We start from the raw sequence: 141,545 nt of genomic DNA on the forward strand, positions 1-141,545 counted from the left end.
GTGAAGGAGATCCAGCTGTAAGTCAGCTGGAGCTATTTATGGCTTCTTCAGAGCTTGTGAAAGATTTCAACTGAAGAAGTTCAAAGCATGTCACTGAGAAGCCTTCTTAGTGCTTAATTCTTACAGTTTGAAATGCACTTTTGTTTACAAATATTTCTGATAATAATAATATTGAGAGGAGTGCCGTGACCCTGAAAGGGAAACAAAATGTGTGTCTCGGGTGCACCAATGCAACATTTAAGCAGAGCTCCACACATCTCTTAAATCCATAGTCCTTGCCCCTTTTTTTTTAAGTTTTTGCCATGCCCCAAATATTCACATGAAGGGGCCAAGGGCCAAGCACAATTCTCTCTTGAGAGGTAGAGCCCTTGTGGGTGCTGAAGGGAGGCTCGTTTTACAGATCCACCTACATTGATGCCTGTGACACATATACCCCATGACTCTGATCTTGTCTGTGGTGGCCTGAGAAAAGATCTTTGAAGGATGTTGTTCATGTCCAGGATGAGCAGTAGCACATGGCCTGGGCTGCTGGTTCCCAAAGGGCCATGCTGGGGTGCATGGGGACAGGAGCGAGGTGTGGCTGGCAAGTGGCCAGGGTATGTTGCTAGACCTGGGAGCTCAGTATGGTCCCTCTCACCTCCAGGGGTTATCTCACCAACTGCCAGCCAGCCAGGAATGTGCTTTGACTTGCTCAGTCCTGCTCATCCTAATTACACCTTCCTGGAGTGCTATACATAATTTCCCTCCCACCGTCACTGTCCTTTTTCTCCAAGCTGATCCTGCTTGTCCTTTAATGGCACACCACCTCCTCACTTTCCTTTGATTTTCATCCCCAGATACCCACCTCTCAACACTCCTGCTCCCTTCCCTCTCGCAGCCCTCAATTGCCTGGCTTGTGAGTGCTGGACAAAGATGCCCTGGACCCATATTTGCTTTCTGAACTCTCAAAAGGAACACCTTTTTTTGGTCAACACAGCATGAGCCTGTGCAAGTCATTTCCACAACAAGACCATTTCTCCAGTACTGTAACTGACAATATGTGATAAAGGAATCATTGTAGCCCACACTAAGGATGAATGAGAGCTTTTGAAGTGTTCTAAGTTTACTTGTTACAGGACACAGACAACTTCTACGTACCACGACTAAAGAGGATGTTTCCCTAAAGATCCTTGCCTTTCCCTTGAAACTGGCTGCCTTAAACATCAGACTAGTCAGATGGAGGCTGGGGCCAGCCTAGGAGGCAGGATCTATCCCCAAACCACTGCCTGGCTCACTCCAAGCCTCAGTTTTACATGCTGTAAAATGAGAAAAGTGAGGGAGCTGTTTCACCGAGGCACTTAGAGAGCTAGAGGTGGAAAATGTTTTGTAGGTGTTCATGCCTTGAACCCTGAACCAAACCTCTATAGCCATTGCAACATTTGACCCTTTTGATGTGAAATAATTTTCTTGATTTCTTGTGCACACCTTAAGCTTTTCTCCAGCAACTGAAGAACAGCCTAAACCTTTGATCCTTCTGCCTTCCCCATAGCTGGGCAGAAGTCACTTTCTATCAGATGTGTGATGGATGTGTCCAGTCCCACACTTCACTGCAGTGGACAAGGATCCTCTGAGCTGTCCCTGCATGAACTGTAAGGAGAACCTATGAATGTCAGGGTACATTCAATAATGGTAAAGTACAAGAAGACCTTGCAGGAGGCTGCTTAGTGTGCGTCACCCATGCAGAGGGCAGCATTAGGGAACATAAAGGTTACAAAATCAAGCCTACAGCAAAGAGGTCATGCAGCCATTTGCGTGTCCTGGTGTGTCAATACTGTCTTTAATGGCACAATCTCCAACTGATATAGCTAAGCACAAAAATAAACAGAGAGGCTTCTGGGCACACCAGCACCTTTCCTACACTTTCAGAGACAAAATGCTAAAACACCCCATGTTTGCTTTCATTGCATGTCAGTTGATCTCATGAAAGCCTTTATTTGGCTTTGTTTCTGGAGCCACTTGACTGTAGAAGCAGAATAGCTCAGGGCATGTTCAATGCAGGATTGCAAGCAACACTTACACTTTCTTGGGGTGCTAGTGGATGTTTTGAAGGGCTTTAGGCACTACTGAAGCTGTATTTAGCTGGTGCAAAAGGCAAAACTGCAATCAAGTCAGTTGAAATCTGCTTACTGCACTGGAAATTGGACCTTCCTAAGACTATTCCAGCTCTTTTGGGGTTGAATTCTGTGTGCTGCCTAGACAAAATTCATTCCTTTTTCTTTTGATTTCATATCTTTTGCATATGTTTTAACATAGGCAACTGAATTCTTTCTTGGCCTTTTTAATGGACATTTTGTTTTAAAAAACCTGTCCTTTGGGCACTTTGCATTGACACCAGGAATCTTCTGAGATATCTGTGAGCCAGACTTGGAATTATTACCTCCACTTCTTAACCTCTTTTTTGTATCCATTAGTTGTATTGCTACCAGGGTGGAAGGTAGCAAGAACATTAGAGGCTTTATTTTTTTACTTTTTCTATGATTACTCACACAAGTTCTTTTAGGACAGTTCAGATTTTCTCTGTACTCTGGAAATTAAACATAGACATATTATATTAATATTGTGGTTTGTTATTTATAACAAGCTGGAAGCAGGTGGTTCTCTGTCTCTTGTTGTCCTCAAGGCCTGCCTGCTGTTCTGGGAGATGAGCAAATAGTCAAACACACGTTACAGCACTTAGTGCGAAGGTCAGAAGAGATCTGTATTGACCAGGGGGTCAGGTGGGGTAACGTACCAGTCCTCACCGTAAAATGTATTTTAATGCTCTTCTGGGTCCATTTTAGTAAATTTACAGAGTTTTTATCAGAAACAATAACAAAATTTGAAGAACATTATAAAACAACATTACATCCCATTTCTTTAGACAGCGCTTCACAGAGTCTTTTAAACAGCTTTTGAGGGCTGTAATTAAACATTTTGAAACATGTTTGGGACAGTTTTGTTTCAGGCTTTGTCTCCAGCTTCTTTGGTTTGACAAACATGATTGTTTCCAGGAAAGTGACCGTTACACTTAATAGAATTAGAAGTTGGCAGGGGAGGCTGCTGTTTCCAAAGCTGCTGGTGCTTCTGTGAGCTTGGAAAAAGGCCTGGCTGTCTCTTGTAACAGTTAATAAAAAAATTAATTCCACCTTTTTTCTTGGATCACCTACGATTAATTTTTTCCTATTTTTTGCAATCTTCTTACTTCATTTGTCTTGGAGTAACAAAAACAGCACACCCCACTGAACTCAACAATGTCCTTCCTTTCCAGTTGGTCAAGATATGTCTGGAGTGTTGCACGATTCCAAAATGCTGATGCTGCCAGACCTGAGAAATGTGAAAACTTGGGTTCAAAGTCCTGAAACAGGCAGCTGGAGACTTACAAGAAACAACTGGAAATTCTTCCCCTTCCTATCATTGGAAATAGATGCCAAGTGCAGAGTGGTGGCATCCTCTGCATCCCACCAGTGCTGTCCCAATGGGACTGAGCCCCTCGGCAGCTCCTCAGCTTCCCTGGGGCAGCATCAGCTTCTGCAGCTGCTCCCTTCAGCAGGTCCAGGACAGCCTGAGAGGGAGAGCACAGCCACCCCCACTATTTGAATTAGACCACCAAAACCATTATACTCTGCTAAACATCACAGCACTGAAATTTTATTTCAATATAATTAATAATAAAAATTAATTTTAAAGTAAATAAAGGGTGTATTTCCCTCACCTTTCACTTTCTGGGGTTTTATCTTCTACTAGACAAATTTTCAAGCTTTCTCTCAGCATACATAGCACCTTCAATTTTAAAATGCCCATGGCTCCAGGAGCTGGGGCTTTAGTGAGTGCAAATACCATCAGCCTTGCTGTAATAGGACACAGCTGGGTGGCACAGCTGGCCCTGGGGTCAATTTTTAGCAGCTGCATTTTCTCCTTTCCTAGGTACCCACAAACTGTCCAGCCACTCCCGGGTTGAGGTGCTGCCCTGCCTGGGTGGGCAGCACTCCAGACAAAGGCAGTGTTTTGCCAGCAGTGTTCTACATGCAGTGCCCAGGTCATACCTGGCCAGAGCTTCCTGACCTGGGCATATCTGAGCTCACTGTGAAGTCCATCGGAGAGCAAATCTTAGCTGTGCACGTTTCCCTCCCTTAGGCTGTGTGACCTGGGAGGGACTTTCATCTGCCTGAGGTGTCCCCAAGCAAAGCTCAGCCTCCAGCCAGCCCTGCCTCATGGCTCAGCCACAGGGGCTCAGTCCTCTTCAAATCCTGCCTGAGTCCCACAGGGGCTTGGTCCTCTTCAAATCCTGCCTGAGTCCAACCCTTCTGCCTGGCAGCTGCACTCCAGATGAAATGAATTTGACTGGTCTCAGACCATGTTTTGGCTGATCATATCCACAGGATAAAATTTGGTTTAGCATTGTGGAGAAGATCCTCCTATGGCTTTGGGACACAGTGATGAAGCTGATCAGGTTGATCTGGGGCCAGTCAGGGTGTCTGTGGTGGGTGCTGTGACAGTACTGGGATGTCAAACATGGCCAGCAGGCACAGTTTGGATGCACTTCTAAGTAGTTCTAGCAGCTGTTGGCTGCTAGACTGAGGGATCAGCCCTCAGGGAGAGACCACTAATTCTCCTATGGACTTTATAAGAAACCCCAAAAGCAAAAAATTAAGGGGCAATGGGAAGGTTTAGTCAGAGGCCTTTCTCCTGGGGTGAGAATGGCATGATGCAAACAGGAGGTGGGAAGAAAGAGCAGGTCACCAGGATGAAGGAGAAGCACATGGAGGTAAGAACTGGCCCTGATCTCCCTTTAACTTCTAGGGGAGACTGAGGCAGAGACAATGTTCACTTATCTGTGACCCAAGCAGCAGACACATACAGCCTGAACCCAAGCCCCCATCCCAGAGCACCCAGCACCCCAGCCTTGGCAGTGTCTCCAGGACAGGAGGAGGTGAGAGCACTCCAAAAGCAGCCCTTCCAGTTGCCTTTGCAGGGAATGGAGAGCCAGGACAGTGCTGGTGACGATTGAATCAAGTGATTACTTTAGGGGATTTGCTGTCTGTTTCTTTATCCCTCTCTCTCTTTTTTTCCTTTTTCTTTTTTTTTTTTTTTGTTTTCCCTTTTCCCTCCCTCTTATCCCTTTCGTGGTGCATTTGTCTTCGAGGAACCTGGGGTGTTCTTTTCATCAGTTCAATCTCTCTCTGGCACTTGAGTCCTGATTGGCTGAAGGACTTAGGGGAAAAAAAATCTTTAATTAAGTAGATAATCTCTTCTTAGGAAGTTCTGCGGCTCCATTTCACCAACCCCCTTTAGCTCTTTAGGATTGGTTACCCTTTGCAGAAGTTGGGATTCAGGAGGCATACGCCTCTTCATCACACCAGGACTGCCGGGTGGAAAATAACTCCATCCCTTCCCTAATTTAGTTGTGCTTCTTTTTTTTTTTCTTTTCTTCTCTGGTGGTGGTGGTACCCAAGTTGTTTTTTTATAGGATCTCCTTTCTCCATCTTCATTTGGATTTTATATTTCACATGGACCCTTATCTGGCCATCTTCTTCCTCACTCCCTTCTTCCAATCCTGCTGTGCCTGGTGAGTATCGAGAGCACCTCAGTCTGTGTCACAGGCAGGTGCTCTTCCCAGATATCTGAAGGAAATTCCTCTTCACCTTCCTAAATGTCCCCTCCTTCCCATTTCGCTCAGTTCTGTCTTTAAGGGAACCAGATATTTAACTAAGTCCCAACACACTCACTGGCAGAGGTTAGATCTGTGAAGTCCTCCTTTTTCCCTGTGCCTCCCAAAAATAACTATGGGCCAAATCCTGAGCTGGGGTAAAATAGAGGAGAGTGGATGCTGAGGACCTAGCCCCTCACTTCCAACTGGGAAGATAACCCAACGGAAGAGCCAGGGACAAAGGCTCACAGTCAGCTTGTCTTTTGTCTTAATCAATCAAGTGGGGCTTCTCTCACACTCCCCAAAGAAGAAAGCCCCTGATTAAGAGCTCAGAGCCAGCAGTGGTGAGTTAGATCCACAGGACTGTCACTCTGTGTGAGTAGCCTGAGATCCAGGCTCCTTGGCAGACACAGGGTCAGAATTACATGTCTGAAATTCATGTATTAGGAATTCCTGGGGAGAAGCTTTTGGTACGGAGCTTGGTTTCCAACCACCTGAGTCCTGTCAGACCAGTTCCACTGTGCACAAATCTGTGGCCATCTCCTGTGGACTTGCTCTGTCTTAATGGCAGTTTTGTATTTATTTCCAGGGAAGTTCTATAAGGATTAATAGAAAAAGATTATACTTGCATCATCTCATATCATTCCTTGCAGAGTATATCAGTCCCATGCCCAACCAGAGCATGGCTCCGTAGGTATTTTTTTCCTGTGTGATTTTTATCCATTGTTGTGATGCCCTGGGGAATCTGCAAAGTGGGTTACAGACTCATCTCTAATGGCAAGGAAAGTCTTTTTCTGTTGAATGACTAAAATCCCCTGCCTTCCCCAAAGCAGAACTTTAGGGTTATTACCATGGATGGACAAGTCAAAATTATAGAAGGAGAAATTACAGAATAAATAGGAACTCATTTTCTGCTATCTGAGAGTGTTTTTTCAGAGATTTTCTTTCAGAGATTTTCTACTTCCTTCATTAAAAGAATGTGCAACAATTTTTATATGCTTAAATACTATAAAGCAGCAAACTCAAGATAAATCTCCCTTCTGGAACAAGGGGAATATATGTGTTCTGCAGAAAGGCTAGGCAAGAGCTCATGTTGATTTTACTGTTATTTTTCTGCCCTTCCTATGTATGTGTCTTGCTTTCCTCAATAAAAACAGGTTTAGAATACATTAAAGAAAAAAAAATCAACATTTTGAAGAAACAGCTGCAAAGGAAAGAAATTTCAGTGCACAAAGTAGACTTAAATATGGAAATCGGAAGCATTTTCAATCCAAAGTTGATGTTTAAATTCTGTGTCTGCTTTTCAGAAGTTTTTTTCTAAGAGAAAAGCTTACAGATCAAGATAACCCTGCTTCTCTCCGCATATTGCTCATAGGTCATGAGTTCCCGAGAGAAAGGGAAATTGTAACCTTTTTTTGAAATTATCATTTTACAGACACTATCCCTTAACTCTTGAGGAGAAAAAAAGCAAATTTTGTGGAAATCATAAAATAATTCTGCTTGAAATTTGTGCTGGTTTTCATTATCTGATCCAACAGCTTAAAACACAAGTTAATTTTCTCCTGTGATTTAATGACAAGAATTGGGAGCGGGGGGGGGGCAATATAGAACAACAGAAATTATTTTTTATGTATATATATGGCCACTTCCCTTCTCTGAGCATGGATTAAATTCTACCATTTAATTGACCATCCAACCACTGTATTTCTAGATGATCAAAAGGTCAATGTTGCATTGAGGAACTAAAAACCCCCAAATAAAGATAACAAAATAAAGAGAAATGAAGGAAAATAAAGTAAAGTTCCAAATGTTATTGAGTTTCTGCCCAGTCTCCTATCCTGTGAATAATGTAACACAATCTAATGCAGCAATTTGTTTCTAAATGGCTTTTTTATACACTTCAGCTGTGAGACTGCCTTTAGTTTCCAGCCTCCCATGTTTTATAATAACCTTGGGGAGTTCATATTTGAGAATGAAACTCAGATCCAAAGTGAAATTCTATCCATTTTCTGTATTTACAATAATGACAGTAAAGATCTAAATACAGCTTTATAATTTTCTAAAGAGCTGAACCAGCAGCACAGTAGCCTGAGTGGGTGATAAGATATCAAACAAATATTTTAATGGGAGATTAGATAAGGCTCTTAGGGCATATTAAACTGAGGAGAGGGGTGCTGTCATTGGTTAAAGTCGTAACTGAGATGGAATTATCAGAGGCTTGTTAGTATTTGATATGTGTAAAATATAGTGGGACAGCTGCTTGGCAGGTTTCTTTGCTTTCAGATTCAATAACCTGTGATAGAGAACTCCTGCTATAGATACTAATTAGCTTTGAGATAATTTCCTAATATTGGATACAATGAAAATCTCTTGCCCTAGATTTGTTTTTTACGTGGAGACATAGATTCGTAGTGAGTGAAGCAGTGTACTCTGGCCAGGGCCCTGCACAGGCTGGGGAGGGGGATGAGGAACTTGGTGGGTCTCCTCTCTCTACCTGCTGAGGTTTGAGTCTGTGTAGACTCTGTCCTGGAGTTTGAAGGTGGAGGGAAAGGGGTTTACATAGCTAGAAACCTTGTGAACTTTCTCAGAGAAGAGGAATGACTTCAAGTATTTCTTTTTATGTGTGTGATTTTAAAAAGTCACTGAAGTCTTGGGAATTCGGCTGGTTAACATCCACTGTAGATGCAGCTAGCTAATTATTTAGAATTACATTGTGCTTTCCTTTACAATGCTATGAAAATTTAGTAGAAGTAAATAAATATTTTTGTTAAAAAAATCACACTACACAGAAAACAAATGAAGAGAGATTCATTTTGTAGTGACTCCTGTTTGCAGCACAGAGATGATTCTAGTGGCATGGTCAATATTGCACTACATCTGTGAAACTTGTGGCTTAATTGCTCTCTGCCCTCACTGGAGACTATATAGAATGGAGACATATTTTTCTTAGCTAAATCATAGGAGCAAAAATAAAACACACAGATTCCGTCTCCATTATTATCTTTCAGCAATAAATAAGAAAAATTTCAGCTAGCCTCCAGCCACATGACAGTCCCAGCTCCCTTCTCCTGAATCCACTTGCAGCAGCAAGAGTTAAATATTAGGGTGTCAAATGCACCAAGTCCAAATGAATCCTTTACTTGTCTAAGCCCTACAAACCCGCCCAGCAGCATGCCTGCCTGTTGATCCAAGAGCTCAGGGAAAATGCCTTCTGTCTCTAGGACCGCTTAAAAATGTTTAGAATATCCTGCTGGGAAATTGCTACTGTATCATTTGCTCAGTTGCAGATGGCGAATTGGCGTATCCTGAACTTGGCCTTTTTGTGAACTTGAGATTTATCCTGGGAGGAACAGATCCTCTGCTTCAATGCAGTTATGTCAATTTGCTCCTGCTAACAGGCTGGTTTGCTGTAAACCCTGAATTTGTGGATTACTACCCTCCCCCTAAAGCCACCCTTACAACTGCTCAGATGTTCCTAATCCAAGGTGATGCCAGTAAGGGTTTGAAGCAAATCCGTCTTGTACACTGTGAATTTGGGGTTTCCTACACACACAGGAAGCAATGCTGATGGGATGTATCTCTTGTTTTGGTCACAAAAGCAAGATAAGAGAGGACTTGCAATTTTCTAGTTCTTGCCTACAAAGGGGCACTTTACCAGAGGTATTTTCACAGCTGCTACCAGGGGCTCAGATTCACACTGACACCATTCTGAGTGTGGTCCCCATAGCGAAGCACTTAAGGTCAAGGCAAAGGACAGGAGGGAAACCAGATGGAAAAATGACTTGTTCATGCTGCTACCCAGTTGCATTAGGATGGGGACCCATGGAGCTTACACAGTCTGATTAGCCCCAGGTTCATGGCCCTGTGTGATTCAGGTCACCCGATGCTCTAATCACTCAGCTACAGATGCCGCCTCTCCAAGTCCCAGGAAATATTTAATTAGCTGTACAATGCAGAAGCAGCTTCCAAAGGAAAATTCCTCTGCAAAACAACCATCGACTTCGTGCTAAAGTACCCATGAGCTGGAGCACGGCCGGGTCTGATTCCCAAGCCTGGAACAAAGGGAAAGGATCTCCTGCTCTTGCACAGCCCACTCGCATTTTGAATCTTTCCCAAAGAAAGCTTTCATCAATATGGACACATTTTCACCAAAAACCCTGACAAAAAACCAAAACCAACCAACCAATCAAATAAAAAAAAAAAAGTTAGGCTTGCCAGAGTGAAGTGTTGCAAACTCATTCTCTCAACTCTTTCTAAACCGTAAAAGCAAGGATCAAATTTCTTGTGATTTTGACCAAAATAAAGTAATGAGACCTCCTTTTTGTTGTGTACCTTGGAGAGGATCTCCGTGAGGGCAGTTCTAGTGGAGGTAAAACAGGTTCACTAACTCCAGGAGCAGTTTTCCGGGGGCAGGGCAACATCCTCTCTCAATCTGTCACATGTCTGATGTCTGGGCACCAGTCCTGCCTCCCTGTCTGCCTCTGTGTCTATGGCAGGGCTGCACTTAGTCCCGCAGCTTGGGACAGCAGTGCCTGCTTCTGCCTGTGGATGCTTCTACACCCTCTGCTGCACTTGTAGCATAAAAGGAAGGTACCTTTCTCTTCTTTACCAGGGAGATACCTGTGGCTCATTTGAAGCAAAACATCATCTCGAGGAGAAGCGGAGGGGCCCAGTTTCTATCAGTACATGCTCTATCATTTTCCCCGATCACTCACTCACCGCAAGCTCTCAATCCACTCATGACACCTCTCTGGCCTCAGTGTGCTCCCCAGGGGATAACAGCACTCACCCATTTCTGTGAGGTGCCAGCAGGGGAGGTGCTCCAGAGACAGTGATGAGAGTTATTTTGCAAAGCTAGAGAGGCTGGAATTAGGTGTTTGTAGGAGAGATTTCTCTTTTCTCACTTCCTTTCTGACTAGGGATATTTGGAGTTGGCTCTTGGGCCTTTTCAAAGTGTCAGTCCTTAGCCATGACATGGCTAAGCACGATTCACCCAGACATCCTCCAGATTCCATATGGTGGTCACTGCACCATATGGAGTCCTAATGCTGACTGACCATTTGCACTGAAAGTCTTTCCTGCTGAAGAAAGACTCAGACTGGACACAGCATTGGTTCAGCAAGTTCCTGGGGACAGTGTTGGAAACCAGACACACTGCCAGACCCTTGGAGGTGATCCCTCCACACCTTCAGTGGGAACACTAGAAAGTTTAATTTTGGCTAGGCCCCCCTCCATCCCAAACCCCCAGGGCTCCCTGCAGCATCCAACAGGATAGGGAGGACATGCGTACTTGTGTTCAGCCATCACTATAACTTGACCAAGAGGAGAATGTGGGCAGCCAGAGCTGGCACTGCAGGAAACAAAGGACTGTGATCTGGAGGGGTGCAGCTGGGACACACTGCAAAGGAGCAGCAGTGTGACCTCCTCCTTCCCTCAGCATGGTCCAACAGGGAGAATGGCGCTGGCACACGGTCCAGCTCCTGGGGCTGGGGGAAATGCTACTCCAAGTTAACTTGAGCAACAGTTTGGTGAGGTAAAAAGCAAGGCTAGAGGAAGAGAATAATATTAAAATAATGGGGGGATTGCTACAAAGGGCAGCTGAGCAGAGGAAAGCAAAAGGAGGGAGCAGTGAGGGGGTTGCAGCCCAGTACAGCCTGGTTGAGGGGAGCAGGGTGGGGGGAAGGAGATGGCACCATCCTGTCTCTCAGGGAGCAGCAAGGGGAGAAGAAGGAAAGACCAAAGGTGTCTGCAGCCAGGAGACAGGCAGACTTCAGGGGAGTGAGAGAAGAGGTCTGGGATGCCTGGCATTCCCCAGGCTCCTCCACCATCACCCCCTCCCTGCTGACACTGTCTCTGTCTTCCAGGTCAGTGAATAATTTCCTGATGACGGGCCCCAAGGTAAGAGAAATCCCTTTGATCTCTGTCCCTGATTCCACTAAACCCAGGGAGGGAGAGAGAGAGACAGGGGCTCTTCCTTACCCCTCCTCTCCACCCAGCCTTGGCCAGAGCTCCCCTCACACCCAGGTTTCCAGTAGCAAGGCAGAGAGGGACCAGAAAGACCTGCTACAACTCTTTGAGCTGCATCAGGCCTAAGCAATACTGACCTGGGGTTCTTTTAAGCTAGTTGGGGCCAGATTCTGGAGATTTTTCTATTGATGCCAGCTGAAGCTCTCGGCTGTCATCTATTGCTTCCTGATGATCAGGTTGGCATTGGAACCCGCATTGATCCAGCTGGAAAGTACTTTCTGTAGGCCCTGTAAAACATTCTTCCTCAAGGAGCACAATTAGAATTGCCAGGACTTTATTCAATATTTTTGACCCCCCACATCCTTGCTCTCCTCTTTCAGAGGCTTTTTTTCCTAAACAGGACCAGTTGTAAAATTTACCCAGTTTTTGTTCTGGCTATTCCCCAGGAACACCTCCAGGCCCATCTAGCACTTTCTACACCTCTCAATGCACTGGTGGAGCAACCTTGCCCCAAAGCACTGCTGTCTCCCTGGGGCTGTGGTGAAGAAGGAGGCAGGCTGAGGTACCTGCTGGCCTGGAGTTTCCTGATCTCTGAGCAGAAGGCTCTGTCTCCTCTCATGCTGGAGAGATAAGGGGTTCCCCATGGCAGAGGCTAGCTGGCACAACTCCTGATGCGGCTAACAGCCAGGAGCTCAGCCTTCTTCCCCTGGGAGGCTCAGGCTCCAACCCAGCACAGCAGGAAATACCTTTGCTGCTGCTGCTGCTGAGCTTCGCTTCCCAGGGAAGCCAAGCCTGGGAGACCTCCTCAGCTCTGTAAGATGACATGCAGGTTATTTTCAGTTGAAAATACACATCATCCCTGTGCTGACCCACTGCTCTGCTCCCAGGCCTACCTCATCTACTCCAGCAGCGTGGCGGCCGGGGCGCAGAGTGGCATCGAGGAGTGCAAGTTCCAGTTTGCCTGGGACCGCTGGAACTGCCCTGAGAGGGCATTACAGCTCTCCAGCCACGGTGGGCTGCGCAGCGGTAAGGAAAGCATTGGATACCACTACTGGGACCCCCTTACTACAGGTTAGAGCCCATGGCCCCCTCCTCTCTTCCCAAGTGCCTCCTTTACTTTCCCATCCCCACCTGGCCCGTGCCTCTCCCAGGAATCCCTCAGAGGGATCTTTCCAGAAGACCCCTTCACCCATCAGCTCCCACACACAACGGGATCTAGCCTCAACACAAGGCAGCCTTTCAACGTCAGCATCACCTCTGGACCTGCCAAACCCCAGCTTGAGCAGAACAACTCACACAGGAATGCCTTTCCACAAGGATGCACCGTCATGAGCTCCACATGGGCTGCTGGACATGCCATGCTTAGATGGTGTCCCAGGGTATCCCATGGAGGCTGAGAACTAGCACAGGCTAGTGGTGTGCCAAGCAGAGGGCTATGGCTAAAGAGAGTAGGAAAGAGTTCATCAGTGGTTCTGCTCTGGCCAAGAGACAGGAGAAAAGTCTTCTCACAGCTTCCAGATATCAGAATCCCCTTGGGCAGAATTCCAGCATCCTTGACCTGGGCCACTGCAGGGCATGGGGCTGTGGTCATTGTCACTGTATCCCATTACCTTACCTGTTTGCAGATCCCAGGAAATATTTCAGTGCATATCTGGCCCTCTAGACCTACATATGATGCTGGGCTGAGCTCATATCTGCCCTGTAGAGGCAAGACCTGGGTGTGGAGGAGAGCCTCAGGCCTCTGGAGGGATTAGCAGCAGGGACCAGGGCCCCAGGCAGAGGTGGACAGAGATTTCAAAGTGGGGCCTTGAAGAGAGAATTGCCAGTCAAGTCCCACTCTGGGACCCAGAACAGGTCTCTGAATCATTCTTGTCAAGGCTATTTGCTCAGATCCACACCTTGCTGGTATTAAATGAAAGACAAAGGCTTGGTGAAGTCAGCTGATGATCTCCACACTGATCCTGGTGGGTAGGTATGGTCACTGCTCAGAGCCCTTCCAGCAGAAGGTAAGGCTCGAGAGGGCTGTGGGGAAGGAGTTCTTTGACCCTTGGAGAGGGCTCATTCCCTCTGGTGTTAGTGAGAACTGGGGGACATTTGGCCATCTGTGCTATATTGCCATTGCTGAGCTCCCAAAGGATGGCCACGTGCTATCTCATCCACACCCTTTGAAATGGCATGAGTCAGCCTGGATCAAATTTGGGACCTTCTGTCTTCATGCAGTTCAAGCCCAAACTAAGCTAATCTGACATGTAGGGCCTCCTCTCCACCCCACAAAGCCCTCCGCAAGCAGATCTCTTCCTACACAGACTCCTGCATGGCAGGAGTAATTTCTAACAGTGGTCTTGCTGTGAAATCCTTAGCACATCTGCTCTCTTTGTGTTCCCACTTGACAGCGAACAGAGAAACCGCCTTTGTCCATGCCATCAGCTCTGCAGGCGTCATGTACACACTGACCCGGAACTGCAGCCTCGGCGATTTTGACAACTGTGGCTGTGATGACTCCCGCAATGGACAACTGGGTAAGGAGAGACAAGCTGCTGCCCCTCACTCACGTACCAGGCAGCAGGAGAAGCTCTTCCCTCCGCTGCTGAGCCATGCAGAAACACCTCCCCTTCCTGGTCCCCACACCTGGAAATAATGCCCAGAGCAGAGCTTTGCCTGGTTCCAACCAAAGTAACTCTGAGGAATTTGGAAGTAAGCAAACCAAAGTACCTCCGTGGAAGCTAACTGAGGCACCTCCAATTTACACCAGCTGAGGCCAAGCCCTTGATGCTTTCCTTTACTTTCTAAATGACCAGGAAAGTAGAAGGGGTTGCAGTTTCCCTGGTTCAAATCAAGAACTCTATTCTAGCTGCTGGAGACAATGACAGTATCATATGGGCAGAGGAACGGATCTGATGCCATGCTTCTACGTGGCAGGTGTTGTTAGAGCAGTGCTGATCAGAGACCTCGGGGCTCCCAGACTCTGCAGGACCAGGGTGGCCCCAGAGCAGAATGACCATGAGGGAAAGCAGGGTGGCACTCATAAACCTCTACAGTGTTTCTCAGCGTGGTAGGCACACAGCAGCACAACCAGGAGAACCACTGTGGCAGCACACAGCCTTCACACTGTTCATGTCACAGTGGTACCCAGGTCCTCGGCCACAAAGCACCCCTGAGTGTGGAACACCAGGCTGCACCACTCTAGCCCTCCACTCAGCTTTCACAGAAAACACTGACATTTAGGTTTTTTGTTTTGAATGTAAAGAGGACAAATTTCAAATTATCAAAATCTTTTAAAAGCCATGCCCCGCCCAGCCAGTCAGTCAGTATGTGTTACTTTATGACACTCCTCTGGAGTGTCCAGTATTTAGTAATTCACTTTGCTGGCTAAGCCACTGCTGCTTAGGTGTCCAAGGTTTGGGAATGCCTAACTCTAGCAGAGAAAGACTTTTGGGCAATGACACAGCAAATTTTATCTTCTCTGGAAAACCAAGTTAGCCATGCTACATTTTCTTTCTTCCAAACATATCTGTTTTTCCTGAAAATTTTCCATTGTGAATTAAAAGCTTGTAAGGCATAGGAAACTTTTCAGCTTGACCAAAACAGTGTGATTCAATTCAGCCATTGCACTGAATCCAATTCGGTGAGAGGTTTCCATTCTCCCTTCAGTCCCAGCTCTTGATTTGGACTTCATCATCCACTGCAATTACCCACCTCTCACGAGACACTCCTGCCTTTCCCTGGGAGAGGGGATGCCCTGGGGAAATCCGGGCAATGGCCAAGCCTTTCAAGAGAGGCACAAGGTCCTTAAACCACAACTCCCAAGATGTACCGCTAAGGCATGTTAGGGTCAGAATGTTCCAGATTTCAAATCTTCATAAATAACTTGGCATTTTTCTCTAGGAGTAAAAAAAGCAAACCGTGTGACGTTTTTCCAGTCAGCTGAGCTAAGTTATCAAGCTCCCACACAGTTAGGAAAAGTACCCTCCACATATTTTTGTGCAGCTTCACAGTTCTGTACTGACTCCTTTGTTTCTTTATGATAACTGGAAAATCAGACCCTTCTAAGATGCCAAACATCATCCCAGAACTCTGGGTGTGCCAAAAAGAGTGCCTTCTCAATACATGTATGCCAGGCTTAGGCTGTTTCAGACAGAGGGGAATCTGTTCCCTCTGATCAGGATGCCTCCACCAGTTTGCTAATCCAAGTTAGCAAGGTGCTGTCCCTGCGAGTCAGACTGAAGGAGCTCAAGTCAGGGTTTGAGAGAAGGTGATTAAAGACCCAAAGGCTTATCTGTATGGCTGCATGATAATTGACAGCTTCTGAATCCCGCTCTATAGAAAGCCTGGAGACCCCTGCATTTGTTGTACAGGACATAGCCCTTCCCTGCCTGCCTGCCTGAGCCGTATACTATCCAGGCCTCAGTAGAAATGCTATGAGCTCAAGGGGAGGGAATCTGAGAGTATTGTGAGGTTAAAGACTGAATTTGCCCCGCAGCCTCCATTCCCTCCCATCACTTCTGATATCCCAGAGCCAAAAGCCAGGCAGGCAAGGGGCTGGTTCTCTGACAGCAAACATCTCATCTCCTCTCTTAGGGGGGCAAGGCTGGCTGTGGGGAGGCTGCAGCGATAACGTGGGCTTTGGGGAAGCCATTTCCAAGCAGTTTGTGGATGCCTTGGAGACTGGACAAGATGCCAGAGCTGCTATGAACCTGCATAACAATGAGGCGGGTAGAAAGGTGAGTTCTTCTCTCCCTCCAGACCTGACAGTGCGTACCAGATTGACTCTGGCCATCCACCTTGAAGAATTACAATTTGCTGTAGCTAAAAACACATGTCCAGAAGAAACAACTTCTGAGAGGATGGCAGCAGGACAATGTGATGTGTGGTGTTTGCTCTAAGGTAGCAAAGCTTTGTGATTACAGTGATAATGGTTTCCTGCAGTCCTCTTTCTCCCAGTTCAAGGAGAAGAGTACTGTGGAGAAGCAAATCTATGAGCTTTAGGACTACAGTGCAGGGAGGGTTGATGGCAAACTCCTCCACAGGCCTGGAGCCATGTTTCTGCATGCACTGCAGTATAGAAACAACCCTCTGGGCTTTTTCTTGAATTCCCTCTCTCTGCTCACTCTGTAGGCAGTCAAAGGGACCATGAAGCGGACTTGCAAGTGCCACGGTGTGTCAGGGAGCTGCACCACCCAGACCTGCTGGCTGCAGTTGCCCGAGTTTCGGGAGGTGGGAACTTACCTCAAGGAGAGGTACCACAAAGCCCTGAAGGTAGACTTGCTGCAGGGGGCAGGGAACAGCGCTGCCAGCCGGGGTGCCATCGCTGAGACCTTCAGCTCCATCTCCAAGAAGGAACTGGTCCATTTAGAAGACTCTCCTGACTACTGTCTGGAGAACAAGACACTGGGGCTGCTGGGCACAGAGGGCAGGGAGTGCCTGAAGAGGGGCAAGGCACTCAGCAAGTGGGAGAAGCGGAGCTGCCGGCGGCTGTGTGGGGACTGCGGGCTGGCAGTGGAGGAGAGACGAGCTGAGATGGTGTCCAGCTGCAACTGCAAGTTCCACTGGTGCTGCGCCGTGCGGTGCGAGCAGTGCCGCAAACGGGTCACCAAGTACTTCTGTGTCCGCAAGGAGAAGCGGGAGCGGAGCGGAGGTGGTGGGGCCAGCCGCAAGCTCAAGAGAAAGCTCTGACTTGCTTCCATGGTCCTGCCTGCCCCTCTCCTCTCCTGCCCTCCCCATCAGCCCCCGGCACCATTTCCGTTTGGCATAGTTTTGTCTCATTCCCACTGCTGCCTCATGGGGGATTGGGCAAGGAAAAAGAGCGTTGTATGAGTCCCCAGGTCTTGACCACACAGAGCATTAGTGCAGTGGGTGACGACTTCTGGGGATACCTTCAGGTGTTGAAAAAACAAGGTGAGATTTGGTCCCTTCAACTCAGAGTCACTCTATCCAGTGTTTCTATCTGGCTTTATCTCTGAAAACACAGCGGGTGTCTTGGTGGCTCCTGTGCTTTTGAGTTTGTTTGTTTGTTCCCCAAACAAGCACCAACTCTGGGCTTTTGAGTGCGATCAACACTTAGGAAAGTACAAGGAAATTGACATGACACCAAGGAGTTGGGCAACTCAGAGCAGTAACCCCTAAATGAGAAGAGGTTTTTACTACCCTAAAAAAATAAAGGCACTAAAATAAAGTTGTTATTGCCTAAGCCCTACACTATGAGGGAATAGAAAAGGCATGCAACTCCTTCTTGCAGAAAGCCAGCATCCAAGAGGCCCACAGCATCACTTCCCATCCTTTGACAGCTTTGGTAACCTCTCCAGTGCTTTACTTTGCATTTGAAATGGCAGCAGCAAGATTGAAGCTACTGCTTGGCCTGCCCATTAAACAGCTGTTCAAAAAAGGAGTCCCATCACTCGGCTTTTACATGCTTTCTCTGTGTCTTCCAAGCCTTCAGGTCTGGTCTCCCTTTTCACTCCATCATTCCTGCCAAAGCCCCTGACTGATGCCACAAAGATGCCCTCACACTTATTTCTCCTGTCCCTTTTGCCTCCCAAATCTCTCCCAGAGGAGCTGCCAGCTGAGCCCGCTCCCCATCTCCTGGTGTACTTGCCAAGTACTCTTATCTTGTCAGCTAACTAACTAAATACTTCCTTGTAGTCTGAGAAAATAATGTCAGTTACTATTTAATGGTGGTGTAAATAGGAAAGTGAAGCACTTTGAAGTTTAATTTATTGCACAGTTACTGTGATGTACACATAACAGTTTTTCCTCTACTACTTATTGTATATATTCTATAGGCTAAGCAAGCAGCAGGAAGATTTGGTTGATGTGTCTCTGTTCCCTTGCTGTGGTTGGGATAGGGAGGTAAGAAGCTGCCAGCTGCAGCACCATCACAGCGATCTTCCCTGGGGCTGCAATGTTATGTCTTTGCTGTCTGAAGCGTCCTTTAGCCATATGAGAAGCCAGCAGAGCTAAGCTACTGGCCGTTAGACCTGTCTTGTAGCCAATATTTGTAAACCAATAGCCAATGCAATAAATCAGTAGCCAAGTGCTTGCAAAATGCTTGTGTCTAAGTAGTTGGGTGTTCTTTCATCCCACTGCATCTGTGGGTGTTTGTAGTTTCAGTCCTGGAGACTAAAACCCATCTGCTTACCCATCTGTTGAGCCCAGGAAGACCTGACCAGTCCACTTCGTGCAGCACAACCTTGGGTCCTAGCAGGAGGGGAAGGGACATGCTCTCTTCTCGATCTTTCTTGAGGGTACATCCAACTGTAACTCAGCTGCCAGGAGGAAATGGGATGGGAGGGGGCAGGCAGGAGCCCAGCTGCCCACTTCATAGCTCAGATATCAGAGACACTCAGTCTGTATGTGTCTCTTTGTTATCAAATAGCCCCTTCCTTCATTATCAAATACTTCATTGGGAGTGGGAATTTGGACCTAGGGCAAGCTGGGGTCTCACCAGAACAAGAGCATTCATGTCAAGCAAGAATTTGGTCCTTCAAAAATTGCAAGAAACAATCTTGGCCCACTCTCAGGGAAAACTGAAACACTTCCACTTCACACACAAACCACCAGCTGCTTCTGCAGAGGTTTTTATTAAAACTGCGACCCTGCCCTAGGTCTCTCTTGCATCTCTGTCAGCAGTTCCTCCATCTCCCCGTGGTGGAATTGCATCCTTGGGCAGGGGAGCAAAGAGGGGGCAAAAGCCTCTCGCCCAGCAGGGAAAGCTCCAACACTGGCTGGCTCGAGGACTATGGCGAGGCAGAGAGGACAAAGGCAAGGCAGAGGAACAACTTCTACCCTCTTTTCCTTCTGTTCCTCCCTCCCCTCCGTTCCACGGCCAACTGGAAACACAGGAAAAAAAGACGTGGAAGCCGTTTCCCTTTTCCTCCCGCTCTTACCCGGTCTCTCCCCTGCTGACACTGCTGCCCCACACAGTTGCCCCGCGAGGGCCGTGGCACAGCCCGGGATGTGCCCGCTGGGCGCAGTGAGGGCTGTTGGCGAGGGGGACGTGTGGGGCACGGCCAGTGCGAGCCCCGTCGCCACACGCTGCTTCCGCTGGGGGAAAACGGCGACACCGCAGCTGCAAAATGTGCTGACCTCAGCAGCGGGTCCCCCCTCCCGGCGCAGGGAGCCCTCAGTGGTAAAGGCCCTGCTGCCATTGTGGGCAGGATTGGATGCTTCCATGTATTCATTTCGGTTTAATGAAGGCGCATTCCTCAGAGGAGAAATATTTACATTCAGCTTCCCAGGTGGTCACCTTCGCCCAGATGACACACAAACAGGCAGCCCCCCGCTCCCTTTTCCAATCCAAACCTCTTTAGAGGGCTCGGGAGGAGGGGAGAGAGGGGAGGGGGGCTGCTGGGGGAGCAGAATAGAGCAGGGAACAAAATGCTAATAAATCAGCCAGCCAGCCCTTTTCCCCTCCCCTCTGTGGAGTCAATGGAAAGTGTCATTTCACATGCTAATCCCCCTCCGATCTCTTTACAACACCTTTTCCGAAAAGTGTTTGGGAAAGGTCCTTGTGGCCCGTTTACAGCTCCCCGCCGCTTCAGATTCCTTCTTGTCTAAGGCCGCGGCCCCCGTGTGGGTCTCTCCCTCCAGCAGGGCTCCTTACAAAAAACATCTCAACAAAGACTTTGGAGTTCATCAGCCTCCCACTGAAATTCACAGCTGCTGAACAAACTAATCCCCTCTCTTGGCCTTTCTTCCTTTCAATGGGTTCTTGGCTTCAAAGACACTTTGGGAAAGGACTTTGTGGGGACTCACACTGCTCCCTCAATAGAAGTTAGTGCAAGCATTATCTTCAGAGCAAGTGGCTTTACAAACAAATACTGCCTAACAATCTCTGCCCCTCCAGCTCCCCCAAACACACACAAGCCTAGCCTGCAGACATGATGTTATCTGCGACAGGATTAGAGCTCTGTTCTCTGGGCTCAGGGATTCTTTCCTACTGCCTCCCACCGCCTCCCCCGCAAATTCTTTGCCAACCCAAAAGTCTTCTCGCCCAGCTGAAAATGGTTTCTCTAGTGCAGGGGTGCTGTGGTACCATGTGCCCACATGGGAGGGGGCAAAGCAGAGGGGCTGCTGCCCACAGATCAAAAGCTGTTACCAGCCAGCAGAGATAGTGCTATAAATGGAGGAGCACTTTCCAGCGGGGTATGTGTAACATACCACACCAGGGCCACAGAAGCAGGGCTTCTGCCACAAGCCTCTCCAACACTTTCAAGCAGGTCACCTCACTTCCCCTGCCTGTTTTCCCTACCGAGAGCTTCAGGGATGGTGCTTGTAGCAGTAAACCCGAGCAAAAGTGAGCAACAGTGGGACAAAGGGGCAGGTGGGAAGGACTTGCAGCAAAGGCAGGATAAACAGCCAGTCTCTTGCACAAGTCCTGGGTAGCAGAAGCCGTGTGTGCTGGAGGGAACTAAAATCAAATGTATCTGAGAAATACATGGAAAAATCCGTGGTTATTTCTCAGTGGTAGAAGTGGCCTGAGTTAAAAAGAGCAAGGGGCTGGACTGCACAGGGTACTACAACTGGATCAAGAAAGGCAGAATCTAAGAAATGCCAGGCTTGTTAAATGATCTCAGAAGGCAGGGATTTTCCTTATATACTCATTAAGCAAACATATGCCACCTGGGCTACCTGTGTTATGACCCCTTCTGATGCTGCACAAGTGTAGCCTTTGAAAAATCAGCTTGCATCTCCCTGATGGGGGACAGTTCTTAGGCCAGGCTGCAAAAGCTCTTCAAGACTCCTTTACACCTTGTTTGCCTCTGCCAGCAGCAGAATTACAAAAGGCTGGTTTTCCTTGAATGCTGTGTCCCTGAGTCTCATAAATCCCGGTCCCTTCCCAGCAACAAATCGTCACCATCCGGTCTTTCTGAGCCTTTGCTTCCTCCTAAGTCCTCCAATCTCAGGCCAGGTAATATAGTCCTGCATATTTCAGAGTTTCATGTGTGCTGTCTGGCAGGGCAGGCCTGTATATATACCAGCTAGCTGACAGCAAAAACAAACAAACAAAAAATTGAGATTACATCAAAATTACTTTCTTTTATCAGAAGCTAGTTTGATTCCCCCTGACTTTATCTCAGTTCCAATGTTTCACTTCAGCCTTCTCACCTCCTTAAAAGCTTAAATGAAATCAGTTAATAGATTTGTAAGTTATTAACTAATGGTAAGAACTGACAATTCAATGGTATAAATTTCCTCACAGGTCCAATACTCATCTTTGTTTAAGCTGCATCGCTTCAGTGGTGTAACATTTATTTCCAACAGGAGAGAATCTCATCAAGGGCTCTTTGTTTATTTACTGACATATTTCCAACTCTTGGTGTCAAGTGTGAAATCCCCAACACTGCTGTGATTCCCCAAGAGAACATCAGCCAGTCTGGGGGCCTTCTTGTGTTTGATGCAGATGAACAGTCACAATTGAGGCAGGTGATCTGGAGAAGATCAGTTCTCTGACCTTGCAGTGTTAGGGAATAGGTAAAACCTGAGGTCTCACCACAACAGGATGGATGCTGCCCACATCAGCAGAGCCCAGAATCTGGTTTGCCCCCACACAGTTCTCAACTGCCCCTTCACCAAAGCTGAGAACTCAGCTCTCAGTGGGTGGCATGCAGACTGAGGAAGTCCCCTGCAGCCAGAGGTGACAAGTTTAAGAAAAAAAGCATCACAAAACACAGCTTTTATTTCACTGTTCTGTAATCTCTCAGTGCATCAAACCGCAGCAATAGAAACAACACAGCAGCAACAAGGAGGCACTTTGACCTGGGAAGGAGAGAATGAGACATGTCCTCTTCCTCCTTTCTCTGATTCTCCTCCTTACTAAGTCTCATGGTAGAGTAGGCTGATTTGTGTACTGAACCACCGGCTCATGATAGCATTATCACAGGCCCATGATAGCATTATCACTCAAGCAGCAAGAAGAGGAAGCAGGGGCTGGCTGCATCCCAATGTCAGGAAGAAGCCTTGCTCCCAGCTAGGGCTCAATGATTATGCTGCCTGGTTAGTAAGGAGGAGGTTGAGAGAGAGGAAGGCAAGGAAGGAGGAAGAGAGGGAAATATACACACACAGAGATGTGCCCTGAAATCCCATCTGCCTTCCCAGACTTCTTCCCCAGGACAGATATGCTTCATTCATCTATTTTACCCCAGAGGAAATGCCACAGTGATGAAAAGTCTCAGCACAATCCATATCTTCGAGTCCTGCCAGCATCACCTCCTGCAGCATATTCTTACTACCACAGTGCCAAGGGGTCTTTGAGAACCACCTTTGCATGTATCTATTACTGTAGACAGAATGAATGCACCACACCTGGAGCAATGAGCTGTCTCTCCCTGCTCAAGTCTGGGCTGGTCAGGGTAGCTCAAGGGAAATCTTTATGAGACTTAAACAATCCCTGCTGCTCTTAAAGTCCCTAGGCCATCTGAAAAGCCTCAAGTAGGAAGCCTTCAGATAACACCAGTGGGTAAAAGTCCAGCTGTGCTAACATAAAAGAAGTGAAAAAGGCCAGGAGCCAGAAAGGGCAGCTTTTAGCCCCAAAACAGGATGTGACTGACTCTGGGGAGAAGTGCACAGAGCAGTCTAACCTGCACACATTCCTGAATGGGAGAGTCCCAGGAATTGAAAGGGGGAATCATCCCTGGACCTGAAACATAATGGGCTTGAGCCTGCAGCTTATGGGGGAAAAATATAAAGGAGGGTGGACAGTGGTGAACGGGAGGCTTGATTTAAAAAGAGAGGGCTGGGCAAAGAAAACAGAGAACCAAAGCTGGCCAGAGCAAACTAGTAGTTAGCCCTAGTTGTAGCAGGATATGGGTGCTGTGAAGTGAAAGGGTGAGTCAAGGATGAGAATGAAGAGAAAGAAGGAATGAGGAGAGATCTTTGCTGCAGCCCAGCAGAGTGGGGACACCCCAGCTTAGGTCCCAAGGGAGCCCAGCTACCACTCAGGCAGGTTTACACTACAGCAGGGAATAGAGCCCGAGGCTCTTCTGTGGTGGTGCTGCAGGTGCCAACCCTGTTTATCTCCTGAAAAAAAAAAAAGCAATGTCGGCCTGGGAGGGAAGGAGGTTTCACTTTGTGCCAGGGATAGGGAAGAAGAAGGATCTATGTGCAACCTGGACAGCCTGAAACTGAGATCCCTGGTCTTGAAAGCAGCCTCAGACTAGTAAGAAAGAAGAGAGAGAAAGAACAGTCTCCAGGAGTTGCAGGCACCAGTCTGGAGAGTGGATGGGGCCAGGGGTGCTGGCCTAGAACTGTTCCAGGCACTGGCATCGACCTATTTCTCCAGAGTCAGAAGTAGAGTCCACAACCTGCACCACATCAACAGGTGAGGCAGTCCACCAGCTCTTGGTGTGTACTGTTCCTGCTGCTCCACTCTTTACACATTCAGCTTGCCTGCAATGGTCATGAGGACTTTCAGGATGGGCATAAAACCAGACACCTCACTGAAACTGCTGCTGCTCACTACTTGGGTGTGAACCAGGAGACCTTGTGGGTAGTTCTTAGCCTCAATGCATCGGGCAATTTCATGGAGACCCATAAGGATGGTTGGAGAAAGCTGTGGAGAGGGAGAAGAAATGAGTTCACATGTTCAGCAATGTAACACAGGCCTCTCTCCCTCCATACCCTTCCCTACTGTTCTCCACTTCACCAAACAGCTTCTACACAGTCAAGCACTGGTAGGAAGGATAGTCTGCTTCTTCCCTTGGTTTCCCAGACTACAATAACTGCCAGCTGGCATGAGCAATTGGCATCAGCAGCTTCAGTTTTCTAAGCCAGAGGTTACACTGTGTTCACATTTAACTGCCCCCAATTGCTCCTTCCCATCTGGACTCTATGTGCCAGTACCGTTCCTGGGTGGTAAAGCACCCTGCAAATACCTCCCCAGCTTTTCCTTACACTATGTCTGGGCCAAAGTTAAGGAAGAAGACGTATAAGGCTGGGTGGATCCATGGTCTTTACAAGGTTTGGCATTCCCCTAGTTTTCCCAAGAGAATACATGCTGGTTACACTGGTACAGACATCAAGACCCACAACCCAGAGCAAAGGTGGGATCAGGAACCCAGCTGGACCACAAGGACTGGTGGCATCTACTTACCGCCTGCTCGCGGAGTTTGTCGTACAAACACTCCAGCCGCTGCAGTGCATCCTCCAGCTTCCTTCGGGTTTTCTGAAGCGAAACAGGTATTGCTAGCTCTGCCAGAGCTTCAAAGCCACCTCTCCAGAACCAACGTGTTCTCACTCAGTCCTTCCCCCCTGTTCTTTCCACAGCAACCCTACAATTCAGCTGCATCTCAGCCTCTGGCAGCCAGGGACTGTGATACAAGCCAGCCATGCCCTCTGTGCACGTGTACATGCACGTATATGCACACATTTTCTGCCCAGAACAGGAAGCTGGATTGCCCTTTTACCCATCTCCCAGCCTAGGCGTTCCTCCCTTCTGCCAGTGCTTGCAGACCACAGGAGAGAGCGAGTACTTCTAAAGTGTGAGAAATATCCACTACTTGGCCCATGGGACAACTAGATAGCCTCACCCTGACTGACCTAAGAAACAGCTTCTTCCTGGTCTTCTTGAGATAAAAAGGGAATATCCTTCCCACTCTAGGTAATCACCAAGGAAAGGGCATGAGTCCTGAAGCTCTGGTGTGACTGACCTCATAAACCCCAGCTTGAATAATCTAGATAAATTATTCCATGGATAACTGGGCTCTGCGCACTGCTGGGACAGGCCTGGCAGCCACAGGAGTTCAGGTGCATTGCACTGCTGTACCAATCCAATGCTGTACCATTGAACTGACACTTAAGTCAAGTGCTTAAGCCCAAACCAACAGGCCTTTCTGTTCATAGAGGGAACCTTTAGGTTATCTCCCAGAAATTGCTATGTTGAACTCTCAGAAAGCACAGAGCAAACACACTGAAGATGCTGCTCAAGTTGCCTGACTCCAGGACAGCAGTTTGGGCTCAGTGCTTATCCCAATACCCATCAAGCAGAAGTATTCTGAAAGGCTTCATGGTGCCCCCAAGCTCTGGGAAGACTTAGCAATGTAGCACAATGTGCAAACACGACAGTCTGGCCTGAAACATTCACGCAATGTGACATGTATGCCAACAGCCTTCCAGGAACCAGGGCGCAGAAATTACAGTGACTCGGGCACAAAAGATTGTTTGGCTTTCTCTTCCAGCCAGGATATCTCATCTTTTCCCTCTAAGCTCTGAGAATAGTTGGTAATACCAGCTCTGCAGGAACTATCTGAACTATCTGCAGATCAAGCCAGTGAAACAGTAAGCTGAATTAGCTGAGTAAATTCTTCTACTTTTCTTAAAAGAAAGGCCCAGGAGGACAGAACAATTGCTTCAGAAAGGCAATGAGAAACAGTGGATAAATGCTGGAGAATTCATCTCAGTTCCCAAAGATGAACAAGCCTACACCCTAAAGGAAGGAGGCAGATGGAGATTAACTTGGCTATAGGGACAAGACTCTTCATCTCTTTACCCAAACAAAAGAAGGAAGCACCAGTCAAACATCTATGAGGGAAAAGAAGTCAAAAGATCAGGGAAGGGAGGACTTACTGGATCAGTGGCGACAGCAGAGCAGCGTTGCACCAACCCTTCAAATGTGGCCTTCAATGCCTGGTGCTCAGGGGGCAGCTCCTTCTTCTCAACACTCTCCACGGGTAGCTGGTGATACTGACAGAGAGAAATGATCAAAACAGAAACATGAAAGGCTAGAGCAGGTAGATTCCCCTCCTGAAATTACGCAACAGAAGGAATTTCACCTCTTCACAAACCCAGAGAATATATGGAAGCACAGTGTCTTCAGACTGTAATATAGCTTCAAGTCTCTGTGGATTTCCAACTTCAAGCAGGCTGACAGCCTGCCTGGCCTCCCTCCCTCTCTCACAGCCATACCCAGGTGTCATTTTTCCAACCTGGCAACTCCTCTAACACTCAGGCAGAGATGTCTTGTAAGGGCTAGGGAGTAACATAAGCCCTCTGTAGCTGCCAAGTAATAAGAACCTCAAAAGCTGAGTTGTTTTTGTACTTGACAAGACGCTGGTGGCTGGGGAATGCCCCACTTCCCCTGGGTACCTGCAGGCTGCCTTCCCTGGGTGCTCCTGGGGGTGACTGGCCAGATTCTTGCAACCTGGATAGCTGAGGATGGATTGCCTGGGGCTCAGTAGGAAGGCCCATTACTGGAGCTGTGATGGGGGCTGGAGGAGTAAATTTCTCAGGCAACTGTCAGCAAGAAGAAAGGAAAGAAAAAAAAAAATCAAGAAAACCAAGTCCAATGAAGAAAGGTTGGTTACACTCTCCACAGTCAAACTCAACTTCCTTTCTAACTTGAACAGTGTCCAGTTCTCAAGATGATGTGTAACACATCCCTGTTCTTTCAGCCCCCTGACTTAGAGAATGGGGCCCTTCCTCTTGCATCTGAGATGAACAGTCAAAGCGACAAGAAGAAAACTCCTCTGGAATTGTTCAATCAAACAGATCCGTTACCCCTGAAAGCACTGGTCCTCAGAAAGCTGCCTTGGCTCTGCAACGGCACGAGTCCTGAATGTAGAGATTAGCAGCAGTAAAGTGTCCAACTGAGCAAGTGTTGGGGAAAATCCCACGGCATGGGGGGAGATTCCTCTTGCAAACACTTCATCCTGCCCCTGCTAAGCCTGAGAGTCATGACAGATTCACTCCAACAGGGCTAGATCAAAAGGAGATGGCTTTAACAAGAGGCTAATCCTGTTGTAGTGAGCACAGCCTGAAGCAGGTTCCCAGCTATGCTGCCAGAAAAAAGGGCGAGAAGTCTGTTCCAAGCTAAAGAAGAGGAGTGGGGGCTGGGAATGGTGCCAAAGAAGCTTCTCGCCACACCTGCCAACAGGCAGCAGCGATGGAAATGGGGTACTGAGAGCATTTGTTGCAAAAGAGCTCAGCTCACAGGTCCTCCAGGGCAATCACGACAAGGCAGAGAGCCACAGGACCAACACAGCAGGCAGCTCTCAGCTACAGCTGTCTCAGCTTCATTCAGCAAAGTCCCTTATCAGTTGGTAACAGCATCTGAGGAAAATCACTGTGGGTCTCACTGTGCTGAGGGGAAATGCTGCCCCCAGCTGTCAGGTGTGAAGGGAGCGTGACCTCAGCCGCTATCAAAACAGTTGAGTAGGCAAGGGCATAAGATTAAATCTGTATTTCTAATAACAAACAACTGTAGACAGCACAGGAAGTACTGACAGAAGATGCAACATCAGAGCTGATAACCATGTTACAAAACAGCCACCCTGGAGAACAGCATGTGACTTCGGATGGCAAAGAGTCAAGATGACTTAAGACTCCAGTCCTAGCTATGCATAAGTGCAGAAGTAGGCAGACCAACACATATAGAGACCTGCTGAGTTTGTCAAGGAGCATTTATAGGAATGTATCTGTTACATGAAGCTCCCTGGCTAAAAGAGAACCAACACACATTGTAGCTGAAAGCTTACCTTTTTCTTTTGAAGGCCTCCTCTTCCAGTAGAGTGATCACTCCAAGATTCCTGAGCTGCCAGAACAGAGAACAAGACACAAAGGTCAGACTTTAAGAAGGTGGCCACAGCACAATTCATGGTCGCTTGCATGGTTTAGAACTTCCTTCAGGAAAAGGGTCCTTGGTTCCAATTCCTCCATTATTACACCTTTAGACTGTTTCAGTCAAGGAATTTCAGACCCAGCTCACAGGCCCATGAACTGTTCTTGCTTCCCTTTCTTTCTTAACTGCATTCTTAGCATCTGAGAACATGCACAGCCTTCATGAGGTGATGTCTGATCAGACTGAACTGGCACACACCCAGTTGCACACAGGAAACTTTTTTGCAACTAGATGAAGCCTTCCAGATTCTGCACAAGCTGCAGAAGTCAGCCTCAGAGTCAGGCCTGAACCTTGGTCAGGACCTGCATGTGTGTTCAGGGGGTTCCTGGGGTTCCCCAGAGAATCAGATAGTGTGATACCACAGTGAGAGCCATGCTACAGGTGACAGGGCTTCTCACCAGGACTCACAGGAATGCCTCACAGTGGCAGCCCACAGCAAGGCAGGCTGCTCTGATAAAGGGGGAAAGATTTGGGATGGGTTGAAATTTTGCCCTTCCAAAATCCTGATCAGAACCAAAGCTTAGCAAAATTTGCTGACTCCCCAACTAGAAGGGAATAGACTTAACCAGTAAATGCCTTGGGAGCAGAGGGGTGTCTCAGCAGATTCTTCTGTGGTACCTTCCTCTAACCTCACTTCAGGTAATTAAAAATCCATCAGACAACGTGACATGAAAAGACTTCCACACTTCATTCTGCAAAGGTTAAATTGCAACTACCTTGTCTGCTGCTGTCCTGTAAAGGTATCTGCATCTTTAGACAAAACCCCAGTATTATTAACCTCAAGCCCATGAGATAGGAATAATTTGTGAGAAAATAGAATAATTCTAAGGGACAATATTAGAATTGCTGGAGCTCAGTGCCATACTTAATGAGCCACTGATCCTGAACTGAGCTTTAAAAATCACAGGGGAAAGATGCAAAAGGTGCTTCATTACTTTAATTACCTTTATTATTAAAATTCTGGCAGCCTCTTTTTGCCCTCCCTTTTCCCATGATTTCAAGACTTGGTCTCTGATGAGTTTGGATCAGTAGTTTAATTAAGTTGGCACTTCTTTTTATTTTGGGGATTCTGTGCCCTAGAACTCTGCTGGCCCCCACTGAGCCTGTGGCCTAGCAGTCCTTGGCACTATTCCAACCCAGTGGCACTCTGTATCCTCACAGGAAACAGCTATTCAAATTATAGTTTGTAAGCCAGGCACTTAATCATCAGCCATGAGACAACAGGACATTTTGCTGCAGTGAAATCCTATCTTGCCTTGCTACTTGTGAAATAGGATTTCTCACCATCCCTGAAAGACATGCCCCATGGCAGCAATTTCCAGCAATGTCTGTCCTAGAAAAAACAAGATCATTACAGGCTGGAGTCGGGGATTATCCTGGCCAGAAAGGAGATGAGCCAACATATTGCTGTCCTTCACCCTGTCCCTGACACTCCCCAGGAGCATGGGATTTCTGTAAGTGGAGATCTCTCTTCACTGCACTAGTGATAATATTCACAGAGATCACAGACAGGAATTTCCGAAGTGAGAAATTTTGGCCAGTCAGATTGAGTGATTTTACAGTCCCTTTTCAGATTAAGAAAAGTACCAGTCAAAACCAGAACAATAACAGCAAGCAAGAAAGCACTGTCAAGGAAGCCAATTTGCACTGCTAAACTGGGTATGCCATACATTGCCATTAAAACTGGGAGCAAGTACTGCCAAGGAGACGGGAATTTCACAGCAGTGAATTCCCAAAGGGTATCTTCAGCTTGAGGAAGTGCTTGAAATCTTTGCCATGGAATCATCTTTCCTTTAACAAGGAAAAATTGGGATATTTTGTTTCTCTGCTGAACAGACAACTCCCTTTCCAGAGTTTCAATCCACACAGACAGATTTGGTTGGTGGTGTTAGTGCCTATCAAGTACTTGGATTTCATAAGTAAAGCTGAGAGTTTTGTGCCTGGCAGATGGTCTCTGCAATGAGCAGCAGCCACTGTGCAGTGACAGGCCACTAAGATGTTGAGCCTTACCCCACTGACAATGTAGACTAGAAAATAACTACTCTCAACATCGATGAATACCAAGGAGAGAAATAAGGACAAAGTATTATCAGTCAGAAAACCACTGCAGTCCAAATTCTCCCCAACAGATGAATACAGATTCAAAACCAAACCTCCTCCTTTAACTAAAGCCAAAAGCTTTCCAGTTCCCCTTGGAACAGAGCCCCCAAATTCTGCTTGAGAAGCTCTATTCCACCACTGCTCCTGCTGGCACTCACCTCCTCCAAACCACAAGGGGAAAGCACAAGTTCAAGTAAAGCCAAGCACAAGGCTGAGAGCGTAATAGGGAGAAAATGAGAGATGAGTTACAACCACTGGCCTGTTCCTTGCCTAGAGAATCAAGAAAGGAAAACTGGTTGCTTCCCCATCCTGCTGGCCTAGGAACTACCTGAAAAGAGAGAGACTGAGAATGGCCTAATTCCTCCAGAACTGGAGGAAAGTAAAGAAGGAAGAAGATGGAGACCCTGTTTTCTGTACCCAAACTCATGATTAAGAGCACAGAGCTTTCATTTCACTTCCAGCATCCTCAGCTGTCACTTACTAGTCCTCAGAACAGGTATATTCCCTACTCCAGCTGTAGAGGTCCCCAGGCATGCAAGGAAACAGCAAACAGCAATGAGCATGCACGCATGCACACACATCAAAAAGTGCACACACCCCCCACATTTCACTGGAAGCAGCAACATTGCCTCCCCCACAGGTCTGGAGGCTTCTCTGGGTACTACCTGCATGATCCATGTGGGGATCTAGCCAAGGGAAGAAACCTGAAAATCAAGGCAGGGTGGAAAAATCATCATCACCAACAGCTTTTACTCAGTGAGTAATGTCTCTGGACTACTGTCCTAAACAGCTTTTCAGGAAGGAATTTGTCCAGCTGTAGCTCTGTCTTAAAAATGTAGTCCCCACAGGCTTCACACAGTGGGATTTGCTATCCTTGGTTAAACACAGTTCAGCAAAGGATTCCAGGTGGAGGCAAACCTCAGTCTCAGTTCCTTCACTGTCAGAATATGTGTGGCTTGGAGAAACATCTGCTCAAAAATTTGTGGATTGTCAGTGTTGTTGTTAGGGATCTCCACAGCCTGGCTAAACCTGTTCCCTGAGAGAGCAAAGAATTAATAAACACCAGATGTGGTGATACTGTGGGAAATAGAAAGAAGCAAGGCCCATTCACTGGGAGCTAGGTCCAACAACACATCTTTTCTTCATAATGCTAGCAAAGACTTCACAGCACTTGCATGCTGGGCTGGATTCAAACTACAGGTGCAGAGCGGTCTAAAGCACTGCACAGAGGAATCCAGAAGTGACTCCCAGACAAGCACTTTATGACAACAGGAAAAGAATGGAAGAACTAGAGCACAGCAGACAGAGGAATTTAATCCTGAAGCTAAGCAAGGCATATCTCATGGACAGACAAGCTGCTCTCCCAGCATTTCAAATGCACTTCTTGTGTAAGTTGCATAAGAAAGGGTGAGCCAAGCCTTCCACCAGGCATTCCATGGGAACCATCACCCTTTCTGTCAGAGCAAATGCCTCTGGAGTGGATGACTACTCAGGGTGCACCTAGGATCTGAAGAGACATCTTGCAAACATAAGCTGGGAGACACAACAGCTGAACAGCTGAATGAGACTGACATTGTTGTGTTTCACCACCACAGCAAGACTCAAGACCATGTGCCTGTAAGGTTTGCCTCAGCACTGTATCCAGCCTTTACGGTGACAGACCAGATCTCAGAAGATCCATGTCCATTCTGTACTGTAAACCCCATCTGGGCTTGTCCTGGACACACCAGTCACACAAGCCATACTTACCTGTGGGAGGAGGAGGAATGGCTGCCGGCAGGGGTTTAGTAGATGGAGCTCCAGGACCTCCCTGAGGGTAACCCATGTTCAGGGGGCTGTTGAAAGGTGCTGAAGAGAAATCTAGAGGAGATTGACTTGCCACAGGGAGAGGACAAGCTGCAGGAAGCTGAGATGATGGGACTGAGGCTGGAGTGAAGAGGGCAGGCCTGGGTGGTGGAACACCAGGAGATGTCATGGGCATGGACTGTCCTGGCAGAGGAGGCTGGCTGGGGAAGGGAGCAGGACCAGCAGGTCTGACTCCCACTGGTCCAAATGGCTGAGACTGTGACACAACTAGAAACAAGAAAGAAAGAGTATCAGCATCGCTTGTTTCATGTGCAAACTACTCTTGATGGTCTCTTTCATACTAGTAAGTCTTCCCTTCTTCAAGCCATATCCTAGAATATCCATGCCAGGCATATCTTGCCACAACCCTGGCTAAAACAGTCAAACTGCCACTAAGTTAACTGTGGCTTCTCCACCCCTACATATGCTTAGTATCAGTGGATGTGTAGCAACAATTACTAGAACTTGATGTGTCAGAAGCACTGAAAAGCCTCTCAGACAGCTGACTTGCTCTTTGCCAGTACAATAAGCCTGTGAGGAAGAAAGCAGAGCAGCCATCCATGTTGAAGACTTTAGTCTCAGAAAACCTGGGAAATGGACACAACTATCAGACAATGCTTACCTGGCCCTGAGACAGTTGCTGGATTCAAGCCCAAGTTGTATTGTGGGTATGGGTGCCCTCTGGAATAAACACTTGTTTGTGGACCCGTGCTGGCCTGGGGAGTGGCAATGTGGTGAGGTGTCACAGACATGGCTGGCACCGGCTGAGGCGTGAAGAGGGAAGGCACTGAAGGCTGAGATGGTGCTGAAGGGGCAAATGATGACTGATAGTTGGGCTGCAATTAAAAAACAAAGAACTTGCAAATGGCCAACAGAGGCATGTGCATACACACACAAGCAGATGCACTTTTATCCCTGGCACTTCTTAGGCAAGAGAAGGTGCTGCTGCTGCCAGTGCCCTGGATGAGCAGGATCAAAGGCCTTTCCCACCATATAACTTGCTCAACAAGATGAGCATCCCACTCTTCAGAGTATTCTCTGGCTCTCAAAAGGATTAGTCCTCAGGAGCCAGTTCCCATAGAGTGACCTCCTGGAAACGCAACTAGAGGAAATAATGAAGGAACAATAATGAAGTAAAAGAGGCCAGAAGCAAAACTTCCTGAACAGTCTTCCTGTGCAGGAACTGAGATGAAGCCCTACTGCACTAATTTTACTAAGATATGAGGGTAAGATGGACATAGGAGAGTGAACCACAGCCCCTTTACCCTCAGATTTGAGATCTCAGTGGATCACTACACTTTTAACAGCCTTTTCCAGGGACTGCATGTAGGACAGGGCTTTCTGAAAAGATGACAAACAGCTTACTTTTGGATTATCACAGAGGTTGTGTTTGTTCCAGTGAAGGACATCACTGATGAGTTCTTCAGTGTCTGCAATCTGTGTCATCTCATATTACTTCATATGCCTTCCACAACCCAGTAGCCTTCCTCCCCCTCCCCAGGCCATAAACACCTGAGCTTAAGGCCTACCTTCTCTGGATGTCTGGGACCTGTTTTGTGGGCTGCTCCTTCAAGGGCAGAACCACCCTTGGCTGCTGGAGATGAGTGTTTAATGACCCCTACATTGACACGAGTGTAGGGAAAAGGGGGTGGCTGCTGATCACCCACATTCTCCCCTTGAGCATGAAAAAGCCGGTCTCGGAGCTGTTCAATCAGGAGCTGAAACAAACTGTGCTTTAGAAGAAGTGCTTTGAGAGCCCCAGATGGAATATGCTGGGGAGGCATTTAAAGCAGACTCTGACTTAAAGCGTTGTGAATCAACCTCCAAAATTAATCATTTCCCCAACAGCCACCAGGAAAAAAACCACAACAAATAGTAAATGACAATCTGAGACATCACCTGCCATATTCCCAGGCAGATGAAGTCTCACTGAACCCCCAGTCTTTATGGAGTATTCCCTCCCCAATCTCTCCCCATATTTGGGCACTAGAGAGATTTGTTTCAAACTGCAAGGTGACCTCCCCTTCCTCTACCATCTAGTTTCAGGAACAAAGGCAGCTTCTCCAGACAGCTGCTTCCCAGTGTTGTTCTCCATCAACCATTTTACAGTTCTATAGCTCCTTTCCTTTTCCCTGAATAAAAGGCACTACAAAGACAAAGCAAATGAAGACAAAAGCCATATTCTGGAACCCCCTCACATACCTCTATTCTCAAGTTACCATAATGAAGGTGAAACCTTAAGTCCTGATATATGCCAAAACCCAAGCTCTCTCTCATACAAAGTACCATTTTTCCCCATATAGTACTCTTTTCTACAACAACCTGCTTCTCACTCACCTCTTTAGAAGTGCTGGGTAGGTAATTCATTGCAGCTGCCAAGCATCCTTGTGATGCCAGGAGATTGGCATATTGGGTGATTCGTTCTGCCAAGACAGGGCCTGGTGCTGGTCCTGCTGTGCCTCGGAGCATCTCAATGGACCTGCTCAGCACCATTACCTTCTCTATGAGATCCTGAATAAGACAGGGGGAGGGAAGAAAGAGACCACTCAGAACGTGACTAGCTTTACTGATCCATCTCATGCTGAGACAATACCAGATGGCTCTCCCCACTTTCAGCTGACATCGGGTCCAATGTGGACAGAAGTTATTCCACCCTACCAAATACTGTCACTGATGACCATTTCCCCAGGTACACTTGGAGAAACACAGGAACCAGGAAGCAAACCCTGACACTGCTAATTTTATAGTAAGGGAAAAAAAGAAAATCAGAAGCCACAAGGACATTCCAATCAACTACAATCTTTTTACTAGAAGTTACTACACACTCTAGGAGTTATAAGCTATCAGCTTGGAAGAGGAAGGATTAAAACTACACCAGGAGAAATTCACTAGAAAAAACTACTACTGCAGACAAATGGACCAGAAGGCTTTTAGTTATTCCAAACTCCTTCAACTCCTAGAAATCAAAGTAATGTCTATAGCTGTGGAATGAAACATTCCCACTGGTGAGAGGAGGCCAGCTTCAAATATAGCCAGGAGTGCTGAAGATGCCTTTTTTTGCTGTTACTCACTAGTGGGATTGCAAAACCAGGGTACTCTGTAGCAGAGGGCATTATCTGCAGATATCTGAGTGGAAGACTTGTCTAGCTCATTCTGGTGAGTGACAGACACAATGGGAGTTAGTGACTTAGCCAGGACTGGTTTAAGTGTAACAGGTAGGTAATAACATTGACTTAAAAGCCCTGATTCATCTGCAAGATGTGACTTCCCATACATGATCATTCTACTTGCAGTGGGAATAACACAATCTAGACTTCATTTTATTTTGCCAGAGGCTATTCTGAAGGTACAGCCAGATAACTGGTGCATTAAGTTATACATGATAAGCACAGCAGCAAATGCACTCCCAGGATACTACCAGTAAGAAGAGGGAGACCTCAAACTTCCCTGACTAAAAGGAAGCTCAGAGATGACATCAGTATGTAAGAGAGGCGGGTAGGCCATGACTCCTGTCTTTGGCTGGATTTATGTGCAATGTGGTCAGTACTCTCTAAATACGCAAACCCTGAAAAGGAGTGCAAGCCTCCTTTTGGCGTAAGCCTGTAATCCAGGCTAGAAGGGGATACTTTTGTGAGCACAAACAGGTCTTCACTGTCTGCTGGAAGCCAGATACCCTATTTGATGGGATAATGCAAACCGTTCAGGGCTACCAGAATGGCCTAAAGAGGAGTCAAACCAACATTATAGCACTTGTACCTGGAGGGCAAGTGGTGACGAAGTCTCATGGTTTTTTACCCAGCATTCCACCAACCTCTCCACATTGCCTGACGAGATATAGCAGAGGCAGGCATCATTGGACAAGGTTCCATCTCCCTCCAACTCTAGGCGGGCACCCAGCATGTCTAGAAAGGAAGAAATGCAGCCAACATTTAACACACTCCTTTTTTTAAGAGCTCATTAAACCCAATGCTCATCTCTCAGCATTCTTACTTTGGCTTGGCATGAAAAGCTGTTGACAGCTTTGGATCTGCACCTAATTAGAATAATTTAAACTGGAAAAGATCTTTAAGATCAAGTCTAACTGTAAACCTTACACTGCCAAGTCCCACTGAACCATGTCCCTAAGCCACACCTACATGTTTTTTAAATAACTTCAGGGATGGTGGCTCTACTGCTTCCCTGGGCAGCCTGTTCCAATGCTTGACAACTCTTTGAGTGTAGAAGGTTTTCCTAATACCCAATTTAAACCTTCCCTGGTGCAACTTGAGACTGGTTTATTCTTGTCCTATCACTTGCTACTTGAGAGCAGTACAGCCTCCTTTCAGGTAGTTGTAGAGAGCAGTAAGTATCCCCTGAGCCTCCTTTTCTCCAGGCTAAACAACCCCAGCTCCCTCAGCTGCTCCTCATAAGACTTGTGCTCCAGACCCTTCAACAGCTCCATTGTATAATTCTTGGATAACACAGAAAAATGGGTATCATGAAGGAATCTCAAAGCCAATTTGGTTGAAAAAAAAAAAGTACTTCTTCTATATCTGCCAATTTTTATATGTCTGCCCAGATGATGAATTCAGTGAAAAAATCCAACACTCTTTTTTTGGTTTGTTTGTTTTTTCAAATGAGGTGTGGGAATTTCTAGGCAATAGTAGGGTGCTCGAAGAGTAAACCTCTTTTAGAGGGAATGAAGTCACCTGACCTTCTACTGTCAAGGAAATACCTTTCTCCACAGAATAAAAGAATAATTATCACCCTCTTCATGTCTCAGCCTAGTGCCTGTCCTGTTTTTTTCCACGCTACTCCTAGAGGTGACAGGAAGTATCTGCATATATAACTTTACACCATGATTCTCAGCTGTAGTGTGCATCTATCATTCTTCTAACTCAACAGTCCACAGTTATTAAATAAGTTCCAGGTAGCTGTAAATGAGTTGAACTTTCCTTCCTCAACTCTATTCACTTCTTTCTGTAAGCAGTCCGGAGGTGCCCTGGCAAGGGAAATTGTATCAAACATAGTACACTGCATACCACAGAGCTGGGTATAGTCCTCATGCTTTGAGTATGTTAACAAGATGGCCAGTGCCTCCTTCCAGCTCTGTAGATCACATGTGCAAACAATATCTTGCCAGTTCTGCTGCACAATGGAGGAAAGCAGCTGCAAGGGAAGCAGAAGGCCTGTCAATCACTGAAGCCAAAGATAAGCTGACAGCCTAAGCAAGGGCACCCACAGCAACAGCTCACTTTCAAGCACGCTTCCCGCTATGCAGCAACTACCTCACTGTACATTAAGGTCCACCAATCTCAGCATCCCTGTGTTAACAGCAACTGGAACCTGATGCCTCTCAGGAAAGCAAAAAAGCCCAACAAACCACTTAAGAGAATACGGAAAGAGCCACACTAGACAGGACTAAAGATCTAACACCTATCTTATTTCAGAGCAGCTGGTATCAGTGACTGGGAACACAGTGTTACAATATCCCAACCCCTGTTACACTTCTCTCTTTGTAAACTAATAAGCTAGGAACTCCCTAGTTGAGCTGTAAAGGGGCAGTATGCTCCACAAGTCACAAGCATGAGGAGCCGAGACAGAAACTATTAGGAAAAAACAAAAAGGAACAGAGAACACAGACATTCCATGTGGACAACATAAAATTGTCCTAGAACTACCAAGATATTAAAGTAAATGCCATATCAAGAGGAGATGCACAAATTCTGCTGACATTCTACTTCCTGCCAAAGCATTTCCACATATATTCAGACAAACATTTGCCAAGACAGTGCACCCCTTCCCCTACTCAGTGTGCACACAGAACTGTCACTTACCAGGGAGAGATTTGTTTTCTGCTTAGCAAAGTAGCGCCTCTGGGTCTCCTTCAGGAGGTTCTCCCCACCAGCTATAGCTAAGATGATGGCATCAGCAAAGCGCTCTGCTCGCATGCACAGCTCCACTGCACCCTCAAAATTCCCCAACAAAAGGGCTTGGCTGATGAGTCCATCTGTATCTACAGAGGTGAGAAGCAGAGTCAACCCAAAGGGCCATCACCCAGATGCATTGATAATGCTTGTTTTAAAGAGAAGGCAGTAAAAAGCATATGCAAGTCCAGCTAAAAGAAAATTTAGAAACCCAAATCAGGTTTCACACTTAGAAAGAAACAACACTGACTTGACTCTAAGTCTTCCATCATCTGGAAGATTCTCCTAAATTTTTAATGGGTCTCTTATTTGGGAAAAGTATGTCTCTGCTTGATGCTGAGATATGCTGCATGACACTTGGAGTGGTCACGTATTTTAAAAGTATCCATTTGTTGGAGTGGACTAGATTCTTTCTGTTCTCTCTACTTTTTTGGTTTTCCCTCCTCTCCCCTCTTCCTAAGAAGGCAGAAGCACACTTCATGTAACATACCTTCAGTGACAGGAATCTCCAATGTGCTCATATTCTGCGGGATAAGGTTATCAAAAAAGGCTGAAGAGGAGGAAACAGCAGCTACATCATTGCTGGAATTCATCAATAGCTGTGCAAAGAGTGAAGAGGTTAATTAATTCACTGAACACACAGATCCTACCCAAAACAGTTTAGTGGATTATGGAATGGGATGGGGCTGCTCTCCATTTGGTTGCACATGCTTATATAAATCCGATTTCAACTTGGAAACCCATCATGCCTCCTGTCACTGCTCTATCAGCCTGTCACCAGGGGAGCAACAAGAGCAGTGCTGCTACTGACAAAGTTTAGGAGATTGGCAGTACAAGACATGCAACAGTGTTGCTGGCCAGCATTCATCAACTCAACTGTCAGCCCTTGAGTAAGCTGAACAATTTTGGATGGAACAGGGACAAGACCAACAAGAGAAGTCTGTAACTAACAGGTTGGATCACAGCCATGCCTCATGCTCTACTGAAATGCAGGACACAATTTGTACCCCTAGAATATCTGAGACAGTGTTTAAGGTTTGTGAAGAAGATTACTAATTTGAACATATAAAAGTTTTTAGAGGAGAAAAATTTACAGTGAACCAGGCCTTGGAAGGCATCAGAATATGGACATACCAAAATTATGTGAAAAGATATTTTAAAGGAGAGAGATGAAAAGGAAAGAAATGCAAAAGAAATACCACAGCAGAAGCTTCATTGAGGAAATCCAGAACTGTAGCATGAAGTTAAGCTGGGGTGAGGCTAATTCTATCACTGAAGAAATCAGCACTGGTGGAGCAGGCCTTCTTGCAGTGTTAACAGCCAGGAGTCCTTCTTCATCATTCACCCATTTGTTTTGAAGGCAGAAGGGACAGTTATGATCATTTAGTCTGACCCTGCGAGGGTCTGACAGGCCTGTGAACTGCCCTTTGCAATGCCGGCATTAAGCCCAACAACTTGTGGTTGGAATTAAACCTTCCTGTTCATTCTGCCCTCCTCTGCTCTCCCAGGCTGGCAAGATGTACAGGACATACCTGATCTGGTTGCGCAGCGTTTGTATCATCTGCCTCAGGAAGGGGCTGTTTATCTGGGATGCCATTACTCAAACATGAGGCAATCTAAAAAAGTAACAGACATGCACACAGTGAAGCCCCTATCAAAGTAAACACGTGCGCAGCAAAGGTACCAAGGGATTGGCAAGCCTCAGACACAATTCCCCCAGGTCTTCCACCTGTTTGAAAACTTCTACCTCACCCTGTTCCTGTCTGGCTGCCCATCAGAGGTTATTTATCCTTTTCAGTGCATTATCCTTCAGTGTTGAGCCAGACTGTCTCCACCTGTCACCTTCTCCCTGGCTGAGGAACCCTCTGAGATGCAGAGAGCAGAACGCTAAAAGAAGTTCTCACAACTGCACTGGTGTTACACACTTCCAAGAGCACCAACAACTGAAAGTAGGATAATTGGGTTCAAGATCCCTTTGGTTTGATTCAGTACAGCTACATTGTGCTCGCATTTCCTTTTTAATGGGATATACTTCAGGTGACTCCCAGCTGAAATTTCACACAATTTGGTCTTTTGTGTGCTATAAGATCACTTGCTTGGTTCCAGTAGGGACCCTACAATTTTTCTGCAGTAGCTTTAGTCCTGTAAAGGTTTTTCTCTATTGGAAAGACCCTTTACCTTTTTTTGCAGATCCTCTTTACTGTAGCCCAGCAGCTTTAGGAGTTTAGTCCTGGAATCTTGCTCCAAATTCACCTGAGTCCCAAAGGATATTAAAAAGACAAAAAATATGTTACAACTGAGGTACAACTGTACATCAGGATTATGACTGTATGCATATCTAGTGTACTTGGTCATTAATTCCCTGGATGGTCTAGGAATTGCCAAGCTAATCTCTACATAGAGAGAATGGACTGATCTGAGACTGGATGAAACTGAGACAAGGTGGTTGCCTGAACTCCTAGCTGGCTTCACAAGAATTAGTTAACCAATTGTTACAGAAGCTCTCTGGGTGGGGATTTCAGAGAGTCCCAAGGATTCCCACAGGCTGCACACAGTCTAATTGACAGGTGCTATTTGTACATTTTAAGGCATGATTAACATTCTGCAAGGAGAATCTGTCTCTCTTAGTTAAGTCCCATGCTGTTCCTACTACAGAACTGACGAAACTGTAGATGGATAAGATACTTTTAAACAGTCCATTTCAGCAACTGTTCCTGCAGAGGCAGAAATGGTCCTGCAGGACACTTCTGTACAGAAGCTTGGTTTGTAGTTTAAGACAATCAATCATAATAGATCTTATTTGTGCTGGAGTGGTCGCTCAGGACCACGGGCCAGCTGGATTATAAAAACTGACTAACGTGACAGGTCGATGTATCTCATCCAATGCAACCGAAGACAACTGCAGCAATGGAGACCACTGTGACCACCTAGACTACACCTGGCTATCCTATTCAAGACTCCTCGTGCAAATATCATACTATGGAAAAGATACCAATATTTTGCCCTCCACACAATCTGCCTATGAGTGTCCGTAAACCACTGCCAAGACTAAGCGCTGTCTTTTCAGAAGAGTGGCCACTCCTTATTACTGAACTCTTTCATATTACCAAATTGTCAATGAAACCATTGTCCTATGTAGGGCTAGCCAGTCCTCATGCCACTGCAGCTCTCTCCCTTATTCTGGGGAATCTCACTGCCCATTTGGACTCTGCCTTGAGAAATAACAATGATAGAACTCCACAGGTAGCAGGCAGATGCAGCTTGGCAGTGTGTTGAGATGAGAAAATCCTGTTTGAGGAAGCCCAAACAAGTCCACTGAAAAGACTATATCAACTGAAAAACACAACAACCTCCAAGATCTTAGCTGCAAAAACTTATCTAAAGAAAATTAACTACCCTACTCATGCAATTCTATTTTAGAGAAATATACAGGGCTAGAGCAGACCATAATTAGCACATTCTCCCCGTGACCAAAGAAGAACTGACCTTTGTATTTCACCACAGCCATCCTACCTTCAAGAAGTTCCAAAGGTTCTCATCAAATGGCAGCTTGGCTGTCTGGATCTTGCCCTGGCAGTAATCAAGGAGGTTCCCTGACTGCAAGGCCATCTGCAGTTCTTTGGATCGGAGTAGGAATTCAGTTTCAGTAGTGACTTGACTGATGAATACCTGATGTGGGTAAGTCTGCTGCATTTGCTGTCCAGGAGCTTTGGTAAGACCAAAGGTAATCAGTTTTCCTCCAAACTAAGAAAGGGGAGACACAATAAGCATTTTTATAAACAGAGGTAAAAGCAACTCATTTAGCTCTTCATTTAGCAAGGCAGACTCAAGCTCAGCTGTGAACACAAGGAACCCAAGAGTTTAAAAGTGTATGGATGGCAGGGGCATTGAGGGAGTTCACATCATTTGTGCATATCCTATCAGGCCTAGCCAATTGCAAGTGCCAGAGAGGCACAGAGGAAAAAGTACCATTTGGAACTGTTTGTTCTTTTGTGACATGGAGAGGCAGACTGCAATGACCAAAACTATCAGGTGAAGAGCAGGCACTAGACAGACAGAGAAGAAGTCAAGCCACAGGCTAAAAGAACAATTCAGCCCTCCAAATTAGGAGCAAAGATAAAAGAAAGTTAAATATATGGATAAGAAAAAGACAGAGGAGAATGAGAATGCATGTCAGCCTACAAGGACAGCTTTTATGACTCTTCCTTAGATTTGTTAACTTATAATCCCCCACTCTCTGCTACAGGACTCTTTCTTGTTGGAAATATATCTTAATGTTGAATAGATGATCTTCACTTCATGTGACACCACACTGCACCTAAAACAGGCATTAGAACAACTAGCAACAGAAAGATAAAGGTTTCTCCAGTGAAAAGAAAGGATTGTGCCACAAGACAACATATTTATTAAATTTTCAGCTAAAGATGCTTCAGTCACTTACTGCAAATGAAACCCCCACAGGTCTGCGAATCCACTTGGGTGGCTTTTTTAATGGTGGAATCAAGGTGGTCTGAGTTACTTGCTCTGGCACTTGCAGAGGAGGAAGGCTCTGTCCTGTGCCAAAGGGATCCAGGTTGTTGAAGGAGGAAGAGATCTAGAATCAGATGGTGATAGGAACAAGATATAATTCAATTCCTCTCTGTAAGGACAAAAAACTATTGCTTAGGAATTAGTTACTTTCCTCACTGATGAAGAACAAGGCTAGTACAGCACCTCTTCCTGGAATACCACCAAGCCCCTATGCAAGAGAAATTGTATTTCCAAACAGTTCCAGAAATCATTTCTCAAGAAAGTTTCACCTTGAGAGATTTTCAAGCAGTTTTTCCTTAGCAAGAGGCAAATTTCCTAACAAACACTGTTTGGCCCAGCACCCAGCTCAAACATAGGTGTTACAAAATTACTTGTTTTATGCAAGACAGTGACAACATATGGTCAAAAGTTATCCAGCTTATTTCTTGTTTTGCTCACAAAGGAATTCTGACTCCCTTTCTGTTGCTGGAGTCTTTCAAACGGGTTAGTTTTAAGGAATGTCTCAAGGTTTTATAGCTTAGATGAGACTGATGAAATAAACTTTCTTGTCTAGACAAGAGAGTGTGTCAAAAGTGGCCCCCGATCCAGATTTCTGACATTGAGGGAGTCAGCAAGCATACATACAATGCTGTTGACAAGCATTTTTAATTTTTAACATTGTTTGCATAGATTTATCGGTTGCTAGAGATAACACTGTTCAAGTTTGACTGGACCATAGGGAATAGCTCCAAAATTCAGCTAACCAGCACTCCCAAAAGGAAGCAACATAAGGTTGATCAAGGTAAGGTTGCTGAACAAAAAATCACTGGCAATGTTTCGTCTTTTTGAGGGGAAACCAATTCCAAAGAAAGAATATTTCACAGAATCACAGAACATGCTGAGTTGGAAGGGACCCATAAGGATCACTGAGTCCTACTCCTGCCCCTGCACAGGATCATCCCCAAGAGTCACACCATGTGTCTGAGAGTATCATCCAAATGCTTCTTGAACTCTGTCAGGCTTGTTGCTATGACCACTTCTTTGAGAAGCCTGTTCCAGCACCCAACCACCACCTAGGTGAAGAACCTTTTTTCAATATCCAACCTAAATCTCCCCTAACACAACTTCAGGCCACTCCCACAGGTCCTGTCACTGGTCATCACAGAGAAGAGATCTGTCCCTCCTCTTCCCCTCACAAGGGAGTTGTAGACTGCAATGAGGTCTATTTATTGAGAAACAGGTGATATCTAAGAGATCAAACACCCTACACCTTAAAAAAACAAATATACACAACCAGGGTATCAGTATCATCAACCACCAGGTCTGTAACAGAGTTTCTGTCCTAATATCATTGAATTCATAAGAGAGCAACCTCTTGGTCACAAACGCCTTGCCACCATAACTGCCATTTCCTTCTTCTGCTTGTGTTCCTACTTGTTATTCTATTTATCTAGGAATTATTTTACACTACTGTTCTCCAGTTTTGAAGAGTGGAAGTGGGGCGCATGAACACGAAGAATGCACAGAAAGAAAATTCTCCATGGGTTAAATAAATCCTTAATCTCCCACAGCTGTTGCTTGATAAAGTATTTTCTGCCTCTTGCAAATCCTATGAAACTGAACTCAGTCAGCTGTAAATGACTACATAAATAACATTTAAGCCGGCTCATACGTATTCTCTTAAAACCTGTATTGTAAGGCATTTGTTGGCTGGGATAGAGGGAGGGAATTAAAAGACTAGACACCAGATTAAAACTAAAATTTTAGACAGTAGTGACATTTAATCTGTTCAGAGTTTGCTCATCTATTCATTGGCTAAGTAATGGGTCTCAGTATCAAAAATATTAACATACGCCAAGTTACAGTCAATAGACTTGAGGAAAATTGCTAATAGTGGCTTATAAGCTACTTTATGAAATTATCTTCTAAACTAATGAAGAATAACATATCCTACTAACTAGTATAAATGTATTTAATTTTAACCTAATGACAACACAATCTTGTTAATCTAACATGTGTGCTGCTTTATTTTTTGTCTAGTAGTGATAACCACAAAATATATCTGAGCCCAAAACTCCACTTGATCTTGGTTCTCTTTACACACAGTGTCAGGAGGTGGTAGCTTCTGATTCCCGCACCACACCGCCACGTCCTGGTGCGTGGGACAGACTGTGTTGCTTAAAAATCCTGCTGCTGCACATGTGCACTTGTACCACTCTGAGCAGTCAGGTGAGAAACTGCCAATCTGTCAAGTGTAACACGTTCACAGGACTTTACCTTGTCAGCCTGCGTCTTCTGCTGAGCTTCCAAGTTCCCACCCATAACAGAATAAATGTTGATCCACCCATCAAAAGTGGCAGCAGAGAAGACTGAAGGATTCCTAGGACACCACTGGACGTCAAAGCACCACTGACTCCGAATGGGCAACTCATAAACCACCTATCACAGAAAGAGAAAAGACAGAAGCACAACACAAATAGTCCCCTGCCTTCCCCAAATTACTTGCCCACAGCAAGTATGTCACACTTAATTTACATATCACCATTGTAAATCTTATTTTTACTTCTTGAAGGATGCATTTGCAACCAAGTTATAGCGCATTGAGTCCAAACAGCAGAAAGCCACAAAAAGCTCCTACAAAATAGGATTCTGATTGTAGAGCAAAATCCAAAAGCAACAAGTCACTTTTGCGCTACTTTTTAAGTACTACTGTATCAGAGTACTACGGCTTTGTCACATCTGCTGTTAACCAAGGGAGAGACACTAGAAAACAGCACAAGAAAAACAGAAGTCAAGAGGCAAGAAAGTGTCATGAGCAAAAGCTTATAAACAGAAAGAATAGTCTGGAATAACAAATATGACAAGGAAATACAGAGCCAACAGAAAAAAAAAAGACAACAAGAAGAGAGGACAGTAATAGCTGCATATGAACTATGAAGGTCATTGCAGCAAACAAGTTTATGGTCCAGCACTCAAAAATGCAAAGTTCAATTCATGGCCCAGCCACCGACTTCCTTCCTGCCTGATGTTGGGCAACAGACTAATACAACCTTGACTTTGAACCTCCAGCTTGTAAAATGAAGAGATTTCCTTTATGCTTTATAGGAACAAAGTATAGACAATCACAGCTTCATTTTCTGTGGGAACATGATCTGTGTTTTCTGTTCCCAGGTATAAGCAAACTAATATAACTCGCTTAGATTAAAATCTAGACTGCCAAATTGAAAAACAAACAACCCCCCAAAAAACCTAAAACCCAAACCAAATATCTCCCAAAACCAAAGAAACCAACCCCTCCCCCAAACTTACCAGATCAGCCATTCTGTATAACTGTACTATCCCTACTACTGCAAACCTTCCCAACTTTTGTATCACCTGGAAATTTTCTGTTAATTGGTACCAAGTCAAGAAGAGCCTCCTAACAATACATATACATAAAAGTCTAACTTAAATTTGGACTGCAAATCTACAGCAGCATGCATAAACACAAGTCAGCTGCACTAAAATTGTTTGTATTTTTTCTTCTAATTTTTCTACTAAAAGACAGTGAAAATACTTTCGTAAAAATTAGACATCAGGAATGTTTCAGAGTCTGATTCTCTTCTAACCACTACAGTTCTGCACAAAGTGAGCATCAAATCCCATGAAACTACAACAGCAACATTTCATGCACTTTAGGAAATTTGATTAATTTTTTTCCATGCCTCCCAGGCAAAAGTGGTCAGCTAAGTGAAATTGTCCCATGAAATTAATCTAGCCTGGGGCTCCCAGATGGACTTTGTTCAGTATTGTTAGAGCACTTTCCCTATGCTATCATCAAGATCAACTGCATGAATTTTGTTCAAAGTTCAAAATTCAGTTTTATCCAAAAATTCAGCATTGAATGAATAACTGTGCATAAAACATTTTTACACAGCCCTGTTTTAATTCAGTTGATACCTAAATATTCCAGAGATGGTAATTCTGAGATACATGACTACATAACCATATATGTGAAGCATGAATAAAGTTTACACACATTATTTAACTACATTTATTCCCCTCTCAGTGACCCTAAAAAATGTTCTTTGTTCTCTTTCAAATTTCCTCCTAAAAAAAACTTACTAAGAGAAGGAAGAAGAGGAAACACATGGAAACAGAGAACACTAATGTGTGAGTATAGCAAGAGTAATCATAATTTGTCGAAATTAAGTCCCAGTTAAAGTTTTCTTCCCTTTATGATCTCTGGACACAGATGTATCAGGGAAAATCTCTGCCCATCTCCGTTTTTTTTCAGTCTGGATATGGACAACACTCTCATTCACTCCAGATAGGAAGAGCGCAAAAGACGTACTTGAGAAAATTATATTGGCACTCCACAGGGATACAGGGAAGGGACACACACATGGCATAGCACACAACTCCATAAAGCAGACACTGTGTCCTTACAGCTGTGGTTACGTACCTCCCCCATACTTGGGTTCCAGCACAAGATCCGGTTGTCTTTGGCACTACTCAACAGCAGTTCGGGGTCAGCCTGGCACCAAGAGACAGATAGAACTCCCCTAAAATAGATCAGAAAGAAATGAGCCATATTTCCTATCCAGTCCACTCTGCCACCCAGTTACCAAGAAAGCACCATCCACCAGCACTTAGGCTCAGAAATGCTAGTTCTCACCTCTGCCTTCAATCAGATTCATCTGTGAAACAAAGCAGGCCCAGCAGAAAATCATACTTCTCCTAAGCCCAGTCTCTCAGATGTCTCCTTTTAGAAGATGGAGATCCTTGAAAAAGGCAACACCACATGCAAGCCCTCACCTTGTGTGCCCTTCCAGCTGGCTCAGAGGAGAGGTAGCAAAACGCAAGTCCCATATTTGGATCACTGGCAAGCGGTCATCCTCAGAGGAAAGGACTAGCTGGGTTGCAACTTCTGGATGCCAGGCCATTCCTGAGCAATGCATCTAGGGACAAAAATAGCATAGCTGAAAATTCAGCAAGGCAAGCTGGCAGAAGCACAAATGGCCCAGAGCCATGGCATCCTGTACTGAACTCGCCTAGAATGCTTGAAATAAAGCAAGTCTAGCAATGTCTTGCTCTGGGCAAAAAGTATTTCTACCTTCTATACACAGCAAAAAAACACCCACTACCATACAGAAGTTGAAGTTCAAAGTTGACTTAGCAAGACAGCTGGAATTAAAACACAGGAGGCTCCTCATAAATGAGCTGTGAACACAGAAACTGAACACTAGAGTGCCTGAACTGTAGGAACAATAAGGGGTCTTTTTCTCCATTTCATTAGAGAAAAAAAAAAAAAAAAAAAAGAGAGGCGCTTTGATGCTACAACTCCAAGAGAACTAGTCCCAACAGCTCCTAGAATAAAAACACTTGTTCCCAAGAGTCTGTGATATTGCTTTGTAGTCACATGTGGCATGTTGTAAGCTAGTTAGAATCAGAGCCTTCTCTACACTCACTCTGTTGCTGTGGTCACTGACTTTGATGATAGGCTCATTCTTCCTGAGGTCCCAAACCACAGCCTTGCCGCTGGGGTGAGCAGAGGATAGGATATGCTGCACCTGCCGATTCCAGGACACCACACTGATGTCTTCGTGAGGCTGCCAAGACAGGAAAGGCCAGACATCCATAATTACCAAGCTGAGGGAACACCAATCACAGGATTCTGTCACTAGTTTAACTAAGGGATTTGATGATACATAGATTCCTCTCTTCAGTCACTGATCAACTAACTGGAAATACCAGCATCACTGACCAGAAAGCCTAGGGACAGTCCTTTACTCACACAGTACAGTGGACAGCAAAATTCTATAGGGGAATGTCACCTGGAAAAGCACCTTTGCATTTTGGGAGCAGGTATTGGATTCTGCATTGGCTAAATGTGTTATAAATCACTCCACAGAGGACTGCAGCTGAGGCAACATGGATGCTTCTACCCTGACTTCTCAGATGAACTTAAATGGAAAGATGACCTTGTGCAATGTTTCAGGAGTGCAGTGAGACAGAAAATGACAAAGTATTCAAGGTAATTGTTGTTATTGTATCTACTGCAGTGCAGGAGATCAGCAAGGAAAAATCTGGCCCCCTTTTAGGTAAGTTTACTATGATTTTTCTACTTTCAGGAGTTGATTACCCTGAACAACATAATCAGCACCAGATCAGAAGCTTCCTCCTCTTCAAACTCAGGAAACATTATCTGGGAGCAATAGCCAAGATGTATTTAATGGTTCACTGGCTCTGCTAGGAATATGACTTTCATGAGATATGAAAAGCCTCAGCTGAAGCCTGAAATAAATTCATTCCTCAGAGAAGGCCCAATAAACCTTCTTAATCCATCACACATGCCCCAGCTGGATCACAAGATAAACTGGTCAGTTACTTGATTCAAATCCACAAAGAGTTTACCCATCCATGTAAAGTGCATCCTTCCAGAGCTTGTCAGCCTACCTCCCCTCCCTTTACAACACTTCTTCTGCCCCCCAGAATGAAACCACTCACTTCTCATTCATCTTTTTCCTGACAGACATCAAAGTCATTCACAGACTGACCAGGTTAGGATGTCTCCACACACATCTTTTTGTCTTGCCTAGTGAGATATAAAACTGCAGGTGTATTGCCCAGAGGAAAACTCATTTACCTGTGATTTAGTCCCTGGAGTCATAGGCACACTGAAATTATTCAAGTCCCAGATGAAAATTTCAGAATCGTTGGCTCCAGAAGCCAAGAGATTACTCTGTACAAAAAAAGAGAAAAAGCTCAGCTGAGTTTCCTGATCACAGGGAAAGAGGACCGAGTCCTTAAAAATAAACAGAAGCAAAAATCCTGAGATCTTCCAAAGTCAGATGAGAGCTACATTTCACAGCCATTGGTAAGCAGAAGGATACTAACTGGATTATAAACCAAGCACATCTCTGGCCTCTGTGCCTTCCGCTGTGCCATGGTACAGACCCTTTAAAATTTGTCTATTTCGTGCAGGTGGCTGCTCTTACTCCCGATGACACTCTGCCAGAGGCCTGGAAGCAACTCTCTCTGTCCAGCTGAGCCTTTGCCCTGCATCCTGGCACCAAGGACATTTCTTCTGAGAAGATACAGGTTTCCATGACCGACTGCAGACAGTTTTCAACTTGCCTTTGTGCTACCACAAGAACAGTGTTCTGTTCACTCCTCATTTATGCTGCAGTCCCTTCAAGTGTGATCAAAGCCCTACTGAATTAAACATCAACCAAACGAATAAAATAAAGAAGTTCTAATTTCAAATGGACAACGGTTTACCATGTAACAATATTACAAGACATGTTTTTATAGAGAGTAAGAGACTTGATCAAAGTCACAGGGGAATTCAGTGGCAAAGTTGTGAACAGAACCCAAATATGAATCTCAAACGAAGCTTGTGTCACAATTACCGTGCCTCTTAATTTAAAAATTGTTCCTTCACTTTATAAATCTCTATTCACAAAAGAAAAGCATATTTTCTAACATGAAGGTTAGCTTTCCTCCAGTTACAGGTACCTTGATGTTACGTACCTGAAAAGGGTTGAAGTCAAGAGCTCGAACAGGACCTGAATGCTTCTCTGTCTGCCCAATCACAGGCTCACTCTTCGAAGACAAGATGCGGTGCACACTGTACATTGTCAGTACACCATTGTCCCCTCCACCAATGACCACTCCAGAGGACTCTGGAGATCCGTTTCCAAAGTTCCCCCAGATCAGCTTATGAAACCTAAAAAAAGAAGAAAATAAAGCTGGCAATGGCCACAATGTTTGATGGAATTCAAGATACCCTCTGCATTACCAAAACCCACATCCATGTTTTGACCTACCAAACACATCCATCAGTCTGCACCTTAAACAATCCCCTTTTAAGAGGACTTGGGCTCTTGCATGCAAAAAAAGAAATAAGCTTCCTTCCAAAAACTTTTAAGCGGAACTTAAAAAGGAAGAGCTTGTGGTTGTTTTGTTTTGTTTGTTTAAAACTTTTAGGACCTCACATAGGATTTGGTGGGTGAAATCCTGTAGCCTACATTATATAGAAAAATAGATTAGATAACTATGACATTCATTCTCAGAGCTGTTATCTGGAAAATATGTTTACCCCCTTTAAAATCTGCTAGTTAGAACAAGGCTATGTTTTACACTGGGTGCAAATGTTACCGACTGATCAGCCAAAGAAATCATCTTTTCTTAAAAAGCTAGAACGTAAGTTTCACTCTGCCTCTAGGCTCTTTAGTGTAAATTGTTAGTCCCAGCAAATAATGTCTCTACTCACTGGCTGACTACCATGCAAGTAATTTCAAATTTCTCTAATGGTCCAACTGCTCTACTTTTATACCCAACATGATCTGTGTAAACAAATACGTTCAATTTTTGAAGACAGAGGTCAACTGATTCAAAAGATCACTTTATACACTAACATTATCTCCTCCTCTCCTTTCTTGTACCAGAAAACCCTTTTCAGTTTTATTGATTGATACATCAGTATGAGCCTCCAGTACCTGTTTGAGGCAGGAAGTGTTCCTTTCTGCTTCATATCCAGGGAGGGATCCCTGAAGTCAACCTCAAATATTTCCAAGGTGGCATTTGTACTGAAGGATGCATCCAGTTGCTGGGCAGATGTTCCTAGCAGAAGTGCAAGGGCAACACAAGTGGGCACTTTTTTCAAAAGCACAAGATACAGAAAGAACAAGGCACTGAAAACCTATTCCTCATAGTCAACACAACTTTGGTCTTGGTGCCTGTTCAGAGAGAGGACATGTCTGAACACCTCAGAAAAAAAAGAAACGACAATTCTGACAAAGACCTTGAAAGAAATTAGAAAGAAGTTCTTTAAGAAATTCTGGGCACCAAGGTCACTGTTGCACAGATAACTTTCTCTCTTGGGATAGATATAACTCATGTACCCTCCTCCAAGCAACCATGGCTTCTAATAATAAGTTCTTCTCTAAATTACAAATGCAGTTCCATCATGAAATCCAGCTACAATTATGATCCCAAATACTTTTGTATACTGCTCCTCAACTATGACCACGTGTCTTAATCAGACCTTCTGAGCCCACTCTATAGGTAAAGTTTTTCAACTCTAACCCAGTAAACACACCTCAATGACCCACAGACAGCTATCAGTCACACAATGATTGACTACCCTCCTTCTCCCTAGCTTACAGAATAAAAGCTAAAAATTGATTTCACATTGCCTAGTGGGACACTGCCAGGCACACAGTCAGCCCGTCCCCCAGTTATCACAGGGATGCCTGTGGCACAAAAAGTGCCCAAGAGACTATTAAAAAGCAGTACAAATTATGAAACTATGTAGTTTCTGATCTAAAACAGACTGAAGCTAAGACCTTTGGTTCAACCAAAACTCTGGCCTTGTTATGGAAACACAATATAGACTATCTACCCCAAAAATGATAATGTTGTTTCTAAGGTAACAGTTGACATTTTGCCATCTTTTTTTTGACAGTCATCCATGCGAAAAAAAGTCAAAACAATATTGCAGTGCTGCACAACCCAGGCAGGAAACAGAGCTGACTAGCTGGGCAGAGAACTGTGGTGGGGTGACCATGGCTATAAACCAGGTGCCCACCAAAGCTGCTCTATCACTCACCTACTCAGCTGGATAGGGGAGAAGAAATATAATGAAAGGCTCATGAGTGGAGATAAGGACAAAGAGAGATCACTCATCAGTTACTATCATGGGCAAAACAGTCTCAACTTGGGAAAATGAGTTTAATTTTAACTACCAATCAAAATCAGAGTAGAATAATGAGAAAATGAAAACTAAATATTAAAACACCTTTCCCTCTACCCCTCCCTCTTCCAGGGTTTAACTTTACTCCTGAATTGTCTACCTCCTCCCTCCCCCAGCAGTGCAGGGGAAACAAGGGTTACAGTCAGTTCATCATGCATTGTTTCAGCTGCTCCTCTTCCTCAGGAGGAGGACTCTTCACACTCTTCCTCTGCTCCAGTGTGGGAGACAGTTCTCTACAAACTGTCTCCAATGCAAATCCTTCCCACAAGCTGAAGTTCTTCACAAACTGCTCCAGCATGGGTTCCTCCCATGGGGTGCAGTCCAGGAACAGACTGTTCCAGCCTCAGTTACTCATAAGGTCAGAAGTCCTGCCAGCAAACCGGTTCTAGTATGGGCTCCTCTCTCCATAGAGCCACAGGTCCTACCAGGAGCCTGCTCTAGCGTGGGCTTCCCACAGGGCCACAGCATCCTTTGGGCATCTACCTGATCCAGCACGGAGTCCTCTCTGGATTGCAGGTGGGTATCTGTTCCACTGTGGATGTCCATGGGCTGTGGGGGGATAGCCTGCCTCACCATGGTCTTCACCACAGGTTGCAGGGGAATCTCTGCTCTGACACCTGAAGCACGTCCTGCACGGCCCTTGGTGACTGCAGAATTGTTTCTCTCGCATATTCTCACTCCTCTCTTTGGCTTCAGTTATGCAGGGCTTTTTTCCTCCCCTTTCTTAAATATGTTATCCCAGAGGTGTTACCACTGCTGCTGATGGGCTCGGCCTTGAACAGTGGTGGGTCCATCTTGGACCCAGCTGGCACTGGCTCCAATGGACACAGTGGGAGCTTCCAGCAGCTTCATACAGAAGCCACCCCTTCTACCAAAACCTTACCACACAAGCTGTCAGCTCCACACAGACAATAAACTCGCCTGCTGTCAACTCAGTGGACAGGCTGACTTTCTGCTTCAGGAAATAAAATTACTATAACAATTGTTAATAATTAATAAAACCAACAAAACGAAATGTAAGGTTTTGCAAAACTACTGAAAATTGAATGTTAACCAAAACAGGCAACTTTAGGGAGAAGAGGTTTCTATTATTTGATTTTCAAGTCACATGATAATGACTGAAGACAGATGAGTAAAACTGAGCTTACACAAACATTACTTGAATTAACTTTTTTTTTCCTCCACAGACACAGCAAGTATGCTGTTTTTCAATAGCAAACAGGTGTTGGAATCCATACAGACTTAATTAGAAATTAGATCAAAAAAGTCATGTATTCAACCTTTAAAAAAATCACTGGCCTTTAAAAATGTCAAAGTTGGGGATAAAAGTAATCCTCTACCAGTTACTTTAAAAAACCATAAAGCTGTAATTCTGTATATTGCTTGTAAGTTTTCCAGAGACTATTTAGGTGGAAACTATTGAAAGTTAAAATCAATACAACTCTACATAAAATCTTTGTGATTTATACTTTATTATTCACGAATTGTGAAGAACTTTACCTGTTGCTAGATAAATGGGGTGGTTGTTTGCTGGACTCCACGCCTGAACAGCTGTTCGCTCGATTTCTTTTAGCTTCATTTTCTAGGCTCTGAAAGAAATTTCACACAGCGATTAGAATAGACAGATAGAGTCCACATGAAAATAATCGCATCAGAAACAAAATATTCCCCTTACCAAGATACCATGAGAACAAATTGCTCTCAATAGAGTGAAGTTACTTGCTACTTCCTGAGGTAGTGAATACAGTTTTACTGTAATGAATCAGGATATTTTAGACGTCATTACAGAAGACCCCCCCACAATCCAACTATGTGACCCCAGATTTTCTTTCACATATAGGTCTCTTTTTCATACATCCCAATCACAGGAGAGGGACCTAAAGCAGATCTAAATTAAACAACATACTCAAGTCTTCAGTCCAAGCTGGTTTAAATCAGCTGCAGAAATTAATTTACACAAATGTATTTTGCTCTAGCACTAGCTGCTCTCTCTGAACAAGCAGATGTCATTACATACATAAGCAAAAAGGGAGCAGAAGGAATCTCAGGGTAGGCTAAATTCCAAGCAGAAAAGTGACGTGGCCACATAAAACAAAGTGCAATGCTATCACGTGCCAATTCAGTTAATGTACTTTGTTCTTGCTCCTATGAAAAGCAAAAGTTAAAAATCCCTTGACTTTCTCTTTGAATCTCTTTGGGCAAATGGTAGAAGGTGAGAAGAAGTAATCCACAAGTAAATACTGGTTTCAATCTCAGCACTGACACCTGTAAAATGGAAACAAAACTTCCCCATGCCACTGGAGAGAGATTAGTTGGGCAATAATGTAGCAGGGTAACTGAAAGTCAAACATCAGCAGCAGGCAGCCAGGAGGCTGCAAAACTGAATATAAATACAAATTATTGTCCTGTGCAGGATCCCATGCTTACCAAGGAGAAAGCACCCAGCACCTCTCCATGGCTGATGGAGACAAACAGACCTTCTAAGCATCATAAATGATGTGTGGACATAGCATTCACAGACTAGCAAGGTCACTCCCATAAGCAGTTCCTTTCAGGCTTGGCTGCATTGCAGCCTTATAGCTTTAGCTAATCAGAACTGTTAACTATGCATTCAGACTGTATCGTGACGAATAAAGTAAAACTACCAGCAGGCAGCACAGAAAAACCCTCTGCATCCTGTCAGCTTGCTGTAATTAACTTCTCCTGCTTACTTGACACTGTTTGTGTAAACTACAACCTATATCACATGGCCTTCTGTTCAGCTGCAGGGCTACAAGTCTCAGTGTTTCATAGTTTGGCCTTAGTCAGGCCAGAATACAACCAGGTTCATAAATGTACCTTGCTGTGGGCTTGCCAGCCCACTGTCTGGCCGAAAAAGGAAAAAAACCCAAACAAACAAAAAAACCCAACAAAAACCAACTCAGTTTTGAAAAAGCCTTCCATCACCTTGTGGCTTATATGAAGCTATGACCTCCTGAGGTCCACATAAGGGGAAATCTGGTCAGCATTACTTTGTGGGCTTGGACCTCCTAGCTAATAACTCTATGCCCTTTTTAGGGTTTCTTCTCCATCACCAGTTAGAAGTTAAGGACATCCTCTCTCTCCCCCATGCATTTTCAGGATATGCTGTTTGACTAGAATCTATTTAATGTTTTTCAGCATTAGTCTGCAGCAGTATCCCCCAAAGCTCAAACTGCCTACTGCTATTCTCACATTAACCTTATCCCAACTTAGCTGCTAAGGCCCAAAGGAATCTGAACAGAACTCTTGTACAATTAAAGAAGTGCAACTATTTCTTCATGCACCCTAGAAACAGAAGTGGAAAGGTCATCTCCTCCTCATCATAACATATCTCCAAAACTTACTTTCCAATCTTCCAGTGCACATTTTGTGTGGTACTCCTTAGGGGTCCACCATATTCCCTATGCCAAGATGTTCCAGTGCCTACTCATTTGTGCAGGAACACTGTCCAGATCTCCTCCCTTCATTGGCAGAGGGGAATGAAAATATCCCCAGAAGTCAGGTGAATCTGCTATAAACAGTTATTGCACAAGGTTCTACCTGATTCCACAGACGTGGGTAGGCAGGACAGTTGGTACATTCCTTACCAGTCCCTTTCTTGCCCCTTCCTCCTCCAGTTATAATCCATCAGTTGTAGGAGCTGACTACATCCAGGCCTCACTGTTTCTTGGCTTTTGAGAGAGCAACTTCCCTGTAAACATTAATAGACAATGGCCAAGAGACCTCTTCCCTCTAGGAAATTAACTGGTAAGGAAACAATGAAGAGTGCAATGATCAGAAACTTAGGTGAATGGTAGGAGCTCCCACTCCTTACCTCTGTGCTGGACTGACTGCATGGTTGGTATAATTTGCATTTAAGGTGCAAACAAAGATAAGGTGCCAAAATTGTGCAGAACAGCATGGATCAATTGTTCAGCTTTTCTTGTCAATAGAATGTTTTACATAAGAAAGTCAACACTACTCTTCTCTTTTCACCAATTTAAGTCAGGACAGAATGTGAAGGTAAAGTGCCTTGGCCATGGTAACACACCTAGATGCAGGAAAGCAAACAAGACACTATTTAGAGTGGCTCAATGTCAACAAAACAACCACAGAAGTTCTGGATCACAGGTATTGAACAGGTACACTGTGTCCATGGTCCTGAAGGCAAACCAGCAGTGGTTCCAACAGACTTGAGAAGGCTCACAGAAGATATGTAAGAAGCCAAAAGATCACAGGATCACACCATCTCTTAAGAACCTCCTATCAGTTCAGTTCCACCGCAGCTGAGGCTCTACAGAGATGCAGCAGCACATCCTCCTTAAGGGAGTGGGCTCTGAGTTTGGAAAGGAAAAAAATGCCTGATTTGAGTCTTACTCTTAGAGTAGTGATCCTTCTATACGCTGCACATGTCTGTATCCAGGACAGGATTCACGATCCTTAAAGCAGGAAAAAGCCCTTCTTTAGCAAACTCTTGTGGCTGCCTGAGAAAAATTCGCCAGTATTGAACTCTTCCACAGTAGAATTTTTACGGAGAGGTTGCCACCTGCTGTCATCTCCCAATATAGCCTCTAAGACTTCTGAGAAAGCTCATGCTTTTCTCAGGACGTCTAATTAATTAATCATGACAATTCCTCACACTCCTTCTACAGACACATATCTTATTACAGATCTAATATATTAAGGAATCTCAGCCCCAAAGGGAGCGGAAGGCAGAAGCATCATTTCCCCACAGCCTTCCCCAGCCATGGCTTTCCTGCACAGTGACCTTAAAGTGTCTGCAAAGCAAAACTCAACAGATCAGAGCACTTCCCACCAGAGAAACTGAGAGAAACAGTGAAAATTAAAAGCACATAATCTCAAATCACAATGACCATGCAAACAATGCTGAGAGAGACAAAAATTCCTCACCTGTGTTAAAGTGAAATACTCGTGGCTTTACAGTACATTGTAAAAGACCATGGTTGTTTTTTTATGAGCTAACTGACCCTCAAAGCTGTCATGATAATTAACCCTGGTGTCACTCTAGTGAGGCCTTCTCTCTCTTGCACCACCCAAAATACTATCAATCAGAAATCCCCTCCCACTGGAGGGAAATCCTCCTCCTGCCACTGGACACACAACCATTCCTCTCTGAACAATTGCTGCTGATACTGGACTTCCAGCACTGGACACAAAGGAGCTGATAAACTGATCTCCCCCACTTAGTTAAAAGTGAAACTTGGGCAGAACAAAAAAGACTTGTCCAAGGTCACCCGGGGGACAAGCAGACACTCTAAGACCTGAAAAAGGCACCTCAGCCATAACACAATCGTTAAGACACAAACTGCACCTATAGTTTCCACATCTCAACATCAATTTAAAATCTCTGTACTGCCCCTTCCCTTTGCACTGCTCTGACACTCTCCTTTCACAGCTCCCCAACACCCTATGGCCAGGCTGTTTTCGTACGTGCTTATTATAAACCCCGATTACAGAAACACTAATCTCAGCTAATCACTGGTGTGTGCAAGGTGGAGTTGTTGCAGGGCAGGGCTCAGCACATTCCTCCATGACAGTTCCCATGGTATATAAAAAAACCTCTTACGCCCTGCGCACTTTCAGAAGCTGTTGCCCATTGCAGGCACTGCTCAGACGGCAGTGCAAGTACGTCCCAAGGCAGCTTGTCCGAACAACAGCCTTACACCGTGGGATGGTGAAGGCGAGCGAAGGTCTAGGAGGAAAGCATTGCCCTCGGACACCGGGTGTCACACACAGGCTCTGGGCTACGCCAGAGGCCTTTCCGCGGCCCAGGTGGCTCAGCGGAGCTCCCCGGCCGCCGGCCGGCCGAGGGGAAACGGGATCCGGGGCTCCCAGAGCAAGGACGGGGCCACGGGCCCTGGGGACGGAGTCGTGACAGCGACAGCGGGGAGGGGGCGGGGAGAGCAGAACAGCAGCCCCGAGCTGGGGGGGCCGGGGGCGCGGAGGGGCAGGGCAGGGGCGGTCCCTGGCGCCGGGTCGGTGTCTGAGGGCGCGGGGCCGGGCCGGGCCGGCCGGCGGAGAGGGGGCGGGCGGCCCTTACCGCTCGCTGCCGTCCCTCCGCGCCTCTCGCTCCCCAGCCCGGCGTCCGACGGTGGCCGCGGGGAGCCCGCCCGGCCCCCCCCCGCCGCGCCTGCGCCGCCCCGCCCCGGAACCCGGCCCCGCCCCGCCGTCCCCTCAGCAGCGCCCGGGGCTCCGTCTCCCTTCTCAGGGTACCTGAATTGGCTCCATCCGCCGGTCCCGGACCGGTCACGCCGCTCAAGGACACCAGAGCTGCAGCCAGGCTCTACTGCCCCTGCAGTCACCCCCTCAGGACTTTGCCTCAGCTACACAATTCATCCATCCTAGGAGAGTGTGCATAAGGGAAAGGAATATATTTTTCTAAAAGCGTTTTAATTGCCAGGAAAAAAATGCAGAAGGGCCCAGACCTCCTTCGCTCACCTCTCTCCTGGTCTTCAGAAAATCTGCGTGTGTTACAAACCCCATTTTTGAGGATTTCTGAGCCATATTATCTGCCCAACCCATCATGCCTTCCCCATGAAGAAAACCATAATGAAGTTACTGGTTAGAATGAACTAGGATTGGAAGTCCCCCAATGGAGCAGACAGCACTGGTACACCGTGCAATGAGCTGGACGGGCCTCAATCTGCCTCACTGCAAGTGCTACACACACTAAGGCTCCTATTACTGCTCTGATCATCTTCATTTCACTTGAAGACTCCTTGCAACTCTCCTAACACTGTATAAAGTGCTGTCATGTAACTGCTGTGGAATGGTAATTCTTACTCAAGTATCCCTACAGAGTGTTTTACCCCACACAACAGACTTCAGTTTTAAGGTGCCCATAGTTAAAAAAAACACTTCTAGGGTAAAATATCATTGACCATAATTTAAAAGGAAGTATTTCTGTAACTAGAAGAGGTGAAAGCTTACAAAAGCCATGAGAAATGCTGATTGTTCAGCACCTACGAAGGAGTTATGAATATTGAGGTGTAAATAAAACTATGTACTAGCATTCAATCCCATAACTCCCTTCAACATACATCCTTATACAAACCTCTAAGCGAAGATCCCTTAGAATTTGGGGTTAAAAAAATCTTCAGATTGAAAAATCACAAATTGCTTTCCTTATATATCTGCTGCTCTTAAAGCACAAACCTGAGTCATGATAGGGTGTTGAGAGCAGAGCACAGCATCCAGTTTATAGGAAGCGCTTAGAGCAGCCCAAGCCCTTGGCCTTTTTGATCACTCACTCCTGCAGCGGCATCTAAGGCATAGCACAAGGGAGTTGAGAGAACATTTACTGTAAATCACTACTGAAGGTACCATCTTCTCCTCCAGTAACAAGGAGAAAAAAAGAACATGTTAAAGGAAGAGTGGAGCTGGACAAATCTATCAGCTTAATATAACCATATCCATACCTTTCCCAAGCAAACTGTCACTGAAGCCACAGGAGGCCCCAGACCCGTGGTTTGCAGCAAGACAGGCAGACTTCATGGGACAGATATAACTCCAGCCCAGGTGGATGAGTTCAGGCCATAAAGGAGCAACTTGGGCACCCGTGCGCTTGGATGAAAGCCCAGGGGCAGCAGAACACGTGTGGCCAGAGCTGGACTTGCTCATTAGCCCTTTCATACCACTGCCATCCACACAGCTCTGCTATCAGCTTCAAGCTACTCACTGAAAGGCTTTGTGCCTTACTAGTCCTTCCTACTGGTCGTACAAACTTCACTTGAGAGGGCATCTAGACCAGGAAGAGATCAAAGTCAACTGCCAGGAAGGGCAGACAGTTATTCACACAGTGTAAGGCTCCCAAGGACTGGCAGTTGCCAGTCTGGTTCTGTCTGTCATTTCAGAGTATTTGGTGACACTCCAGTTCAACTCCAAGCAGCATCTGCAGTAACCACTTAGCAACAGGAAGTATCTCATATATAAACAGGCAGAGCTGAGGAATGTTTGTGCACGAGGTACTTAAATGAGCAGCAGCCCTAGGACTGCGCTCAGAACTTTGCCCCACAGATACTATCCCACTCAGAAAAATGACAAAATTTCATCAGCTGTAATTCAGCCTTCTCAAACCAACAGAAGACAACTAGCACAGTAGGTGTCATTGATGTATTTCACTGCAGTTAGTGGTTGAACATTGCAGAACAAGTGTTAACATATGCCACAGCGAACACCAGCGAAGATTCCATCCCTAGCAGAGCTGACAAGACTCATCGCACTTGAACAACTTTCAAATTTCATAGTGTACCACCACCGGTGGCTCTTTACTGGGGTCTCCTCCTTTCTCCAGATACAGGTCATTGAAGGGATATTGCTTCGGTCCCTACAAGGAGAGATAAAGAGTGGCAAATTCACCACATTCACCAAGCAAATTAAGAGGTACAAGGCAAATGTCTCATCCCATCCCACCCCCACCCAAATCAAGGCTTGCCATTTACAACATAAATTTCTATTTCCTAAGTGTTTCAGCCAGAATATTAGAGTATGAGGCAAGTAAATTCAGAAATGGGAATTCTTTGTATAAACCTATGTCCTTGAGCAGAAACATCAAGGTGGTCTTGCTCTTAATCAACAGTTCATCTCACAGCATGAGGGCAACATATTGCAGAAGCTGTTTGTGTATTCAGATGCATTTTTCAAGATTACATTTCCCAAATGATACAAATCATGAGATATAACTAAAAAAAAGGGCAAGAGAAGAGAGCATCTCTCTTAAGCAGATGCACACAGGGAAGGAGAATACCTAGACCAAAGAAAGGATACTGTAAGAAGCATAGCTTAAAATTAATTCCCTGTGAACAGGACCTGCTCACTATGAAACAGTATCTGTGAGCTGAGCCAAACCAGCCAAGAGAACACATCAGGTTAGATGAGGCCACAGAACACCCCTTGGCCCAGCCCCTGACAGGAGTAGGGTTTTGCATTCACATCCACCACTCAGCTTCAGCAAAACCACTTCTCTAGGCACTGGCAGTGACAAGAAACACAGCTACTCTTCCTCCCTTTACCCTTGGGTTTCACTCACCACAGGCCTGTAAGATGGATAGATCTCTCCAACAGCAAACATGATCAGCATGGTACTCAAAAAGATAAGGAAGTGTTTGCGCATGGTATGCCAGGGAACTACTGTGGGGGACGTATCAACCCGGTTCCGAATGTACATGTCAAAGTTCCAGTGCATCTGAAAAACAAGGACCATTGTATATTTACCAAGAGTAGTCAAGCTGCTTTTCTCAAGGGAAGCAGTACATTACAGCATGCACAACAAAACTGCCAGAAGCTGCTGCTTCTTCTCCACCTCGAAACTGGAGATAAAGCCACAGAGGAGGTACGTGATTTACCTACAGTCACAACAAACTGTTGTTTCCAGTAAAATTCAAAAGACTCCAAATTTCATCCCATGCTTATACCAGGCAACATGCTTAATTATAGGATAGCAGCAGCTTTTATTTCTATACGTAATCATTCCACCTCAGCTTTGCTCCCCAGCACCACTAGAAAAACATGACATAAATCAGAATCCTCATTTATAGAAACCCAGTCACATACCCAAACAGAAGTAGCAGTGTTATTTCAAACAAAGAAGCAACTAACTACATGACCCTTGGAAGCTGGTTCCTTTAAACAGGTAGAGCACCTGCTGCTGTTACTCCAGGAAAAGAGCAGGGCTGGTAACAAGCTAATGCCCTTCCTGATGGAAGCAGAAGGGCATTTAAGCTTCTGCCTTGAAGTATACCTAGGAAAGTGTCAAGCACGTTCTGCCTAGTCTCCTTTCACATTAGTGAGAGCAGAGAATGTATTAATTTGCAGCTCAAGTACTGCCACCAGATTCCCACCCTTAGCTCCCACAGAGCCATTTGCTATCAAACCCAGAGAGCCAGACTGAGAAGAAATCAAAGTTGCCTAAACAGAAGCATCTGCTGACAGCTGGAATGCACCAGTGTATTCCTCTTGGCTCCCCACTGCCAACCCCATGTGCAAGGGCTTGTATACAAGCCTTCCTGTACCAAGCACTACAACACAGAATCAACAGAGTTTTTTTTTTCTCCATGTGCTTTTACAGTCATTACAACATGCACTTTGCTGTGGTACATGTGTTGAAATGCTCTGGTATGTTCATACTATGATATATTATGCACACATACTTACATTAACTCTGCTTTTAGTAAAGAGATCTCAAGTCAATTACCAAGCTCAGTAACCCCAGTCAGGTTGCAGTTGTTCACAAAGGGAACATTCACTAAGTGAAGAATTACTTCTGACAAGGCATTTGAGGAACTTAGATTTTGAAAGTTAACACAGGTGTCTATTCATATTTGTCTTAAGGACATCTTAAGGACAACTTTCTTTAGAGAGAACATCCTTATTTGTATTCTACCTCAAAACATCCCTGGAGTAATAAAGCAGCAATAGCTACTTCCACTGATGACTGACATTCAAATGACGGATTCTTTGCTAAACAATTCTGAACCAGGCTCTTGTACTGAGTCAGATCAGGCAAATAAAATGGATGAGACTTTCTTATTCCTACAAGTTAAGTTTGTAAAGTCTCCCTCCTCATAAGCTGTTAACTGTCCTCAGCACTTTCAAAATATTTACCCTGATGGCCACAGCTTAAGCTTCTCTCAAACTGACTGTTTCTGCCTGCACAGGCAACACACACCTGCACTGGTGATGCAATTACACAAAGAGTTCCACTGAAAACATTAACACCACGTGTGTGTATTAACAGCTGCATTGGTGAGCGACTTGAGAAGTGCTACTAGCATTCCTACCGGCTCTCCCCAGTTATGCCTCACGTCTGGCTGGTCCCACTGGTACCAGGGGTCTCTCTCATGCTGAGACTTATCAGGGAGCATGGGATAGTCACCATACCTGTGAGAAACAAACAAAACACCAAACATACAAGAAATCTGTACTAATTTAGGTACATTTTGTAGGAAACACTATAGGATAGGCCTACGGAAATGGAATAATTAAATATTACTTTGTTTTTATAGCTTTTACGTATAAACATTTTTAAAATGCATTAAAGCAACTAGCACAACAACCATCGCTTTGATACCAGTCACTGGAACAAATGGCATTCTTCAAAGTGGCCTTTTTGGGCTATACTAGGTGAAATGCAAGCTTGACTTAAATATGGAATGCCAGTTGTCTTGGCACATGTCAAAGTATTCCTGACATCTTTATTCTAGAGGTGGCTTAACCTTGCACTACAACATATGAAGTCTCTCGTATTTTATTCACACAGCCTCCAACTCATTCCATTTGCTCCCATTTTAAAACACTGATGTATCTTCAAAGCTCTAAGCTCACAGCACGGCCAGGCATTCACCAGGGACTACCAGCCTGCAGCACCTCCGCATAAAGCCGGGAGGGCCGTGCTGGCCCGGCACGCTCCCGGCGGCGGGGGCACGGCACCACCCCGCTCACCCGAAGCCGTCGTCGGGGTAGGGCTGATAGTCCTCCACCCGCATGTTGTACTTCTTCGCGGCGGCTGCTCGCTCCTCCGGGGTGCGCGGGTACGGCCCGGGCAGCATGTCCTTGGACATCTCCGAGGCTGCGGGACAGGAACACGGCAGGGTGGGCGCGGGCCCCACCGGCGGCCGCCGCCAGCCCGGGGAGGTCGCGCCACCCTCTCGCCCCGACCCCGCAGACACCAGCCCTGCCGCCCCAGAGGCACCCGCCCCGCCGCCGGCCGAGACCCGTCGCTCCCGCCTCCCCGCTCACCCGCCCGCGCCCCCGGGGGCGCCGCCACAGCGGCCCGGACCACCCTGAGCCCCGCGGCCGCCCTGGGACAGAGGACACCGCGCAGCGCGCCCGCCATCATCGCCTCAGCGCGCAGGCGCGGCCGCTGCGCCTGAGGGACGGAGAGGCGGGGCCAGAAGGGGCGGGGCCAGCGCCGAGGGGCGGGCCCCTGGTGGGCGGGGTCTGCGGAAAGGGGTGGGACCGATGGGTGGGCGGGGCCGCCCAGGCCCCGCCTTTGCCGCGGCTTTAAATACTCGTTCGGGGCATTAATTAATCAGCCGCTGTTATTATAGTATTGACACAAGCGCTAATGGGCGGAAAGGGCATCAGTCCGATATTTCGCCCTGTCTGCCGTCGTCTGAAGCGAAGTAATGGGAATTTATGGCAGACACCGCATTTCAGACGCGGGGCAGCCTCCTGTGGAGCAGCCGGGTCGATGCTCGATGGGATCGATGCCATGGCTGGTGGCGTTATGTGAATTGCCTTTTTTGTATCGGTATCAATGTTATTAAAGTTAATACCCAAATGTAATCGCCTTATCTCCGTGGAGCCTGGAAAAGGTGGACAGCTGAAATGGCACGTTAATTTAGCAATGAGATTCCTCAAACGTAAGCAATGTATTATTGTAAATAAAATCAATATGAACATTAAAGGATTTTGCAGTTTACTTCATTATGTAAACTCTTTGGTAGTTGAACTCATTTTCCTTCAGTTATTCACATCAGCCATAATGGGTAATGTCTCTATAACGATTTACATTATAAACCTTTGCAGCTCAAAAACTACCACAGACAATTTGTCATAAAGCCATTCCTTCTAATAACAGCATTAATTGTAAACCTTCTAACTGAATGAAGACAGTAATGAACCACAAAAATATATCTGAGATACAACATGCCTAAGGTGGGGCCTTTTTTGCAGACTAGAACAGGATCCTTTCACTTATCCCAAAGAAAGGCCCAGTCATGTCATTTTGGGAATGGTATCTTAGTTCAGCCAACTCCCTTGCAACCAAGTATGCAATGAAATTACTCAGTTGGTTATCTAATAAAGTTATTTACACAGAGCCCAACCCTCCAGTGCAGATGCTACTGATGTTTCCCATGGAGCAGCATTAGGTGCTGGTGCCAGTCCTGGTCCTGCAGCACTCGGTGCTCTGGGAACAAGAGTGTGGGGACAGCACTGGAAGCAGGGACTTTCGCTTCCCTGCGACGTGAGCTCAGGCCTCCCTGCAGGCTTGGGTTGTGATCTGCTGCTTTTCACATCAACTCTTCACCGCTGGGTATTTATTTTCTGACTTATGTTTGAGTTTTCCACAGACATGGTTCAAGTTTCCTAAGCACCCTAATATGTTTGCAAATACATTGTAAAAAAATTTTGTTAATCTGTACAACGGAAGTGCTTTAGACTTAAAGGGTGAGGGGACATTCATTTTCCTAGAAACCAAGCATATTAATAAATTTTGGAAGGACAGAGGGAAATCAACTGCATTATTCTCTTGAAGGTAAAGTTCTAAGCAGCCAGAACAACAGCCAGCTACTGTAAGATGAAAAGCACTGACTGACATGGACCAAAACTTTCCCGAGAGCTGATGCCTAGTGTGGCATGCATTCTTGGGAAAGTGTAATCATCGTTCTTGCTGTTTGCAGATTAAAAGCCAAATGTAGACTTTGTCTCACACAATAAACACAGAATAAGAAAATAACAACTCAAGCCCCAGTCACACAGCTCATGAAATCTTCCTAAAACAACATAGTCACCACTGGAAGTTGGATATTGGTTGCACTGGACAGTGTTACATATAGTTTTTGGCAGTAAGTGTTAATTAAACTTCTCGTTTCGAGGCGCAGAACTCCGCAGTACATTTCCCGCAGATAGGCAGAGGAAGCGTGCAGTGCACTGTTTCTATCGGGGAAATCAAAATGCCTGAGGAGCTGCGCTCCTGCCCAGCCCGCCGCCTTTGAGGGGAAGGGGCTGCCGGCTGAAGGTATGCGGGACCCGGCACCGAGGCTTCACAGACGATCCCCTCTGTTTTTCTCAGTGGATCTTTTTCGCAGCCCCCACAGATGTCCAAAATCCTTGGGCAGGGCCAGGATGCGGAGAGAAGCAGAGCCGCCCCCGACTTCCCCCCGCCTGGGGGCGCTGTCGCCACGGCCTCCGCCGCTCCGTCCCGCGCTCTCTATGGTGCTCCCCCGCTCCCCCGCATCCGGCGTTGCCATGGGCGCGCAGCTTCCGCTTCCGGCTCCTTGGTCCGGGCTCTCCGGCGGAGGCGGCGATGGCGGCGGCCTCGTCCTCCTCCTCCTCCTCCTCCTCCTCTTCTTCTTCCTCTTCTTCCTCTTCTTCCCCCCCTTCCTCCTCCTCCTCCTCCTCGGCGGCGGCAGCTGCGGGCTGCCGGGAGGGCCCGGCGGTGGCGACAGGGCCTGGCTGGAGCGACTCCCAGTTCCGCCGCTACTCGTTCGAGACGCGGCCCATCCCGCGGTTGAGCCACAGCGACCCCCGCGCCGAGGAGCTCATCGAGAACGAGGTGCGGGGAGTCCTGGCCCTGTCCCCCCGGGATACCGCGCGATCTCGGTCGTTGCCGCTGTCCCATTCCGCTTTGCCGTAGTGGATGTTTTTCTTCGGTGCTGCAGCGCTGAGTTGTGAAATTTGCAGGAAACGTTTGCTTTAAGCGCTTTGTTGTCGGGATGGAGGCCATGGGAACGTTGTGTAAAGCCACGGGCACGTGTTGGTTGTTTTCTAAATGCGCGTTAGCACAGACTTGGAGTTGCTGCTTTGCAGTGGTGGCTCTGGTATTGTTTCTGCACCAGCTCAGTCTCGTGTTGGTGAGATCGCTGGCTGGGTGTTTAAGGGAAGTCTGCAAGAAGGGATGTTGTGCACGCACAGCTTGGGAACACGGCGCTGCCGTTCCGGGTTGGGTTGCTGATAGATGAGGAGATGGGTGATGTCCTTTGTCTTCCTTTTGTCACGGAGGGGTTTTTTTGCTGTAGAAGAGATGGGGTAGCGTCAGTTTTTTGATGACTGAAGGTTGTGTCCGAGACAAGTGCTATTGCTGTTTCTGGATGCAAAGGTATCTTTTTGTAAACACCTTTTCACGGCTGAGGCTGGAATGGGCCAGACAGAATCTACTATGTCTCCTGGCTACACAGCAGACCAAGCAGGCCTAAAAGTGTTCCCAACTAATATTTGTGTAACCTCTGTGTTAGAGATTAGCTCAGTAGGTAGTGGAAACTGTCCCATTGCTACCAGGAGCTCACTGTAACTCCAGGCCACCACTTTCTTAAAACTTCCTGTCATATCTTGTTTGTTTTTCTCCCCAGGACAGGGGATCTGATTACTCCACATCCCTTTTCCAATTCCCCATTTTCAAAGAGAGTTTGCATGGGTGCAGTAATGAATGTGATTGTTCTCAAGTTCAAGAGGTCCTTGAATCAATAAACTTCCTATTTCTCTCCAGGAGCCTGTGGTGCTGACAGATACGAATCTGGTTTATCCTGCTCTGAAATGGGACCTGGACTACCTCCAGGAAAACATTGGCAATGGGGACTTCTCAGTGTATAGTGCCAGCACACATAAGTTTTTGTACTACGATGAGAAGAAGATGGCCAATTTTAAGAACTTCAAACCCAAGTCAAGCAGGGAAGAGATGAAGTTTGCTGAGTTTGTGGACAGACTCAAAGAAATACAACAAAAAGGGAGTTCTGAGAGGTAAGTGATACATGGAGTGTGGAGGTTTCTCCATTTTTTCAAGTCTAAGTAGGGGGTAAGTTTCTCTTCAGTGAGTGTTGATGATTAAATCCTCTGAAATTTTTTAAACTTTTTGTTTTTAATAGTCCTGCTTTACCTGCAGGGCTGTTAGTTGACAGCAGCCTTGTTATCTGATTGAAAAAGTCATACCATTAGTTAAATAAACTGTTCTCACTGGCTGTGGGAGTTTATTTTTTTCTTCTCTGTCCAAGGCAGGATTTGAATAGAGAAGGAATTAAGCTGCAGTTTCTTTTGGCAGACTCTGGTATTGACAGAGGAGCTTAGTAATCTGATGAAAAGGTACAGGCTGCGGCACTCAGGCTTTTCCACAGAATCTCAAGGCACTTGGTGCTAACCCTGTTTGAGAAATATGAGGCAAAGTTGTGTTGTGCTGTGTATTTGGTGGTGATGCCCTGTACCATTAACAGAGTTGTAAGTTACTGAGAGGAGCTTCATGTGGATATGGAGTATAACTATCAGCAACTGTACTTAAACCCTTAGTTAATTGTCGGTCACCAGTCCTCTAAAAGGAGGGATGCTTAATTGCGTCTTAATTGGAAGCAATGCAGTGTCCATGTCCACTTGTCATCCTTGCCTTTCTCTTCTTTCTCAGCTTTGGATGTACTTTTTCCAAAAGAGAAGGCAGTCCTTGTGCTTAAAAATGCATTTTTCTCCCAGCACTGTGGACAGCAGTCTGCAATACCATGATTGTTGGTACATGTTTGATTCCTCTGATCCTTTGTGTCTATATGTAAGCGTGGCTTTCAAGTAACTTGATACTGAAACGTACAGGCTTTCCTGAGCCCTTTTTTACCCTTATCTACTTCTACTAGAAGAGGAAACTGATACTGCAGATGAGTTAGAGGGGTGACATTTACCTAGGGATTAGTCATGAGCATATCTGATATTTGATAATAGCCAGTCTGTTTAGAGTTTCCTCCTCCTGTGCTGAGAGAGGGTTGTTCTTGCTTAAAATTATCTTTTTCCCTTGATTGTTCAAGCAGAACTGAGTTCTGTTCTCTTATGTACCAGGAAATCTTTCAGCAAAGTTTGGGGACTTACTGAACCTGTTTCCTTCCACAGGTGTTAATGGTGTGTAGTGGTAGAACAGAATCTCTAGGAATTACATCTCTTTGTTTTGAAATCTTTCTGAAGAGATAGAGGTATGTCCATGACAAAGCTTAATACTTGATTTTGGCTTTTCTCTGTAAAATACAGGCTATATCTGCAGCAAACCTTGAATGACACAGTTGGAAGGAAGATTGTGGTGGATTTCCTTGGCTTCAACTGGAACTGGATTAACAAGCAGCAAGGGAAACGTGGCTGGGGCCAACTGACTTCTAACTTGCTTCTTATTGGCATGGAAGGTAAACAGCTTCCTCAGACTGGAGGAGAAGGGGAGAAGATTTGGTCAGTAGTTCTGTATTTCAGTTCTAGAAGGTCTTTCAAATGGCTTTCCCTTTAGTTTCTGAGTGTTCCTTCAGAGAAGGCAGTTTAAAGCTTTGGGTTGTGAGTGGACTTATCACAACTTGGGTTATAAAGAGGAAACAATGAAAGGAATAGCCTGTATTTCCCCAGGGATGTACTGTGAGTGCCTGGATATAATCTTCTTATGGAAAGGCTCTGGGTGATGCTGGTAGGACTGTGTTTCCCGTAACTGGTAATCATATTCTGGGACCTGTTTACTGTTTGCATGCTTCAGAACCTATAGATTTAAAAAGCTCAGAGTCTGCAGATTCAAAATGCAAAACGGTTTGCAAGCTGAGCAGAGTTAGTCCTCTGGGCTTTGCTTAGTGTGTCCAATGTCTGCCCAGGAGGAAATTTTATTATTTTGTGAAGCCTTTTTTCTTATTTGAGCTGGTACACTGTGAGGAGGAATTCTCTTTTGATTAAGAGGTGAATTTTTTCTTGGAAAGTTCTTAGCAGGCACTGGGGAACTTGAAGATGAGTAAATTCTAAAAGTATCTGAATAAAATTCCAAATCCATATGGAGCCTGACTTATAGGCAGGTGCCTTAGAAGACAGAGGTACCACTACACTGTTGACAAGGAGAACGTTCTTTCAGAAAGTAATCTCAATAATTGGGTAAGGAATGTACACAGTTTTGTGAAGCGGGGTGGCCTATAATTAATGTGGCCATCCCATCCAATTATAATGTTCAATAACACAGCTTAGATGTTTTTCTCCTTTGCAACAAGTCATACTCAATTTACAATAGTTTGTCCTTGCCGCTTGCTTTACTAGCTGAGAGAACTTCATGTCAAAGCACTGTACCAGCACTTCCTTCCAGCACTTCCTTCCTAAATCAGGCTATGCACGAGAACCAAGGAATTGTCTTGAACCAGCATGTGCTATAAAAGGGAATGTCCTTACAGGAGCACGTGATTGTATGATCTATTTAATGAAGTTATGGGGCTAACTGTTATCTTAATTCTTGCAGGCCAAAAGAGTAATATCTGAGTGACAAACAGCCTGAAAAACAGTTGTCAGGGGTACAAAATGCCCCACTGTATTTAAAGATTTGATTAAATGTACGATTTAGTGGTGACAGTCAAGCACAGTTAATCAGACTGAGGGGGTGCTATTGGGAGCCCTAGTGACAGAGATTTGTTTACTTGTTTTCTTGCAAAACTTCTAGGACTTTTTTAAAAATCAGAATGTTAAACTCCTTTTCTCTAGACTAATAATTTTTGAAGGTCCATTCCACAACTTGTCATTTAAACAAAGTGTTTTATGAAAAAGCTTCCCGTCAACATTCACCATCTGCTGTTCATTGAAACAAGCTGGAAATCCTAATCCTGTAGAGCATAACTTGCTGAATATGGATTTAGAATGGAAATTAAGTGGAGTAGCAACTGCTCAATAAAGGTTGACTGATATAGTGATCAGATATAGTGATCACTACATTCCTGTAGTCATTTTCCTTGTTTAGTTTTCTGAATATGTGGGAGTGTATTTTCTGTCTTTAGCAAGGAATATAACATGCTTCTCACTTTCATACCTGTACATGAGAGTGTCTTATCATCTTTTCTCTCTGTGTAGGGAATGTGACACCAGCTCATTATGATGAGCAACAGAACTTCTTTGCTCAGATTAAGGGTTACAAGAGGTGTATCCTGTTCCCTCCTGATCAGTTTGAATGCCTCTACCCTTATCCTGTGCACCATCCGTGCGACAGACAGAGCCAGGTGAGAGTAGCGGCTTTGTTCTCTGCTCCATGCCAGAAAAGGGCAGTTGTAAAGGTTCTAGGTGGGAGGAAGCTGCACTGGAGTTAAGGCTGCAAACCACTTGCTGAGCTTTTGCAAAACCTGTGTTCAGATCTGTTAATTCATGAATACGTTGAGAATAGATGCAAGGACCAGTGGTGTCCCTGATTGTGTCTGGTCCTGACTTGCAAGTGCTAGGGCCATAAATATCTTCTTACTGATAGCACAACTGGGCTGCAGTTGCCACCTTCTCTGTTCTGTTTCATTGATCACTTGGTCAAACAGATTTGCTGACAGCCAAATTGCAGGACTCCTATCTCACAGTGAAGTTAAGATACAAATGGGAATGTAAAAGCCATGTAGGAAAGATCAGAATTATTTGACATTGAGAGCCTGTCGCTGCAGGAAGTTCTTCTGAGTTTCTTAATGTTTTCTTCTGTTAGGTGGACTTTGACAATCCTGACTATGAGAAGTTTCCAAACTTTCGGAACGTGGTTGGCTATGAGACGGTGGTGGGTCCGGGGGATGTGCTGTACATACCCATGTACTGGTAAGAAGGATGGCAGGACTGCACAGTGACCAAAACACAAGAGGTTTAAAAGTTTTTTCCACCTAAAGTGTCGTGTTGGCTCTTGAGTATTTTGTTTTGACTTCTCAGGCAGCTGTGGTATTTTCTGTGATGTCTTGGGCCAATCTGCTTCTAATTCCTATCTGTTGGATGGGAGTAGTAATTTTCCTGACACCATGTTATTGTACATATACTCCACTATTGTGTGTGAGATAAGGATCTATATTTAAATAAGGAGAACTTTCTGAGGTCTTGATGCTGGAGGTATAGGGCGAGGCTTCTCTTGTGCTGTCTGAACTCATCCATCCAAGGTATTTCACTGTAAGCTACAGCAATAGTTCCTTTTCTTTTTTTGTGTGATTTCCATGCAGGTGGCACCACATTGAGTCTCTCCTGAATGGGGGGATTACCATCACTGTGAACTTCTGGTACAAGGTAAGTATAAGCCACTTCCTACACAGCTTGGATAGCTCCATCCCAGAGGATTTTTTCAGGTAGAGACGTATTGGCATGCATTATCAATATGAGAACTTCATGGCACCAAGTCCTTTGCTTTAAAGCTAAAAGCTTCTTTTTTGAGTTGTTTGTGAAGAACTGGTTGAATAGGAAAAGGTGGAATAGTCTGCCAATTCAGGAAAAATGCAAATGAGCTCTTTTTGATATTTCAGGGCGCCCCAACCCCAAAGAGAATTGAGTATCCATTAAAGGCTCATCAGAAAGTGGCCATAATGAGGAACATTGAGAAGATGCTGGGAGAAGCCTTAGGAAATCCACAAGAGGTATGAGAGATAACCATGTGGTCACTGCTGTTGAAATTGTTAAGGCTTAATGCAAAACTCAAGATGTCAAGCTACTTGGCTCTGCGGGTGTCAGAATGAAGGTAGGAGAAAGCAGGATTGCTCTTTTGCTGTGAATGGGTCTTCCTGCAGTCTTCAGAAGATCCTTTGCTTTCAAAAAGGCAAGCTCTTAAAATTATAATTCTGGAAAGGACCACTACAAACAATGAAGGAGTTGTTCTTGTATGTGGGGAAGCGTATATAAAAAAAAACCAGATTGAAGTACTTAGAGTATGACTTTGAAGATCTGCTGATCTGAAAATGGAAACACAGGATGTGGATAGAAATATTTTCATGGTCTGTAACCCTTACCACTGTGCAGGACCTCCTCTTTAGCCTCTCCCCTGAGATTATTTTACTGCCACAGCATGCTGAACTTCCCTCTGTGATCAGGCAGTGCTTAGACACGGGAGTGGCCTTGACTGAAAACAAAACCTTAGCAAAATCATCAGTCCTAGCCCCCCTTTGAAGAGACCCCAAGGACCAGAGAGGATCCAGTGAGTAAGAATGTTCCTTGTCTGCCCTGCAGAAAACCACCACTGATGACTATTGGCTCCTTTTAATAGCATCTACTGAGAAATCACAAATCTAGGGTGGGAAGTGAAAATGTTTCAAACATGTTTCCACCCTGGATGGAATGTTTTGGTGACAACTGAAGTTGGGTGTTGACAGAGAACTCTGCAATTTTGGTAGGGTATTTAAGAATGTTCTCGTGGGTGCCCCAGTGTTTTATCTAGAAAATATTTCCAAAGTGATTTGGTGTCCCCTGGGCTCTGCGCCTGCCATTTCTTTGTAACTGTCCTGGCTAACAACCTGTTTTTGCTTTGAACAGGTGGGTCCTTTGTTGAATATGATGATTAAGGGACGGTATGACTAATGCCTGGCTGCCCGGGTGACTGATGTTGGAGCTGCTTTGTTCACGAGCAATGGAAGATTCTGAGCGCTAGTATTGCACGCAGCACTTAACAGACTGATGGGTTTCCTGGCCTATCCCAGCCCCACTACAATAAAGGGGGCTACTGGAACTGCAAAACCATTAGTACCCCATTCATCTTCCACTCTCATCTAACTGAACCTCCCAAGAAAGAGTCTGCACTTATTGGAAGCTGGATTCATGCTCACTAACTTGTTGTTTTTTTTTCTCCCTCTGCCCTGTTTGCCACAACAAGGAGCATGGCTTCTGGCACTTGGATGTGTTACTTCAGGATTTTCAGGCATTTGAAGAAGAGCTTGGAGGATAACCAGGAGTGATATTCTTTCCTCAGCCTCATGGAGTTTGGACCTCCTGGCTGGGTTTATGTGTTGGTGCCTGCAGTGGATATAAGGTGGGAAGTGATAGGTTTCATAGTCCTCTGTTGTTAGAGGACTTGTCCATGCTCAACTCTGGCACCTTTTTGTATAATGGAAACTAACCTGTAAGATGGCCTCTGTGTGTTGAGCAACTGGACAAATGATTCAGTTTCTTCAACCTAAGACATCTATGCTTTGGATGTAGTACAGGGTAGAGATCAGGAATGAATTTATCTAGTGTGTGAGCACCAAATCCTATGCTCTCCAAGTAACATCTGTCTTGTATGAGTCTAGATAACACTCCTTTCTTACAGCTTTCTCTGAGGAGTGAAGGCTCCTCTCCTGCTCTTCTGAAGCTGCAATGTGGTTTAAAAGGGGATGTAGCATTATGAAGGGAGATGCATAAATGCCAGGGCACTCTTCAAGTCTTGAATGATTAAGGCACATTTTTAAATTAAATTCCCCTGGGTTTCTGAGCTCGACTGTCAAAACACAGTGTCAGATAGGTACGGAGCCTCGCTTCTCCCCACCAAGGGTGTTGGCTCCTCGGACTAACACAGGAAAGTGCCCTTTTTACCGAAACTGCAAGAACTCAAGTGTGTGTGGCTGCGCACAGGTGCGCGTGTTTGTATGATGTTGTGTGGCTCCTGTCCATCAGTTAAATCCATGCCAGTGTGTGGTTCCCTTCCTTGTACAGTCATGTGAAAGAGTTCAGGGCTTTCTGTTTAAATGTGATTAAGTTTATCTTGATCTCTCTGTGTTCCGGGACTTGACATGGCAGACCGGGAAGTGACAAGACCAGGGCACACGAACCAGATAAGAGTCCTCAGTAATCACCCTGAAAAATAATTTTGCTTTCCTCCTCTCCTTCCATGCAGAAGCCTTTGGCTCATATGGAGGCTGGCTTTTTATTCCCTGAGGTGTGCTGCACTGCTGTCCCTGGTTTGGGGGGGGTGGTGCAAAGGTCTTGTATATTTAATGCGGTTCTAATGGAGGTAGAGGTGGGTAAAGCTGTTTCATAGCCCATATATCTCATCCCAGAAAATAGTAGAGAATTTGTTCTGTTGAGACTTCCCAGTGTTTTCCCTGTTCTTTTGGGCTTGTTCTGACTTGGGATTCTGATAAAAGTGTTGAGAACATGCTGCTCAAGAAGTGCTCCATCTTTGGCTTCAGGTTCCGTCTTTTGCTGACGGACAGCTCAAGCACCACTTGCAGTGGGCTTGTTTTTTATAAAGATGGAAGGCTTCTCAAACAGGAGATCCTGGAGAAAGTTTTCTGGCTGCTTTACTGGTCACAACAAATGAAGTGTAATTGGCAGCTACAGGGTCCTTGTTCAAGAAATATATCTGTGTCACTGAGTAGTCTGACTGCCATATTGCAGACTCTCCAGAGCTGTGGTTAGATCCAGACGAAGGTCACTCAGCTGGATATTTATCAATGCTTGGCCTTTGGGTAAGTGGAAAGAAGGCTGACTGGCCAAAAGCAAGGTCTTACAGGAATGTTGGTCACATGCCCTTGGTTGAAAGATGCTCAAACTAAATCCCATCTCTGTGCTATTTATTCAGCACACGGTAGTCCTCAGTACTGCTTAGACACCATCAACTCTTGAAGCTCAGGGTGGGAGTTCATATCCCATGTGGAGAGAGAATGGTACTTGCAGAACTTTTAGGATCCTTTTTTTTTTTCCTTTTATTTGCCAAAGGTCTAACTTTTAAAGTGTCTGAACAGGTTTTGCTGCACTTGACTTTGTGAAAGCTCATTTACAATGCACTGATGGACTGACTCCCCCCCTTCCCTTTTCACCTTGTGCTTTCAATGCCCCTTGCCATGGTATTGGGAAGCTGTGTGTTCTCTGCTAGGGGTGTGTGTGCAGGGGTTGGGGTGTGACAAACACACGGTACCTTCTGAAGTGTAGTTCTTAAATACAACCAATGTTGAACAACAGAACTGTGTGGCTTTTATTTTGTATGTGGCTGTACAGGAGAGCTGTATAAGGACCTGTGTGTATAAAGCTACCTTCAGTCTTTCTAACAGCTCCACTTGTCTTCACTGGTGAAAGCTGCTGGTCTCCAAAACCGCCTTCAAAACAGCAATACCAGCTGCATTATTGTGTGTCTTCACAACTTTCTCCATACTACTTGTGTAAGCCTGAAAGGAAAGTTAGAAATAAGATGGTATCCTTGAACCCCGTCAACAAGTGTTGGTGGGGAGGGAAAAATTCCCCTCCCTGCTAACCTGAGTGGTGTCACTATGCTCTGGTCACTGTTGAGGTGATGGAGCAAACTACAAAATGAGGTCTAATGAATTCTTGTCAAGGAGATTTGGGGGGGAAGCTTCCTTTGTATGTTAGCAGCCTTGGGTAGTGGAGTCTTCTCTACCTAATAAAGGCACAGGTTATTTTATGGTAATATTATCTGTACAGAAGTCTTGACATCTAACCGTCAGTGAAATGTTGGCTAAATCTGATTGAATGTCTAACATAGTAAAATGGGTAAGAGTTGAATAGACAGGAGGAATGTTGGGGGGAGAGAGGGAGACAGATGTCTGAGCCTGGGCTACCCCAATTGGCATTCTCTCCTCGTGCTCTTACGGGACAGGGTAAATGTGAAGGCAGTAGGAAAGACAAGTGCATGAAGTTTTCTGTGACCATGGGTGATCACCCTTCCCTGCTGTGCCTGCAGAGATCATCATCATCTCTGAACACACTTGCTTCCGTTCCAATGAACTTAGTGGTCTGCTATGACTGATCCTGGAGCCTTTCTGTTGTGTACTTGCCTCTTGGGTAGCATGCACAGCTGGCACCACAAAGCTGAGAAACATCTCAGGTTGTACAGAAGGGAAACTGAGAGATGAGAACTGTGTAATTTGAAAACTCAAATCAGTCTCCAAGGTTTTTCACTTGTACTTTGAGTGGGTTTTTGTGGTTTTTTTAGTACCTTAGGTCCCTTAATACTTTTCTTCTTTCCCTCCCCCTGCTGCCCATTTCCTTGTTCCTTGAAAAATGAGATTTTTCTAAGGAGAAGTCTCTTAATCCTTGTAAATCATGGTTGCAGGATCTTTACTGTGGAAAGAGAAGCTCATGGATTTTTAGACGGATGCACTGGTTCACCTCCTTGGCGATTAGGGTCATACTCAGCTCAGAGAAATTTGGAATGGTTAATCAAGTCCAAGGTGAGGCCCACAGGTCAGAATCAGGCCAGGGTTGAGGAGGTATGAGACAGCTGCAGTGCAGGGGCAGTCTAATGCAGCTGGGTCTGAAGTGGGACACCCTTGGTGTCAAAGCAGCTCTTGAAAGAAGGAGGGGCAGGCCCATGCCGAGACTGCCGCTTCTTTTGTTTGTAACAGTTCTTACCAGTGAGCAAGCCGACCTTGAACACAGCCAACTGTGCTTTAAAGTCTAGAATGGGAGTGGTGCACTCAGGGGCTCAGCAATCTCCTGGCACGTGTCTGTTGATGCATGGTCCCAGCCCTGGAAGCAGAGCAGCAACTGCAGCAGAGGGTACTGCCTTTGCAGATGTATTTTTACAAAGTACTTTTCTCTGAGCCTCCCTTCTGCTGCATGTGTGTGAGGAGCTTCCTTGCACTCTGGTTTACGGTCTTCATCTTCTGTTCCTGTTATGGAACAGAAAGCACCTCTCCCATTAATGTCCTGCAAAGTCCTGAAGCCACCATCTTCCCTGCATTGGTGCTGCCTAGAAGGAAAGGAAACGATGCTGTTACTGTGACAAACACATGCAAAGTAAGTTCTAATTACTGCCTGGCAAAGTCAAATATTTGTTGCAAGCAGAGGACTAATTGTGGGGGGAGGGAGCGGAAGTCGAGGCTCTTGAAGTGTAAGTGGAACAGATGCCCGGACGCCTTGGGGAAACGCAGCTTTCCTCTACAAATCAGAGCTTTAAATTACAAGGCTTTTACCAACGAGAACAGTTGTGGGAAGTCGTCTGCTCTCATTTGTGTAATGGCTTCTGTCACTGGTGATTAGACACAGGATGAAGGAAAAGAAATTTGACAATTAGGAATGAGCGATCATTAATCAGAATCTTTGTTAGAAGGAGAAAAGGGGGGGAGAATATCCCACAAACAACAGAGGCAACCACTAGAGCCATAGTGAAGTCCACAAGATGCATAACTGAGTGCTGTTGCTCCACAGAGCCCCCTCCACCTAGGTACAGAGCAGCAGCAAGAGTCTTGGCTGGGTTGGAAAGCTGGTGGAGAAAGGCAACTAGGCAAAATCCTTCCAGTCCTGGTCAGTGATTCTCAGCTATCTGCTTAATAAGGGAGAGAGCATATCTGGGAGTCCTATCCCTGCCCCATTAACACCTTGCACTTCTGTCAGTGTCTGGCCACAAACTGCCAGCAAAACCCACAGAAACAACTTCTTAAATTTTCAGTCTCCTTTCTCCACACCTGACATGCAGCCTTGCGGTTTCTGGTGTGGAAGAGAGCAGGCAGGGGCCTTGGCTGGCATGCAGAAAGCTTAGGATGAGCAATGTGAAAGTAGTTCTAGGCTCTTTTCTTGATAATGTCATTTCCTACAAGAGCAAGGAGTAACCTGATGGACTGCATGACAGATAAAGAAAAGAAGGCAGTGGTGACTTCTCTGTGTCATTTGCTGGCTTAGCTCATCATCCAAACATACAAAATCCGGTATATGCATTTGTTTGGATTTTGTGGGTTTTGATCAAATTATTGATACACGTGAAATCTATGTTATCTGTTTTTTCTACATCTCTCATTTAAAGTCTTGTCAGATTAAACATTTTGGTATAGTTTACATGAAGAGGTATTTCCTCTGATTAAATCAACAGCTATAACTTGGGAGGGGTCATGACAGACTATTTGTGGGGCATATAATGTTGGTTGGTTCATCTGAAGACTTGAGTTTACTGGATTCATTGATTTCAGTGGCAATTCCTGTCTTTGCAAGGCCGGGTCATTCACTTGAGGTGAAGGTCTGCATCAGTGTGATTATTCTTTCTGTGACTGGAAATCAAAGCAGATAGTTACAAAGGGGAGAGCTGAAGCCATGTTGCCTCATTCCCAGCTGGCTCTGAGCTCAGACAAATGATAGCAGCTTGACTTTTCAGCTTCTTCCCATGGCTAGTGTTCACCACAGGAACTCAAAATGAAAGAGAAAACAGTGTTAGATCCTCAGGACAGGATCTAACAGGGCTTTTTGTCCAGATCTTACCATGACAGAAGTTAGGAGAATCACTGGTCACATTGCTTGGGCTGAGGAGAATTATCCCCTCTTATGCAGGTGAGAGAAGGGCTGCTTCTCATTCACAGCAACATGGTAAATGCATGTTTACATTTTGAGGAGTGCACCTCATGCTTTTTGTGTATGGTAAGGTAGGTTGTGATGTAGTGGGGTTGCTGTCAGAATTCACCTCACAAACTTGCAGTAAACCCTGAGCAATTCCATACTTAGACACGACAGGGCATTGCCCTTACTGTAGGAAATGTCACTGTGCTGGATGGCAGGAGCACGAGTGTGACTTTCATCTCAGTTTCAGTTGTGGAGGGTTTTTTTCCTGAATAGTCAGGATTTGCTATTGAATGCCTTGGCAGGGAGGAGCTTTGGATGTGATTTGAAACCTCTTGGGAAGCCAGGAGGGGAGGGGAGTGTATGCTATCCTGTGTGTAGGTAATCTGTGTTACAAGATCTGCTGCATGCTGTGTGCTCCCTGAGCTGCTTAAGCACTGCTGGCCTCATGCAGTGAGCTGTGTGAGGGCTCGAGCTGAGCTGAAAGCAGCTAAAGGGGTGAGGTCAAATCATTTGCTTCTATAAAAGGACAGTTCCTGTGCCCACAGAGAGGGCACATGGGGTTATAATAGCATCCGAGGGGGTAGTTTCTGTGGAAGAGATTAGTACCACAAGCAATGGGCTGATTCTTCTCCAAATTCCCCTGCCAGGACCTCTGACATTCAGAAGCTACTCCTAACCATCTGTGTTTCACTAGGGTAAAATTCTCTTGGCAGCAAAGAATTACTGGTGCTGGTGGGTAGTTGGGTCAAGTGCCAGCCAGTACAGGCTGTGGAACTGGAGGCAAGGCCTTGCTTGGCATTTGAGGTAATAAGCTTCTGGTCTGTCAGCTCATGGGAACTGCAGAGATTTGTAGAGCTGAGGAGTCACAGGGCCATGTTACTTGGGCCGTCAGGTCTGACACTGCTGTAGTGGGGCAGACCTTAGTGCTCTTTGTGAGTGGTGCAGACCTGGGGTGTGAATCTCCAAGTGGAGTTTGGGGCAGTGAAGGACCCATTCATCTGCCACAAGTTCACTCCAAGCACAGCCTGGGGCCTTTTGCTTCCAGTTCCTCCTTAGCACAGAGGCAATTCTGTGTCTCCTGCTTTTGCTGTTTGTTTATAACTCTCCCCATCCCATCTGTCTTTCTCTCCTCCTTCCTCCCCTTCCTTTTCCCTCCCTCTCCCTCCTCCCCCTCATTCCCTGTAAGCGATTAATCATTTTGACAGGCTCAGCGATGGCCTTTATTTCCTTGAGGCAGCCAAGAAATGTCTGTGAGCACCTTCTCTGACACCCCTCATGTTCTCTCGCCAATCAGATCAGCTACTTCCCTTGGAATGACACCACTAGAAATGGGGGGGGCAGTGGGGGGAAACTCCAACAGAGTCAGCAGGGAAATGGGCAGTGGGGCAGGATCCAGTTGGGGTGCCATGTGGGCCCCCATTAGCTGTGATGAATATGTCATTTCACTATAGCTTGAGTGTGTCGTACTTTGCTCCCTCTGTCTCCCCTGGCTCCCTTTCAAATCTTGATTTCAGTGCAAAGGCAGTTGAGAAGAAATCAGGCTGCTTAGGAAAATATCAGCCTTCAACAGAGTGGCTGGAGGGGAAAACTGTCGGAGAAGAAAGAAGAGCAGACTGGGATCATCAAGGGAAAAAGAATGGGAATGATTTTGCAGATGGATGTGGAAGTCTTCCTAGGAAAATCCCTTTTGTCTTATGCAGGAAGGAAGTTGCTTCTGAGTCTGTCATGGTTCACCTGGACTTGGCATGTTGTCATGAGGATGTCTTCCATTCACCTGCAGCCTGGGAAGCTCTCAGGCCACAGTACATGCTATTGCAAATGCCACACTAACTGGAATGAAAATGGGATAGATCAGGGAGCACGATGTCCCCAAAAGGATTTTATCATCTGCTGTAATCAAGCTTCACAGCACCCACTGTCTCCTCATCATGGAACCAAGGAATGCTGTACTTACAGAGTTATACTTTTTCCCCTTAGGCATAAAAGCCATTATTGTCCACAGTGGGAAGAAAGGGTCCAGGAATAACCATTCTGCTTAGGGGCTGTGGGGATGACTAGAGACCCTTTCTGCAGAGCAGTGGATTGTAACTAATATTTAGAGAAGTGAAGGAGACAGTGAAGGATAGAAAGAAGTTATAGGAGATGTGCTGGAAGTCAGATGAAATGTGATATAAAGATCTTGGATAAGGTGGTTGGGTATCATAAGGCAGAAGACTGGAAATAGTGACCTAAGGGATCCTGTCTAATCTCATGTATTAAACAACTTAATAAACCCTGAGTTGAGCCCAGAAGAGAATGAATAGGCTCATCCTGGATGAAAGGTCCTAGAGTGAGACTGCTCCAATTCTTCATGTAGACCGAAGAGCATGGTCGATGGAATGAGCTGTGCTTTGAAGTTGCCACCTCTTGAGACGGGATAAGGCAGCATCCCAAAGCCAAATCCCAAAGCTCAATGCAGCTTTACCTCTGGGAGGACCAGTCAGGCAGGTGATAGTTCCCAACTGACTCTAGGAAGCTCATACTCTCCCATGAAACATCACGGCTTGCTGTCCACCATGTGAGCTTGAGTTCTTGCCTTACATGAAAGGCATGAGAGTTTTAGCAGCAGGGTGAATGGGTTCAGTGAAGGTGCTAAGGAAAAACCACAATCTCACTCCTACACCTCCCTGTTGTTTTTGTCCTCAAAAAGGTACAGACCTAAAAGCTGATGGAGCCTAAGTTCCAAGGGAGGGCAATGAAATCATCTGGAATAAACAGCTTTGCCCCTTGAGGGCTGACTGCATCGGATGTCTGGAATTTAGGAAGTCTCAAACAAAGGAGGAGCTAACAGGCACTTTCCAGCAGGCAGTGTGTGCTCCCTCTGACAGACATACTGCCCCATGTCTTGGGAATGACCTCTGCCAAGGTCGCTGTTGGGTTTCTCTCAACCAGCATTTCTCTCAAGGAAATATTGATTTTGTGCTGGTGGTGCTAATCAGTGTTGTTGAATGAGAGGCTATAAATGCTTGGCAGAACAGTGGTGGCCCTTCTTGGCAGCTAGGCTCACTAATCTGGCTCGTTTTCTGCAGACTTGTGCTTGTGGGTCCAGGGTGAGGAACAATGGCGTTGGGCTCCCTGACTAGGGACCACTAATAGCTTTAGTGCCTCTTCTCCAGTGTGGGGTTGTTATGTTTGCTCCCATGTGTTTGGTCAAGGATGGAAGATGTTCATTAGCAGAAAATGGCCTTCCCTGGACAGTCTACATCCAGTAAGAGGTAGTAACATTTCTTTCTTGGATATAACATAAGAAACAAACATGGCAGAGCTTATCTAAGGGCTATGAGTTTTCAGAGAGAATGTATGAACTCCAACCAATGCAATTAATGCTGGATATCCTAAAAACCTGTTTAAATCATCAACAGACAGTGAGATCTTGGTATTTAAGAGTTCCTGCCTGTGACGAACACTCAAGGCTTTGAATCACGTAGCACTGCAGTGACAGAATTTGTGTCTTTGCCCTCCCAATCCAAACTCAATGCTGTCAGCTTTCCTATTCTCTCTATGAGGCCAAACCATGGAAAGAGGAGCCTGAGGGTAAGTAGCAGTGGATTCTCGCTTTGGTTTCATCTGTTAAATTCAATTTTACTTGCCCAGAGAGGTTGTGGTATCTTCGTCCTTAGAAATATTAACTTGACTGGCCAAGGACCTGAGCAACATGATCTAATTTTATTTACTTTAAGCAGGAGTTTGAACTAGATGATCTCCTGAGGCCTCTTCCAACCTAGGTTATTCTGTTCCTGTGGGTTTGCCCAAGAGAACTCATCAGCTGAAGTGCTGTATTTCATAAAGTGATTATATAGCCCAGATAACTCAGGATGTAAGGGAAGTATCAGATTATTCCCTTTCTCTATGTAGAATTCTTTATGGCAGGATGTTGTAGGCTACTTGTTTTGGTCTCCAGGGTTATGAAGAGCTTCCTCACCAAACTAGCACCATTTCTGCCAGCAGAGTCAGTAATGTGGGCTCAGGTAGATAGTAATGGACTGAGAGCTCCTGATCATTACACAGCAGATGCTTGTCACTTCCCCACAGTGAGTGTCCGTACCTCGCAGTGGGGAGGATGGGACATCACAGGCAAGGACTGCAGAACCAAAGCAGCATTGCCCCCTCAACACAGTGTTGAGGCTTGGCTCACTGCTGCAGCTGCAGCTGAGCTGGTGTTCTCTACTTGGTGCTGTGCTGAACTGGTGAAAAAAGATGAGCTCACATGGGGATGCCAGTGTTGCTGTGTAGATCATGTTGCCTGTCCTCTCCTGGAAGGCTGTGGCCTGGTTGCACCAGTACTGTTGTGACCCTGAGCCAGCTGGAGTTAAAGAGACCCCTGTCCCCAGGCAGAGGCTGACCTGGCCATGTAGTGTGATGAGGTGACAAGGTGACTTGCCTAGTTGCAAATGGGAAGTTGTTGCAATCAGGAGCTGCAATCCCCCACAATGGACAAGCTGGACTATGTCCAGTTAGTTGAAGGCTGAATAAGAACTTGCCTCCACTTTTGGGGGTTCAGGATCTAATTTCAGAACTGGTCTCTGCTGTTGCTTGCCTGTGGATTTTTTCAGGTTCAGGTGCTAAGCATCCTTATAGAGGCCTGGGTCATCCTCTATCTCCTGGAAAATCTGATATGTCCTTGGATATTGGCAAGCATCTCCATGTTGTGTAGCTGTTCCAGACATATGAACAGCACCTGGTCCTTAATCAGCAAGCTGGAGCATGAAGTTAACTTTGCACATTCCTTTAGGTGACTGAGGTGTTCGTGCCCTTGGAGACTTCAAAATGGGAGGCTGGGTCAGTTGATTTTAGGAATCTCACATTTTGAAGTGCCCATCCAGTGGAGACGTTCGTGCCTGGGCTCTGTCTGTCTGGGCTGCTCTGAACATTATGGATGTGTTGCTGCTGTCTTTGCGGAGTGGATGAAAGTGTTTGTGGTAAAATGTAATCAAGTGGAAAATTGCTGTGCATATAAACACATATGGCACTCAATGACTGGGCATTAGGCACAGTGACTGCAGGCAAAAAAAAAATTATCTGTAAACGTTTCGCAGCAAGTTTCGAAATCTTAAAGAACAATAAGATATTAGCAATTTAATGGGGTGATTCAGCGAGGCAGCGATCCTTGGGTTGGGAGAACGAGGATGCATGCAGCTGCAGTGACAGGAGTGGCTGGGATTACTCAGCCAAGCTCAACAAGCTCTGTCTCCCAGCACAAGACAGCTGCCAAAGGTTTCCTCCACATGGCAATGTGGCTGTGCTTGGAGAGGAGAGAGCCAGGAGGTGGCCCATCAACCTTACCAGTGCCACCTTCCAGCCTCCTCCAAGAGCCTGCTGTTTACAGCAGCATTTGGAAGAGGTTGTGTGCAATCAATGAGGCAGAACTGATGGGCTAGGTGGATCAGGCCTGGCTCAGGTTGGGAGCTGTGGAGGCACTGCAGGTCAGCGGCTGGTTTGGCCTCCCAGAAAGGGAGAGCTGGGTCTTGTTCATCTCCTGTGCCTTCAGGCTCCATCTGCTTATGCTGCCCAGGATAGCACCTTTCCAGATACTGCAGAGAAAACAGCAGTCCAAATCCTTCCTCAGGGCAACTATTTTGTACCTTGCCAAGGACCCCTGTCATCTGCTGGAACTGCACTTGGATCTTTCACATCTGACACCATGGGACTCTGCCTCAGCTAGTGGTCTGTCTTCAAACCTCTCTCTTTGATTCCACTGCTTACAAAGGACAAGCCAGCATGCGAAGGTGTTTTTTTCTGAGTGACAGAAGTACCAGAAAGGTTATTTTCTTCTCTTGCCATATGCTGACTCCCCTTTTTCTGACAAGATTGTGAGTGGGGGGAGGAGAGCACCTTGACAGTGTCACCTGGGTGTACCTTTCCCAAGGGACGGAAGAAAGCAGCTTGAATACTAGGAGAAATATAGCTCTGGTGGCTCTACTGACTGCCCCTAGTTCCTGGATCAAGTAGACAAACTTGCTTAGCAGTTAATGGGGGAACAGTTTCTGAAGGAGTGAAGAGGGCACCAAATGGGAAAACCAAGAATATTGGCAGCTTGGTCCAGCAAAGCCTGGCTGATTCCAGTCCTCTCTGAGGAGAAATCTTCTCAAACTAACCTGTAAGATCTGTCCAAATGAAATAAAAATAGACAAAACCAGTGTTTCTGGGCCATAAGTGACTGCTTTCCTGGAATGTAAGGGACACAGTGGGGCCCTAAGCTGGTGTGAGTAGAACAGTAGGTTCTCTTCAGCTCTGCACAGGATCTTTAATTTTCACAGTGGTTCATACACAACCAAAAGAACATGCCTTTTCTTGGGTTTGATCCTGGAAACTGAGACCCAAGTACCTGGATCATTAACAAAGTGTAACTTTGAGATTACAGGCAAGCATGTGATGATGTCTTTGGCTTCATCTAGCAAACTGCCTGGGCTGGACTTTGGTAAGACAGCATACCTGCCACACTTGCATATTCAACTCTGAATAAAATTGGTGAGAATTGTGGTGGGAGAAGCTTTTAATGAATTGTTATTAAATAATGTTTATTTTCAGTACATGTTTTATCCATTTAAGAAATTCCTACTTTTAATCTTATCTTCTTAAATGTAGTGTATTAGAAAGATTGCATTTCTTGTCTTTTGTCACCTGCTGGTTTAGGCACTCATGCTGTTCACATCTATAAGCATTTTTGCCCTTTCTGATACATGAGTACCATAGGGAAGTCATCATCCAACTAGCAAATCAAGCTGATGAGGCATGCCTAACGCTATTGAGTACAGATGCCTTCACCTACAGAATTCCCCTGTCTTTTTAACCATCAGATGAAGTCAGCCCTCCAAGGATTGTCCGGAAAACTTGCAAAGGATTCTGCTGTGGTCAGTTTCAAATGTGAAGTTCTTCTCAACACTTGTCCCTTTTAAATTGCTCTGCATTAGCTTGAACTAGCTCCCTGCCTGTTCCACTCTCTGCTTTACTAGCTATGGACTAGCTTGTTGTCTGCTTCATATTTTCTCTGGGTATTTCCATGCTGCTGCAGCACTAAACCCAGTGGGTTTGAACCTCCCTTTCTCAGATGAAAAAAGATGTTGCTAATCTCTGTCCTTTGCCTGCTTAATCTCATCAGTCTGCACATAGATCTGGAGGCAGAAGTCTCCTAGACCATGTCATATGTCCTAGACATATGGTCCCCAGAGCAACAAAGTGTTTACCTACCTACCTCAGCCTTCTGATGAGAACACCAACTCTTACCTCCTGCCAGCTGAGAGAGAGGATCATGTCTGCTGGGGTTTAGGTGGTGATGTAATGCTCGATTTCCACAGGGAAGTGCAGGACTATAGAACAGTAAGGTTTCCTCTTTCTGGGTACATTGGTATCATCAGTCCCTGCTACTATCTGCCCTCTTCTCTGTCCATCCATAAATCTTCTTGTAAGCCTTGCATGCATGGTTCATCATCAGGACCTAAGGACCACTCAAAGCTCTCCACTGTGATTTACATTTTCTTCAGGTTCCCTGGATTTCAAATGCATCAGAAGTAATTTCATCCATCCTGTCCTAGAGCTGGAGTCAGATCAGGCAGGAAGCCTCTGGGTGAAGGGAGCAGAGCTTTGGTCCAGGGGTGAGGGGATTCAAGAGAAAATGGAAGTAAATGTGTGATGGCTGGATTTTCTTGGAAGTATTTATTGTCATGTGTTTTCCTGAGACATGCACTGGCCTAGCTAGAGGTCTGGAGTGTCTGGCATTGGAGGGGTCTTCTGTATGAGTTCTCAGTCATGGCACTGCCCTTCAGCATGAGCAAATGAACAACGGGCTGAGGCAGGACCCTTCACTTGTGAGCTTATGTGTGCCAGTTTCCTTAGGAATTTGCTGGGAAAATGTGGGCTTAGTTGGGAGATCCTTTTGCTGAGCTGCTTACAAGCTCTGAAGAAGACTAATAGAGGGGGAGCTTTATGGTTCCCACTGGACAACTGGTATCTGCTCCTGGGCCTGAAGTACAACTAGGTCCTACCTGCATTGGCAGCTGCTTCTGTGCCCAGGGATGACAATAGACTTGCAGTCACCCTGGGGAAGGTTCTTTAGAGGATGACACATGCGTCTTCCTTCTGGCTTATGACCAGAGGGGAGGAGACAGTCCATAAACTATTGTGTGAGAGACTTTGTAATTAGCTGGTGAATCAGAAGACTGCTCTCTTCGAGTAGGTACAGTCGCCTCCACTGCTCCCTCAAGCACCCTCCTGAGACAGGCAACTGATGGTGTTGCTCTTTTTGGAGGTCAAGACCAGAAATATGCTCCTCTTGCTTGCTGTAGCAGGTGGCTTGATGCTCAGATAGGCAAACTAGAAATGGTAGGGTTGATACAGTGCATGTGCTGGCTGTTGCTGTGACAGATTATGAAGCCACCTGAGTCACTGTCCCATTGTCTCCCCCCACATGGATGCTGTGGTACTCGAGGCAGGTCTGCCTGTCACACCTGAAAGAGCTGTACAGCTCAAGCACAGCCAGGGAGAGAATTTAAGCTGAGAAGCAGCTGTTCAGTCACTTGGTGTAAGCCTGTGTGTAACTGAGGGAATTCTCCTGGTTTCTTTTGTCTAAACCACTCCTTCCCAAAGGGCCTCCTGTCAGGGTTTGAAGGCAGTGGGACAGAAAATCTACTGCTGCTCTGAAGAATTTGCTCCAGAGGTGAAAGGCTCCCATCACTTCTTATAAAACCCATCACTGAATCTCATTTTTGACTGAAATTTGTCTGGGTTTACTGTAGGTTCTTTTCTTTCTCTGTCAGTGTCAGGAACCTGTATGGAAAGGGGCACACTGCCCCGGTCCCCAATGCTCAAGTTGTGTTTGACATCTGGGTGCTGCTTCAGCTGTTGTGCTGATTTTTGGTTTATTTGGCCTGTAGCTGCCCTTACTGAACAGCAGCCAGACCTCACTGGTTGGCCTGGCCCGTTGTGCAGGAGGATTTGCCATCAGGCTGCCTTCTGCCTTTATCCATGCCTGCAGCCTCTGGTGATACGATGACAACCTGCCTTTCCCAAAGTGACTCTCCAGCTCTGTGAGGGTCACTCTGCTCCTCAGGAGCAGCTGTGATGAGCTCTCTCTTGGTGCAGTGGCCAAGGCTTTGCTGTCACCTCTGGCAGTTGCTGTACAGCTGTCAGACTCTCTCGCTCCTTCCCCGGCAGGACAGAGCTGCTGTGAGTGCCTGCTGATGCTGGGATTGCCTCTTGCATCCAAGAGACTGGATTTTTGTTGCTGGTTTATTAGATGTTGCCCTGGAAAGGCTCTGTCAAATACTGGTCTTACACCCAAGGCACAACCAGACAATCAGCTCAGCAGTTTCCAGGCCCTGGACAAGCATATCTACCTGATGCTGGACATGTCTGCAGGTGTCCATGCACAATGGCACAATAAAAGAGCAGAGGTGGGTGGGCAAATTCCCATGTTATGGCCCTGCATGAGGGTTACAGTGAAAGGTGGTGGCTGTGGTGGTATATGAAAGCCCCAGGATCTGGCAGTGGCAGTACTTTCGAACTGCTTAAAGGCAACCGAATAATTGATTAGAGAGCAAATAATCATCCCGTGGGTCTGAGGGACAAGAGCTCAGACCCAAAGGGGATGAGTTTTGAAGTGCCTGTGCTCAGGTTTGGGGACAACTGTGTTGACAAAGGTGTCTGAGGTAAGTGGAGGGTGAGAGTAATGAAAAAGCCCTCCTAATAGGAAGGCAGACAGACAAAATCACCCCCCTCCCCTGTAAGAAAGACGGCGAGGGAAAGGATCGGGACTGGCAGCTCTAGGGGTGCGTGGCAGTGACACGGGGCGGTGTAAGCGTGGCACAGCCGCAGGTGACCCACCGGGAAGGGTGCTGGCAGTCCCATCCCAGAGCTGCCGTGTGCTGTTGCGGGATGGCCACGGCGTGGAGCCCGCGCTCCGTGCAGAGCTCCGCGGGGCTGCCGCGGCGGACGGGCTGCTGCAACCCTGCAGGGGGGATGCTCTCAGCCTGCGGAGGGGCCCAAGCCACTGCAGGGGTTTCAAGCTGAGCTATCAGGAGGGTCGAAATCCCAATTCTGAACTGTCCCGTAGGAGATGGTCCCTTAGAAGCATCTTTCCCATGAAAATCCCTCCCCTGGCACAGAGCCCTGATTTGTCAGATACACCAAGCACAAATTTGAATCCAATTTCAGCCTCAGTTTAGAACCCATCTGCTAGACCTGGATTGGGTTTGCCTCTTCTAGACCATACACAGAGGTGCTGGGGATGTACATGAGACCAGGTATCCACACCTGAACACTGGCATTGGAGGAAGGATGCTGTCTGTTCTGCTAGATGTGTACAATTACAAGCATATGGTGCAAGTCATATTTTCATTGTGCCACATATGTTGTCATATACCAACACAAACCTGCTAAGGTCTGTGTGCCCTCTAGTCACACTGCTGGGAGATCTTGCATGTGTGAACGCTCATGTTGGTCACTCACCTTGCCCTTACTGGTTTTTTCCCCCCACTACCATAAAACAAAAGAAAAATTCTCCCCTGCTTAATCTGCTTCTCTAGCAGGTAAATCAAGTCCAGGCCTGTTTTTCATGGCTCACACTGTTTTGAGTCTTTGCATCACTGGCTGGTTTTCTATCTTTCCCTGAACTAGAAGTAACACTGGAGTGTACCTCACCTCAGCTTGGAAGACACTTCCAGGACCTTGCTGTACTCACAGCTGTCCATCAAACAGCCCCAGCAGCCCATGGATACATTGAGCTCAGCTCTGATGCCTGTCCAGAGGAAAGGAGGAGGGACAAATGACGTGTGATGCCCCTTCCAAAGCAGAGGTGATGCTCTAACTCCTGTGAGCACTCTCTGGTGCAGTGGTTCTTGTCCTGCTCGCTCTTTTACACCTGGGTCTGGGTTGGGACTGGGTCCTGGGCCGCTCTGAGTGCTCGCCACCCCACTTATCCCGGTCCAGACCCAAAGCAGCGAGCTGCCTGCCTTTTTCGCCTTGCTCTTCCTCCCGGCAGGAGAGGGAACAACCTGTGCCTTGGCTCTCCACAGGGAAGGGTGCGGGCGCGGGAGCCGCGGGGCCGATGCGGAGTGCGGGGCTGCAATGTGCGCGCTGGACCCACGAGGGCAGCAGAACACTGCGGGAGGAGCGGGCTCAGCCCGAGGTGGCCGCGGGCTGGTGACAAAAGGGGCTCCGACTCGGGGGTCTTCACAGGCTGGGTGGGTCCGGGGCTGCTGCGTGGGAGGCTCCGAAGATGCTGCGGAAGAGGTCAGGCACGCTGCCTGCCTCGGGATCGAAGGACACATCTCTGCCCCCTCTTGGGACCAGGGCTAGCCCCAGGCTTGCCCTCGGTCTGTTTCTCAGGGCTGAGACTTCAGGTGGTAAGAATGTGGCTGTGCCTCAGGCCCAGATGCCGAGAGGATGGATCTAGAAAATTGTCATCACACTGCCACTGCTGTGCTCTTGCCCTGACGCCTGTAGGAACACTTCTGGGTCTGCCTAATGCTTGGCCATCAGCTCCATCACAGAGCAGATCTGTCCTGGGAAACACATTGGAAAGGAGTCTGTTTTGGTGGTTTCTCTGCATCTGCATGCCAGGGCTCTGTACATGGCTCTCACAATGCTCATCAAGCATCACTTATGTTTCTCATGGCTCAGAGGGGCTTGAATGCCCTTTTCAGTACACCGAAGGTGGAGAGGACCCTGACTCTGGCCAGGTGGTGTGGTAGGTGGCCAAGCTTATGCTTTCCTCCTCTCTCAGCAGCAGCAAAGCCCTTCAGGTGGAAACAAGAGGGAGTGAAGGATCTGTTGAACTCACCAGTGTAGCCAAATGGCTCTGGTTCCCAATGCTCCCGAGACTCGGGGATGCCAGCAGCTAAGACAAGCTCTAACCTGGGTTGCAAATGCAATGCCCCAAATAAAGCAAAGTGGTGCTGTGAAGAGCTCATACCTTTTCCCTGCTAGTTACTTACCTACCGCCGAAACCAAGCCATACTGCGGCTGCAGCAAGCAACTCAGAGACCCAGACAGCACAGCCAGCCACTGTCATCCCAGACCTCTGCTACCCAGGTCTGTGCTCCTAGCCCTTCTCTGTAGCCCCCTCCCTTTCCCTCCTTTCCAATCCTCTTGTACTGTTTTCTTGGCAAGGGTGCTGGCTCTCAGCCCCTGCACCTCATGTGCCCTATTGATAGCTGGTAATTTATGTAAATCTCCTAATATATGGATTCTGGGATCAGGGCAGAGGGTTTGTGTGTGAGATGAGATTAATATGTTTGCAGATTCTCTCTGCAAAGAGAATGAGAGAGGCAGGCAGGGCTGGGACATTTGCCCTAGGTCTCTATTAGTACCTCTGCGTTGCACCCACCATGCCTGGTCTCTGCCTCCCCATGGCCAGTGGCATAGGGGACTCTCCTGCTTTGGCCACCCCAGTCACCCACAGCCAGCCTTGTGGGCTGGCTGCCCCAGAGAGAGCCCATTTCTGGGAGCCCACAATGAGCTTGGCAGCAGTTTCCATCTCTGTCTGCTCCACTGAAGTTTCAGTATCTCCAGAAGGTGGCCAGGCTGAGCTGTGACAGAGGCTGCTGCTGCTGCAGGATTGTGTGCCCCCCTGAAAGTGCTGGAAAGCTGTGGCTCAGCTTTATTCTCTCTGTGACAGTTCGGGACAAGAGAGGCTGCTTGTAGCCACTGGCCTCATGGTGTAGCTGGGGCTCAGCCTCTCCTGGTCCAGGTTGAAATCAGGAACAGGGTGGTGTAAGGAGCAGGGCACTGACTGGGAGGACCAGCATGCCAGTGGGGTGGCAGGGCACAGGGCCCTGGGCAGGGGGAAGATGGTGAGCCCAGCACCTGGCTTGATGCCCACACACTGGGCTGATGTGGCGGGCTGAGGCTGAAGGATGGGCAGGGGGCTGCCATGTGCCTCTGTGCTGTTCCCCCTGAAGACTGCAGTCTCTTGGGCAAGAGGTGCTATATCTACACCAAGCCCTGTTCAGGGCTGCCTGCCTTATCCATGCACATCTCCTTGCCTGGCAACAGCGCTTGGCTGCCTGGGCTCGGCATCGTGCCACGTCCATGGGTTGGATAGGGAGGCAGAGCCCACTGAGGCATGGTGGGGGCTGAGAGGAGTTGGGGACCTGGGGAGCAGGGAGGTGGCAGGGAAGGAATCCACCCTCTGATTCAGATGTTCCTGAGGAGTTCCCATTTTACACCTGACATTTAGAAACCAGGAATCCTGCTGATGGATTGGATTTGATGTGGTGGAGTATATTTCATACTGTGTCATTTATCCTGGTGCTGCCTCATGTGAAATGTCAGCTGTCCAGGAGCTTTTCTGATCGCTCTTTGAAGTAGTGGCTTCTCATAAACTTAGGAGAAGGGTGCTTTTATCCATCCAGGTCAGGAACCAGAAGTGGCAACAACTTTTCTCCTCTCTGTGCATGGTCCCTTGGTAAGACCTGCCAGCTCAACCTGAAGTACAGTGGGGGTCCTGCTGCCCTTCCTGCCCCTGGTGTACCTCTGCTCCTTTTTGGGCCATACAACCCCCTTTTTCTCACCCCATCTCTCTCTGACAGTACCATGTCTCACAGCACCAGCATTCCCTGCCTATGTCTGGATTTGCTCCCAATACTCTTTTTAGCCTTTGGAGGAATATTTTTAACTCTCCTGGGGTTGCTGCTGTTGACAATGGAAATCTATTGTGTTTTATGTGCCTGGAAAATGAATTTCCATGTCAGAAGAGGAGAGCAATTACCACAAGCAAGAGAGATCAAATTGGGTCTTTAAAAAGAAAATAAAGTTCAGATCTTATCTGATTAATGAGATTTCTTCCAAACCTTAACAAATCTTAATTACAGTGACTCTGCTGGAAGGGATGAGGTAAAGCTAGGATTGGGGGCTATCTAAACAGAACCGCTCTCTTCCGAGCTAGAGTACATCCCTGCATGAAAGCAGCAGGGATGGCCATTGAGTGCAGAAAGCTGCTCAGCTGGAAATCAGCAAGGCAGGATTCTCCATGGAGCCTGAGCAGCTCCTTCCCTAAAGGCTCACAGCACTGGGGGAGAGCCCCACCAGCCCCAACCAGCAGTTAGCCCGCTGCTTCGCTCCGTCCCGGATCCTGGCATCCTTTTTGCTTTAGATCCCTCTTCTACAAATTTTTCACTCCTTTTTTTTTTTTTTTTTCTATATTAAGAATATTTATTCAATTGTCAAGGATTTTTATTCTCACTTTCCTGATTTTTAAAAATAAACCTCCTGCTTAAAAATAAGGGTGCTAAGTTATTTATTCGGTTTAGGCTCACAAAACATTTTGTGATGATTTGACTGGATTGCCTGTGTAACACAGGCCAGGGATTGTCCCCTTGCTACCCCTTTATTGAACACAATAACTTTCTTCCTGAAAGAATACAAGCCTTGAGCCAAAGATTTTCAGAAAGGGAAACTCCAGTGCTTCCCGTAACAGCTTGCTCTGATGGTTAATCACCCTGACTTCCTCGGACAAAATAAAACAAAATTTAAAGAGGTCCAGTACTTTATTTTTAATTGAGATTTGTCTGGCTTCAGCACTTACCCATTGGCTCTTGTTACGGCTTTCTCTGGCAGATTAAAGTTTTTTAGTACCTGGTATTTCTTCTCTACGAAGAAATTTATATGTGGGAGGCAAGTCACCTCTTGATCTTTTTAATAATCTAAATAAATGGTTCCCTTCAAATCCCTGGTGTAGTATATTTTTCCCCCAGTTTTGTGTAATGTTTGGGGTTCTTCAATCCTGTCACCAGGAAACAAGCTAAGACAGAAAGAGGAGGACACAGAAATGAGTCCAAAACACTGGAAAATCAGACACTCAAACCCTCCTTCCTTTTTGTCTGTACAAATATATTGTTTCTTTTCCCATTTCCTTTAGAACAAATTTGGGAAAATATCACTCATCTAAAAGATGTTTTCCCAATCTCTATAATTTTGGACTAATTACTAACAGCTATTGCCGGAGACGGAACCCGCTGTCGGCATTTGAGTGAAGGGTAAAACGACAACAGATCTGTGTATTTTAGCACACGCAGATTTTCAGGGTATTGGTGGGAATTACAGGATGGGTTGTGGAGTGTCCGAGCATCCTCTCTCTGCGCTCCACCACAGAGCCCGGCTGAGGCGGGGAGTGAACGGGCACGACGGGAGTTTGTTCTCCGGTCGGCACTGGGAATGAGGCAGCCCGAGAAGCTGTAAGTCGTGCGAGAGAGCCAGACACAGCAGGATCTGAAAAGGAGGAAAGTAAGGCAGGTACCAACGATGCACATGTGTCCTCTAAAAACTTTCTGCTGTTGGACTCCTAGGATCTGTACCTAGTGTGTTTCCAGCTTAAACTGCTAGGCACAAATTTTGCTTGTGTCCGTGATCTATTCACCAAGATTTCATCCTCTCTTCTCAGTCCTGCAAAGTTTCAAAATGTGTGAATAATTTAAATTATTTTTGCCTCATTTCCACTGTCTGATAAGATTCTCATCTGCCTGTCTTGTTTGCCTGATTTATGAAGGTTTGGTTTTTTTAGGCATTGCCTTTGTTTTTACTTAGGGAGAGAATTTTTTTCTCATGATAAATTTTACTTTTACTACCAGCTTTCTCCTCAAGACCCTGATTTGGTGAAGCCCCTCTGAAGTTACTCCACTTCAGGAATGTGCTTAAATCTTCTCAGAAGAAATAGTCTTGGGCACAAAATTAAAATCAAATATTTTCCTAAATTGAGAGTCAAATCTTCAGCACATATCCATACTTGCCCTGCTCCTATGTGTGATTGCATTTGCAGCCTTTGATTTCTTCCAGTGGGAGAGGAAAAGCCACAAATACATTTAGAGAGAATTGGTGTTTTCCTTCCGTTTCTGTACACTTTGCAATGAAAGCTCTTTTTGCATTTTAAAAAAGGATGTCTCCCCTAGCATTAACAACTTTAACTGTTCAAAAATCAAAGAGCAAGCCCTCAAACCATCAAGATTATAAAAATAACATAGCTGGGATTCTTGTACTGGCCTTCTGTTTTAAGGGGGTGCGTGCATCACATTTTCAAGCCATTCTTTGCATTGTCCAAGGTTAGAAAGTTACTTTTTAATTGAAGGCTGAATTCCTGATCCTAACATCCACTCTTTTTCTTCCCATGCCTCCCTCTTTCCCAAACTCTGCACATTTTCTTGGCTGGAAGGATCTAATTTCTGCCTGTGAGACCCGCTCTCCCAAGGCAGTGCCGTTGGGTTAGGAGCAGGCAACCGGGCACTGAGGCTCACCAAGCCAGTGTGAATCTATAAGCAGAGCCTGGCTTGACCGTGCCGACTCTTCAAAAATCATGGGCTTGATCCCCATTCACCTTTCACAGTTGCAAAACTGGCTTAAAAATCACCATGTTAAAAAAAAAAAAAAAGGGGGAGGGGGGAATTAGCAAGTGGCTTCTTTTCTGATGCCATTGTGTTGTGGAACAGCAGGCCAGCTTTCAAGCTTTTTGCTGCATCCACAACAAATAGTTATTTCTTAAGAAAAAGGATTAAAAAAGTCTGCTCAGAGCTTTGCATATAATCCTATGACTCCAGGACCCAAGGCTTTGAGTAATATCAAAATCGAAATAAATTCTCCCTGTGAGAATCATAAGAATCTGCCAAATTAGTTCACAGGGGTAAACAAACAGCCAAATATTAGTATTCCACACTAAGAGCTAAATCCTATAAGTGGGGCCAGGGTTGCACATGGATTATCCTTTTATAGTTCAGGCATGGATTTACCAAGGGGATTATAGGCCTTCCCCTCCCCACCCTCCCTTCCTCCCCTCCATCCCTGGTGCTGCCCAGTGCTGCACACTCTCACTGCACCATACAGTTCCTCCCAACACCCTTCCCTGGGTGCAAGGGTGCATCTGCCCCCTTGCTCCTCCACCCCAAGCACCCTGGGAGTGGGAACAAATAGTCACCACCTTGCTCAAGATGACAAAAGCAGGACCAGGAGTGATGCAGAAGTCAGTCGGTTCCAGGTCCTGAATGGGTGCAGCATCCCTGGGGGATGGGGGATTAGTCCCCAGATGTCCCAACCTCCTTTCTTCCTGCCACTACTTTGCCTTGCCCAATGCCGTCTCCTGAACGGGGATAATGACAATTCAAGCTGACACCCTGTTTCAGTTTTCCTTTCCTGCTGGTCTGATAGTGCAGTCCTGATGGCTTGTCACTCTTAATATCCTGCACACTTCCACTGAGTCCCTCGGAGCGTCAGAAGGCTTTGATTGCGCCCAGGGTCGTTTGCATGATGCTGAGGTGCCACATACTTACAGATTTGATGAACTTATTCCCTCCTTGACTCTCTTGCCCTACTGCATGCACATATATATCTGCATGTCCATACACAATCACACACACACATTTTGGTATTAAGGTAAACTTAGGTATTTTTAACTGGAATTTTGCTGCTATTTTTAGGCAGAAACAATTCTGCAATGTCGCTTGCTCTGATAATTTTATTTGTGGATTTTATAAATTATTATTGTCATATAAAAGTGTCCAGTGTTTTACAAGACACAAAATACAGATAATCTCTGTCATGAAGAGTGCACAATCTAAACAAAACAGACAAAGTAGACAGTGCTCCCTGAGAAGCACAGAGGAGTAAAGATTAGTCTCATTTCGTTTTTATAAATATATTGCTAACATTATTGGACAAGAAATAGACATGTTTTCTTCTTCTTCCCCTTCCATCCTCCCATTTATTAATGCTTCTCTTTCATTCAAACAATAGAATTATGATGCAACATAAAATAAAGCCTGGTTTAGGCTGCTGGCCCCGATTCAACAATCCTGAATCCCATCCTTGCTCCTCGGCGCTCACGTGCTTAAGATTTCTCTGGATTGGTGCCTTAGATCATGCAGTCTATTGACAGCTGCCCTTTCGCTTACAAATGAAACCGACCCTAAATCAATAAGAAAAAAGCCTTATTCTCCTCACCTGTTTAATGCCACGGCTGTGTGTTGCTGTAAGATTTGTAAACAAGCTGATGTCTAAAGGGAAAGCTGTAAGACAAAGAACACCTTCCCTACGAAAGGGAGTGGATGTTCTGTGTTTACATACAGATCATCTTCTGGGATTTTTGTCGGTGGGCTCCAGAAATTTGCTGGGTGGACTGACAAGCAGAGGGTATTGTCTGGTGTACTTCTGCCTGATGCACAGCCCCAGCTCTTTAAATGGGCACTCACAGCTTGACCACAATTTTCATCAAGGCACATTTTGGAAAGAATCTGCATTTGGGTAATGAGCATTTATGAAATCACTTTTATGTTGTTTTTTTTTTTGCCTCCTTCCTCCACACCCATACTTACCTCTCCTCCTAATGATTTTAAGGATTTGAGGGTTGTAAGTGCATTAGAATTCTGTGATTCAGAGGAAATCATGTGCAGAGTCCTGTACAAAGGCAGTGGAATAGGGGTTAAAGTCAATGCCCAAAAAAATCAGCTGCAGGTCCCCTGGAGTGGAAGAATTGTCTGGCTGCAAGGGGCTCACCTGGCTCTTGGCTGGCAGATTTAATCACCTTTTCTTGCTATGTGACCCAGGTCCGAGTCACTGGATGTGTTCTATGGCTCAAATTCCTAGCTGGAAGATAGAGATGCCTTATGAGGTTAGGGAAGTTCATGTGCACAGAAGAAATGCAACTAGCAGTTGAGATGCTTTGCACATGTTTCTCATCTCAGCATCCTTAATTGCTCAGACTTCATTGTCTTCATCTTCCCAGATAGAGTATCTGGAGGGACCTCTCCCCAGGCCATCAGTTATAGAGGTCTGGAGAAGAGAGCTGGCTGGGAAAGGTGCTAGGAGAGCCCCCCGTGGGTATCCCTAAGTGGGAAGAGGACACTTCAGGAAGGTACACCAGAAAATACAGAGATGAAGCCAGGATGTTCCCATTTGAACTCCCCCAGCATGACACAAGGAGGCTATGGTGCTGGCTGGGGAGGTGTGAATGCTGGCCAAAACTATGGCTCTGCAGTGGCCTTGGACCAGTCACTTATCCCTCTCTGTGCCCTCATTCCCTTTTGGTGCCTGCCCTGTTGGTCAGCATTTTGGGGCAGGCAAGTCCTCTCCTTTGGCCATCCACAATGCTCAATTGCTACTGAAACAACTCTCAGCATATCTGCAGCCCAGGGTCCCCTCCCTCCTCCTCCAGCCTGAGCGGCAGTGGGTCACATTGCTGGCATGCCATGGCCATGATTCAAACCCTACTGATGACCCACATTTGCTTCTGCACCCAAGTTGTGTCCTACATTGGACCAGTCACTTTGGCAGGGGGCTCTGGTGTATTAGATTTCAGACCCTGTTGGTCTGATGCTGAAATCAGGACCTTCTCCCTGGGGGTATCTACACTGTCAGGGCTAACCCAGCCTGTTGTTTTTGCCCATGCACAGTTTCATTCCCAGCACATTCTTCTTCTGAAACTGATACATCAGTTTTAATTAGTTAGGTTTTCTCTTTCTATCTAGAGGAGCCTCCTGCCTTCAAAGACCAACTTTCAAACATTAACTCTTCTAAATGTTTCCCCCCACATGTGAACCCCTCCCCATCCTGCCTTGTAAATTATGTCCAGTCCTTTACTTTTAGCAGGCAGGTCCTTAGTGTGATAAATTCAGGTTAGTGTCTCCTTAAGTGTATGTATATGTGTATGTATCTCTGTCTGTGTGTGTAAAGAGGGAACAAAATAAAGTTGTATCAAGCAATAAATTACTGCTCCAGCATCATAAATTGCCAAGGAAAAGTTTCAATTTTTGACTTTTCTTTCAACTAAATGAGATAATTAATGTACGAGGAAAAAAAATGGGGGAGACCTTATTCCTCCCTGGAGCCCTTTGCCTTGATGTTTGGCTATGAAACTCCAAGGTTGCAGTGGGGTGGGGATCTCAGCTCTGGAGTGGGGGGAAACAGCAAAGGAGATGGAAATCTGGGAGGGTGGGGGTCATGGGGACCAGCGAGTGTTTTCATTTTGCCAGGGCCGTGGGAGGGACTCTAATGCAGGCTGTGACCCTATTTAATAAAATGCCTAGGAAAGCAAGGGGCCAGGAGGGGGGGCGAGAGGGAGACACAGTGGCTGGGGCTGGCAGGAGACTGTCATGAGATGAAAGTGTCCCTTCGTCCATTCCTTTCCTCCCTCTCTGCTGTCAGCACTTTTTAATGTCAAACAGTGTGAGTGGTCGATGGGGCTAGCTTCTGTCTCCTCATATGTACTTTTTTTTCACTTTCCCCAGAACTTCAGCCAGATGAATTCACTGCTTGGGATCAACTAGAGAGCGGTGCGGGTGGCCCTGCAGGCGTCCTTTTCACTAGGACCTTGAGCTGAACTTTTTTCAAGTCTTTCTCTGAGGCAAAAGCTTGTCAGGGAATGTCTCCTTTCTGCCCTGCCACCCTCAAGTCCTGGACCACCCTGCGCGTAAAGCTGATCTTACAAAGCTTCCACTGAGACCAGCGTGGGCATCACACAGTGAATACTGTCCACAGGATAATCCGGTGCCTGCACACTGCACTGAAATTTAGGGAACCTGAGTGTCTCTGTGGTCCCTGCCACCAGTCTGTTGGGAGACATTGGGTCATCCATCATGCAGTGCCTCAGTTTCCCCACCTTTAAAATGGGGGTAATCATGATTACGTCATTTGTGATGAGCTTGGAGATGTATGAAAAATGCAAGGTAAGAAACTGTTGCTTTTATCAGGTGTGGTAATGTGTAGGTGAGCTAGAATTATACAGCTCAAAAATGCCCTGTCATGAGGTGGCTGGCCTGCTGGGACTATGGCCACAGGGTTAGGTGACCCTGGTGCAGCAACCATAAATGATTGCCACAATCACTGCACATGTGACACCAAGCTCTGCACATCTCTGCTCTGGCTGTGGAACTCATTTGGCAAGGTGAGCGAGAGGCTGTGGGAGTGGGTTCAATTTTGATTGCCCCATGGTATTTCAGAAGGCCCAGAGATATGAGCCCTCATGGGTGAAGAAAATTCATCTTTCCATTGGAGCTGGGCCACAAGACTCCCGAGAAAAGTGACTTCTGCAGTGTTGCTGATGGGAGCTACCTGATTAAAGTGCGAAAAACTGATTGCTTATGTTCATGAGCCTAAGCTGTGCTATGTTCTGCAGCTGCAGGTGAGGGTACATTTTGACACTGATGAAATGAAACCATCACCTTTTTGTCAGTTTAAGCTCAGGTAACTCAGCATAGACAATTGCACTGTCTGTCATTTGTCCCTTTCCTTACCATAATGTTTAACCTACCTGTCAATGTCAACCATACTTGACACAAGGACAGAGCCCACCAAACTATTCTGTGCCTGCAAAATGTGTTTAATGATGGGGTAAAGAAGGGATGTTCCCACTGGTGCCAGCAATAGGACTACTGTGATGGCCAGCCACCCCTCCATGCCCAATGTCCAAACAGCACATGGCTTGGAACCAGTGACAGCACATAAGCTGAGTGTCCTTTTGGGGCAATGGGAGGCACTGGAGGAAAAGTTGTCCGCTGTGGTTACTGTAGTGGTTATGGAAGGAGGGAAAGGAACCAGAACACAAAGCCATCAGAAAACAGGTTTCAGTCCTGTCAATCCCAAGACTTGCTTTGAATTCTCTTTTTTGTACCTATGAAAAATCCTCCATCTCCTCTCTGGCCCGGCCATGGGGTTGCTTGAATAAGACAATATAAAACTATAAATCATTTTCTACCTGGAAAGGTGCAGATGGGAGGGGAGGGGTTTGGCTAGGCACCTCTTTTGGAGTGGCCAGAAGTCCAGGTAGGCACGGGTGGAAGCTTTGACACCTTGGCCATGCCGTGCTGGTGTGGGGCACAGGCTGAGGGGGCAGTGCCCGTCTCTCAGGGGTGTGATGTGCGAGGGGCAGGGGGAGCTGGGCTGCCTCTCTGACACCGTCGGGCACTGCTGTGCTGTTTCACAGTTGTGTATGTTTGGTGAGGAGCTTTGGCTGTCTTAAGCACCTTTCGAATACATTGGGCATAGCTCATTGAATCCTCTAACAATCCGACTCCTGTCTCCTCTCCCCCCTCTTCCCAAGAGCCAGTGTCTTTTTTCAAGAAATAGCAACAATTCCTGTGCCCTACACTCCCGTGGGCTCTGTCCCTATCCCTCTCATGCAGCAATTGTCTCCCCTTGATGCCCCATCTCATAGAGCCCCTTCTGAGAAGAGGATTTTGTTGCTGGCAAAAGGTTCCTTGCTGGTGAGGATTTTCCAGAACTCAGCAATTCCCATGCCCTACTCCTGCATGGAGAGAGCTAGTTAATGAGCCATTAACAAGAGGAAGGGGAACTCTCTGGTGGCTGCAAGCAACAATAACAACAAAACAACCCCAAACCAACAAAGCATACCCAAGAAAAATGCACCAAACATCAGGAGGAGTTTCAGGGAAAGGAGAAGGAAAAAACCAAAAGCAAATCCAGAGAGATGTAATTGTAAAACCTTGGCTAAAAAGCAAAGCCTCGGTAAAGTAATCGCCTTCTCTGGTGAAGAGGGGAGAGGTTGGACTTGACTCACCCAGCCCCAACAGCTACTCTTCCCCCTGCCCTCTCCAGTCCTGATCCAAAATTCTAACTTCAGACTGGACACACTGCAGGAGGACAGTGAAAGATGGTGCCTTGGGACTCCAGCATGTGTGCCCAGGGTAGTGGCCCAGCTCTAGGAAAGGTAAGAGGCTATATAGGAAGGTAAGGGAAGGAGTAGATACAGGCTCAGGAATGTGGGTAGTCAGGGAGAGAGTCCCTTCTGGAGAATGCATGGATATGTTAGAGCCTGGGGAGTGAGAAGCTGGGGAACAGGGGTGCTGAGTGTGTGCAGATGGCAGCTATGCAGGGAGGTAATGAAGTGCAGGGGTTTGAACATTTTCAAACGCAGGAGCAACGCAGGAGCAGACTTGGTACTTGCAATAGCCACAATGTCCCTGAATCAGCTCATGTCAATGGCTTGTAAATCTTTAATGGCCTACCAATCGAGTTGAGCTGTGCACCCAATACAATAAAGCTCTTTGGGCAGGGAATGAGCACCCACTCAGCAATTACACCCGTGTTGCTGAGCTGAGGCACTTGTCTCACTAGTGTGTGCTGGGGAGAAGCTCTTTTGCAATACAATTGCAGAGTGCCTTGCCCAGGAGATCCCCAGGGTGTCTGCAACCTCCAGCACTGCTGCAACACAAACAATGCAAATCATTCTTTCCAGAACTGCATCCGCAGTTTCACTGTTCTCATTGCAAATTTGCTTGCTTTGCTGTCCAACTAAATACTTTGCACCTGGAAACATGCACTTGAATGCCATTTTGCTGGTGCTTGCTGGTTGGAAATCAATATTAATTTACTTGTGCGTGTAAATACAGAAATGTATTTATAAGTTTCAGATCAGTTGCAAACACATGCAAATTCTGTACATAAATTCTCACTCATTTATGTAATCTGTTCAGTGATATCATTAAAGAGAGCACATCTACTGCCTGACTAGAGTCAGCTAGTGAGATCAGCTGTGACTATTTGCGTACCACACTCCCTTGCCCATGCAGCTCCCAGCAGTGGGTGATGCTCTGGCTCCAGATATCTTTTGCTGTTTTGCTGTGATGTGCTATTACTTTTTTCAAGGGGTTTGTTGATTTGGGTTTTTTTGTGTGTCTTTTGAGCACAAGCAGGTTTGAGTTATTCTGTGGTTTGTGGCACAGAGAGAGAATTGTGGTTTCTTCTGGACTAAACACCTGCTGCAAAGTGATTGCAAATACACTGGCTGCGATTGCATAGCTGGTCTCCTCCAGTCTTGCACCTCTGCAGCTGCAGATCATGAGAACAGTAGGAATTATTTACAATTCTACAAAAAAGAAACATGGTCAAGCAAGACATCATTAAAATACACTCTTAACAAGACACGGTGTGTGTATTTCTCAGAGTTGTCATTTGAGAACTGCCCACTAAATTACTGCTCAGAGAAGTAACTCTGAGTGAAAGGAAAAATCGTCTGGTTAAACATATTGTATGTCAGTGCTGAGAAAATCATTAACATATATATGCTGTAGAGAAGAGAATGCACCACCTAAAGTCTATCAATAAAGATATACCACATTTTTATGATGCTGGAATTAAAGAGACCTGATAGAAAAATATCACACTCGTTTTATTAAAAAATATGATCTTGTCAAAGCTGTTTCCTTTTCAGGATAAATGAAACTCAGCCATGTCAATATTACTGATTTTAAATTGTCATTTTTAAGCTCAATGCTTTATTACTTGTAACTATTTCATAATTCAAGAAGATGTGAATTGCTCAAAGCCCTGAATTCTTGGTAAGCCATTTTGACTATTGAAAATACTACAAAAGTAATCCTGAAAAAAGGCACTGAATTTTATAGGCACAACAATATGTTCCATAATACTGCCACTTTTCACACCAAAATGTTTCTGAAAAAGGCTTTCAGTTCAATGCATAGGCCTGCATTGAAAGTTGTAAAATTACGATTCTTCCTTGTATGTACCTAAGGTGGAAGAAAGTGTGTACTCTGTTGAATTATTTGATAGGTAATATATGGTTATAGCAGTGTTTTACCCCAAGGCAGAATTAAGGCTAAATATTCCCTTTTGGCATTTTTGTTTCCTGTTGCACAGGAGTTGGCATTGCATGAACATAAATTTTTTTTTTGCATTTGTTTCCTACACTATTTTTAAAAAGTAAAAATTAAACAAAGAAGAATGGGAGCAAATAAAACTCAAGAGAACGTGCATGCTGATGGTGTCTGATTACAAAAAAAAAGCAGATTCAGTCAGCTTTTAATAGGTCTACATACCAAAGCGTGTACCTGTGGTAAGATATTCTGGGATGATTACTTAGCCCAAGGACAGGTACCAACCCACCCTGCTTACATAAAGCTGGAGTTCTTTCTGCTTACCATGGTGGCTTCAAGATTGAGTTCTCAATAATGTATCCCTGTATAGAGTATATTGGTATTAAAATAACTGTCTTGCAGATATGTTTTATTGTGCAGTGGATACACAAGATCTTTGTTGCATACATGCTGGCTCGGTTTTTCTGAGCTGAGGACATGAATCATCCTCCAAACTGTCATCAGTGATGAGAACTGGGTGGCTGTTTGACTTAGATGTCTCAGCTGATGAGAGTAGATCACACTGGAAAACACTGTTGCAGAAGCACACATGCATTGCAGGCAGGTGTTACATGCTGTCCTGTAGCTTTGGTCTGGAGCCAGAGGGAACGCGGCCCTGGACAGGATGGTGGAGAGGTGTGGGCAATGTTTCTTCGCCTGCACGTTGCACTGAGGCTGCAGAGTTCCTGCCTGCGGAAGGGATGTGTGTCGGTTACACTCTGTACGCACGCGCTTGTTAGCGGGTAATCTGATGGTGCACATTCGCTGTGGCTTGTGCAACTGAATGACTGCACACCGGGGGCTGGGTATTAATTACACGCTTGAGAGACGTGTGTCTGTGTGCGGAGCCGTGGTCCCGGGGAAGACCCTGAGCTTGTCGCGCACTCCTTGTAGAGCCACGACCTGCACCCTTGATAGGTTTCACTGACCTCGCCGGACAGCTTTGGCGTGGGGTGGTGCCACAGTGCGGGGTGGTGGGGTGGGTTTGCTGCCCACTAGGTGGGTTTTATAGACTCTCCGTGTACCTTCCTGAGCACAGCCCTGAGACTACAGCCAGCCGCTGAACTCTGGTGGTAACAAACAGCCCCATTAATGCAGTGTCACAGATTTCATTAGGGCGTCAGTCCCAACCAACATGGCCATAAATCAGGGAGATGGTACAAGGGCTTGCAGGCCCTGGTTTCAAGGGCCACATAGCCAGAGACTCATAACACTCAAGAGGAAATGATCATGAATATTATTTAAAAAAATCAGAAATGTATATTAGAAAATCTCTGAGCTTATCAGATGGAGTGAGGTTGGGTAATAGCTGTTATTTATACTGCTTGTGCAGAGTGATAAAGTGGTGCTTTATGACCTGTGGTTTATCACTTAGAATAAGAGTCATGTGACTCCATTAAGGATCCTTCTGTAGAAATGAAAAAGGGTAAATTAATGTGGTTTTTTTATTGTTAAATATTTGCACTCTCCTAAACCCAGTTTTTATTTTCTCTACTTAAGAAGTAGCATATAAGCACAAATAAGTTTAAGTTTTGATTGATGGAGAGGTGGGGTGAAAACTCCCTTTATGTCAAAGGCTCTCTGGAGTGAGCCAGCCTCCCACCCACTAATGTCTATCAGCAGGGCTGGGTTCAGAGAGGAGGGAAAGGCAACACAGTCAGCACCATTACACCCGAAAAGTCGCTTCCCTCGGCCTCTCCAACCCATCATCTGCTGTAGAAACACACTGTAGTCCTGCTGCTGCCTCAGCCTCACTGCTGCTCTGGGAAGGGAGAAGGAGATCTGTGGAGACTAGGGGTGGAAGCAACCCTGGGCAGCCTGAGCAAAGAGATGGCTGAGATGAGACATTCCCAGGAGAGGACAGGCTCTACCTCAGCAAAGAGAAATTGGACTCCTCAATGATGTCTGGAAGCGAACACTAGATACTGTCCTTACAGACATCCATATGGGCCCTGCCATAGCAATGAGCTCCATGGGGAGCCATGGACAATCTGCCAGGACAACACAGTCACTGGAACCCGAACGGGAGAGCAAAATCACAGCAGTGTTATTTAAGAGGCTATACAATTGCTGTGGGCATATGCCCCAAAAGACCTGTGAGCTGCAGCTGCTGGGAAGGCAGTGAGCACACACTGTGCTGGTGAGCAATGACCATGTGCCACAGGACACAGAAAAGCAAAAGGCGACCAGCAAACTCCAAGGAGTTGCTGGGATGCCAGTGGAGTCACACCCAAACCTTCATTAGGGCTCATGATTTAGTCTGAGACACTCACAGATGGGGTTTTGGGACAGAACCATGACTGAGCTGCTCAGGAGGAAAGAAGGATAGCAGGCAGGTGGAGCCAAGGGTTTGCTGAGGGACAGTGATGTACACAATCCTCTGTCACCTCTGGTGACTTCTGTGTTCACAGCTCTGCACCACCTGCATCGTGCCTCATGGCAACTGAAAGGTCTGTCAGCTTCCTACAGGACTTCTTCAGCGAGGTGATGAGTGTGGGTCAGCAGAGCAGTGGAAGTAGTGTTGGATTATTAACAGCACCTTTACAACCCCAGCTGTACAAGGAGATCAGAGCACACTGTGTAGCTAATTATGGGACTCTGCAGGAAAAAAAAAAACAGAAGATGCCCCAGAGAGGCAGAATCCCAATGTTTGGTTTCATCTGTATATGATTCAGTTTTTCTGCTTATAAAGTGGGGTTTACCATATTCACTTTCATCAGAACATACACGGAAAGGATAATTTAAAAAATACCTGTACAGATAAAAAGGACTGCAAGTTTGCTAAAATTTTGATAAAATTTTCTTGAATTTTCTCTCTCAGAATATGAATCTTTTTCTGTTTTGAAGAATAAAAGTATTTTTGGGTTCTCAGAACTGGAGAAAAAAGGTTTCAGTAAGATTAAAAAAAATCTGTGAGAAAATTGCAGTACATTTTTGCCATCTCTCTTCCCTTTGATTTTGAAAGAATAAGTTTGAATTATTGATTATTGTTTTAAAATCCAAGTCAATAAGAGCACATCCAGGAAGGCACCTGCCTGGAAGTGTGAGAGGGGTGGTGGACCAAGTATCACAGGTACACAGAGCCATTCCCAAGAAGTACACTGAGGTGGGGTTTTGATGTGGTGATCTTCAGAAAGGCAACTTCACTCCTCCTCTTCCCTGCACACCTCCAGCTGAGGGATTTACCCCCATACTGTGTGCTTGGTTCCGTCCACAGTGTTTGTACACTGGCAGGACCTACACAGTGGCAGTGTGGTGCCCACAGCACCCCAACACAGGGAGTCCTTCCCTGGCCAGACCCCAGGGCCCAGTTCATGCCAGGCATTGGCTGGTACTGCAGAAGCCACTACCACAAAATAAAAGAAGAGAGGGAGAAAACAGTGACAGCCCAATGTCTAGCTCTCACAGCATATTGCCTGTGTGTTCCTCATAGTCATTTCCCATCATGGCTACATGCTAATTGTCTCTAGGGGAAGTGAGGAGAAGGCTTATTAATCTGTTCATTCAGGAAGGGTTGTAAATCACCGTGTGTTTCCAGCGATAAAATTGGCTAAATAAATTAAAACAAGCACTAATGACCCAAACAGAGCTCTGATGTAGTGGGAGTGGGCTGGGGCACATAGCTGTGTTTGGGTATAGGGTACATCTCTGCCATACACTTACTTCTGACAGCACCCTTGGATATCTCCAGCCATAGTCCCTTCACCCTAGCCAGCACATGACCAGTATTGCAAGCTGTTCTCTGCCCTCTGCTGCAGTGATGGCCTTAGCCTTTTAGCTCAGTTGTTCTATTCCTTTTGCTTTTCAGTCCAGCAGAGCTTACAGTTAATTCATCCTTGTTCTCTGGCACTTCTCAACAAACCGATTGAACTTTTCTTTAATGCAGATATGCTGAACAGCTTCAAAGCCAACAGAGGTGTATATCCATTAACAACTGCACAGCTGTCCTTTTAGATACTAGTCTAAAAAGTACATTCTGAAAGATTTCATGCAGTAAATGGAAAGCCAGGTTTGCAAACAGCCTTTCTGGTGATGAACAACCAGGGTGGAAAAGCCACTCCATAGTCCTGTTCTCCAAGAACCTCTTTCATCTGGGAGACCTGAAAATCCTTCAGTGACAATTCATCAAGTGCCACTGAAATGTCTGATCTATGTCTCTAGAGAAGACGTTAGTACTAAACAGTTCTATGTTTTCTATGCAGGAAATGTCCCTACAAGAAATCTTCTGAGAATATCATCCAGCATTTTCTGGGATGATTAAATACTACTCTCTTTTGCCTCGCCATCCAGCTTCAGCCTCTGGTTATTAATCAGAAATGATTCATTTTATACCCACCAATATAAGAGCCACTTCTCAAACCAGGAGCAGTCTGCAGTTGCTTAGGATTGCTCACCTGTTTGTGGATGTACCTTGCTACCTTCCTTGGAAAGCATGTTTCTCAAAAGAGATCATAGGGAAAAGATTTTCCTTGGTATGATCTTCACAGAGGATGTGCTGAATCAGTGTATCTCTTAGCCCCTGTAAGGCCACCAACCTTCTGCTTTTTTCCCAGATGTGGATCTCTGGGCTTTCCCTTGCCGGCAAAGGCTGAAGGAGTGTTTGCTGCAGTTGGCCACCACTGCTGGGATGTGCACAAATGACAATAGCAGAACTGTGCTAAGGTGAAGACCATGAGGCACTGCCATGTGAAGTCAGGGTTGTGAGTAGAGGCTCTGGCTCCAAAGTGCACTCTTTAAGTTCCAGAGTTTTCTGTTTCTAGGATCAATTCACACAAACCCCTATTTATTTCCTGCTGGCTGGATTTGGTCCTTCTAGATGTCACAGATGGAGAGCCAAGACACTGGACCCAAGGGTGGCAGTACCTGGGCTCCCTTTTTTGCCTGGCCAGAACCACAAATTTCTCCAGGATCTGAGTCCAGCAGCATAACTAGGCATCAATTAAAACCACTTGCAAGGAACTCATGTGTGCCTCTATTTATCACACAGGAGTTGAGAGCACCAGCTGCCCACCAGCCTCAAGCTGGACTCAGGCAGCACCTCCAAATTATCCTAATTTATCTCATATCAATTTCCTGAGTCCTGTGGGCCCAAACTCTAGTTCGTATTTTTATCTTATAAACATAAGAACTGCTAAGAAAAGTGTTTTTCAAAGTAGTCAAAATAATCAATTATGCCTTTCTTTCAGTTATGCTTTCTGTGAAAAGCATACAAACAGATGCCACCAACCCAACCAAGCTCAGCAAAGCTTTGAAAAGCTCTGAAAAGCTTTTATTCCACCTGGTATCACCACTGTACCAGCCCATGGCAGACACCAGCTCAGTCTCTTGGGCCTTACTAGAGCTCTTTTCCGTGTTTCCATACAGCAGGCTGGCTCACAATTAGTTCTTCAAAACACAAAACTTTTTGTAAACAATTGTCCCTCTGGAAGTTTTCCCATATCTTTAACTCAAAATATTTTGGTTTTTTTCATTCAATGCATTTATTTTTATAATTTTTGCCTACTTGACATTCTTGCCCCTTTTCCTAATTCTGATCAAAACCAGTAGTGCTGAAGGATGGTAAAGAGAAACAGAAGAGATAAGCCCCTAAAAAAAAAAAAAGATCCAATCAGAAAGTCAGAAAACAAAATCAACAAGGAGAGCTTTGAGTGTTCTGTTTTGCTCGGAAAATTGTCGATTCCTTTTGCCTCAAGTGCTGGACCTGATTCTTCTCCGGCAGAGTGCAGCCAAGAATTACAAAGCGAGTCAACAGACAGTGGAACTGAGTTCATCTGAAAAGTAGCCAGAAAAAGCTTGGTCTGTGTTCGAGATGTCCATTTTTAGAAGGAAATTTACTTAGGCAGAGGAATACCAGCATATTCAGGATGAGTGGCTCTGTGTGTGTGTTTTTTGGATCTTAGCACAAGGAAGGGATGTCTTGCCACCCCCAGGGGTCGGGAATAGTGCATGCATGGGGAGGACCTATTATATTATTTTTCTTCCACCTTAATGAACTCCTCTCATGTCCACCTCTGATCAGTGGAGTATGACAGAGGGTGATTGAAGGCCAGTCTCCCAGGAAATGAAGTTTGTTCACACAGCCCAAGTATGCTGGCCCTACTGCTGCCTGCCTCTGATTTATAGGACTAAAAATTCCTTCCTCCGGTAACAATAACGCTCTTAAACTCCAGACCCCTCTCCCTCACAGAACCTCCAGACAGGGCAGCCTGAGCCCAGGAAAGACGGGAGGCACCCAGCAAATATATCCATCAACACAACTCAGGTTTCAAAGGAATACGAGACCCCACAGGGTTAGGCTCACAAAGGCAGGGAGCGGAGGAGTGCGGCCACCACCCTGCAGCATCTCCTCCTGGGAAGGGGCAGAAACAGGAATGACTATGGCACGGACAGGGGCAGGAGCCACAGCATCTCCAATGAGCCAGACAGCTCAAGCCCAGGGTAGTGCTTTCAGGGGAAATTTAGGCCCTCTGACTGTTGCTTTATTCTGAGGCTGGGAACAAGTCTGTTCTGAGGTCTCCTAACGTCAGAACTTTCTTCCTGCAATGTCTCCTCTGGGATGGGGCTGCTGACTAGGGTGCACTCCAAATGCTTCATCTCTCTTTCATGTCGTAGTGGGTTTTGAGAGGAGATTTCCTGTGAGTTCCGTGTGTTTTGTAACTCTTAAAGACAGGAGCAGATGGCTGTGACTGCTGGTTCTGCAGCACCATGGCTCCCCTGTGGCACTGGGCTCCTGCTGAGTGAGGGCATCACAGGGAAGGGCCACACTATATCTAAGGAAGCACCCTCTCCCATTAGAGCATGATGGGGCTCAGCAGTGTGGCATGCACAGTGTCAAGGAAGCACGGCATGCTGGATGGGGCTGGAGGTTTTGTCCATGCTGTCTAGAGGGGCTGGTTGGTGGCACATGCCTGGCCATGCACTGCCTGAGAGACAGAACCATCTCCCAGCCAGGGAGCCTTTGGGTAATTAAAAAGTAGGAATGATCTGGGGGCACATTGTTTCCTGCTTTGTTTTGTTTAGTAACATAGACAGGAAGATACAGTGGGGCTATCAGGGCAGCCTCTAAGCTGGCAAGACCCATGCACACACACAAAAATACACACTTTTTGGAGTTAGGGTCACATGTTTGAGCTTAATATTAGAGTTTTGTGTTGAGGAGATAAAAAGAGCTTGAGGCCTTTTGCAACAGGACAGTTGTGGCTGCCAAACTGCAAGGCAAGTCCTGGAAAGAAACAAGTTCATTCTGTAACTCTTTTTCTTATCATTTACTTATTAACAGCTCTCTCTGGCTCTCACCTGAAGTTGCTGACCTGTTCCTCCTAGACAGAGCAATTAACAAGGAGACAATGATCTGCAGAGGGCAAGGAGCAGCCTGTGCTGGGGAGGGGGAGGAGGCAGGGAAGGGCTGTGGGAGGCCGAAGGTCATAGAGGAAAGAGCTATTTATGGCCCTAAGAGGGAGGATTCAGTAAAGGGCGATCTAGCTCAACTTGACTTCCTCTTGACCTATCGCTTCTGGGAGATACTGGTGCAACTACTTGCCCGCAAGGGCTTCCAGTGTCCCCAGTGTCTGGGTACAGGGATAGACTGGTGAAGGTGGTAGTGGACAGAGGAGAACATGGTGGACCATGTGTCAGCTCCATTAAAATCGTGAGGTGGTTTTTAAAGTGTGAAGGAAGAGGTCTTGCAATGTCCTGTAGTCTTCTTCACTGCTAGCCCCTGTAACTGCTTCTGGAAACAGAGACGGGAAAGCTCTTTGCTCTGCCTGTTGGAAAGGCTCCATTTCCCCTCCCAGTCTTTGCTGTGGTTATTTCGACAGAAAGTCCGTGGGACAGTAACTCTGCGTTCATGCCCGTAGCTAGCACAGAGGGCTCTGATCTCTATCTCACAGTCTCTCTGCTAAACACGGTGCAAGTAACTGCTTGACAAACAGAGAGAGCAACTCTGGCTCATAGACGTGTATCTGACCTCCACATCTGGGCCAGTCCCTTGACGTCCTGCTACAAACACTGTTTTGATACATACCTCTTATAAATTATGACCCTTTGCATATTTGTGTCCCTCAGACCACCTTCCCTTCTTTGCTGGAATGTGCTGAGACTGGTCACAACTGCTGGGGGGATTCCCAGGCGACACCTCAGCAAGAAATTAGCTTTGTGGTGCAACCGAGTGACAAGATACAAGAAGAACCCTTCTTCTAAATAACTACCTCCAGAGAGAAGGGTTAAAGGCGTGATATTATGTTAGATAACCATGTTAAATTGCATCTAAAAAGGAAGTTGGTAATTCCTAATATATTTTTGATGAAACATGACTTTTTTTAAAATGAAGAGCATTTTTACGGAGCAATCCTATGAGATGCCAAATGTTTTGGCCCTGATCTAGCTAGATATTTAACCACACACTTCATTTCTTAAGCTGCTCGTGTGCATAAATATTTTGTTGGCTCAAGTCCAGAGCTCTCAGCATTCTGTGTGGTGTCAAAGGACCAGGTCTGCATTTGCAGCAGCATTGCTGAACTCAGGCTATAATAATTTCAATCATCACACAGAAAGCATTTTCAGTTAGTTTACTACCCAACAAAAAACTTAAATTTCCTTGGGATTTCTCTCTTAGATGTGTGTTTTCTGATTGGTCTTCTAGTAGACAAGTTTGCTAGTCAGAGTATTCATGGAACAAGGGACTTGTAAGTAAAATTTAGTGGGAGCTAATGGAATATTATTTTGTCCTAAAAATTCCAGGATTGTCACTTAAGACATGACTTTAAAAGTGGCTGAAGATCCATGGGGAAAGAAATGGAGCGTGTGACCACTCCATCCAGTCAAAGCTGACCAAGACAGTTGGAATCATTCACAGAAATTATTTAGAAAATAATTTCAAACAACAGATGGGGAGGAATTATCACCTGATGGCAGACAACCCGTGAGCAGAGACCAAGTTCTTGAGCAAAGCAGTTCTCTGCAGATGGCTGGTTCAATAGGAAAGAATAAAAAAAACGAACCTGACCATTAACAAAAAGTGAAGCGAACGAGTAGGTTTCACTGGTCCTACTGAAGGGAGTACAAAAACCAAGAAACAAACAGCTGTAGGTGGGAAAAGGTGAGTCTGATTTCTAATCTTGTGTGTTGTAATTATGGTGTTAAATGTGCAAGCGCAAAGTGAATGGATGAGATGGCATAACTGGAAAGAATTTGTGGAAAAGAGTTGAGCAGAAACAGGCTCTGTCAAAGCCAAAAAGGATACATGCCAATGTTGTTTCTCTTGGCATAGGTCAAAAAGCAGACTGTGTGACAAGAGAGAAATTGGAGAAGACTGAGATAATGCCCAATTAGATCATGCAGTTCACCTCCCTGGGGCCTGTGACAGACTGGTAAGGAATTATTTTTTTTGCTGAGGAGGGAAAAAAGAAGATGTCAGAAATTTTAAAGTTTTTTTCTTCCCTTCTCCCAAAAACTTAACTCAAACCAAAACCTCACTGAAAAATGTCATTTCAAGCTTAATATGTTCACTCCCCTCTTGCTGTCTTATAAGAAAAAAATTCAGATACGTACTGTGAAAATACTCAGTAGTCCACGCTTTAATTTCCTGCTACAACAAAATTTTGAGAAGACTTAATAATGCCTTTTGTTATTGCTGAAATCCTTCTCAGTCACCTGTAATCCTGAGCCCCATTGCATCAGAGCATCCCAGGTATGTTGTTAGAGATGTTCCTGATAGTGCATAGCCAGAGCAGAGCCTGATTCACCTGTGCCTGGGTTAGCCCAAGATGGGATGAGCCATTTGCCACACAAAAATCAGTTGCTTTGTTCTTGTGGCTCCTTTCCATACATGTTATGACAGCTCCAGAGGGAGGTTGACCACCTCAGTAGTAGTTTTCACATGAATTGTGAGCCTGCCTCAATTTTGAGAAGATTTTGGAGAATTATTAATGTTCTCCTGAGCCCAGAAATCATGACACTTAGGTTACCTCTAACTGAGCCCCCTGACTGGCTGTCCTAAATTTGGCAAGGACCAAGAATAAAACTGTGATTCCCTAAGCCCTGTATTGTACCACAATATCCGCTCAGGCTCTTCTGGCACTCCTGTAGCCTTTTTCCTCATTACAATCTTCTATAGCTTTAAATAGTGAATATTCCCAGTGAGTTTCACTGCCAGGAATTTTCTCACTTGATATTATTCTGCTTCATTTTTATCTCCTTATCTTTGCAGAGAAGTCCCTGCTCTTATCCTACCATCCTACCTAACTCTGGTTTTGTTATTATCTTCCATCTAAACATACCATGTTTATCTCCACCTGTAGCAATGCTTTTAACAGTCCTGGGACTGAAGTTCTGCACTATGATGTGCTGGTGGGGATATAAATCCAGCTTACCAGACAGTAACAATCAGAATTATAATTTATTTTGGAAAACGTGACTATGAAGTATTTTCTTAGCATTACCATACTTCCTTACTGCCATGTGTAATAGGCTGAGTTAAAGACACCTGCTTGAGAGAGTGACTGGCTTGTACATAAGTGGATCTTCCCTCAGAAGAGGAGTGGTCCTTCTCTTCATTACACTCCATCGATGGGCTAATGAGTACTGGTACCAGTAGCAGTACCTACAGTCAGACTGGTGGATTTAACCTGAGCTGGTCAGACTTCAGATAGCACATGCAGCTGGAGGGAAAACACCAGGGTTTGTGACTGCATCGTCCAACAGAAGGAAGCAGAAGAGAGAGGAGCAAAATCACGGCATCATTACACGTTTGTTAGGAGGTGGTTGCAGCTGACTGATCTCTGGCTCATCCATCCAGCTAAGTATTGAGAAGAACTCCCAGGTGTGGGAACAGCCACCCTCTGGATAGAGATCTCAGTCCCTCCTGCATGTGTGGTACCAGAGGGGTGGATGGCAGAGGGGGCTGCTCTGACATTTCCTCTCCTCCCTCTCTGAGGAGGAACCTTGTCCTTGTGAGGCTGCCAATAGCCAGCTCAGCCCTGTGTGACCAACTACAACTGCTGCTCCTGTGTCCTTTCCCCCCAGGTGCTACGTTCATTAGCTGTGAGGCCTTAGTTTTATGGGAACCCTCCCACCCAGCTTCCTCCTGGCTTAATGACAGGTCCATTAAAGAGAAGTCAATAAAGCCACAGTGGAAGAACAGCGCGAGGGACGGTTTCCTGCCCATCTTCTTCATGCGTGAGCCAGGTCTGAGGGCAGGAGGAGACAAAGATACTCCTAAGTTACGTAGAGGTGACCCCTGAGAGCGGGCAGAGGCCACAGCTTGCAGGCCAGCTTTCACACTCCACTTTGGGGCTCTCTTGCGTAAACTTTTCCCAGTGTGGGGTTGAGGGTTTTTTTGTGGGTTTTTTTTTTTTCATCTCTGAGGAGGGAGGAACAAGGTCTTTTAATGAGGGGAGGATTAACAGGCCATAAGACTCTGCCCTGAAAGAGCCAGTCTGTCTGTGGGGCCGCTCAGCAGGACACAGGGTAATTGGATTGGATCCCGAAGAGCACCTTGAATCAGTTCTGAGGAGGCCGCAGCGGGTTGCTCCGAAGGGGGCTGGGGGCCAGGGAGGAGGGGAGCGTGTGTCTCTTTAGAGAAGCCAGAGCCAAGATGGGGGATCAGCCAGCTCATTAAGGGATTAGAGTGTTTGTTCTTCTCAAGACTTTTGTTGCTAAAACACTTTGCACAGCATTTTCTGGAGCCTGGGGAGCTTAAAGAGCTTGTCAGAGCCCTGCTCCTGTCCCCACACAAGAGCAGAGACACTCTCTCCTCTGGCCTTCCTGCCAGTGCCTACGGCAGCTATTGCTAGTGACAGCTCCACTCTCTCAGCCCTTCTCATCTCTGGTCAGAGTGCTTCTGTCTCCTGTGGGTTTTGAGGTAAATGGGAAGGATAATAAAGAGTATGAAGCAAAAGAAGCACATCAGGAGGGAGTCCTTTGACAGTGAGGGACGCTAGAGCTTTTTCCTTAGTATTTGTTACATGGACAATGAAGGACTTCGCATGTTCTGTGGTGCTCTTTGCAACCTTTTACCTCCCCATGGGCTGTGTTCTTGGTCTCCAGCACTTAAGGTAGCAAGTTTGGGACACAAGCTAATTTGTGTATCTGGCCTTCATATGAATGCTGTGGCTAGAAATTATTGCAAAGACTAATGTACCTAACAGCATCATCTGAAATGGGCTGGCTGTTGAGATGCAAAGCCATAAGAGGCTGGACAGGGAAGGAATGGTGCAGTGAGACCTTGCCTGAGAGCACAGCTGGCCAGGAAGCTCGGTTCTCTTCTGGACCAGGGACAGAAACTGAAAGCTCTAAAGTCCAAATCAAGATGCACTCAGGTAGCAGTGTGGGCTGTTAGGAGAAGATGTCAAAGCAATATGTGGATAAAGCTCAGTTGTCATCAGTTCATCCATTCTCATGGCCCACACAGAGATTTCTCATCCAACTATCCTTCACCTGAGCTGTCCTGAGGCATGTGGCTCTGGGCATGAATAAACCCTGTCCTGGTTGGCCAGAGGTGAAAATCCCAATTAACTGGCAGGACAAATGCCAGGGTCGGTGTTGGAAGGACTACGCATTTCTGGGGATTCTTCAGAGTTTTAGCTTTGGGGTGAATTTGGCCTCCACCTTCAGAGAAATCTGGGGGCTGGGCAAGTGGGGTTAAATCTGTTGTGTGGAACAGCAAATGGAAGGGAGTTCAACAGGACCTCTTCAGCTCCCAGTCTAAGTTGCAATCCCACCTTCTGTCTCTGCTGAGCATGAATTTCAGCTGGGGAAGGAGGGAGGGGGAAGAAGGAGACAGACAGGCAGGCAGGGGAGGGGTGTGGGGGGGAAGAGAGTTACAGGGAAAATAAATGAGACTCCCCTATAATTAATTGTTTGAAGGGAGTGCCCCACTCAGCTGTGAATTCTGAAATGATTATTGGATTTGCAGGCAGACGGGGAACAGAACGGGTCGGGTGCGCGATTAATATCTTATTGATAGCGGATTAAGAGAGCGAGATCAAATCTTTAACTGAGTGGAGATGCAGTTTATCAATTTGTCACAAAAAATGTAGCAATCAGAAGCAGAGAACATCAGGGTGGCTTATGGATCGATTCATGTCAGTGCCTCACAGTGCAGCTCCACAAGGAAACCAGCTTCCCCCCAGGTGCCCAAGAGCTGGAGGAGATCGGCTTGGTGCTGGCCATGCTGAGAAGGGTGGGCCCAAAGACAGGCAGGCCTCCAGGTGCAGGGGCGCCACCAGGAGAGCTGCAGGCAGGTAATGTCACGCTCCATGGATGCTACACAGCAGGAGGAGGTATGGGGTGCAAGAAAAGCAGTGGTGCCTGGGGAGCACTAGCTTCCTGAAAGTGGGACAGTGGGATATCTGAAGGCTCAGCCCTTAGTATGACAGTAGATGGGCTTGCAACCAGCCAGAGCTCACCAGGCTTCAGGGTAATGTGTGGAACCTGCTAAATAAACTTTTCAAACTGCTTCAGATGCAGCTGGATGGTACTAATATTAGTATTAGCTCATGTGCTATTGGGCCATATGATGCAAAGTGGTGGGTGCTGCCTGGCTTACTGGCTGTGGGCTTCCCACTCCTGTTGGAGAACTTATGCATTTCTAACATTGAGATGTTAGTACTTCTAAATTCTGTTCACAGCTCTGCTGTCTCAATTCTACTGATGAGTGCTTTCCTCTAAGCAGCCTGGCATTGATGTGTGTTCTGTGTTTTAGTAGTCCAGTTTGTTGACCAACTCCTCAGCCTTGATCTGCCAGTATTCATGGTTTATGCAGGGAAGGTGTCTGCAGCTATTGAAAGCATCTCCATAGCTGGGCAAAAAGGTAGGAACTCCGCCAAAAATACCTAGCTTAGGAAAGTCCTTTCTGTATCTTGAGGTAGTTCTGTGATATGAAACACCTTCTTCCAGCTCTAAAGAGTATACTGGTTATTTGGGGTCTTCTCAAAAAGCCTGATCTCTTAGTTGAAAATCTAGGATTCTCAATTAGAAAATAAAAATCACTTCTAGTCCACACAGCCTTAAGCTTTTCAAAAATAACCCCTAAAGGCTAAAAGCAGAAGGCAAAGGAAGAAGAGCTCAGAGTTAGATGGGTGGTGCTATTTGTCTTTTATTAAATCAAACTTTTGATTTGCAGTCCTCCCTTTTAGATTTTTGTTGTGAATGTTTGCTTTTAGCAAACAGGGAAAACAAACCCAAGGCAAATGTTTAATGAGTACCTCTTTCAGAGCAGGCACTGTAAGCAGCTGTGATGTCTCTGCAGCAGAGCCTGGCACCAGACTTCAGTCACCAGTTGGACTCCAGCATTTTTTATTTTTTATTGCTAACGTAAAACTTCCTGCTATTCCAACAGATGGGGGATGGCCTGTAGAAGCCAGCAGCCTCCTTGGTGGGCTGTGGAGTCGACAGGAGTCTCTGATAGCAATTTCCCTTCTCTTAAGGCCTTGCTAGAGCTGTTTCAGTCCCTTGGGCCTTTGCAAAAGATGCTGTGCACCTGGGTGAAGCATGTGATTATGGAATGGCTGTACTTAAAGGCAGCCTCTCACGCCGGCACTGCTGGCTTTGAAGGCAATTACATTCTTACCAGGGTTGTTGGGTTTTCACGTGAGGCCTCCTGGCTCTTTGCAGTCGTTCTCAGGGTCCTGGGGTGCAATACAGGCCTCTGGGGCTCAGAGGGAGTACAGGTGAGAAAGCAGCCCCAGCTGGAAGCCCTTGCCCTTGGAAGCTGAATAGAGAAGATGCAGGGGGAGGAAAATCAAAGATGAGTTGGTTAATCCATGGCCTTGTTTTACTGCCTGCTGTTTACTCCCCTATATTATGCGGCTTTTTCCTTACCAGCACCAGAGCCTGTGAGGGGCTTTGACTTCTGCCAGGTTTTTGGAGTGCTTGGAGAGCCAGGGAGGGGCACTACACTGCTGTGAGGGCTGTGAGCACCACAAGGGAGGGTCTGGGAGCTGATGAATCCTTGATCTTGCTAACACATCCAGCTAAATCAAGTTGTGTGGTTTGTTCTGTGTTGGCATCAGGACAAAAGCCTGTATGTCAGCCTGGTTTAACTGGTATGTGTTGGCTGAGTGAGACCAGTGCATGCTCACTGCAAGGATGAGGTCTTGGGGTCTGCTAGGGTGCATATTCCAAAGTGAAGGGAAAGAGAAAGCATTACAGAGAGGTGTAGCTGTGCACTGAGATGTCCTCTTTCCAGGCCGGTTTGTGATGGAGACCGTGAGGTGGAGAAAGCTGTTGGCCATCAACTTTGTGTTTGCGTGGGGAGTCAAGTGGGAAGGGCTGGAGAGGAATTCATGACCCAAGCCACATGCCTTGGTCTTCATGTGTGACCTTCCCTGCCTCTTTCACTGATCCCACCACTGTTCCTGAGGTCTCATATAGCTCCCTTTACCTCTCTGTCCCTTTGCTAGGCAAGCGAAGCCTGGTACATCTCAGCTGGCTTGCTCTTTAGATGGAGAAGACCATATGGCCCTGGTGCAGCCACTTTAACCTGGGGATTCCTATACGACTTAAAGGAAATGGTGGTCTTCTCTCTTTTTATAGAACCTGCTTTTGTACATGTAATACAGTGGCCTCTGCTAAGGCTTAAATCTGATGTTGTTCAAGTCCAGGGGAAAGAGGGCTGAGCTAGGGTGGACTTTTCCCTTTGCCAGCAGTACCTTCCTAAAGCATGGGTGCTGTATTAGGACTCCTGTTGCCATGAGCTTCCCTGTGCTGAGTATCCCCAAGTGGGAGCATGTGGGGCATCACAGCCATGGATGCCTCACAATGGAACCTTGGGAAGTCTGTAGACAGCACAGTCTGTGGCATGGTTAAAAGAAAAAGAATTTGTAGCAAGAAAGGGTCTGAAGAGGAGACAGTGCTGAAGGTGGGCTGAATGTGTGGGAAGGCAAAGACAACAGATAGGGAGGGGGCGATTGAGATGACACTTCGGCTGCTCTTTCTGTCCACTATTGTATAAACATGTTGAAAGCGATAGAGAGCCTTTGTTTTCGAAAGAGTCCTGAATTAATTGTGATGTACACACTGCCCTTCAACAAGCTCTGGGCCTCTTGTTCACTTCTCCCCTCAGCCTTTCATAGCATCGCCTTGACAGCCCACTCCACCTCCAGGGCCAGCACCTTCCCCGAGCCCCGCCGCTGCAGGGGTACCCTCACAGAGGGGGTGCCAGGGCGCTGGCACCCCTACCCAGCCCGGGCTTTGCTCCGCCACGTCGCACCCGAGGCCTTGGGGCGGACCGGGGCGCTGTGCCACTCCCCGACGGCCCTCGTGGCTGTCATATGAGCGGTGTGGCCTTTCCTAGCACCGGGATCGGGGGGCTAATTAGCGCATTCAGAGGCGCTGCTGGAGTGGAAAGGCGCTCGTCTGTCGGCAGGGGCCGGCAGGTGACCTGGGGCGCTGGCGCTCCCCACTCTCCTCCTCCCGGGCCAGCGGCCGGGCCTCCCCTCGCCGTGCGGGGCCGCAGCGGCCGGGTCAGGTGCGCTCCGGCCGGGGCGCTGCGCTGCGCTGCCGGGAGAAAGGCCCTCTGCTGCTCTCCTTTCAGTGCCGGCCGGTTCTGCTCCACAGACCCTCCCTTTGTCAGCCCTCTGAATGGAGCCCTGCCTGCCCGCGGCTCCGCTTCTAATTAGGGCTTCCGCTGCCCCGCCGCCGCTGCCCGGCCCCGGCTGCCGCTCCCCCCGCCGCTTCCAAACCGCGGGCACCACTCAGCGCTCGCTGTCCCTCGCCCTGGCCGCCGGCCGGGCCAGGAGGAAGGCGAGGGGAAGCCAGCCGGAGCACCGGCAGCCCGGCACGTCCGGATCCCCGCTGCATGGACCGTCCCGCCGCTGCCGCCCGGGACGAGGCGGGCACAGCCCCACCGGCCCCGGGCAGCGCCCGCCGGCCTCGGCTGCCTCGGTCAGGGCTCCTCCAGGGAACCCCTGAGGCACCTCTCCCGGGTGCCCCGGGCTCTGGGCAGGTTAGATTTGGAGTTAGCCCATGAAACACGGCCGAGATGTGGTTTTCTATTTTTGTAAAAACTGAATCGTACCTCTCGTGCCAGGAAGTTCTTGGAAAGTCCTTGTTGGAAAACATGGTTTCACATTTGTGAGGCAAATGCAAGGAAGCCCTGTGTTGTTATGGTTTCTGTCTTTGCTTTGGACTGCATGGTGGCACTTGATGGCAATTCAGGAGTTGATGGGCAGCCAGGAGTTTCACAGTTACAGCCTCCAGACTTTTCTAGACCTCAGGCATGTTTGTACCTAAGGCAAATATTTGCATCTTTTTCTACACAAAACACATTTTTATGTCCCACAAAGATGCATCTTCAGGAGACTTGAATGTTTATAACTAGTCTCTTATGGGCAACAGTGATTCTGTGTTTATGCAGATAAACTCAGGGAAGGAAAACAGCTCCAGGAAGGATTTACAGATCCTTTCCTGACTGGATCACATCTTGTTGGCTCTTCCTTGGGATACTTGATCCAGAAGCCTCCCCTTGGCTTTTGCTTGTCACTTTTGACATTCAGGCTCTTACTTCCTTCAGGAGTGACCTTTCATTTGGATGAAACGCAGTTGTCCCCTCAGAAGCAGCAGCTTGTGCCTCAGGAACAGGGAGCCCTGTTGCACCTTGTCCCTGTGCAAGAGGCCATTGAGCGTCAGGGCTCTGGAGTGTGATGCCCTGCACAGACCCTGTGGTCTGCATACCCTGGCATGGGTGGGCAGAAAGGAACTTGGATATGATGGAGTTCTCACACCAGCTGCTGCCCCATCTGCTGCTGGATGGGTTTCTGGGTAACTTAGAAGAGTCTGCAGGGAAGAAATCTCTCAAGAGTGAGAGGGGATTAGGGCATGGAGAGAAGTTCCTCTTTGTGTCGCAATTCTCCCTCTCCTTTCATCTATCAGCAGCTCTTGGTAGGTGGAAGTCACAACTCGGCCATCCAGCATGAGTGCTGGGTCTGTGGCTCTGGCTGCAGGAGCCCCCTAACCATCTCCCCCCCAGCACACGGCAGCCCAAGACCACCACAGTGCCAGCAGCACTTGGTCAGAAAAGCATGGCTGCTTCCCAGGCTGCTAATACCTGGGCAGCCAAGCCCTGCTGCGGCCAGCCCGGCGCCAGCTGGGTTTGCGCCATGGCGCTGGGACCCAGCAGCCGTGAGCTGAGCAGATGCTGAGGTGTGGGCCAGGATGGGTGGTACAGTTTGGATGTTTCTACCTCATCTGATACAATCAGCATTGCTGTGCACATGTGAGGAAAGTTGTTCGATAGGAATGACCCATGATGCTGGGTTAATTCTGTTTACAAAAGAATAAATATTATAGCGGTGTCTTATAAAAGAGAATCAATAGCTTCCCTTTGCTGGGTGATCCCTTCATGTCTTCGAAAATCGATTCCCCCCCCATTCCCCTCCTCCTCGCTGCACAGCTATCTGTTTTTCGGGGTGACGGGGGGGTCAGGCGATTATTGAAGTATATGTGAATTTACAATATTAACGACTCACGACGGTGTGTCCGCAGGTTCACGGTGAATTAATTATCTGTTTAAGAAGCCATGAAGAAATCAATCAATGAAAATTTCTCACTCTTTTGAGAGTGAGGGAGCTTGTCAATTTTTTTTTTAACATGCACCACATTTAAAGGAGCAGTACATCTTTTTTTTTTTTTTCATCAGAGGAGGGGCTGGAAGAAGCTGGTTTGGGGCTGTGGGTGGCCTGTTCAGTTTTGTGCAGCACTGGCAGACCCCTTTGCTGGTCTCCTCAGAGGGCAGAAGACACTAAGGATGCATCCCAAGGTGGTTTTGTCCTAGAGTTAAGCCAATGATGGCCTTCTCTGGGAGGAGATGCATGGTATTATGTACTGTGTCCTAGCAGACACTGTTTTGCTGGGTAGAGAGGTCTGTCACAGACATGATCTCCTCCCAGTTCACTGGCGCAGCTGCCCCTCTCCTGGAGACCCGTCTGCCATTGCTGTGCTGGCAGAGGGTGACACGTGACTGGGCCTCAGCTGCTTCAGGCTGGGGGGACCAGGACATGCTTCCATGAGACAGGGAGTAGTAAACAAAGATGAGCAACTCAAAGCAGTGATATCTCAAATCACTTCAAGGTGTACCAGAAGAAGTTTGGAAGATTGCTTCATATCTCAGCCTTCATCATTGACTGGCATGTCTAAATTTTGGGCAGGCACTGGTGACAGAGCAGCCATGAGGCACAGGCTTTGCAGCAAATGGCCCAAGACTGCTTATCTCTCCACCTGGTGCTGAAGCTACAGCCAGGGGAAGGACCCTTTGTTCATACAGACCTGATCACTAGTTGCACCACATCCCCACAGGTCTTGGAATCATCCAAGGCATTCAGGAGGACAACATCCTGTGCTGGGTGATGAGCAACATGTAGCATTAACAGTGTCTGTCAGAGGTCCTTATGTCACCTTGGTGACGTTTCTCTGTTTGGAGGGAGTTTCATGACATTTGAATACTGGATGTGAGCATTTTCCCTGCATTTCAGGCTTTGGCAAGCAAAAACACATCCCTAATCCCCAAACAGGCAGCAAGGCAGGGACTGTGCAGAGAGAAAGCTACAGTGTTTGGGTAGGGGGGAACAGAGGGAAAAGTATGGGGGTGGTAGGCAGCTGAAGATCTTGACAAAAAGACTGGAGGAGGGGAGGGAGCAAGGACAACATCTAAGTCTGCTTCTGCCCTCACAAGCCCAGGCAGACATGGCCCCTTCCCAACCCCATAATCCTACTGGCCCGTGCCTAGAGGAGTCCCCGCCAGACACACCCATCGCTGTAGCCAGAACGGAGAGAAGAGCCCATATTGACACAGGAGCATCTGTGTCAGTAATTGTCATGCAGCCTTGCAAATTGCTTCAATGTGCCATCCCCTTCAGCCGCACATCTCGGCAGTGGCGACAGGCTGGGGGGGAAGCTGTGTTGCTGCCAGAGACAGGAATAGTCCTGGACCTGTAAGGGGTCAGGACCTGCAGGGACCTGCTGGGTCCTAGCCCAGGTCCCTGTGTCTTGACATAGTCTTGCCTGATGGCCACTTGGCAGCTTCTCTGGCTGCAGGGCTCTTTTTTAATCAGCTTTATCAACCTCCGTGCAATATTCCCAATTCAGACCACAATGAGAGAGGGGGAAATATTCTTGTCAGCCTTTAGTTTGCTGTTTACACCAACCAAAGGAAGTTTGAGAGAGGGTCACAGTGTCCATCTCTTCCAGCTCTTACTTGGCTGCTGGGAACAGGGGATCCTCACCCATTTACTTCAGATAAATGCCCAGCTTTTCTTCTCTCCATATAAGTAAGCTGCTTTCTGAGTCTAGACAAAGCCCAAACAGAAACAGAAAGCTAGGTTTTCCTAAAAAATTAGGTATCCAGTTTGAGGCTGCATAAAACACAGCTTTCAAGATGATGTCATAGATCGGAGCCATTCAGTGCCTTTTGAAGTCTCCAGGTTGACCAGAGGTGACTGTTTTAATTTCCATCTGTTCTTTTTCAATAATCTCTAGTTCTGTATTCCTGTGCTTTTTAATGGCAGTGCAGTTCCAGCAGAGAACATTGAATTTGCCTACTCAGATCTAGGCATACAATTTTGACAAAAGACTGCAGGCCGAATCGTGAAATTCTGAGATAAGCAAGGCCGCTAGAATTTGGTTTAGTGAAGGACAGCCTTTAAAAGATGCAGTTATTTGCAAAAGGTTGTGATTAAAACCAGCCTCCTGATCCGTTGCCACTGGACACATGCTTTTTCACCTAATAGGTGTCCTGCCCCTCTTATGCCTTAGCCTCTTCAGTGATGAGAGAACCAGTCAACAATTTAAAAACCAAACCAAACAATAAAACACTCTCAAGCCCAAGCATAGTAGTTCAGTTTAATACTAGTGATTTTACCAGCACTCCTTTAATGGCTTTGGATTTTGCCTGTATATTGGAAAATATCTCTGAGATGAAGAGCCCCTAGTCTGTCTTCCAGAGGAGAAGGTATTATTGGCTGGAGTTGGTCCCATGGCATGATATCTAATGTAGGACTAGAAGGTCTCCTGAGCTTTCCCAATACAGTCTAGTTTGGGGTGCAGTTAGTGTTGCAATAGGGGAAGTGGGTACAGCCATCCATTGTGGAGCCTGTGGAGAGTTAAGAAGCAGAGTGCTAATGCCTTGCTTTCCCCTTTGTTTGGGTCAGCACTGGTCCAGTGCATTGACTTCCTGCAAGTATGTCTCTAGCGCTGGCACAATCAGCATGGTGATTTCAAGTGTCTGGGTCTCTCCTGTTAGATATTATATCCCAGTTGCCAAATGGATGCGAGTGAAGGGGTACATGAATTTCAACTTGGTTGGCTACCAATATACTTCATTTCTCTGCAGATTTTGCAAGGAACCATGTAATAATGGGGCAGTTGCTAATGGGGCAGTTGTGTTTCATGTTAGAGGTGTCTGCATTAGAGAGACAGATGAAATGACTTCTTAAATACAGGAAATTCCAGGTGTTCTCCAGTATCTACATATGCAAATCAACTGTGTAAGATAGCCCTGTTACACTCTTGGATGATGACTGATTCTGATGGTGCTGTGCTATGAAAAGCAAATGGATAGCACATGCACAAAGGGTGGCATCCCTGTGAGAGACAGGCAATGTGTCAGATGAACCACACTTTGCCTGGTAAAAACACTTTAGGTTTATTAGAAGGGAAAGCTCCAGCTGCCCTTTAGCCACATTCCTACCGGATGAGAAATGCCACAGGAGCAGTCAATGGAAAAGCCAAGCACCATGGCTAGAGCACTGATTCAGAAGACCTGAATCAAAGGTGGAACACCGTGGTTCAATATAGGCCTTCTGTGTTTCATATTACTGGACAATAATATTATGCAAAAGAGACGAAGAAGCTAAGAGGATTAGATGCTAATACGCTGCTTGGAAATATAAGCAACTGTTCTCAAGGAATATATTTGTGGCCCTAACATTGCAACTACTGCCAGAGAGAGGACCTAACAGTGTAGCTGAGGAGTTCATAAACCTGTCCACTGTGTGAGTATCTTGTACACAGTAGATGTGCATTTTGAGGCCTACAATGGTCTTATGTTACAGGAAAAGAGGTTCTTCTGCATATGCTTCAGGGCCTAAAGACTTTCCAAATGGAACATCTCTTCTTGAGGTCTGATATCTGTCACTTCCTTTCCTGCTAAAGACAAACTTCTATGTGTTCAAATCCTAGAGTCCAGGTAATAGCTGTGAGGTTTCAATCAAGATAACATCCATCATTTAGTCCACGGGGGCAAGCCCATGTGGGGGCATGTCTACCCTGCAGAAGAGTCCATCCAGAGGTCTGCAAGTCAAGAAGTTCAGCATGTGCCAGCTTTCTGTGCTGGAGTGTATTCTTCCAGAGCTATGCCTGAACAAATAAGCCATGCCTCTTGCATCCAGGCAACTCTGACCTCTCTTGCATACTACCATGCTTCAGAGCTCAGTTCTTAGTGTACCTGCCAGCACAGGCACACCCAGAGAGAGACAGTGCCTTCTGTCAAATGCTGATGCTCAGTGGAGAGAGTTGGCCAAGGACACAGAGGAAAGAAGAGTGAGGGCTTGAACCTGGATCCCAACCAAGCACACTCTGCTTATGACTGAAAGCTTGAACAACAACAACAAAAAGGTTGTGTTTTCTATCAGGGAAAGCTCTGTCACTGCACACTTGCCATGGCCTTTCTGGCCTGTTGGAAGAGGATGTTCTACCAGTGAGCCAGCCTGACTCTTTCAGTTCTGCATGAGGCAGGGAAGGAAAGTCCACTTCGACCTCTGAGCTGGTCCTCTGCGGTAGATGCAGTCTCAGCTATAGTGGCTGACTCTTTCCTGGGAACTCTTCCAGATCCGTACCTAGAGGAAAAGTTTCCAGAAGAGAACTTCCAGCTGTTCAGCGGTGGTAAGAACTTGGCTTCTGCTATGAACCAAGGCATTGGGAAGGGGGCATGCTACATGTCCCCAGTGGATTATTTACACTCTATATGTTTGGATCTCAGATTGCTCCTACAACAGCTGGCATTCCTACCAGCAAGAATCTGTATTTTTGTCTCTTCTATTCCTTTTTAATGCTTAAATCCCAAGGGCTGGGTTCTTTTCTGGGCTATACCAGTGAGACTGAAAATCAGCTGCAAGAAAGATCTTACAGAATCACATCAAAGTGATGAAGATCAACATCATTAAGCCAGAGGAAATTAATTTACAGCTTACAAGTTACTTAATGTGGCTTAAGGAAACCAACTGAAGCCCAAGGCTTCCTCCTTGATAGTTTGCTTTTTGAGTCCACTGTGTCCATCACCAAGTGTCACCTGGCTGCATGTCCCCTTCCCCACAACTCACCATGGTAATATGACAGGAAATCTTCAAGGTATCTACTGCACAGACTTTACCACTATTCAGCTTTTCAAATGTTTTTTTTCTCAAGGCAATGATGTGATGGTGGCAGGAGAGGCATCAGCTGTAGTGTCTTGCAATGAGAATGGGCTGTGGTACTGAAAAGAATGGGTTTTGGATGTCTACATGGAGCATAGTTGCCCCTGTGTGCCTTTTGCCCTGCTACAGAGTGCCCCCGCCTCCTTCTCTTCACTGCTTGTGAATCTAAGTGTAGCCCTGCAGCTTAGAGACATATCTGAATGACTACACAAAGGGCCAAGTGGAGGGATAACAGGTTGTGCAGAATTCAGGCCCAGCTGCTGTGAGATGCAAGGAAGTCAGCACCTGCAGTAGTGGCCTGCTCAGAGTATGAGATGCCATAGCCTGTGGTGTCTTTGCAAAGAAAAGGTGAATCTTTGTAAGAAACCGAGTGCTATTACTGATCACTGGGAAAAAATTGAATAGGTTTGGCTCCCTAAGGGTGGCTGCAGGAGCAACCTCAATGGGAGAGATGCAGTGTCCATAACCAGGAAAAGTGTTGACCATTTTCTCTCGCCCAACCCACCTCAGGTTTCCCATCATCGATCGATCTACCAGTAGTACTTGGCAGAGAAGGCTTTGCAGCTTCCTGCTGTCCAGGTCTCCAGAGCTGGAGAATCAGAAGCTGAGTCCCGCACTGTCATTCCCTGTGGGGCTTTGGGAAACCTGTGTGAGTGTATGAGTGAGGCATATGTGGCCTGGGAAGGGGTGTTGTGTACACACTTCTCCATTCATAGTGGCTTGCCTCAAGTGCCCCCCTCCCTCTCCAAAGCATCCCTGACACTCTAGGTGAATATTTGAAAGACAGGATCGGGGCTTTGGTTCGAGAGCCTCTTTGTACAGTGCTAACTGGTTTCAGGGCTGTAATTATCTCTCCAAGAGAAGCTGTAAATTGGATTAAGGCACTGAGTTGCAGCTGAGTGAGCTCCCTCCATTGCCCCACCTGGTGGGCTGCTGAGCGATAACAAAAAATGCCGAGAAATCGGATTTGGATTCTGCTTCACACTCATGGCTTCCTTCTGGAAAAAATGAAATTTTTCCGGCAGAAAGGGCTGGCATGGGTTTGCTGGCAGTATCAGTCCTGAGTTCGTATCATCTGCTGGCACTCTTCCGGAAACGCGATCCCCTCCGTTATCAGAGAGAAATAAATAAATAAACAGCAGGAGATGTTTTGGCAAGGAAGGTGGAATCGCACCAAGAGGCATGCACATACACGCACTCACACACACACACACTCACCTCGGCACCGTGTCTTCACAGCCCGAGCTGTCTGTCACAAGCAGAGATGGCAGTACAAGCACAGGGAGATGTTTTTTAATTTTTTTCTGTTATGAAAGAAGAGCCCATTTTTAGCAGCTTGTGTTGAAGGCATAGAGTACTTGGGCCTTGTACTGTTCATGTTGCAAATTGCCACTCCTCTTCCGCAGGGGCTCCTACAGGATCTCTCCCCATGCTTTTGAATAAAGTGCTGTTCCTTCCCCATGGGTGCTTTCAAACCAGTATAGGAGGGACCAAAACTCATATGGAGAGGCAATACAAGTTCCATGGCTGATTTCAGAATCTCATCCAGGACAGACTAACATCAGGCTTGTGGAACTTGATCCTCCCTTTTTGAGGTAGGAGAAGCTTCATATCTGGATTGCTTTTTAGACACAGTGTTGTGTATTTCCCTTTGGAGACACAGGAGCACTGCACTGCAAGTACCTTTGAGGCAGGGGTCAGGAGGAAACCCGTCAGGAATGGGCAGTAGCAATGAAGGCCCTTGAGTGAAACCATCAGGTTACACTCTGAGCTTGTGGGACCCATGCAAAGTAACAAGGCTGATGACTCCATTTCCAGACAAAGTTTATGAAGGAGCGTTTCTATCCATGGAAGAAGCAGATTAACCTGGGTTTGGATGAAGTCTAAGGCACTGCCTTCTCTATACAAGTAGACATTCCAGGACCATCTTTTCAGGCGAGGCCAATCAGTAATTTGTCCATAATCAGATATATTCTGGCTCTTAGATCTATCAAATAGAGCTTATGTCTGACTGCAGTCTTTTGCACTCTGCCATCTGCAGAGTTTCTTGTGGCTGCTGGGCAGCTCCAAACAACAAGCAGTTTTCCATCTCTCCTGGCCACGGGGGACACTGGGAAAGGCCTCCCTTCGTGTCTGTGGTGCTGTCACCTGTCACTCATTGGATCTCAGGAGCGAGGTGGCTGCCTTTGACCATCGGCTGCTCCTGCCAGCTGGCAAGGAAGCACACTGGCAGGGACTGCAAGGGCTACCCCAGGCTGCATGGCTGCTGAGGGAGGAGGGGTGCCTCCGACAGGAGACATGCTCCAAAAGACCTGAAGAGGAGTTACAAGCAAGGGGGAAAGTGAGCACCCAGTCAACTGGCACCTCCCATGAACTATGAGACCAGTAATCCCCCACACGGCTCTGCTGTGTCAGCCAAACCATTCAAATGCAATGGAGCTGTTCTGCCAACTGCCTCCTAGTATAGCTTCTAACCCCTTGTGTCTCCAAGACATCCAGGTCTCAGTTGAGTCCCTGTAATTCCCCTTGTCCTGCACTCTGAGGACAGCCTCTGCACCCTGTCCACGTGGGCTGATGCAGTCTGGTGAAGGCAGCCCTGGCCCCAAGGCTGAAGGGTGCTCTGCCAAGCAAAGCCACTCTGGACCTGCCCAGAGGAGGCCTCCTGCAGCCTTGCTCCTCATCACAGCTGGCTCCTGCCTTACGTTCCTTTCCTTTGGCCCTCATCTCACACTGCAATGCAGCACCATGGCACTGTGCCTAGAACAGCCTGGTAGTCTCTCTTCTCTGTCCTCAACCACCAAGAAACCTATTCCTCTGCTGAGTTCTTAGGAAGCAAGAGAAATGTCCGAGGGCTCAGCACTCACACCTGAGTTCAGCTCAGATGTGTGCTCTGAAAATAGAAAGGCCACATCCCTCATTAGGAGCCACATCTCCCTGGGACACATATTGCCACACTTTCAAAATATCCCAGCAACTACCATATATCCTACAAATTACCCCCAAATCACAGTGGGGTAGCAAGCAATTTCCTACTGGAAATTCTGCCTTCCTTTGGGTGCCATCTAATGCTGATCTTTATGCTTCTGTCAGCTTAACTTATTATTTCGTATTCAATTTGGCAGTAAAATTTTTATATACCAGGCACTGTGTATTACGGATACACAGAGAGATATGTGTTTATGTGTGTGTGTTCCTGTAAATTATAAGAATTTTGTTATTTTGTTCATCAGACTTCACTCAATTTTTCACAACTATAAAGCTTTTGTAAATCCTAACATGGGGACAACAAATACATCTTTAGTGATAATGTTTTGGTTACTTTTGCATTTAAAGATCGAGAGACACTCGTAGGAGAGCTGCATGTTTAACTCCAACCTTCCAAAGAAGGACTGAACATTTGTAAATTATCTTTTTTTTCATCAGTCATGGACTCAACCATTCCTGAATAGAGAAGGATTTAAGCATGTGCTAGGAGTTCAGCACACATTTAAGTGCTGGGTACTTAATGAGGAATTTTAATTACTGAGTGCCACTAGTAAGTAAGATGTTGAATTTCTCCCCAGGAGCGACTGTAGTTCAGTGATGAGATTTAGGTGGTCTTTTAATGTATTTTGCCAACCTCTGCTAGAGTCCCTAAGCTCATGAAGTTTGCATGGCTGTACTGATGGTCCCTTCTTGATGACTCTCCCTAGGAGACTGTTACATATCCTCTATATAATTTTGGAAATTTTCTTGATTTTATACCTAGAATGTCTTTGCAAACATTTTCCCTCACCATATGGATCTGTGTGTCTTTCATACCTTTTACTGTGTGTTTTATTGTCCTTGCCATTTTAAAAGCAGGAACATGATTTATAGATGAAATTAATGAGCAAATCACCTGATGATGAACTGATCCTGGATGTCGCATTACTTTATACCTGATGCTGGTGCAAACAGAACACAGACATCTGAACTGTTCCAGATTCCTAGTCCTCCAAATGGTATGGCCTTGAGCTCAGGACAGCTAAGGCTCTTGCTCGTGCACATTTTCCTTTCTGTAGCATAGAGGACTGTATGGTTCTGATAACATCTTATTTTCTGCTCATCAGGCTGCAGTTGGGTTTGTGACTACAATTAAAAAGCATCAAGCCAAATCCCTCTGCAGTTTAACAACCCCGAAGTCAATGGAGTTGCTCCAATGATGAATTTGGCCTGAAAGCTTCTGGTCTGGTTTTAGTTGGCTGCCCACAAGCCCAGACCGAAGGCATGTCTTGGGTGGATTTATATTTATTCTTGAGAATGAGGAGACAGCCAAGGAGTTAGATGCCTTTCACATCCAGCGTAAGTCATTAAAGAATGCAGAGTCTTCTTACAAATGGAAACAGGTATCTTCTGTGATTCTAGTAAGTTGTTTTTGTCTCTCTATGACTCTCTTACTTCATATACAGGATTTAGGGCACGGCACGTAGGATGCCTCAATTGTACCAGTGCCTAACAGGATGACTTTGGCAGAGCCTTTTAATCTCTTTCCTTGAGCCCAACTGCTACTTCTCCGACCTATGTTGTATGTTGTTAAAGCACAGCTTCCTTTTTATCCCCCAGACAGCTGTAAAGAGCCAACTGAAAACCTCTGAGGGTTTTTGTTAGAGCTGTACAGGTAATCTCTGCACCCAAAACCTTGTAAGTTAAATAGCCAGGAGGGACAAGTGTGGGGAGCGAATGAGCCAGCAGTCCAGCTTTTGGATGGAATATTACACATTCCCCAGAGTAGATTCTGTCTTCCTGCAGTTTCAGCCTCTCTGGTTCTTCTTACCCACATAGTAAAATTCTCACAAACACTTGTTCTTCTCTTTTCTAAAATTTAATGTCCTTTTTTTCCTCCTCAACAAAATCCGGGCTTATTCCTGATCTTAAAGCAAGCAAACAGCTGAATTTTTGAGCTGGAGGGAAAATGAGTCCTATCACTACTCAGAGATGTGCACCATTCTCTCCTTGCCCCTGCTTGGCATTGCAGAGCTGGAGGTTGGGCTCAGGATTCATCCAATCCTCACTGGGCTCTGTAGGGAGATGAGACTGTCCTTTAGTGAGAGATGTGGGCATGGATTCCAAGATGCAGTCATCCCACAAGTGTGAGTGCTGGGAAATTCTAGAGACGAGGAAAGGCTGACACAAATGTGGGGGCTGACAGGATGCAGAAGGAGGGGAGAGAAACGGTGGATGGGCAGGATTCCCATTTCCGATTTATCTGTATAAGAAATTTTAACTGTAGCAGCAGGGTAAACACAGTACATTTCCCTCTAGCATTTACACTGATATAAATAGGCTTTTTACCAGTTTAACTTTATTCTCTTGTAGGCATGAAATTAAGCTACACAGGTATTAGGTACACATATACCAGTATAACTGTGCTTACAGTCTGAAGGGTTTTTACTGATTTAACCACAGGGGTCTTAAAGCAGATTAAAGAAGTTAAGAGACAGTATTTAAACCATCACTAGTAATGTACATCAATTCCTAGCTGCAATCTTTCTTTTATCCATGTACACATTTTCTGTACTGACATACATACATGCACATGAGCTTTTGCATCCAAAACATGCTAATTGTCCTATTTCTTTTTCCCATTTTGTTCTTTTAACCAACAATTGAAAAGTGTGTGCAGTCTGGAGTTTAATTTTATTCTTCCCTTCCTTATAATTTGAAGTTGCTTTTCTAGCTTCAAAGAAGTATTGGGATGAAGGAGGAAGGAAAATAAAGATTTGTTATTGCTCTGACTTTTCAAACTCCCTCAATTTCAGACTAATTGCCATGTAACTAAAAGAAATAAGGAAAGTTGGAAAGTAAGCAACCAGTCGAAAAGAGACAGCATTTAGTGCAACACAGTCAGCACCAAGTGTGAGTCAGGGAAAAAAATCTACTGCCTTCTCATCAGCCCCAATTTGGGAATTATTTTTTCTTAATAATTCTATTTCCAGAATTAAAAAAAAAAAAAATTTTTGAAAAAAAATCCAGAATTTTAATTAAAAAAGAAGGGAAAACTGAGGAGAATAAGGAAATTAGGATGGGTGGAGAAAATCATAGTTTGAGAGTAAGAGGGAAAAAGAAGGCAAGAATGGAATGAGGGAGCCAGGAGTGGAAAAGTACAGGTCTGTGTGTACAGCTGAGGTGGAAGGGAAAAGCCTGTGTAGCCCATTTCCACCTGCATCGCAAGCACAGTGTTTTAAAAAAGATTTAGTGCAGCTCATGACAATTTGTGCTTCTGTGCATGCATAAGGCAGTAGTTCAGACTGGCTACTAGCTTAAACCTTCTCCTTCAGCCAATGGTTTAATTCTGACTGAGGCTGAAGCATCAAGTATTTGCCATATCAACTAGCAAACACTCGACATGGCCATGAAAAATATGGTAAAAACCTTACTATCTTGTGACAGTGCTGTTGAAATTATTGTCTCCTTGTTAAAGTCCCACTGCTATCCCCGCCCACCTTCCTCATAGAAGAAAAAAAAACTAAGAAGAAAACAAAACAATAAAGTTTTGAGGGATTAGTAATTCACAGGAGAAAGCCCCACTTTTATGAAAGATACCAACAGCTTAAATAAACCTATTTGGTTTCCTGTACAAATCTTATTAAATGCAGAATGGATGGAACCATATAGAAAGACTGAGAGCTGGATGTTCAAAGACTGTGGGAAGCAGACTTGAGTAGAGCACAGGTGTGTGGGGCAGACAGATGGATAGGTATGTGATACACGTGTGGAGGAGTGGCTGAACATGGGGGTGACAGAAATCTGCATTTGTGTAACTGGGCTGACAGGCAGGAAGAATGCTTTAGATGTTCAGAAAACCTCTGGTACAACTCTCTTCTGCCATCACCTTCAGGTGGCCGTGGGTAAGTCAGTCTTTCATGTGTGGCAGACTGTCTCAGTGGAAACCACGGGAAGTTAATCCTTCAGAGACTAAGAGATGCTCATATTCTCCAGTAATAGAGCTCAGACAAGCACCTCAAAGAGGATACAGACATGGTCTGTGGCCAGAACACTCTTGAAAATCTTTGCAGTGATGTGAGTTCCGCTCCTAGTCTGCTACCTCACACCTGGTGATCCTTATCCAGCTCCTCCCATGTGCTGGAATGTCATCATGATTTACAAGCTTTGGACCTGCTATGGCCCTTATTGCTTCAGTAAAGATGGTTTAAAACACTGTCTAGGGCAGTTGGTCAAATGCTGATAATTCAGACTGAGCAAGAGTCCAAAGACAGAACATCTCTGAACTGCTATATCTGGATGGAGTTCCATGACAAGCTTCCCACACCCATGTCAGGGTGAACGTATCTCTGCAGACAACCAGTGGGATGAAAAGCAAACCATCTGCGCATTCACTCAGTAATGGCTGAAATGATGCTAGGAGAATTCAGCATGTCTTCAGTCTAGAGAGATTGATAAATGTTTTCAATTTCAGTCTACTGGCAAAATGCAGGTTTAGCTTTATCTCTCAGTGGCATCTGGACTATGAGGAGAGCCATAAAAACAGGGCATTTGAATGATCTTGCAAGAACATTCTGCTGGTTCAGCAAAACTCCCAAGAATTTTTCTCAAGTGACATCACTCCCAGTTGGAGCATATTTACATTATTGTGGAAAAACTTCTGCCCCTGTTAATTGCCATGGTTGATTCTGAGGCAAGGTTGCACAAAGCCTTTTAGATAATGCTGCACTGTGTCATATACACATAAAGACAGATTAGATCAAAACCAACTGTGGGTAGTCATGGCTCACACCCTCTGAATTTAGTGTAACTATTCTCAGTGAGGTTTTTTGATCTGGTGAATCTGTCTGGTACCATTTGTCTTGACTCTTTGGCAGCTAAATGGGAAATGGGGAATCTCTTATCACCAGGGACTTCCAGTTGAAATGTCCAATATGTCCAATGGTCATCTGTGGGCCATGAGAGAATGGGGTTTGCATACAGGAGAGGTACTCATCCGAAGCCTCCAGTTATGTCCTGTTCACACGTACCCTGACTGGCTCTTTCTGTCAGCCTATGTGAAGACACTGACTTCCAGGCCCAGTCTGAACACATGTGCCCCCATTTGGATCTGATTTCCTTCCCCTTTCTTTTCTCCGTGGGTCCTACCGAACTCCCTCCCCAGTCCTGGATCCAAAAGCATAATGGCTTTATGTAGCTTGTAAAATTCTATTATCTCTGTATTCAAAACTCAACAACTGGGAAATGGCTGTAATAAGCGTGTTATTAAGCGTGTAAATACACTTTAACTTCAGACCTCCAAAGGAAGTCTCTTGCTGTCTTCCTCGCTGTTTCCACTCCATGTTTTCGCCACATGTTTGGATTTCATGGGTATATCTACTTTTCCCCCTCTATCTGACTGGTGTGCTGTCCCTCTTGACTATGCTGAGGATGATGCTCCTCCCTGGTGAGTGTGCCATGGAGTCTTCTGGAGAACTCAAGGTCTTTGAGGGGAAGACAGATACTTGTGAGGATGGGGGTCTTGGAGAAGGAGGGAGGAGGGTGAAGGTAGGGAAGGGAGGAAAACATTAAAAAAAAAGAAGCCAAGTGCATTCTTTCTGCAACACTCAGGAAAAAGAATGTTGCACAGGGGATTGGAAAGGCGAAATTTTTTCACATCCAAATGGATTGCAATTTCCCTCCATTTAGCACCTGAAGGTAATTAGCTCGAAGAGACTGTCGGCTGAGAAACACGTTCATGGAACATTAACTCTCATACATTCTCCAGTTGCAGGGAATTAATAGGAAAGATTAAAGTTTAAAGAGAGCAAAATGCCATTACCTCGCAAGCCACCTCTCTCAGCGGCAGTAACTAGCCCTCACTAACCTAAAAGCACCATTGGAGTCCCTGGCTCCTGCTTCAGGCAACGACAGATGAGATGGGCCCCTGCACTGCCCCAAGCTGCCCGTCCATGGGTTCCAGTGACCTGCCTGCAGGCAGCGATGGCAACAGGGCTTGTGACTCCATCGAGGATGCGATTGCCTGCTGCTGTACGAGTGCACATGAGCACGTCACCTTGGGACCGACACACATGTACAAGCATGTCCCCACATGTAGGTGCCAGATAGTGTCTTTTTAGCCAGACATGAGCTATGGGTGCCCAGGGACCAAGCACCTAGCAGTGGTCCCCTGTGTGCTCCCCCCAGTGCCGCAGGCTGGCATGTGGGGCAGCAGGGAGGGATCCCACACACACTTCCAGGTAGCCCTGCATAGCCTCCTTCCCACTCCTGTTCCCTGCTGGCACACCAACACCTGTGCAGGGATGCTGGCAGCCTGCTGGGCTCATGCAAAGTCGAAACCACAACACTGCAACACCAAAAGGCCTCTCAGCTGAACTGGCTTTGTGAATGGTACCAAACCTCTCCTGACGAGGGGTTATGCCGCCTTCTCAGACGGAAGACAAAAAAAAGCATTAAAGGATGGGGGCCCTATTTTGGGGGTTGGGAGGTAAAGTTTATATAAGCTCCTGCACTTTAAAGATTTCCATGTTGCTTTAGCATTTCAGGGAGAGAGCATGAAAGAGAGAGAGAGAGAGAGAGAGAGAGAGGGAGAGGGAGAGCGAGAGCGAGATGAAATTGAGACATGGAAGAATTTATTGCCCAGAAAATTCCATTCTGCTATCTGATTCGAAAAGTCCAGTCCCCCCAGCTTCGGAAAATCTATTTTCCACATTTTAATACCCTGCAGAACAGTCCTCATAACTCATCCGAGTGTGTTAAGCACAGTTTTATTAGATCTGAAACAAATTTTGGTGGGGAGATACTATAGGTCATTAACCATGGAGTAATTTTATCCTTGTTTCCCTAATGATGCCATAATGGCGAGCGAATTTCTTAACTAAAGACCAAAGAACATTTTGAAGGTCAGTTTCATCTGTGAGCTCCTTCAAGCGCTTCTCGGAGAAGATTGGAAAACTCGCCGATTTTTTGAAGAGTCATTAATAATGTGAAAGCTGAAAGAGCTCTCTCCCATTTGCGTTCCTGCTTTTTACCTTTTAATTTTATATCGCTTTAGTCCCTTTCTTTTTCTCCCTCACTCTCTCTCTTTTTAACTCTCTTCTGGAGTGGCCCCTCATGCAGCTGAAAAATGAAATGGGCCATTCCTGAGGGCATCCTCAACCAAGCTGAGACAGGGCAAGGATCCAGGCAGGGGAAAGGGCAGCCCTGGCACTGGGTGTCCACTGCTGCAGCCCAGCACCTGCTGCCATAAATGTCCCCTCCAGCAGCCCTGGGTGCCAGCCTGGCTGAGGAGCATCCTGCTCCCCCATACCAGTGTAAATCAGGAGTGGGCTTGTTTGAGCCTATTGCACGGCATCTGTGCAAAAGGAGGAAGAGGGACCAGGCTGTCCCCTGCCTGCCTAACAGGGCACATGTGTTTTTACTCTGACTGAATGAGCTCACATCTGGACCACTGAGGGTTGTGCTCACATTGAGCGTGAGTGTGCATGTGTGTGCAAACATGTGTGTGCATGTAAGCTCCATGTGGTGGTGACCATGAGACTATTACGGGGGGGATGTGAAATATTGATATATATTTGAAATACACACCTGTATGTGAATTGCCATTATATATAAATATATATATATAAACATTGCAAATGGATGACATTGTTAAAAAAATAGCAAGAAGCTGTATAAGGATTATATGTAGCCTTTCTACATGCATGTTCTGGAACTGCAGGTGCTTGGGGGACACATGGAGTAGGAATTAGCATGTGCAATATTCAGTTTGTATGGACTGCTGCGCTCATGTTTAAAGTGTATATGTATGCTTCATACATGTTTGGGGGGAACACATGGGGGTTCTGACTGTATACTCATTTATAACCCTCTGTGTCTGTGTGCGTGTAGTGAAGAGATAACAGGCTCACAGTCTGTGTTTGTATGTGGGGGTGTGTGGTGGGTTTTCTGGCTTTACCATAGGCATCAGCGGGCAGGAGAAATCTTCTGGTATGCATGTGGTGCACTGAGTTTGTATGTGCGTGTGTTTGTGCATACATGTGAGCAGGGGGGTTATGCCCTAGAGAAGGGTTTGTCTGTGTGTTCATTAGAGAGCGCCTGGCAGTGAGCAGGCCTCTGTGCTTATGTGTTTTCCTCTCCCTGGGTGTGTATGCTTCAGGCGCCTGCATGTGTTGCAGTTGCAGATGATATGGGCCACATCCTTGGCTGATGTAAAACAGCACCAGAGTCTGTGGGGCAATTTACACCCTCTGCAACTCCAGCACAGCCCCAGGCTGGAGGCAGTGGGTCCAGGGGGTGTAGGCTGAGATACCATTCCATACCACGGGAATGGATGGCTTCCAACTTGTAACAACACCTTCTCCCATCCCCTCCATCCTCTCTCCCCCAGCCCATCACTCACATTTGAGGCAAGAACTGTGGGGGGATGTGTGTGTGTCTATTTGGGGAGGGAGCGCTCTGAGGGGAGGGGGGCAGTGTGGTGACACACTCTGCTCCCAGATGTGATACCAGCGATAATTTCAATTTTATGCCTTTGTTATGGCTTTAATCACTTTCTTTATGCGTTTTGTTCCAGCGATCAGGGAGAGACACCTGATAGGCAAAAAGGATATCAGGGGAACAATTTTTATTTGGAATGTGGTGAGAAGTCTAATTAGAATTTGAATTCTGCTGAGCCTTGAAATGGTCGGTACTTTATCCTGATCGCCTTAGATATTGTTTCGAGTCAATCATCTGTCATAGTGCGGCACGCTGGAGAGAAAGGCTCTCCATCCAGACTGGGCTCTCCGTCGGGCTGGAGGCTGCTGGTGGGGAAAGGGAGGGTGACAAGAGGGAGGGCAGTGGACTTTGCTCTGCCAGATAGGATCCCCAGGAGCAAGCACAAAGGGAGAAAACCCTTGGCACAGAGGTTTATCTTGCTGTGTACTCCTAGCCCTGCTGTGGGGTACTGTCTGCTGGCCCCTCCCTCATCATTGCAGGGCTGTCCCCTTCAAATGAGGGATAAGAAGGACTGTGGGTCAACATAAATGTCCCCCTGGCTGCTACCTGGGAGAGGAACACCCTCTCAGAGCTAGTCCACAGAACTTGAAAATTTTGACATGGTCTTTGCTGTGCTGATTAAATGTTCTGGAAGGTCAGTTCTCACAGGAGGACAGACAGCTAGACTAGGATGGATAGATGGATGGACAAGCGTGGATGGAACGGCCCTTCATATGGATTTGTATGGGACAGAGGCAGAGATGGCTGAACCCAGTGAGACATAAGGTTGGATGGGGTACTCAATAAAGGTGAGAGTGAAGATGGACGTGCCTCATCAGACTGAGGGCAGTAAGCACAGTCTTGATTGTTTTTTTCTTTTCAGACTCAGGTTGATCTTATTTCTTCAATACAATCAGAACACAAGGGAAAGAGGGAACCTGGGAACATAACAAGACACTCACTAACTTTCACAATCCATCCAGCTTTAAACTCTGTTCTTAATAGTCAAAAAACCCCAACAACTAAACATAAACCCCCCCTATGATTATGAGCCTAGCCTTTCAAAGCTAAAAACCACTCCAAAGTTCACCACAACATCTCCAGTAACATCCTCCCTCCTCGTTCCCAGTTCGCAGTGCCTCCCCTTGGTGAAACCACAGCTTTCAGTCCTGGTCAAACTGCTGTAGTACTGAGTTTGAGATGAGCTGTGCCGTGGTGTGATCCCTGCTGCTAAGGAAAAGAAGGCACATAGGCAGGACTGCAGCATAATCTATATACCAGGAGAGATGAACTGAGGAGAATCAAGAACAATAGAATCATTCCAAGATTTCTAAACTTATTGAAATTGATGGTAAAGTCTTTATTCTGTGCTGTTCCTACACTTTGAGATGGTGCCTCATTCTGAATGCAACATAAATGTCTGTAACATGAAAGATGCGGATTGGTTTGGCTGTTGAAGAAAAGACAGTTGAGTGTTTTGCCTTCTTGAGAGAAGCAGAAAATGACCTGGGACTGGGGGCTAATTAAAGAGTTGCAGGCATCTGCAAAAATTTGCAGATAGGAAAGCCATTTGAGTAGTTCTTTCTAAAGTGTCAGCATTAGGTTTCAGAAGTGACATACTGAGATGGGTGTAGGCAGCTTGTGCCTTTCTCAGCTACAGTCCAGGCTGTCTGCAGGCTCAGGCAGACATTGCTGTATGTTTTTATGTTCAATTCCACTCTCTAACAACTCAGCAGGGCAATACTTTTTTTCCTTTTTCTCCCTTTCCCTCTCTTTTTTTTTTTTTTTAACATAGAGAAATTTAATAGTGTCAAAGCTTAGTTCGAAGGACTCATCTACAAATCCATGTTGACAAGCATGGAAAGTCTGACACCAAAATCAGACTTTCATTTACACCTCAAAAATGCTTCTAGGATTGCAAACAGACAATAGTGGACATTAAATATGCTGGTATATTTGTAATTAGAACATGGTTTAGTGATGGACTGGGCAGTGTTAGGTTTGCCATTGGACACAGTAATCTTAAAGGTCTGTTTCCACCTAAATGATTCTATGATGTGCTATCTTTCCAAGTATATTCAGATTTTGGTCCTAAAGCTGCAACTCTGGTAAAGCAGGAAAGTACTGAGTAAATATCCCGTGCTACCACACAAGCTGTACAGTCCAGTCATTAAGCCAATATATTCATGTTAGGGAGACAATTACCGAGCCCTCAAGTCTCTTTGCTCTGATTACACCTGGTCACAGGTGCTGGGTCGTACAGAGCATCATGTGGCAGGAGAAGTACCACCATTCCAGACTTCAGTGTGTGAGGCTGTGCCTGTGATAGGGCTGGTTTGACTGCAGGGCCTTGCTGATGTAGCAGACTCCCATCTTGGTGTCTCCTCTGCCTGGATCAGCAAGTCACTACTGCAGTGAGTCCCTCGTTTTGGCCCAGCTTATGAGTCTTATCTCAGACTAGGAAGATCTGAACACAGGGTGCTGAAGCCCACTTCCACTGCCCTTTTCCTGGCTCTACAAATATATACCACTATTCGCCTCCCTCCCAGGGATGTGCATGTTGTTGTGTATGTGTGAAATAATAGGCAAGCTGTGTTCCTTGCCTAGCTCAAGCTTAAGGCAAATCAAGAAGAAAATAATATTTTGTATTCTGATGGAGCTACCTAAAACAAAAGAATCTCCCCAAATCCTTGTGAACACTGAGGTCCAGATCTGGGCTGAATCCTCATCTCCACTGGAGCCGTGATCCTTTGGGACGTGCAAAGCTCTTCTGACTCAGCGGAGGTCTGGAGGGAAGAATGGATGGAGGACAACTTGCAAGAACCAGGACTTTTGTGCCATGCCAGAAGGCAGAGCACTAATTCTAAGCCTTGATTATCATGGGACTCTGGCTTCATGGAGTACTGTTTACTGTGCCAAGTGGATATTTATGCATCATATGTCTTGTTCATGCTCAAATGTCAACTGATGGATGTTCAATAGTTCTTGATGGCCCTGTGGTTTCTGCAAGCTTGATTTACAGCCCACACAGCAACTGGAAAAGGCCA

General features: G+C 46.2%; 4 protein-coding genes and 1 long non-coding RNA gene across 10 annotated transcripts; 2 read left to right on the plus strand and 3 right to left on the minus strand.

Annotated features, from left to right (window-relative positions):
- Nucleotides 1-5,525: 5,525 nt before the first annotated feature.
- On the plus strand, nt 5,526-17,608 carry WNT8B (Wnt family member 8B). The gene is made up of 6 exons (XM_032694960.1): nt 5,526-5,584; nt 11,530-11,563; nt 12,520-12,658; nt 14,026-14,151; nt 16,211-16,353; nt 16,748-17,608. Exons 1-6 carry the CDS (start codon nt 5,526-5,528, stop codon nt 17,303-17,305), a joined length of 1,059 nt encoding a protein of 352 aa, XP_032550851.1. The 3' UTR covers nt 17,306-17,608.
- A 4,681-nt stretch (nt 17,609-22,289) lies between these two features.
- SEC31B (SEC31 homolog B, COPII coat complex component) lies at nt 22,290-60,422 on the minus strand. Of its 6 annotated transcripts, none has more exons than XM_032694616.1 (27): nt 59,517-60,422; nt 53,841-53,929; nt 51,085-51,208; nt 50,117-50,312; nt 49,230-49,325; nt 48,052-48,192; nt 47,399-47,541; nt 47,046-47,145; nt 44,879-45,040; nt 42,534-42,686; nt 41,606-41,836; nt 40,271-40,345; nt 39,625-39,708; nt 38,583-38,691; nt 38,003-38,181; nt 37,208-37,334; nt 35,943-36,088; nt 34,524-34,697; nt 33,716-33,904; nt 32,809-33,022; nt 32,091-32,414; nt 31,007-31,045; nt 28,099-28,154; nt 26,711-26,857; nt 26,192-26,308; nt 24,720-24,791; nt 22,290-24,179 (listed from the first exon to the last, which is right to left on the minus strand). In XM_032694616.1, exons 2-27 carry the CDS (start codon nt 53,917-53,919, stop codon nt 24,000-24,002), a joined length of 3,657 nt encoding a protein of 1,218 aa, XP_032550507.1. In that variant the 5' UTR covers nt 53,920-53,929; nt 59,517-60,422; the 3' UTR covers nt 22,290-23,999. The 6 variants fall into 6 exon arrangements, with proteins under 6 accessions (XP_032550507.1, XP_032550503.1, XP_032550505.1 ...); XM_032694612.1 differs by lacking the exon at nt 59,517-60,422 and adding an exon at nt 58,402-58,496; XM_032694614.1 differs by lacking the exon at nt 59,517-60,422 and adding an exon at nt 57,252-57,368.
- Nucleotides 60,423-60,458: 36 nt separating this feature from the next.
- NDUFB8 (NADH:ubiquinone oxidoreductase subunit B8) lies at nt 60,459-64,209 on the minus strand. Its single transcript, XM_032694619.1, has 5 exons — nt 64,098-64,209; nt 63,801-63,927; nt 63,140-63,239; nt 61,390-61,545; nt 60,459-60,687 (listed from the first exon to the last, which is right to left on the minus strand). Exons 1-5 carry the CDS (start codon nt 64,195-64,197, stop codon nt 60,595-60,597), a joined length of 576 nt encoding a protein of 191 aa, XP_032550510.1. The 5' UTR covers nt 64,198-64,209; the 3' UTR covers nt 60,459-60,594.
- Nucleotides 64,210-66,332: 2,123 nt separating this feature from the next.
- HIF1AN (hypoxia inducible factor 1 subunit alpha inhibitor) lies at nt 66,333-75,703 on the plus strand. Its single transcript, XM_032695066.1, has 8 exons — nt 66,333-66,639; nt 67,570-67,820; nt 69,078-69,226; nt 70,902-71,047; nt 71,509-71,615; nt 72,005-72,068; nt 72,302-72,412; nt 73,302-75,703. Exons 1-8 carry the CDS (start codon nt 66,391-66,393, stop codon nt 73,344-73,346), a joined length of 1,122 nt encoding a protein of 373 aa, XP_032550957.1. The 5' UTR covers nt 66,333-66,390; the 3' UTR covers nt 73,347-75,703.
- A 38,325-nt stretch (nt 75,704-114,028) lies between these two features.
- Nucleotides 114,029-120,460, minus strand: LOC116790507. Its single transcript, XR_004358385.1, has 2 exons — nt 118,472-120,460; nt 114,029-118,361 (listed from the first exon to the last, which is right to left on the minus strand). It is a non-coding gene; the product is annotated as an uncharacterized LOC116790507 (long non-coding RNA).
- Between the last annotated feature and the right edge of the window lie 21,085 nt (nt 120,461-141,545).

The sequence above is a fragment of the Chiroxiphia lanceolata genome, chromosome 8 (genome assembly GCF_009829145.1).
Source record: "Chiroxiphia lanceolata isolate bChiLan1 chromosome 8, bChiLan1.pri, whole genome shotgun sequence".
NCBI classification, from domain to species: Eukaryota; Metazoa; Chordata; class Aves; order Passeriformes; family Pipridae; genus Chiroxiphia; species Chiroxiphia lanceolata.

What these genes read in the sequence shown, in the direction of transcription:
- NDUFB8 (XM_032694619.1), bottom strand. Translation starts at nt 64,197, where the DNA reads ATGATGGCGGGCGCGCTGCGCGGTGTCCTCTGTCCCAGGGCGGCCGCG. An exon ending in GCCCCCGGGGGCGCGGGCGG is followed by an intron (nt 63,928 to 64,097) that starts GTGAGCGGGGAG and finishes CCTGTCCCGCAG; the next exon opens with CCTCGGAGATGTCCAAGGAC. An exon ending in ATCCATCTTACAGGCCTGTG is followed by an intron (nt 60,688 to 61,389) that starts GTGAGTGAAACC and finishes CTCTCCTTGTAG; the next exon opens with GGACCGAAGCAATATCCCTT.
- HIF1AN (XM_032695066.1), top strand. Translation starts at nt 66,391, where the DNA reads ATGGCGGCGGCCTCGTCCTCCTCCTCCTCCTCCTCCTCCTCTTCTTCT. An exon ending in CAAAAAGGGAGTTCTGAGAG is followed by an intron (nt 67,821 to 69,077) that starts GTAAGTGATACA and finishes TGTAAAATACAG; the next exon opens with GCTATATCTGCAGCAAACCT. An exon ending in CGTGCGACAGACAGAGCCAG is followed by an intron (nt 71,048 to 71,508) that starts GTGAGAGTAGCG and finishes TTCTTCTGTTAG; the next exon opens with GTGGACTTTGACAATCCTGA.
- WNT8B (XM_032694960.1), top strand. Translation starts at nt 5,526, where the DNA reads ATGGACCCTTATCTGGCCATCTTCTTCCTCACTCCCTTCTTCCAATCC. An exon ending in TCCTGATGACGGGCCCCAAG is followed by an intron (nt 11,564 to 12,519) that starts GTAAGAGAAATC and finishes CTCTGCTCCCAG; the next exon opens with GCCTACCTCATCTACTCCAG. An exon ending in CTCCCGCAATGGACAACTGG is followed by an intron (nt 14,152 to 16,210) that starts GTAAGGAGAGAC and finishes CTCCTCTCTTAG; the next exon opens with GGGGGCAAGGCTGGCTGTGG.
- SEC31B (XM_032694616.1), bottom strand. Translation starts at nt 53,919, where the DNA reads ATGAAGCTAAAAGAAATCGAGCGAACAGCTGTTCAGGCGTGGAGTCCA. An exon ending in ACACTTCCTGCCTCAAACAG is followed by an intron (nt 50,313 to 51,084) that starts GTACTGGAGGCT and finishes TTCTTTTTTTAG; the next exon opens with GTTTCATAAGCTGATCTGGG. An exon ending in AGCAACTGTCTCAGGGCCAG is followed by an intron (nt 32,415 to 32,808) that starts GTAAGCATTGTC and finishes TCTTGTTTCTAG; the next exon opens with TTGTGTCACAGTCTCAGCCA.